General features: G+C 43.0%; 9 protein-coding genes across 9 annotated transcripts; 1 reads left to right on the top strand and 8 right to left on the bottom strand.

Moving 5' to 3' along the window:
* Positions 1–5,943: 5,943 nt before the first annotated feature.
* Positions 5,944–8,328, bottom strand: bmp10 (bone morphogenetic protein 10; the record flags this gene model as incomplete). Its single annotated transcript, XM_080852372.1, has 2 exons — positions 5,944–7,088; positions 7,923–8,328. 2 exons carry the CDS (start codon positions 8,326–8,328, stop codon positions 5,944–5,946), a joined length of 1,551 nt encoding a protein of 516 aa, XP_080708498.1.
* A 3,020-nt stretch (positions 8,329–11,348) lies between these two features.
* Positions 11,349–22,001, bottom strand: arhgap25 (Rho GTPase activating protein 25; the record flags this gene model as incomplete). Its single annotated transcript, XM_080853130.1, has 11 exons — positions 11,349–11,517; positions 12,086–12,657; positions 13,074–13,228; positions 13,329–13,450; positions 13,567–13,640; positions 14,130–14,262; positions 16,903–17,107; positions 18,973–19,086; positions 19,198–19,279; positions 19,641–19,831; positions 21,941–22,001. 11 exons carry the CDS (start codon positions 21,999–22,001, stop codon positions 11,349–11,351), a joined length of 1,878 nt encoding a protein of 625 aa, XP_080709256.1.
* A 790-nt stretch (positions 22,002–22,791) lies between these two features.
* cds2 (CDP-diacylglycerol synthase (phosphatidate cytidylyltransferase) 2) lies at positions 22,792–38,958 on the bottom strand. The gene is made up of 13 exons (XM_080853022.1): positions 38,767–38,958; positions 35,450–35,586; positions 34,608–34,704; positions 33,035–33,132; positions 31,675–31,814; positions 29,739–29,797; positions 29,021–29,103; positions 28,787–28,874; positions 28,552–28,620; positions 27,878–28,030; positions 27,358–27,477; positions 26,689–26,792; positions 22,792–26,604 (listed from the first exon to the last, which is right to left on the bottom strand). The coding sequence occupies exons 1-13, from the start codon at positions 38,830–38,832 to the stop codon at positions 26,472–26,474; spliced, it is 1,347 nt and encodes a 448-aa protein (XP_080709148.1). The 5' UTR covers positions 38,833–38,958; the 3' UTR covers positions 22,792–26,471.
* A 9,096-nt stretch (positions 38,959–48,054) lies between these two features.
* On the bottom strand, positions 48,055–51,728 carry neff1 (neuronal intermediate filament family member 1; the record flags this gene model as incomplete). Its single annotated transcript, XM_080853025.1, has 4 exons — positions 50,805–51,728; positions 49,063–49,380; positions 48,653–48,777; positions 48,055–48,466 (listed from the first exon to the last, which is right to left on the bottom strand). Exons 1-4 carry the CDS (start codon positions 51,528–51,530, stop codon positions 48,055–48,057), a joined length of 1,581 nt encoding a protein of 526 aa, XP_080709151.1. The 5' UTR covers positions 51,531–51,728.
* A 4,479-nt stretch (positions 51,729–56,207) lies between these two features.
* Positions 56,208–75,918, bottom strand: mxd1 (MAX dimerization protein 1). Its single transcript, XM_080853026.1, has 6 exons — positions 74,601–75,918; positions 73,803–73,902; positions 68,867–68,896; positions 62,629–62,743; positions 62,175–62,334; positions 56,208–60,389 (listed from the first exon to the last, which is right to left on the bottom strand). Exons 1-6 carry the CDS (start codon positions 74,665–74,667, stop codon positions 60,166–60,168), a joined length of 696 nt encoding a protein of 231 aa, XP_080709152.1. The 5' UTR covers positions 74,668–75,918; the 3' UTR covers positions 56,208–60,165.
* Positions 75,919–76,900: 982 nt separating this feature from the next.
* On the bottom strand, positions 76,901–80,740 carry snrnp27 (small nuclear ribonucleoprotein 27 (U4/U6.U5)). Its single transcript, XM_080853027.1, has 6 exons — positions 80,604–80,740; positions 79,791–79,923; positions 79,524–79,627; positions 79,353–79,432; positions 78,745–78,809; positions 76,901–77,227 (listed from the first exon to the last, which is right to left on the bottom strand). The coding sequence occupies exons 1-6, from the start codon at positions 80,641–80,643 to the stop codon at positions 77,173–77,175; spliced, it is 477 nt and encodes a 158-aa protein (XP_080709153.1). The 5' UTR covers positions 80,644–80,740; the 3' UTR covers positions 76,901–77,172.
* Positions 80,741–82,694: 1,954 nt separating this feature from the next.
* On the bottom strand, positions 82,695–96,781 carry add2 (adducin 2 (beta); the record flags this gene model as incomplete). The annotated part of the gene is made up of 15 exons (XM_080853021.1): positions 96,699–96,781; positions 93,173–93,370; positions 91,970–92,111; positions 91,401–91,552; positions 90,162–90,242; positions 89,211–89,360; positions 88,821–88,964; positions 88,410–88,508; positions 87,981–88,157; positions 86,797–87,042; positions 86,059–86,175; positions 85,619–85,702; positions 85,377–85,500; positions 84,627–84,710; positions 82,695–82,963 (listed from the first exon to the last, which is right to left on the bottom strand). The coding sequence occupies exons 2-15, from the start codon at positions 93,320–93,322 to the stop codon at positions 82,695–82,697; spliced, it is 2,019 nt and encodes a 672-aa protein (XP_080709147.1). The 5' UTR covers positions 93,323–93,370; positions 96,699–96,781.
* Positions 96,782–97,727: 946 nt separating this feature from the next.
* On the bottom strand, positions 97,728–99,765 carry figla (folliculogenesis specific bHLH transcription factor; the record flags this gene model as incomplete). The annotated part of the gene is made up of 3 exons (XM_080852617.1): positions 97,728–98,003; positions 99,062–99,205; positions 99,580–99,765. The coding sequence occupies 3 exons, from the start codon at positions 99,763–99,765 to the stop codon at positions 97,728–97,730; spliced, it is 606 nt and encodes a 201-aa protein (XP_080708743.1).
* A 4,470-nt stretch (positions 99,766–104,235) lies between these two features.
* hk2 (hexokinase 2) lies at positions 104,236–136,014 on the top strand. The gene is made up of 18 exons (XM_080853020.1): positions 104,236–104,478; positions 109,783–109,945; positions 113,307–113,455; positions 113,875–113,994; positions 117,950–118,045; positions 118,300–118,399; positions 118,497–118,680; positions 119,054–119,215; positions 121,211–121,444; positions 121,621–121,925; positions 130,823–130,971; positions 131,321–131,440; positions 131,945–132,040; positions 132,358–132,457; positions 133,577–133,760; positions 134,276–134,431; positions 135,364–135,600; positions 135,827–136,014. The coding sequence occupies exons 1-18, from the start codon at positions 104,416–104,418 to the stop codon at positions 135,966–135,968; spliced, it is 2,760 nt and encodes a 919-aa protein (XP_080709146.1). The 5' UTR covers positions 104,236–104,415; the 3' UTR covers positions 135,969–136,014.
* The last annotated feature ends 8,165 nt before the right edge of the window (positions 136,015–144,179 follow it).

Here is a 144,179-nt window from a genome sequence, read left to right as displayed (position 1 = left end):
GCAATTATCAGCACTTTTATTTCACTACAGATTTGTCCCCCCTCCCCAAGCTGCCTCTCATAACTTGGCTTAGACTGTAGACAGTCAGATTTATTTGAACTAAAGCCGCACACTTGGATGGGAGACTGTCTATTCAAAGGAGCTCTACCGCATTCAGACCACAGGGTGGCCCCGCTGTGCCATGCACACAGCCCACTGACACCACAACCCTTTATCCTAATCTATATCACAACAAACATCATCATCTATGTTTAATATTATACACAAATAATAATTTGCCACAATGAGAAGTGTTTGGCTGCAACAGGGATGTACTAGGAAATAAATTCGACCCTACACTTGTCTGCTAGCACTGGCCAGAGGGCAATTCAAAACTGTTGTTTTGATGGGCCACTGGCCCTCATATGCAGCAAGCGAACTGGGATTTGGCCGTTGACCAGAACTCCACTGGTCTGCAATCTATTTCTTGAATTGAACTCATGAGACTTGATCTTGTTAATGACAGTGATTACTTCACAAAGAGACATGATAGGTGAACCTTGTTTTACTCGTAGAATGTACAGATATTGGCATGTTATCATGTGTTATGTTGAAATTATTAATTGTTGTGTTCCCCTGTGTAAGAACATGCATTCACTTTATTCATATCATTACCTTTGTTTGTTTGCTCTCTCAGTAGAAAGCAGCCTGAGAATCATTCAACTGTGTGAATGTGGCGCCCAGATAAGACGTTGTAACCGGACTGCAAATGTGCCCGCAGTCTCGTGAAGCTAGGGGTTGGAACAGGCAGGTCTCGGGAGTATTTGCGTCTGTCCTGGCAGAGGTGTGGCCATATGAGATGGATTATGGCAAGGAAGAGCAGTTGGAGGAGGTGGAGGGGGCGACTTACACGGGTGCAGAGCCACACGTAGCCCCAGCCTGGGTCCTGTGAGCCCCCAGCGGGACGACTTGCAGGTCCGGATCCTCAGGCTCCTCTGCGCTGAGGCCCATTATCAGCCTGATCAGAGAGCAGGGAGCTGCCTGAATGGGGGGACGCATCCTCAGCCCTCTGCCAGACCATCCCTGTCTCTATTACAGGCAATTAGGCCACTTCCTCTCATGTAAATAACCACGTTCGACTCTCTCTTTCTTTCACTCTCTCTCACTCCCTTTCTCTCTGCCTCTGGTGCCCCCTCCCTAGATGCTCTCTGTCTGCCCCTCTTTTCTATCCTTTCTTTCTCTCACACACTCCTTGGTTTCTGCTTTGCCTTCACAACATTGCCTCTGTCATGGCACATGTATTAGATGATCATCACCAGAATAAGAACATGTGGACAATTTGTTGTTGTTTTTAAATCTGCCTTGGTACTCTCTATATATTGCTCTTGAGTTGTCATGCTGTCATGCTGACCAGATTTAATAGTCTGCATGTTGTTTGATGATGGATTCATTACATGTAACTAAATGTTACATTCACTAATTGGCCATCATTAGAATTGTAATGACGGGGCTTGGCAGGGGATGACGTTTTTTTGGGTGAAAACCTCAATAGCCTTGTTATCTTACAGTTTATACTTAACATTGCTTTGCACTCCACTTAACATTGCACTTAACAACTCAACAATACCAATTATTCTGGTTATTAACGTTCTAACGACTGTGAAGTCACGTTTATGGCCTTGGCCTTAGGTTTGGGAGACAACTTTGTGTGGTCTCCCCTCGGGCAGGGCAGGCCAGGCCAGACTGGGCACGGCATGACAGGGGTGGGAGAGAGGGGAAGATGAGAGCGCTGGGCTGGGTGGAGGTGTTGTGGAGAGATGGACAGATATGGTGGAGTGTGATGCCCAGGGACAGACGACAGGCTTCATTAGACTCACGTCACACTGCACTGAATTACGACAGCAGTCCTGACTCACCCGCGATAAAGATTTGCACGGATGTTACTAAACTGAATGACTTCGCCTTCAAAGCACTGTGCAGCAAAAGTAATTTGTAATATGACGGGTTAAACATGATCTCAGAATACAATTCACTGTTTAGTTTGGCTTAATTTAGTTTACTGCACTGACATGGTCCATGGAAAGAAAGCAGTTTCCTCACCAGTAACGCAGTATGGAGCCGGTAAATGACAACAGTGTATTTCGAAACCATGCTTCCAGTAATTCATACTGTCAGCAGATGGTCAAATAGCATTGAAAGGACGGACAGAAAAAGCCGTCAGTTTGCATGCGTTTTATCGCCGTCACATGATAATAACTTCCCCTTTAAATATCTCCCTGGGAGACAAAGCGTGAGGAGACAGAGGCCAGGCCGAGACATTTTAGAAAGTTCTTGTAAATACTTCATTAACGAGCAGCGGCTTAGGGCTGGTGAGCCCATTCACTGTTTCGCGATAATTGGACCAAGTGACTAACCTCTGACATGCAGCTCTATTTACGTGGACTGATTAGCAGCCAATGGAGAAGAAATGGGAAAATTCTCACCGCTGTTTCTGTCCCGCATTGCGAAACACCATTCCCGCCTGACTGGGTAACAGACCAAAAGTTTCTTTCTGTTACTGGGCCAACATGGAAGGTCCACCGCTGACTGTCTTTTGTTGGGTCCTTTTTGATGAAATGAAAGGATCTGGCGTGGAATGTCTCCAAATCTTTATAACGTGTAATTGTAAGGACTGCAAGTGTTTTATTGGAAGTCAAACCTCAGTGACAGTAAAGAGATTGTGTTTTAACATTCAAATGGGGTGATTGTGCACCCAGTTGCCCAGAGAAGCTGGGCGGCTGTGTGCTTGTGATGGTTGTTATGTATACGACTAGGCTTTAATCATCTGGCCTGAGATGTTCTTCTCATTGCCAAAGGCCTGGGCAAAACATTCTCTGTTTGTTTCCTCCACTACACACTTTGTGGTTTGTTGACAGGTGACAAGAGAGTGTGTGAGAGATTAACAATTTTGTCAAGAGAGGCGATAGGAGTCTAGAGCCTGGTGTGCTGTTTTGTTGCCCTGCTACCATGGAGACAACTGGATACTGTTGGTGAATAGTAGGATGACTAGCCAATAGTTTGGTATCCAAGTGCAACAAAAAAGCTTCTCCGTAGAGGCCTTTTTTCAGGTTGACAAATAAGTACATTACATTGGAAATGCGTATACAGATAATTAGTATGTGCAGCTTTTTGCTTTCCTTATGTGCGAGAAGTACACTGTTTTAAACATGACAATAGCTTACAATTTCTAAAAGAGATTCTTTTTATTTACATCAATAATGTGCGTAGGGAAATACATTCTAATTGCTCATGACACTGCCAAATGTATACATTCTTTACCTTCCTCTAGCCCTAACACTGGCAAAAACAGAGAGTAGTTCAGCAGGTTGTTTAGAGAAGCTGTCCTGGTGTGGAGTCCGTCAGACAAGAAGCAGACCATTCATTGTGTTCATTAGCTGGGCTTCCAGTGGGGTTCCCATGACTCTAGATTTGTCTGACACATGTAAACTATGGCCTGGCAGCTGACATTTCTCAGTGGTCGGTTAGATTTCTGAATGAAGGCCCCAACCACTTTCCCCCCCCCCCCCAAAGCTTCAGATATGGACAGTTTCTAAAATTATCCAACAGTTCAGAGGGCAGTCGAAGAGGATAGTGACCTGTAGGTCTTTCCACGAACAGTCACTATTTTAAACATTTAACATAAATTAGCACTAGATGAAGTAGAAGTCTTGTGTGAAACCTACTAAGACATTGTCGCCAGGGTGTTGCAAGGGGCTTTATTGGAAAACAACGAGAACAATCCTTACAAAATAAAACATATTAATACCATAAATTAAATACGTCTTTCTGATTAAGGCCTCTACAATACAATTGGGTATGATGCATAGTCTCGAAATGTCCGCATACCATATACTGCTACACAAACTTGACAATAAAAGTTAATAAATTAATCAATAAATAGGCTTCTTTCGGTATCCAAGCAGCAAAAACAGGGAGGCGTTTAACCTTTGAGAGCCCAGATGATTGGAAATCAAGGCCTTTCATATGTTGTGAGTCTGTGGGTTGTGAGCCTGGGATGAGCCCAGCGCTGTGCTGTAGGAGGGCACTGCTAGGCTTGACATGACAGGAGTGTTTGAGATGGAGAGAAGTGGGAGGACAGCCTGACAGGCCACAGTTTCCACTCATCCTCTCCGCCTGAAGGTGATAAGAGCCCAAACGCAGATCTTTTCCATAAAAGTGTGTGACTGTGTGTGTGTGTGTGTGTGTGTGTGTGTGTGTGTGTTTGTGTGCATGCTGTGCATGCACCAGAGAGAGATGAGAGGCCCTGAGGTCGGCGCAGGGGTGACCCAGGGCCAAAGAGTTCCTCCGGTGGCGGCCGAGGTTGCCCACCCCATCCGCCTGGCCGCCGCCTGGAATCTCGACAGCTCTCACTCAGGCCTCTTCAGCCACACTCCCTACTCCCACTCGCACATCCACCCCCTACCCGCCACCACCACCCTGGCAGTACAGCAGCAAACGCCGTCCGGTGCTCCGCCGCCCCAAGTGGCAGCACACATGCTTCACAGTGCCGACACCTCCTTATCACCAGCCACGCAGAGGATGGGGGCAGATGGGGGTCGGGGGTGGTGGTAGAAGAACGGTGGAAGGGATCAGGCACATGTGACTCCCTGTAGCCCGGGAAGGTGGGTGAGGGTTGATAACCTAGAGCCCCCCACACAAACCCCCCACCCCCAAACACTGCTCTGCAACAACAAAGGGGAGGAGAAGGATAGGTAGAGAAAAATGTCCTGTCTCTCCCTCCCTCCCTGCCTCCTTTCCTGTACCCCAATCCCTAGCCTAAAATAGGAATGGTGGAATGTCTCACAATTTCACTCATCTGCTTGCCCCCCACACCACAACATTCCTCTGTTAATCCCACTGCCACGTAACTCCATATGTGTTGTGTATGTGCGTTTCAGGGGGGACAGGCACGCTCTGAGACAGGAATGGCCAGTGGGGGTACAGCGGCTGCTCTCTCTCTCACTTTAGACTGACTATGGAGATTCCTCTGTGACCCTTGGAATGCCATTATAGTTTATTTTTTAACAGGGTGAGGCAGCTTCCTCCAGAGAAAATCTCTCTGTTGAAACAAACTTTTGCAGGCAACGGCTGTTTTGTTGTCTTTTATCCAAACTGTCAATAGTGAATTTGATGTTTCGCAATGTCTTGCTCCTTTCAAGTCCCCTCTCCCGTGTTTAATCCACCCTGATCTCCTGAAGGAAAGCAATCAGTTTCACATCCTTGTATCCTCTTCACATGCCTTGTCGTCCCAGAGGTCACATTTAGGACCCCTTGGTGTTGGAGTTTATGAGACCCACTCCACTGTGCTGCCATTCCAGAGGAACACCCACTTCAAGAGACACGCAACACAAGACAGTTTCTTCCTGCCAGTGACGTCAGCGATGCAGAAAGGAATTTTACATTTCCCCCAGATATGATCGCTGATTTGTGTTGGAAGGCGTTTTTTAGTTTGTTTTTTCTTCCTTGGCCTGTTCCCATTCACTTTGGCTCATGTCTGAGAACATTTGGTTTCTGAATGATTCTTCAGGCTCCCCTCTGCCACTCATAAACCAACCAGAAAAAATGGAGTCATGAGAATGGGTCAGAAAAATAAACTACTTTCCTTTTTTTACAGTTTGCTATTTCATTCACATTTAGCAGATGATTAGAAAATGTTCTGTACATGGCACGATAAAATAATCTCTGTCTTGAAATACCAAATATACACATTGTACAAATACTAAACATTTGATCGAACTGTACACAAATATAAATACTGGCTGATGTCTCTAGCTTAAGTGTTTTTGCCTACTCTGTCTTAAATCCGCACGTTTCATGCTTTGTTTGCTCGACACTCTACTGGTGACTTGGTTATGTACATCTTAGGTCATCTAAGTTGGGTTTCTCATGGGGCTAAGACATTTTAAAAGTCCTGTGTTCTCTCAACTATCGACAACCACACTCTGCTACCACCATGCCCTCAAACTTGTATTTGTAGGTGACAACCCCAGCATCATCCAGATAGAGAAGGGAGATAGGGTCTAGCTTAGTGGGCACACAACATGCTGGTGCCACCTTCTGCGGGCTCTTCATGTTAACCAACGTTTGAACCAGGGCGTGCTTGGTGGGCTTAACATGTGGCGTGAGGGGGAACGAGCAGACGCCTGTGCACTCAAAGGCCTCGTAGCCGTTGGGCGCCAGGATCCAGCTGTCCCAGCCGATGTCTTTGAACTCCACGTAGAGTGAGTTCTTCTTGCAGTGATTGCCCTTGGCGTTGCGGCGAATGCGGGAGGAGGTGTCGTAGATGAGGTTGGAGCGCATCTGCATAAGCGCCTCCTCATCGGGCTCATTGTCAGTGCTGTCGCCTCCCTCTGCTGTGGCCCCCAGGCCCATCTCACCCAGGTCCTCCAGCAGCCCGTTCAATCCCTGCTTCAGGTTGTCCTGGAGGCCTGCGCCCACGTCCTCATGGCTGATCATCTCATTTAGCTCGCGCCTGTCACCTCGGTGGTCTCCGCTCTGGTCATCAGAGAAGACGATCATCAGCGGCCTGTGCCGGTCCTCCTGGCTGGTCTCGATCTCCATGTTTCCTGTGTCACCGACCGATCCACTCCGCTTGCCTTCCGTCTCGGTAAGCTCTTCCTCTCTGTCTTTGTCAGCATCCGCGTCGAGGCTCTCGATGTGCACCTCCAGCCTGTGGGTGGTGCCAAAGCCCGATTTGCGCCAGCGGTGCACGGCGGCAGTCATGTCAAAGGACTCCCAGCCGTCATCCATGCCGTACACCTGCCGTGACGCCAGCTCCACCAGCTCCGTTGGCTCCTTGGACCCAGCATCTGGCCTAACCTCCAGGGTGTCCCCTCTGGCCTCACCCTCACCGATATCACCACCAGCATTGCCGTTGTCATGGTAGCGCAGTTCCACCCCATACACAGTCACCTTGCGGTCAACACCAGTGTAGAGGTGGCGGTCGGTCTGGACGAGGGTGTAGAGGCGAAGCTCAGCTGCTGTAACTCGTTCGTGGTGGGGTAAGGACACGTTGAACAGCAGCGGGTGTATTCTCACACCTCGAGGACCCACAATGCACGGGGAGGAGTCTGTGCAGCAAAACACACACACACACACTTTCAGAATGGTGAACAGTGCAGATATACACCCATATGCTCCTCTCATTCTGTTGGTATCTTTTGTTTACTGGTTTATCACATACAAGCACCATGCTTTAAAAGTGCTCGAGCTATTTATAATGAGACACTTAAAGTATCCAGGTCATTATAGTCCATGCATTAGACTGAGTACAACCAAATACTTCAAACATATACAAATTTAAGCCCAAAATAATAATGCAAGTTTTAAGATGACTTTTTTCCAGTAATACCGTACAATTCTTGTTTCTCATGTTGCAATAGTTTACATTCTGGATGTGAATTATATAAATAAATGCTTAGGAAAAAAGCTAATGAGAGGAGCATAATACATGTCATGCTGGATGTACTGGGACAAATCTTCTCACTCTTTCGTTAGAATTTGACAACAGAAAAAATCTTCTGCCCTTAATATAAAGCAATACACATCATGTGTAGCATAACATACTATGTGCTATATGTCATGTACATTTAATTGTTTTACTCATGGCCAACTCAATTCTATCATGCTCTTTTTTTCAACATCTATGTTCTGTGAATGCATTTCATGCTTGAGACGCGTACAATATATAACAAAGAATATTGTTAATATTGTTTGATAAAGAGTGAAAATGCAGTGTTCTGTGTCCCTACAAAGGGTTTTATTTTCATGTCTGTAGTTCCTGTGACAATAACAATGGAAAGAGGCAAGTGGTTGACATTTCCATGTAGTGAACTAAACACTGGAATCTGTAACAATATTTGTTTCATATCTCTCATAGCGGTACAGTACAGAGAAGCACATACCTTCATTTTTGAAGCTGCGAATGATGTTGGCAGTGGGCATGGCGGTGCGGTCATTGGCGAAGCGGTTGTATAATTCCATCATGTACTCGGGAGGCTCCATGCGCTCGGTACCCGGTTGTGGAAGCAGTCCCAGCCCTGACAGGTTGAACGTGCGGAGGAACTGCACTTTCAGCGTCTCCAGCAGCTTCTGCATGTCTACCTCGCTATCCTGCTCCAGGAGCGAGGGGTCCACCACACCCCCACGCCCATCATCCAGCCCAGGCGCCGGGCGATGCCTCTCAGGCGCTGTGATGGGGCTGCAACCCCCAAGCGGAGGCCACAGGAGCACCACCAGCAAGGTTAGCAGGACGGGTGACATGATGACCGAGAGTCTCCTTGATTGCATGAGCCCAACACCCACCGCCATGTGGCCAAAGAAGCTGCTCAGCTTCTCTGTCAGCCTCAGATGCTGACTGTGGCGGGCTGAGTCACGGCGGACTGGAAGAATTTTGTACACCCTGCAACAACCTCTAAACCCTTAGGTTTTGTTGAGTTCCACTTGGGTGTCAAAGGAGCAGCCTGCGTTAGTTGTCCAGAGGCTGGGATCAGTGTCCACCCTTGGTTGAGGGCGACAGGCAAGTTTCTGTGGCTCTTTCCCCAAGTTCCGTTGCTACAGTGACGAACTGGCCTTATTCCTGATGTTGGGGCATTTATCCCTTTGCACACCTTTTGATGTCTGTTTGATATCGGGAGACTTTGGACTTCGGCTGAGGGGTGGTTTTGCTGCGTCCCACTGTGGCATCTCTTTTCTGGTGTTATTCCTTGCTTTGTGTCTCCTCTCTGTCCGTCTTTCTCTCTCTCTCCCTCTCTGAGTGTGTGTGTGTTGCTCTATCTCTTTCTTTCTGTTCCTTATCTATAAGTATGTGTGTGTGTGTGTGTGTGTGTGTGTGTGTGTGTGTGTGTGTGTGTGTGTGCTGTCATGTGTGAGCGTGTGTGTGTGTGCATGCTTGTGTGTGTGTGTGTGTGTGGCGGGTGTTATCTGCCCTCTTCCTTAATGAGGTTTTTATAAACATTGTCCTTGCAGTAGGCCCTTCCTTGTTAGGCTGATTTCTTGTTTGGGTGGGAGAGCCAGGGCAGATCTTGGTCAGTTGTTTGTTTGTTTTTGTGTTGTTGTTTTTTATGATGGTGTAGTTTGCAAGATGGAACTTTGCTTCATTGACGACTTCTCCCTAACTTTCCTATGCTGTTGAATAAGGGAGGATACGTCTTGTGGAAATGGAATTGGTATGAAATGAGGTGTGTTAGAACCAACGACCCGAGTCTGATAGCAAACTTACTCAGCCAAACAGTGAGCAAACACTAAGTGATATTGTCCATTATTGTTTCATTCTCTCAATTTCACGAGTTTAGTGGGTGCTACATTATAATCCTTGCACAGAAAAATGAGACACCAGATTTTTCCTTCACTCTGTTCCCACTCAGAGGTGTCTGTTCACAGCGTCGGCCCATGTGCTGCCCCTCGCCCTATCTCCTTCAGCCTCTACGTGGTGCATCCCACATAAGGAAGCGCTCTTAACTCCAGGGGTGTTTCCACATGCAGAGGCACAAACAAACATACATATCGGAAGTGCTGGGAAATATATTATCTCCATATCTCAGAAGCCAAGTTATGTGGACTGCCCAGACAAAACACCTCCACAGAGGCACTGAACACATACAGCCATCCAAACATGGCCTTGTGGAGAACACGTGCGGGGAATGTCAGTTCTGAAGCGTCATCTATTCCCGGTCTTGAGAGCTATGAAATGCCATATCTGAAAATGAAACGAGCATGAGTCAGATTTGTGAGTACCCTGTCGATTGCTCCCTCTTCCTCCTCTCTGTGTATTGTCCATTACTTGCGTTCGCTCTCTGGACTTTCATACTTGATGCCCAATCAGCTAATTTCTCTGAGCTTCAATTCACCTAAATTCAATTTTATCTATGTAACGGCAAAACAATCAAATTTTCTGAAGGCGCTTTACAGAGTCGAGGGCCTGAGCTTCTGTTTAAATCCTGACTGTCACTGAGAAAAGGAATATATATGTTACGGTAACATGTAATATCTATTGCTTCAGCTGGTAATTGAGCCTATAGCTTACAAAGGCCTTGGAGTATGCATATACATGGGAAGACAAAAACATCTTAAAAACATGCATTCTGAGGTGAGCTCTAGTAAGGATTCACTGAGGCTTTGTGAGTGGCTGATAAGGGAGACTGCAAAGGGTCAGAAGGGTCATAGATGGGACCATACAAGGTACTGTACACTGACCTGGTAACCAGCAACTGTCACTGATCTTCCTCACATACACACATGCACTGTAAAAAAACCTCACTTTTAACTTCATTGTAGAGGACGTAGAGGACGCGCTGATTAGAATGTCTTTTTTTTTTATTCAGTCATAGGATGGTGATATATGCTCATGCACCTTAAAAACACATTTTTCCTGAGTCATTATAACCAGAAAATATATTTTCAAACCGGCATTTCCACTAATTATTAATAAGACTTCATGGGCCTTTCTGCCAGGTATTCATTACACTTGTACTTGTACTGTCTGAATTGTCACTCATGGTATTCCTTACATGATACCCCCTTATTATGTTTAATTGGGAGAATGATTTCCCCTGATATGTACTAGAGCTGCTAGATAGACAGAGAATACACATACATTCGCACACACGCACGCACGCACGCACGCACGCACACACACAAACACACATACACAATTTGACAACAAGATTCCTCTGTGACCGCTGAGGCATTTCTACCATTACTTCCACACCTTCAGACATGCCTTGTCAGCCCTCATCCAATAGCAGAGCTCAGACTCCCCCAGGTCCTGACATCATCATTCGGCATGGGGGGCAAGGCTCACTGGAGCATCTCATGCATCCACTCCACACCGAATCCTACCTTCAAAGGAGTACGACCGGATAAGTCACTTACCTTTATAGTTGCAATTGTGTTTTCCCACCGGACCACATGAAGTTAAAAAGACTCTGAACAATGTATCATATTTATTATATCCATGTGCAGTACCGACATTCAGTTAAACATAGAATAACTGAGCAACAGAGCACACACTGAAAAAAACACTTCTCTTATTGTGAAAATGACAGACCATGGCAATGTGTGTTGAATGTATGAGAGCTGAGTCTGTACTGTATGTACACTTCTGTGCACCACACACCTGGCTTAGCCGGACCTTTGAAATGGATACTCTACAGTTTGGAACTGTAAGTACCTTTATAAACTGATTCCCTGAGTCTGAGTCCGTGATTCTTTCCACTGGCCATGTTGTCCCCTGAGGAGTTCCACAGGCCTCAAGTGGCCACGTGCAAATGACTTGTTGGCAACCACGGTTATTAAATTATAATTTGTATCAGTGGCCTGGATGGGGTGCTTTACGGAGGGCCAGCGGGAGCCACCTGGTTGCGTCTCTGAACCTCATCGCGGCTGCACTCTGCGTTGCGCAGGCGGATCTCCAGAGCGGAAACGCATCTTCTCTCAGCGTCCAACGCCGACTGCAGTTCTGCTACCTTGGCGAGCAGCTCCCTGTTCTGTTTCTGCAAGCTACCACACACACACACAGATTTGCACCGATATATATGTGCACCAGTAAACATTTCAATATGAACATGCAAGCATGCACCGTCATGCAGATACATTCATGCATGTATAAACAAACACAAAACACAAACGGAGTGATAAAAACAGCCAGTGTGACCATTTTCCACAGTGATAAACTCTCGTCAACAAGTAACTACTGTTTTCGGGGAACTCCTCTTGCGTGCATGAAAAAAAAAACGATCTTTCTACACATATAATGATGTCTTACATACTCCAATCTATATAAACCAAATTAGTCAGCAGAAAACTATGTTAGAAATGACATTTGAAAGTTTTGATTTTGGAGCAGATAAAGGATTGCTGTTCTTTGAACAGAGCTAAACCCTGAGGGTTTTGTGGTTCTCGTATTTACTAAGGCCAAGAGCGTGACATAGAATGAGATGCTTCTTTGTGAGTTGCCCCCCGAATACTAACAAAAGGAAATGACTAATCTTGTGTAATGTTAAATTGCATGGTTATGTAACTATATATCTTTTGACATTTGTCACTTGGTGCTTTTGCTGGCACAAACCTGCTGATGATGTGCTGAGAGGTTCCGGGGCCTTCTCCTTGGTTGTCTGGTGTGTGTTGTGGTTGGCAGGCTGTGGTTGATCCCACTGGCTCCTCTCTGACTGGAGATAAATCAGGGTGCCGTGCAGACTGAGCCTTTGGCGCAGGGGCGATGTAGGATGTAGAGAGGTCTGGCGGCTTTGGGGAAGCTTCACTGTCCTTGGCAGTGGGACCCTCAGTTTCCTCCTTCTCCATTTCCCGCGTCGGTGAGAACGGAGACACCCCCTGGAGGTCCAAGGTCTTGAAGATGTCCTCGGAGAACGTTTTCTCATCCCTCTCGTCGCAGCTCTCCTGGATGCGGCTCCACCTGAACAGGGCCTCGTCACGGGGGGTACGACTCGCCGAGGCCCCCCTGATCAGGTTGGGGAGCGTCTGGGTACGCTTGCGGGGGCTCTGGCCCCATCCATCCGAGGAGGGGGAGGTAGGGGTTGTGGGAGTGCCTTGAGGCCTGTCCTCAGATCCCCAGCCGTCGGTTCGATCTGCCTCTGCATCCTCCTCTTCGGGAGACTCTGACAAAGATGAGTTGTCACCCTGCTGGAATGGAAAGTAACTTACTGAGGCGTCACTTATTCAGCAAGGAACATATACTGTACATATGCTGACAGCCAGACTTAGAACACTAAAGAACTTAGAACACTTAAGAACTCTGGACCATTAAGGGCCTTAGATATTGTAATACTTCCAAACTAAAACAGCTCTCTTACTACAGTATGCTGTACTCCTCTGCTAGCATGATATACCACCCTATGACAAATTCTTTAAAAATACGAGCAACAGACATCTCCATACTCATCACAGGCATTCCGTTTCACCTTTATTTCTGTGAGAAATCAACTCTTTCCTTTTAATTATCGTTTTATCGTGACAATTGTGTATAATTAAGGCGACGGTGGGATAATCCTGGCATGCTTGAAAGAAATGTCACCAGACACATTGATTATGGCTGTTACCTCGGCTGACTCCCAGCCCACAAAGCGTGTGCCGCTGGACTTTTTACTTTTGCTTTTAGTTGGGGGAGGGGTGGGGTTGACATCCTTGGATGGGGGAAATAGCAGCTCATGGTGCCGGATCATCACAGTCATCACCTTCTGGATCTGAGGGGTCCCTGCAGGATGCAACCGAAAAATAATAAATCATGCATCTGACAGAAAAGATGTTTGGATTAATGGCAGAATTATACCTGACATTCACACAGATACACCCACCTTGCATCATGCTGATGGCGTCCTCCATTTGTGGTTTGAACAGGTTAACACCGATGACTGTGGCCAAATTCTCCATGCTCATCTTGTTCACCTTCGAGTTCTGTCCCACTTCATGGAGAAACCTGTTCAACACCAAGATATTTGTGTTCAGTTTCAATAATGCTCTGAACACAGCATAAAAATAGACTTAAAAAAAATGTAAATCGTAGAATAAAATGTATGTTTGAATTGGTCTTACCTGCAGATATAACTGAGGAGATTGTAGTTGACTCTTGGAAGGAGAGCTATCTGTTTCTCTAAATACTCCTTTCCCTGAAGTGATAATGTGCCAAAACAAACAAAAATAAATATATTATAGACAGACTTAAAATAGACAACCACAAGCCTGTGACATTGAAGTGTAATATTTTCCATGACTAGCCTTAGTCCCACGCTAAAATATTAGTCCCTTGAATATTTCTGTACTGACTGGACTGAATTTCACAGGAAAGCATGTAAACTATGGTTAGACAATGAGACTGGTGTTCAAGATCCAGAATTCCAATCCACTCAGTTGATTTCCAATAGGCCACGGCCACAGTGTGATGATTCCATGCATGATGCAGATGCAATATATTCCACATTTTTTGCGGGTAAATGTGGGGAAATCTGAACTAGATTAAGTAGTTGGCCTAGGTCATTTTTCACCTCAGTTGTTCACAGAAGAGCATCTGAATCATTGGCATGTTTTACAGAAGGTGACTCAAACCCTTAGCCTACTTGCCAGATCAGAGTGAAACTGAAATGCCTAAGATGTCTTACCAGACCAGTGCTGGCATCCACCTGATGGCTGCAGTCCAGGAAATGTTGGTACTGGCTCCAAGGCACCACTGGCTCTGGGAGCTCCCGCAAGTACAGCTTGAGTAAGGACCCCACCGTGTGGACATCCGTATCACTGCAGGCACCAAAACATCTCAGTTGAGCTCTTGTGTGAGATACATACAGTATATTAATGTATATTGAGTTGAACTCTTGTGTGAGATGACAAAGAAAAACAGAATTTAGAAATGTTGCGCATTTATTAAAAAGGAAAAACGTATCTCATTGACATAAGTATTCAGACCCTTTGCTATGATACTTTAAGTTTTTTTCAGGTGATTCCCAATTCTCTTCATCATATTTGAGGTGTTTGTAAATTAAATTGATTGGACATGATTTGAAAAGGCACACACCCTGGCACACACCCACACAGAAAAGGAACTGCCTGCAGAGTGCAGAGATGGGATTGTGTCGAGGCACAGATCTGGGGAAGGCTTACAAGAAAATGTCTGGTGTATTAAAGGTTCCCAAGAGCACAGTGGCCTTCATAATTCTTAAATGGGAGAAGTTTGGAACAACCAGGGCTCTTCTTAGAGCTGGGTGCCTGGCCGAACTGAGCAATCAGGGAAGTAGGGCCTTGGTAAGAGAGTTGACCAAGAACCTGTTAGTCACTCTGGCTGATATTTAGAAATGCTGTGAGATGGGAAAAACTTCCAGAAAGGCAACCATCACTGCAACTGATCTGGTCTTCATGGCAGAATGGCCAGATGGAAACCTCTCATCAGTGAAAGACAGGAAAGCCCTTAAAGGACATTCAGACTGTGAGAAACAGGATTCTCTGGTCTAATGAAACCAAGACTGAACTGTTTGGGCTCAATTCTAAGCATCATGTCTGGAAGAAACCTGACACCTTCCATCCCATCTGTCCAGACGGTGAAGCATCATACTGTGGTAGTGTATTTCAGTGGCAGGGACTGGGCGACTGGTCAGGGGTGAGGGAAGCTGAATGGAGCAGAGATGTCCTTAATGAAAACCTGGTCCAAAGCGCTCAGGGCCTCACCTCAGCTCACCTCACCAAGGTTCACCTTCCAACAGGACAATGAGCATAAGAACACAGCAGAGACAACGCAGCAGTGGCTTAGGGCTAACCATGAATGGCCCAGCCAGAGCCCTGACTTGAACCCAATCCAAAATCTCTGGAGAGACCTTAAAATGGCTGATAACCTGACCGGCTGAGAGGATGTGTAGAAAATCCCCCAAATCCAGGAGTGCAAAGCTTGTTGCATCATACCCCGGAGGACCCACGGCTCTAATGGCTGCCAAAGGATCTGCATACTTATTTTAATGTGATCTTCAGTTTTTTTCAGTTTTGAATGAAGTTGCAATAATTTCTAGTCCTTGTTTTTAGTTGCTCCTTATGAGGTAAGTATAGATTGATTTGGGGGGGATTTAAATGATTTTAACTTAAAGCTGCAACATGACAAAATGTGAGAAGTGACGAGGTCTGAATGCAGTGTGTGTTTGTGTGTGTGTGTTACATAGTAAGTCTGAGTAGATGTTTTATTGCTGTTAATAAGAGAATATCACTGGCCTGTTTATTTGTTCTGTTTTAAAGTTAGTCACCAGTTGGTGCAGCATTGGTGCTTCAGTAATTCCAAACATTGGCCTATTTATCTTAACTAGGCAGTAGAGAACGTGGTTAGACCTCAAATAGTCGGTTGTTCCTCTATGCATTTGTTTTAGATAGTGTCTGTCTGTCACTGTGGTTTTGCCCTCAGCCAAATCTATGAAAGCACGTCCCTGCCTCAGAGATTATGGTTGCTAAAAGAAAGAATAACGTAGTCCCCCATTCAATGATAAATATGATCTTTGTCACTAGCTAAATAATACACAAATACACTAAATAAAAACACAAATAATACCTGAAGATAGTATTGACAGTTCAGATGTCTTATACATCTAACTTTTGATTGAGTATGCTTGTTTATTAGAAATACACTCATTGAGGTGAATCTTAATTCAGAATTACTTAAAATATACATTTAATACACAAAACGTTTTTTTTTTTTTTTAAATAACTTAATATCTGGGGGCACTGTGGCTCAAACAATAGCCCGACCACATTCGGGCTTGACGCTCAAGGAGGTTGCAGGTTCGAATCCGGCCCTATTCCATCTTCCCACCTCTTCTCCCTTTCATTTCCTGTCACAATCTTCAATGCTCTGTCAATTAAAGGCATAAAAAGCCCAAAAACTCAGTAAAATATGCGTTTCTCCCTCAGGCTACATGAACACATAGGGCATATTGTAGACTATACTGGTAAACCAAATAAGTGGGCTGCTACATCTACCCTCAGCCAACGGAACTGAATAAGAACAGGAAATGTTTTAAGTCATTGATGTTGAAGTAGACCACAGCAGTTTTTGGAGGATCTCATACTTTTTCACAGGAGGGTCATCTGGCAAATTAACAAATAAGGCCATCCTTTCCAGTTAGTTAATGAAGTGAATCTGTAGGCTACCCTATCAGCAGCAGCCATTTGATCATTGGCTTGGTTGTATTATTTCACCTGAAGCTGGTGAGACAGTAAACTTTAATTTCCTAGCAGGTTAACTAACCACATTTACTGCTATTTTGCCATGAGTTGGCTTACGTAGCTAAGGCATTATTTTACCCACTTCTATTCAATAGCCACTGCCGATGATTGAAAAAACCTAATTTGAAATCACACAAAGCTTGGTGGTTTGTAGAGAGGAACAAATGATTATGTAGTCACCTGGGGAAAGAGGGTCTTTCTCCGGCATCAAAGGCATCTCTGAACTGCTTAACCTGGTTCTCCTGACCAGGGAGGCGAAAGATGCCTTCCTCATTCAGCCCATGCTCCCGGATGAACTCGGTACACTTCTCCACCAGGATGGGCACCATGCGCTGCCCGAACTTCTTCTCATAGGCAATCATGTCTCCAAGGCTCTTGCCAAACACTGACATGAAAGAGGAAGGATTGTGAGGAACAAGGATGATCGATATGATAATACTATGTTTTTACTAGGGCATTTATGTACTTTTACAAATGACCCCACAATGTGAATTTCGTCCAGACCTAAATTACTCTTATATTGGTTTTACTTTGAGTTTGCTTCCTATGTAGCACACTCATTCACAGTACATATCTGCTACATCTGCTATCTGGCTGCAGAATCTTTCGAACACCACTGGCAGTGACCTCAGTGGAAAGTTCCTTCTCACGATAGTTGCTGTGACCGTAACAAAATAGGGCAACAAATGTAATACTGTTTCATCAGGATGCATTCTGTTAACGTTATACTTTATAAATATATAACAGGAATTTAGTAATGTAATTGAATGTCATTGAGAGCATTGACACCATAGGGAAGTGAATCTATGCCATGAGATTTTCCTTGAGATGTAAAACAGAGCATGCAAGAGATGGTTTTCACATGCAGAGATGGTACACCATTGAGCAGTGCTGCGCAGAAAACCAAGTATTAATTTAACAAAGACAACTGAATGCAGGTGTTCCAGACCAGTAATAGATGAAACACTGCTATGTAAATTACCGGCTTAATGACACTTACTTCCGAGTAGTAGCTCAAGCAGTGACACACTACTGTTATTTACTAAATTAAACATAATACCGGCATTAACATTAGCCTGATGCATGTCTAAGAACTTTTGCCGTGGCTAAACTAAACTTAACCGAGGCATCTTGGCTTTAAATTGGTTTATGTTCTGAAAACACTCTCTCGTGCAAGGCCATGCTGAGTTTCCATGGGCTTCACCAGCACAGGCTTGTGCTTGCTTTATGCTGCCTTTATTGTTCAAATATCCTCAAAAGACAGCATATGATGGTCAAAACTGATTGGTCCCAAGAGTAAACTATTGCCTCATGTTTTGTTCGCATGATGTACAGTGCATAGTTTTCTTTTACCCTTTAAAGTTTTCCACATTTTATGTTTTTTTTTCTCATCACACACAATACTCCACAATGGCAAAGCAAAAACAGGTTTTTGGAGTGTTTTGTTAATTTATTAAAAATAAAAGACTGAAATATCCCATTTACAGAAGTATTCAGACCTCCCACACACACCTATTTATAGAAGGTCTCACAGTTGATGGTGTTATGTGATGTGTGAAAACCAAGCCATAAGGTTGAGAGAATTGTCAGTAGACCTACGAGACAAGATGCCTCAAGACACAGATCTGTGGAACTATACAAGAACATTTCTACAACATTGAAAGTTGCACGGTAGCATCGATCATTCTGAAATGGAAGAAGTTCTGCACCACTAACAGTCTTCCTAGATCTGACCAACCAGTCAGGGTCAAAGGGGCTTGGTCAAACAAGTAACCAAGAACGCAATGGTCACTATGAATGAGATTGAGAGTTCCTTTGTGGACATGAGAGAACCTTACAGAAGGAAGACCATCAGTGCAGCAGCACTCTCCAATCAGGCCTTTATGATGGAGTGGCCAGATGGAAGCACCAACGCTTGCCATCCAAGCTGGTGGAGCCTGAGCGTTCGCCAAGCTGAATGGGAGAACCAATAGGAAAGGTGTGCCAAGCTTGTAGGATAATTCCCAAGAAGACTTGAGGCTGTAATTGCTGCCAACGGTGATTTGACCAAGTACTAAGTGAAGGTTCGGAATACTTTATTTTATTTTTAATTAATTTACAAAACACTCCAAAAACCTGATCTTGCTTTGTCATTGAAGATAATTGTATGTAGATTGACTTTTTAAGAAACTGGAAATGGTCTGAAAGTGTCTGTATGCACTGAATATTCATGCTAACTGTTCTGCATACCCAGAGAATTAAAATCTTTACCTCCATTGGATCTGGCTCCAATAACCCTCCGGATGCTCCGGACCCACTCCTCCATCTCTGCCTGAGAGCGAGCCATGAGAACGTAAGGATCACGCTCGCGATCTCCACAACTCGCTGTGGGAACAAGGACAGTCTGAAAATACTAAAGTTCTTTGCTCTCTCTGGGACATTTGGCAATTCTATTTTCATACAGTGTGATATAAACAAAGAAGCTTTTAGCCTTACGTGGGATAATCTCAAACAAGAACTTGTCGTCGGCATTGGAGGGGAGCTCCTGAACTTTACTGGACCTCAATTCGATGGTTCCCTATGGAAATCATGTTGAGTTATTAACATGCGCATCTAACATGTTGCTGATCAAACAATGAAATGTTTTAAGTAAATCATGATTTACACTGAGTTGAAATTAAGTAAGTTAGTTAGTCAAGTATTCAGTAAGTAACATCTGTGCAGATGTTTTTCCCAGATGTTTTGCAAACAGATATTGTTTGGCAAATTAGCTCTCATAGAAACTCTAGAAAGACTTTAAAGAAATTAAAATCAAATCAAATATTTCTCAAACACTTAACTACATTACCCACAAACTAACAGCACTACTACTACTAAGGGATATACACACAATACAAAATATATAATGTGTCTGCCCAGGTTTTCTTTCATTGTCTCACCTGATTTGAACCCTCCCGGTCGTCCTTATAGTACATCAGGATATTCCCCCTTAGTACAAAGTAGCGCATATGCCAGTTCTTCACGATGGACCTCTGCTTCTTCAGCCAGCCTGTCTTTACAGGCTTTTCTAGGGACCTTTTATGGTACGACTTAGGACTCCCCTCTCCAGGCATAATACTCTTAGATCGTGCTAACGAGAAGAACAGATGAAGAATATTGAGTCATATCATGCTGAAAGCTCTGGAAGTCTAAACCCCAAGCAATGAATTTACTGTGCCGAATCACGGATGTGTCTGAAAATAAATATTCAACGGCAGATAGACAAATGCAGACGTATTAGCTTGGCAGGAAGTCACTACTCTACGTTTCACCTCACAGGGCTTCCTGCACAGAGAACAAGTTTCACAGTGGTAGCCCTGCTCACGGAGCTGAAACAAAGTGACCTCATAGCTATTGTGTTGACCATTTCGTTTATATTTATCATCTGACTTGTGTGCATGAGTGTTTGGTGGGGCGTGATTTGAGAGCTGGCAAGAGCAATGGCCAAGGCCCAGTATTAGTGAACATACACACGCATGCAAACACACACAGAGTCTCATACTCTTAGGGATTTAGATACAGACAGCTGAGTCGTGGATGAGTTTTAGCCAGACTGACATGCAGGGTGGTAGCCTGTGAGATGGTGTGATTGTGAGTGATTGCTTTTGCTCGGCTGTTGGCGTACAACTCAACTTGTGACCTGCGTGTGTAGATGAGAGGCCAGTGGCAAGGAGCCCCAGACTCGTGTAAACAGGAAACTGCTGCATCATCTGCCTTTGTAAGACCGAGATATCACTCTCTATGTTCCCCACCTAATATGTGCTTGCTTTGGTCTATTTCCAGGGCCCTCTTTCCCTGGTGCATTTGCACATTTGATGCTTTCTTGTGAGACCTCGGGCCCACACACTGTGAACAGTGGTGTGCCCGACCGCACCCAATCAAAAAACGATCACAAAGCTTTGAAGAGCCGTCTTTCTGGACTAAGAAGACTTGAGACACCAAATAAAAATAAATAAAAAAAATGGATTAAAAAGATTCCCAACGAGACAAAATAATCAGGCAAAAATATTATATCAACTCTCTCATAAAAGCATGTCTACGTATGCTATACGTTTGTTAACCCCAATATATGGATAATGAACAACACTTACAATAATAGCATCACAATTTAGACTAAAATTCAATTGTCCACCATAATCAAGCAAGTAAACACTTATTTTAGTCTTGTATATCCTTCTTTTGTTCTTGACCTCAACTCATGCCTTTTTGCAGGCTGAATGACTCTCAGCTTGTCTCCAGCCAACACCATGTTGATCTTTTAGCACTTGTTGTGTCATCCATCCATAAAATGGCCCTGTGGAGGAGGGTCATCTAAGGCACTTTTTCATATACCCTTAGTTAAAATGATGTTTTTCAAGAGAATTTCGTCAGTTTCCTGTCACCACTGACTTTGACAGAGAAGAGAGGAAGCCAGGGACTCTGTGCCAATATACACAAGCCTTCTCTCAATCTAAGGCCTCTACTCGTGAATCCATAAAGCATCTTTTAATTATTGATAAGATGAAAGAGAATCATTGATTAACTAAAATTATTTCTATACTCTATACAACCCAATTTCAACAGCCGCATTGCCACATGCCACCTCTCTAGGGTATATGATTATCTCTCTAGCAAGGTGAAGCTTGATAAAATGTAAAAATATGCAACAGGGAATCAGAACACTGTTCAGTGTTCACAAAAACAGCGGGATGGAATGATGGTAATGGATGACGATAAATAAATGATGAAGATGAAACACACATGACTTAGCAGCTTGTGATGGAAATAGGTTGAATATCTGTTTCAAGAATCTGAAGCCCCTCTATAAATCTGTGTGATCTGACTGAGTTCTACTATAATGCCAAGCTATAGTACACATCTGAACAAGTGTGGCCATTTTGTAGGTAATATGGTGCTTACTCTTAAACTTTACTCAATAGGTTTGGAACAGCTGTCAATTAGTCTGGGCATATCATTTTAAATCCTATCGGTGCTTGCCCTAAAAATGACCAAAAAACCACAGTAAAACACCACCAGCTATTGTGAATACTTTGGCCCCGGTCACCACAAGCCACACTCTTTCCATAAAGTGCTTGACCAAGCATATGCATACACTGACTTTACAAACACACACACACAGCAAATCCAGCCCCTAGAATAGGATGGGCATCCCAAATTCCTTTGGCAGTAGGAAACACGTAGCCCTGAGCTTCAGGCTTACCCATCTTTGCTTCAGCCCGGAGAGTACTGAAGTCCCAGTTCCGAGGCAGCTTGAGAGACATTCTTCAAGGTCAGTCTCTCGACTGCACACACACACAAACACACATGCTCACAGAACCCGCTCACTCACACACACACTCACTCACTCGCACACTCGCATGTGCATGTTCTTTCCACTGACACACCGAGCCACGTCTCTCTCTCTCTCTCTCTCTCTCTCTCTGTACCACACTTCCTTCTTCCTTTACCGATTACTCGTTTTTTTCAGACTCTTTCAAACATGTTCTCTCTTGCACCTCCACTCCCCTGAGGTGTGTTTTCGTAGAAGAGCCCTCTCTGTGTCTGGGACAGACATTTATCATGCTTGTAAACAGCGCTGAAACCACGCAGCACTGTTAACAGTCACGGATTACAGACATGAAGCAACAAACATTTATAAACTCTCTAAGTACACCGGTGTCAAGATATAACCCCTGTAATTCTGTCTTTCAAAACGAGGAAGTGACTGTCATTCTGCACCCCAGTGGCTCTGTGTTGCATTTCTTTACATGGAAATGAAATTCTGCAAACTGTACAGCCACAGAATGTCATAAAAGGGAAGACTCAGCAAAGCCTAAGGCCTGCCCTCACACCTGTTAATGACCATGTGAAGTCAAAGGTGCTCTAGACAGCACAGTATCTTGACAGCAAAATCACATTTAGCCAGAATCAACATAATGAAGACTTTTTCATCAGGGCTAGAATGAGAAGCTCTGTTTAACTGGAAGAAGAAAAAAGGAAGTCAGTACAGTTCACAGAGGAAGAAAAAATGACAAGGCCAGAAATATGTTTTGCTTTCCTTTTAATGGCTTATAACACATGGAAAACAATTTACTGCAGGGGAAAGCACAGATAACAACATATGCAATAATAATAATAATAATAAGTCTGAATAAATGATCAGTTGTTCACAAAGGCAGCCGATGCAGAGTCCAAACCAGAATAGATGTATGATGGAATATTTCACATAATGAACTGAAAACATCTGAAGCAATATCTGTGGGCTTAATATTTAGGTATAGACAGTTGCAGCAAGCATAAGACAGTGTACCTCAGAACACATACAACACTAGGATGGGGAACGTAACAATATCTATGTATGCAGGGGCGGAACCACCACCTCAGGTTTCCATTGTAGTGCTGCCACATGCCGTTGATTCTCTCTGAATGCAGGATTGCTAGCGTCCCCTAGTGGTCATCTACAGGTACACCACTGTGGTCATCTCCCAAACCATTATTGCAATATCAACTCCTCCCATTGTCTGCCCATCAGTGCCCCTCAAGTATTCACTTTCTGAAGTAGCTAGAACTAACATCAAAAGTTCTATTCTATTAGTCCATGACATTGCTTCCCGATAGTTGCAAAAACACAAAATACTCAACATATAACCACTGCCAGTAAAGCAATACCTTTTAACATATAAATATTTTTCTGTAGTATCTTCTAAATATTTAGCTATAGGATTTTTCACAACAAAATGCAGAGAGCAACATAATTGCCAATGAACAAACCTCACAAAACAATCTGAAAAAAATCTCTGCACCATCATTTTTAAAAACCCATTTAATATAATCACAAGTAACATGTTGATATCCTTACAACATTTAAAGGTTTACAAAAAAAAAGAGAGCACATGACACCTGTTGAAATAATAAGAATAAACGCTTGATATATCCTTTATATAATTACAATATGGATGGCAGTGGGATAGACCAGTAAGTGTAATAACAAGGTTTTTCTGTATGTGCACATGGCTTGGTGGTGGTCCTGCTTAGCATTATGACTGTCCTAGTCTCTACAAGGTAATGAGTTGAGAGAGAAATTGCTATGATCATTGCGCTAACTCTTGTTAGCCACAGAACAGCTTCATAATCTAGGTGGCAAAACTGAATTAATTGTGTATTCTGTCAAACAATAATGTCCCCCATTATTTGGCAAAAAAATTATTGCGCATACAAAACATTTCAATACCAACTCTTGCAAAGTTATGGCTTACTGTTTTGGGAGGGAAAGAATACCAGTCATCATACCAGTGCAAAAATGATTAAATAAAGCAGTAATAACAAAAATACAGATACTGGGAAAACTGTCCTATGGCATCTCTTTCAACATCTCCCGTTAACTGTCTCTGAAATGAGGGAACAACCCTTTGCCAAAAAGCCCCCTCTTGATGTCAATAGCCACCTATGTTCGCGTTAGTAGCCACCAAAAACCATCAGAGAAAACAAGGGACTGTTCTGAAAGAGCAAATAACTTTGTTCTCCTTTTAGCATTTCCTTTTTTAATTCAAAGTATTCCCTCAGCATTAGCTACATGCTCTGGCTAATGTGTAACTCCAACTCCTTCCAAAGCATCCTATAAATTACCATTTCACCCAATGCTCATCACCCAAGTCTCGCAAACATGGTGACTAAGATGGCTGAAATTAGTTTGGGCAGTGTAGGTAGCCTTTAAGACCAAAGACCTACAACACAGTAAATGTTCCATTTTGTGAAGGGGAATTGGATCCTCATACTAGCAGTAAAAAAATGGCTATTATGTGGCAGTGAAATTAGTGGGGATAATGTTTTAAGGTCACGCTTGGTTCCCACTGAGAGAATCATTCCTATAATATGACACAGCGTCACAGTGAGAGTCATTTAGAGAGGGTGTGAACCTGGGGCTTCTGAACTTCATTCAAGCCATCTTGTTTGGCTTGGCTTGGCTTGTCTCTCTAGACTGGCCAATGGTCCCTTCAGAAACGTACAGGGTGTAAGATGGCAGCACAATATACTCAGCTTAGGTAACAATTGTTTTAGCACACGTTGAACAGCTATACAGAGGCTTAAATCCATTGCTCTCTGAAGTCATTTTCATTGACCATCCTATTTCATTTTCACCATACATTTTTCTCTCTGTTTCACCCATTACATATATAAATAAGTATATAATAATTTCGTTTGTGGTAACTGTCTGTTAGCTTTCCTAATTCAAACAAATTGACCCATCAACTAAAAAGAACTAATGTAAACAAGACCTTTTAATGACATCCACTATTCTGTGAAATTGGTTCAGTAGAAAAAGTACTCTTCACTCGTAATAAATATGAATGAAATGACATTAACTCTTATATGATTCAAGAACATCCTGACTGCAGATACTACACTATATAGAACACGGTATCCTGGACCACCAGCTGAATGTATAGACCACCGAGGCTGTGTACAGGGTCAGGACCACAAACTTCACCTCTCTCATTACATTCAGGCTCCATCACATGACTGAACGCATCCCTTTTAAGTGTGGTCAGTACTGATTCTTCTGCAGGCCTGAGTCTTAAAAAGGGCAATGGACGTGGACTCTCTTCAGCCACTACATCCCCAACAAAGACTCAGCAAGACTCCATATCAAGGTGCGATTTACATCCACCACCACTAACACTATGTGTGGTTCACTTCAGTTGGAGATCGCTCAATACTGCATTAGTGCTAGGACCCAGCACAACGACACTTCCATTACACCACGCCATCTTGCCCTGACGTTAGCCAATCTATACACTCATTAGCAACACTGTTTGCCTCTCTGACTTGACTGACAACCCAACCACCGTGCCTCCACAGCTCCACTGCCTAGTCTACCTGCTGCCTCAGAATCAACGGCTCTCGCTCCGCGCAACGTGTTCTTTAACAGACATGGCTGGAGAAGCACTGTGTGAATGAGGGAGAGAAAAAGAAAGAGGAGAAAGAGAGAGACAGAGACGGAGAAGAAGATGACAGAGGACCAGAGATTTGTCACTTACTCACCAAACAGACAGAAAAAATACTGGATACGGTATTCTAAAACCTCTGACTGAACTGAACAAACCATCAACAAAAAAAGCACAAAGCAATTACATTGCAAAGACATACTAGAACAGTGTGGGCTTGTCGAGGGCAGTGCATTAAAACAAAGGTAAAAAATAAAAGCATGTACCATAAAATATTTCACACACATTATAGGAGTAGAATATAATTTTGTACTGTATACACGTGGAAATATACAGCTGACCTCAGGAAGATGAGTGTTCTGTGTACTGTGCACTGTATGGATATATACTGTGCTCTACCTGACATATGGGAGAAACAGCAACACAAAAATATACAGTGGCTCACAAGAAAAACAAAACACTGAGTAAGTGTGACAAACAACATACACATTCACACAACACATTCTGAGACGGCAGCGTGACCACATGTCTCTTGACAGCCACACTCACACACATGCACACACATGCACACACACACAGTCACTCACAGAAATGGAATGACCAAAGGCTTTAGTTAAGGGGATGGTGTTGGGGGGGGACATGTTTGTGTTCATGTTCTCTTATCTCTTAAGAGAGGGGTACCACATCTCATGGACACCCCCACCTCCACCACCACCTGACCTCCACCATCCACCCTGGATGGTTCCCCCCTCTTTCACCTCCACCCCCCACATCCACCCTGAGGTGAGAGGGGTCTGGGCTGCAGCCCTAGGCCACCTCCTCTCCGGCGGGCAGCAGCCCCCTCTCTGTGAGGTGAGTCTTCAGGGAGTTGAAGATGTTGAGCTGCTGGTCCAGGCGCAGGGCCAGCAGCTGCTGGATCACTTTGCTGGGGTTGGGTCCCCTGGAGAGAAGAAAAGGAACCAGAGTGAGGGGCGTGATCAGGCTTCATTCATGCATAATTGTGCCAATAGCGCTGGTACCGTACCTGATGAAGCTGGCGATGTAGACATTGACGAACGTGGCCATGAGGTACTGGCAGTCAAAGCGGTCCATGATGCCTCCGTGGCCAGGGATAGTGTCGGCAAAATCCTGGATGAGCAAAGAGAATAGCGTCACAAAAGGAGCAGTGGGTATCGCTAAAATTGGTTACTGGGTAGGGACAGACAGACAGACAGACAGACAGGCAGAGAGACAGACAGGCCGACAGACACACAACTGGCTTCATAAGTGATGTAACTGGGACATGAGTCCTCCCTGGGAATAAATTAGGTTGGGGCAGTCCCTACAGATGAATTCTGGGAAAGAGCACAAGCAACACCAGGGTGCCCAGCCCTCCGCCTGGAGAGCCTACACTCCAGCAGAGTTTACTTACAGGCCAACAATAATCAGGTTACACACACCTGATTCAACTAATCAAATCTAAGGGGGCACATCTGTACATTGGAGACATGTCAGTGACGGTTAAGAGAGTTAGGACTAAGAGTACAGGGGGGAGTAGATCTATTAAGAGTGGATTGAAGAGGTGCGCTGTGACAGTGAACTAGTGGTAGAGCACTAAAATATCCTTTCCCTATAAGGGGGGGAGGGGGGGTTGGTAGAGAGGTGTTATGGGAAGCACTAGGTGTTTGGTGACCTGGACCCCCACTTTACCCACTTTGATCTTAAAGGCCCTCTTGAAACCACTGGCAAAGAATCCCCCGAAGGGTCCCATGACAGAGGCAAAGGTGGACAGAGCGATGGTGTGGATCTGGAACGGGTACAGACGCACGGTGGACTGCGGAGAGACAAGTCTGATCAGTTTATCACTCAAACATGACTTCAGAACACAACACACATTAATATCTCATGTCCTCACAGACAAGATTCAATGTGTTTTCAGTCATTACATCTCATAAACCTATGTATATAAGGGAGAGAAGCTGTTTGAGAATAATAACAGGAGTCGACATTTCTAAGGAAAGAGTATGGTTAATGGATGCTTCAGGCTTAATATCACTTCAAGGAGTCTGTCCAAGATGTTCACAGAAAAGGTATTCTCAACTCCAAGGCAACAAACTAAATAGAGGATATTTAACCAGATAACCAACGATAATAATGGCAAACTTCCCTTGCATACTACTTGGCTCAGAGCATCTAGCATAGGGATCATGTATGGGGGCTGTATGAGCTCTCACCCAGCCAGTGAAGGACGCCAGGACGGCGGGGAGAGTGTAGTCCTGCAGCTGGAACAGCTCAGACGGCTCGCAGTCCACTTCGAACCTGTTGGAGTCGTTGTTAAACTCCACCGGACACACAAAGTAACTGTAGCCTGCCATCACATAAGACAGCTGGAGGATAGAAGAGAGAAACACAAAGATAAAACTGTATTATGTTTCTGTTACCTTTTTAAAATACCTCTTTGTATGGATTCCAGGCAAACATACTACTCTACTCATACTACGCACAAAAGCTCTAAAAACGATGTGACTCGCATCATGAGCTCTAATAAGCTTGAATCAGCCACTGTGCTAGTTTAATAACACAACAGAATCATTAAAAACATTTACCAAGGGAAACCTGACAAGATTAACAGCTTGTCCATGCACTGCGACAGAATCCTATGAATCGAAGAGCATCTTGTACAAGAGCCATCGTGAGCATTTCTCCTATTCTACTCCATGTATGGTCTTCAAACGTCTGCAAACTGGGTAGCTACTAAAGCCTCTGGCTGTTGATTTCACCCCCTCACTCTAGTTGATGTGTTCTGGTGAAGACTGTAAATAACACTGAAAGCCACAGTGTGAGACTGGAGGCTCGAGCGTCTCTAGCAGTCTGACGTACGGTCGCCTTTGAGGCTTCTGCTGCTTACCAGGATGCCAAACACAACCGTGGCGAAGAATCCTCCGATGAAGCCCTCCCACGTCTTCTTGGGAGACAGCTGAGAGGGAGAGAGAGTACCAGAACAATCAGTTTTAACTGATAAGCCAGAACGGGTACTGATAACAGCATACATCTTTACTAGACATCAGGACTGACAACAGTCAGTCAGACACTGATGTAGAGTGGGAGAGCCACAGAGCATGGAGCCGAGACTGTCACTCTACCTTGATAAGGGGGGTGCGTCCAAAGAAGAAGCCGAACATGTAGGCCATGATGTCATTACAGATGACACAGGAGATGGGCACTATAAACCTGGGAGGAGGACAATGGGAGAGGGGTTACAGAAGGAAAGGGGAAAACGTATCCACAAAGCTGCAGGTTGGCCTTCTGACCCGACATGAAAATAAATAATTCAAGTGACTGATTGTATGCAAGAGTGAAATGGAGAAATACTTTACCAGATCATTCCCTCGAAGAGGTTGTGAATGATGAGGTGTGACTGAGTTACCACAATCAGCAGAGTCACATGAGTCCAGCCAAACTGGAAGTTAAAAATAGAAAAGGGGGATGGGGGGAGAGGGGTAAAGAGAAAGAGTCAGACTGTTAACAATGGCATCAAAATGAATTATAAATTCTCTCTCTTTCTTTCTTTCTTTCTTTCTTTCTTTCTTGCTCTCTCTCTCTCTCTCTCTCTCTCTCTTTCTCAATTCTGGAAAGGTTTACTGTAAATACTAGTGTGTGTGTGATTAAGCTCCAGGTTGAGTTGAAAAAAGTACATGATAAAGTGGGTGTACTTACACGAGTAGTATGTGGGTTGTGAGTGTGTGTAAGGACAGTAAAGTGTGTATGCATGTCCTGGTTTACAGGGCCCAGAGACGGCGGGCCTGCAGCTCCTGGGACAGAGCCAGAGCCAAGCCACTGAGTGTGAGTGTGAGTGTGAGTGTGAGTGTGAGTGTGAGTGTGAGTGTGAGTGTGAGTGTGAGTGTGAGTGTGAGTGTGAGTGTGAGTGTGAGTGTGAGTGTGAGTGTGAGTGTGAGTGTGAGTGTGAGTGTGAGTGTGAGTGTGAGTGTGAGTGTGAGTGTGAGTGTGAGTGTGAGTGTGAGTGTGTGTGTGTGAGTGTGAGTGTGTGTGTGTGCTTCTGAGCCCCTTAATAATGCAGCAGCAGCCTCCACTCACCATGTAGAACTGCAGGCGGTAGTGCTTCTTCACCAGGCTCAACACGAACATGCAGAACCCTGGATAAAAGACATTTTTATCCTACATTGGTCTTTCGATCACAATTTAACTAACTTTTCACATTACCATACAGCAACCCATGTGTCATTACGGTTAGAATTAACTACTGGATGTGTTCTGTAGCACACTTGTTAACAAATGTTCACTATGCATCCACAAACAATGTCCACAGCATTAATCAGTCAGTTAATAGTGTAATTCTGGTCCATCCTTTTCATCTTTTCATCCCAGCATCCAGCTTCACTGACCAACTTGTTATAAATATGGAATAAAAGGAATCTGTTGTTCAGAGATAATATCCCTTCACCTAAGAGACTGTAAACAGTGCTTTTAGCAAGATAAATAAAGCAGCTACGGCAGTTCTGCTTGGAGAGAGAGGAAAAAGCCATCTTAATCTCCATCTCCATCACTGTCTCGCTGCAGAACACATCAAAGAGCAGCAGGTTTCAGATCAGATCATCAGTCTGAAGGAACAGAAATCCCAAGACTGAGCAGATTATGTGCTACAATAAAAACCCCTCCTCTCTCCACTCAATTGAACAAGTACAGCTACACCAGAAATGGACAGAAAAAGCAGAGACAGGAAATGAATCACTGCCCTTAGCAGAACAAACGGCCTGTGTGACCTGACGGCATCATTACTGTAATAGCTGTCCTTGGCTGGCTCAGAGGAGCCCTCCCAAAAAGACTGGCAGGAGAGAAGAGACTGAGCCATGGGCAGAATGGGTCAGCGAGAAGACTGACACCATAACGGAGTCCAAATAAGCCTTCTAGAACTAGCTAGGGCTCTGTCAGAGATGTACTAGGTCTCTGTCAAAATCATTGGGAATGAATGTAAACTAGCAAGCTGATGAACCATTACTGGTCCAGCTTTTCAACATTAGTAGGAGACCTTAAAGACACATTGGACTGAAGTGTGACAAATGAAGTAGTAAATGCACTGAGGCTATGAGAGGGGTACTGGAGGTGGTGAGAGCAGAGAGAGAGAGAGAGAGAGCCCTAAGACAGCAGGAGATCTGCAGACGTTTAAAACCTAAAACTGAGAGAAGGGTGGGTCTGAGGTACAGCATCCTGAAGCTTCAGACTTTACCACTAAGAAGCACTCAAGACGCTCAGACACTCGGCTCAGCACAGCTTGGCTCAGCGAAGCACAGAGCCTTGCAGCACGACCTCACCACATCCTGCTCCTCCCCCTCCTTCCACTGCCTCTGCACTTGCTGCACTGACTCACAGCAAACAATAGATAACAGTAGACATAGGCTAAACTGCACTTGGTTTCTTAAGCTGTAGCCAGTCTACCATTTTCATTCCCCCTAGACAAAGCTAAATGTATCTACTTATCATATCCTTCAATGTTGGCCATGTTATGTTTTTTTAGCCAAATAAGGTCTAAGTTCTAATGTTTGCGTCAGAGTGTTTTGGGCTAAATCTCTCCCCTAGGTGGTTGCTAAAAATAACCCTGGAGTAAGGGTGGATGTGAACATCCTGGAATTTGTTTGCTTGGTATAAACAGTACCAGTGAATACCAGTAGTTGGGTAGGTAAGCCTATAGAAATGGACTAAAGTGTGTGGTGTGTGTATGTAAGAATGAATACATGTGTTCAGATGCATGTGCAATATGTGATATCTATTTATGTGTGTGGCAGCCAATTGGAATGTGTAACATGTGTATGCTTGTGTATGCATGCGTAACACCATGTCCATACCATGCATGTGTGTGTGTATAAATGAATGTACTGTATGCCAATGTCCCTGCCACTGTATGCATGTGTCCTTGTGTGAGTGTGTACTTGTGTGAGTGTGAATGTGAATGTGTGAGTGTGCGCTTGTATGTGTGTATGTGAATCTCTGCGTGCTGTCCACTGGTGGGGCTCACCGGTGAGGTAGAGGGCGAAGGAGATGAAGCGGTGGTACTTGCTGAGGATGCGCAGCGGCATCTCACGCTGCACCAGCGTGAAGAAGTAGTCGGTCACCGTCTCACCATAGAAGAAGTAGTTCACGCACAACAGGAAGTACCTTCCAGGAAGAGAGGAAAGACGAGCACAGTCACCTTTCTGGGCTCAGACAACCGGATGTGTGAACACATTTACATTTACATTTAGCCATTTAGCAGACGCTTTGGTCCAAAGCGACGTACAAGGGAGAGAACAGTCAAGCTAAGAGCAATAAAACCTGGTGTAACAATAAATACTGCTTTTTTCTTCTTTTTTTTTTCAAGAAATAGAAAACGACATAGAAAGAAAAAGAAGTGCGGGACTGTCACTGCTTAAGTGCAAGTTAAGCCAAGGTGCCAGTTAGGAAGGGAGGTGCTCTCTGAAAAGTTGGGTCTTCAAGAGCTTCTTGAAGGTAGAGAGGGACGCCCCTGCTCTGGTAGTGCTAGGCAGTTCGTTCCACCAACGTGGAACTACAACTGAGAATAGTCTGGATTGCCGTGCTTGCCCAGGCGGCAGTGCCAGACGCCGCTCAGTAGATGAGTGCAGCAACCTGGGTGTAACATTTGCCCTTACAAGAGCATTTAGGTAGGTGGGAGCAGAACCAGCAAGCACTCTGTAGGCAAGCAGCATAGGACCCTACACACTGTCAGGCTAACAGCAGTGTCTGCTTAAGTAATGTACAAAGCCACAGTGTATAGCCTAACACAACTACTTCTCTTATTTCAGGATAAGTTCAGACCTGCTAGACATTTCTAAAGGGTGTCTGCGTGGCCTATAGGGACAGCTGGAAATCAAGAGGAATTTCTACAAAGGTTGTCAAAGGGTTGAAGTGTGTGGGAAACACCAAGTCTACACGTCCTGAGGACATTCATATCCTATTAGCATTACCTTTATGCTGGGGGAGAGAGTTAAGGCAGCTGAGTGAACAAACAAGAGGATTATAAACATTATGATGATTTCCTGGGCTGTCAGTAAGTATGCAAAACACTGACAGACACCTACATCTAAAACAAAAATGCGAGAAAACCAAAAAGCATGATTTAAAAAGTACACACACAGATCATCTATCGATCACTTGGAAAAGTGCACAGAGAGTGTCAACATGTTTTCACACTCCAACAAATGCTCAGAAGAGCTTCCCAGTTGTAACCCACAACACAACAATAATTAAAGAGAGAGAGAAAAAAGTGAGAGAATGACACAGAGGTCAGAGAGAGGGAGAGGCAGAGAGAGAGCGAGAGAGAGAGAGAGAGAGAAGGAGGCATGCTGGGTGTGAAGAAACGACAGAAGGTGAGACCTCACCAGCTGAGCGACCTGAACCAGGGCAGGTGGTAGGAGTGGTACACGCTGTAGCCGATGTGGATGATCTCCTGGAAGCATTTGATCTGGACACACATTACCTGCGCAGGGAGAAAACCGGTGTCAAACAGCCATACTGTACAATGAGTTTTCAAAGTGCTTTTTAACTATACACAGCAGATGTGAAGAAGTGGATCTAATCTAAATAATGTGCCCACATCTCTAGATGTTTACATGTTTACAGCATTTAGCTGAAACCAAGATGCAAACACAGCAAGTTTCAAAAGATGTTCACTTATAGAATGAGGTTCATGATTAAAAGGGCTGTAACTGACTGTGGATGAGAGTAACCTCTAAGAGAATGTAAGTCATCTACTTTAACCCATAGTTTAATTTCCTCAAGCAGCACACAAGAATAAACCTCTTGATGATGATGATGATCAAGGAAGGAGGAAGAAGCCTTTCTATTTTAAGGTTGGTCTAATGGTGACTGAGGACGTCAGTGTGACTGACCAGGGTGAGAGAAGGGAGTCAAGTCATTACTGCCACCAGCTCATGTGACACAGAGAGCAAATTCCTCCTCCTGTGGGCCTCTGGTCATAGTCTAATGAGCAGCTCAATCCCAACACTGCCATCTTCACACAGTCCCAGCCTTTTCCACAGTAGGGGGTGAAGACATTGGGAGACCTGCATTTGTGTGTGTGTGTGTGTGTGTGTGTGTGTGTGTGTGTGTGTGTGTGTGTGTGTGTGTGTGTGTGTGTGTATGCATCTGAATGTGAACGTGTGTAAGAACGTGAGGGTGTATGTTTTCTCATTCTGTTCCTACGGATTTGTCAGACAGCACGGACTGTGAACACATTCACTGAGGGCATCTTTGTTGACCTAAGTATACCCGCTGGACTTGAAGGTATGACTTGAACTCTGCTGGATCTGAGCTGTGGATGGGCCAGCAGGCTCAGGAAAAGCTTCTTCCCTGAGGCTGTGACCCTGCTGAACTCCACACCACCACTCTAACAGCATCATTGCACTCATTACTGCACTGTTTACAGTACTTTAGATGTTATTTGCACTAATCATATGCACCGACTGAACCACATACACTGTTCAAATAATGTTACTGCACATATAACCAACTGGACATCTAGTTCATACAACTTTACATTTGCACTTTCTTTGCATTTCTTCTCGTACTCTGTCCACATCTACTCTGTATATAAGTATTTCAAATATTAAGTACTTACTTTTTAATCTGTAAATAATACTTTATTTGTGCAGTTCTGGTTAGGTGCTTACTGCTTTTCATTACCTTTGAACCCATACTCTCATCTACCGGTATTCAGTGGCCACAACAAATACTCTGTGTCCACAGCTTTCATCATTCCGAAAATGACAGAAACATTTACTATGTTCTGTTGCCAATAAGCATTGCCCCTACAACAAAGCGTAATTAGACATGAATGTTAATGAGACGTGGGCTGCTACTGACGTCGTTTTTCATTGAGCAGCCAAAGGCCATGCTGACATGGTTGATGACTAATCATGTGTGAGACTGTGTAAAGTGTGTGAGGACACTCACGATCATCATCAGCACTATGGGGCCCAGGTAGATGATGAAGAAGAAGAAGGAGATCATGGCCAGAGTCAGGATCCCTCGCACCCACCAGTTTCTCCATCTGAGGACATACAGAGAGCGGAATTAAAGAGGAGAGTGAAAGAAAGGGACAACATATGAGGGACAGAGAAAAGGAAAGCAAGACGGACATTGACCAAGAGGATAAAGGAGAGAAGGGAGAAAAAGACACATCAAGATAGAACAAAGAAAGAGAGGAAGTCTAACACACAGGGCAGAGGGAAAAAGAGGAGATACAGATGGAAAGAAAGAGACAGTTCAATGAGAGACGCTACCACATTTCAAACACTGCCAACAGGAGGGGTGTGTGCACCCTCAGCACACTAACTGTTGAGTAGTGATTCAACATACTGAGCAGCTCATCAACAAACAAATCCCCCAGAGGAAAAACAGCAAGTCAATACAAGCCCTGCTAGCTGAAGACAAGGACAAATCACACAACACACCAACAAGCCTCCCACACTACAAATAAACAGTAAAACATCAGGAGACGGCATGTAATGTCACAACCATAACAATTTATTTGAGGAAGACCACACACACACACACACACACACACACACACACACACACACACACACACACACACACACACACACACACACACACACACACACACACACACACACACACACACACACACACACACACACACACACACACACACACACACACACACACACACACACACACACACACACACACACACACGGTTCATACTGAGCAGTGACACACAAATCATGTAGACTCAAAAAAGGAGGTCCCAAGACAACATGCATTTACATCACCTTGACGACAGTCCTGACAGGGCCTTGTTGAGGACCTCCGGCGTGTCGTCAGGGGGAATGGGGACTTCGGGGACGCCTGTGTCGGCTTTGGTCTCATTGTCTGATGACCCATCGACCCGTCCTTCTGTATCTGACCCCTGCACATGCAGAGGGCATTTTTACAAGTTATTTTGTACTTTTTGGAAAGATACACTCATAATGACTGACAACCAAGAGTGACTGCCACCTAGACAGCTCTGTCCGCCTATTTATCAAACATGAAAGCCCACTAAAGCAGAGCTCTAGAAGGCTCTATAACTAATACAGCAAAAGCCTCACAGACTGAGGTAAGGGTCAGGTTGCGGTCAGGTTTTTAATATATAATAGCGCTGTAAACAAGTTATTCAAATAATCATCGTATGCATTGTAAAATGAAAGTCTATCATAGAGGGAAAAGTGAATGGGCTGGAAAGGCAGTTAATAGAGATGTTATTTATTAAATGGAACCTTTGCATCAGAGGCATATGAGCATTAGCACAGTGATTAATATATGCCTGAGATTAGGGGATCAACTGGTGGCTTGATTCAATCTGAGAGGAAGCCTAAAAATAGAAGAGTGAGATGGAGGAAGCAACCTTGCAGAAATTACAATGATTGAAGCAACTAAAACATATTGCATTAGGCTACATATTGATAGTGCTGGGGTCTGTGTTTGTTTAAATCCATTTAAATGCCACAGAAATGGCATGAATCCAGATGACCCTCTCTCCCTCTCCATGGCAACCGCCTACTAACTGTCATCAGAGAGAAGCAGTCGTGAGTAGCTGCTACTATTCTTGCTCCATCTCGCCTTTTTTTCTCTCTCATCCACATCGTTTCTCTATTTCATCTCTCTGTGCCGCTTCTTCTGTCTTGCTTTCTTTCCATCACCCCTGTGATTTCTGTCTCTCTTTGCATCCCTCTTACAAATCATTCCCTCTCAAGCACACCCTAGATTTAAAAAACACAGTTTCTCTTTTCAGCGCCTGGGGTACAAATCATGACATCTAAACACACACACAGACACACACACACACTCAGTCTCTCAATCAGACTGATGGGCCCTCCAGGCTCAGTGGTTGCCATGGAGACCCCATCCTGCCACTCAGGATGCCCATGTTAAAAATAGACTCCACCCAGACCACAAATAGCACTCCAAGAACTGAGGAGACCCTTACAGGCTTCCTGTGTAGGGAATAGTCAGCCTATATGTGTGTGTGTGAGAAACAGTGTGAGGTCTAGCACGGCCCTCCCACTGATCAGTTTCGATGAGAGATGGCAAGTCTGTTTCCTTATCCGTCTCCTTTGTCCTTAAGCAAGAGTCATAAGGAGACACTGGTGGCTGTACATCTGTTGCTTTGGCAAGTACTGGAAAACATCAAACAGCTTTGATGTGAGAGATATACATTGAAGGCATATTTTAATAGTGCGTGTGGCCATCCTGTGTGAGCTAAACATTGCTAGAGCTAAATTAACACATATCAGGCCCGACTGCTTCAACTGGGTTGCACAACTGATGGTTGATTATGTTGTCTATGTGTACAAATTACACACATTTAGCCTATATCTATGTGCTATCATCTGATGCTGACGTTGTTTGAAATCTTTCCCTTCCCTTCCAGGAAGGCCCCTCCCTAGGGGCAAATCAGCTGTCTGTCACTTGGCTTCTCAAAAGGAATCAAGGACAGAACTCTGGAAAATTTAGCTTTTCACAGTTTCCTGCCCACAGTCTTCAGTGTCCATGGGAACCAAACACAGTATCCAGGCTGGTGGGGCAGGAGGTACTACCTACCTACCTACTACTGTTAATACTGCTAGAACATCAAACACGTTGTGCTAATAAAACACAAAAGTGTGTCCTAACATACACTCTTTATTAGCTCTACCTAATAAGCCTACAACCAGTGTTTACATACCAACCCTACTCGGCAACAGAGGTCACAATTGTGAGCCCAACTGTAAAAGGCAGTCAGTTTAGTGACAAGTAAAACTACTTTGGTACACCCAGGAAACATGACTATTCGTATGCTGCTAGATGTAACAGTTAAGTCCTAAGAGAACCCCTTGTGAAGGACGCACTCATTTGGCTGAACATTTAACGCACAGACAAAGAGCTGTTTCTAAGGTGAAATGATTCACTCAAAATTGAGACAAGCTCAAAACAAACACAGTACAAGATGACACAAACAACACATTCTGTCAACTCCAAAAGCTATCTCTTCATGACACACTATTCTAACTCCCCCTGAGAATCTCTGAGCTTCATGCTTAAATGTAAAAATGTATAGGCCTACTCTCGTAGACTCTCAAACGTTATGCTCAAGCAAAAAAGGCTGTATGATGTTGTTGCGTTATTAGTCTTTGCACAATCCAGCCATTTACAAAGTAACATTACTTGTCACTACATTCAGTAGTAGCTTGATTAGTAAAATGATTACTGGTTAGTCCAATGAGGACAATGCTAGGCGGGTTAAGAGTTTAGGACAAAAAGTTATGGCTAAGATAAACATTGGGTTGCAAGCGAATTTCATCTTTAGCCTTCTCAAGTGAAGTTACTTACCACAAACACCACGCCCCTTCTCAGATTTAGACTAATAAGTTTCATCATGAAACCTTTGGTGACAAACAAGCTACGCCAATGATTATGAAGACATATGTTTTATGGTTTCGGAAAACACGAAACAGATCATAGTTAACTGCTTTAAATATAGACTACCGGTAAGTCCCCTCGCTCACAAATACCTACCACTACCAGGTTCGCTTACAGGAGTGACATCTTCATAACTTTAAGTGCTGTTCGTACGGGACAGCTCGCGAAATGTAATTCACCACGTAATGCGTCTACTTATGGTAGCCACTTAAAAAATCACGACTAGTGGTATATATTTGGTACACACCCAAGCCACCAGTAGCCTGTCGGGTCTCGGGAAATGTTCACAACCTATTTAATTGAGTCTATGCATTACTAACTAGACATGATTGAATTGCTAGCTAGGCAGGTCCCATCTTGCAAGCATACGATTCCAATACAACCCCCCACCAACACTTACGTTATTTACAAGGCTGCAGGCAGGTTACCCATGTAAATGTAGACCACCTGCCCAAATAATACAACCAGTAGGGTACATCAACATTTAGACTGCGATATGTTTAACCTTAGCAATCGGTTGTATGGACAGGCAAGATGCGGGATTAGAATAACTAGAAGTGGCATCAACTGGCTAGTGTTAGCTAGCTGCTAGCGCGAGTCAAAGCTAACGTGATTTAAGTCATGGCAAGCTAGCTGCCCATCTTGTTACCTTGTCCTCTGATTGTTGATGCTGTAACTCATTCTCCGTGGGGCCGCGATGCCGTAGTTCTGTCATTTTATGGCTTCTGTCTCACAACAAAGAGTCCAATGTTGCGTTCACGAAAATGAACAGAGTTGGATATATTTTACAGATTTGCGTGCATACGTTCAAGCAGATGCTAGCTGGCTAGCTAGCTGCTGTAGTTTACACACTGACTGACAACCTCGTCACATTCGACGGCGCACTACCCTACTGGTCCATACCATGCCCCACCTACTCCACACGCATGTAGAGCTATTTAATCAATATCTGAGCAGTACACAAAGTAAAATTGTGTCAGTGAATAAACAAAATAATGACGAATACCCATTTGTACAGCTGAAACCTAATGCAATGCGTTATATTCAAATTACAGATGTGTAACAGATGTGTCAATGTGCTGGAAAGGTGATATTCTGTTCTCTATATCTAAAATCGGACACTAGATGTCAGCAAATCCTTTCAAATTTTAAGACATCATGAATACCTTTAGGGGTCTAAACAATTCTCTGTTAAACTACATCCTAAGGCAGGATGATTTACTTCCCGTTTAAGGACATTTCCCACCAACATTTCAGTGAAAAAAAATCACATCTGTTTCAGTGTTTCAAGCAGTTCATTCATGGAAAAAGCAAATATGCTCTCAAGAGGATAACCAATTATTGGTGACTATATTTTTATATGATTTAGATTTTAGATTAGATTTGACCTAAGGCTGTACATTTATCTGACCCAGTTATAAGGAGCATATCTCAGATATGTAACATGGGGCATGTCACCATGAGGTGTAGCATGTGTTTAGAGGCAGTTCAGGCACTGGTATTGCCCAGTGTCTGTCCTTTGATCTATCAGAATATATGATATGGATAACAGCATGGTTATGTAATCTATTTGTACCATGATAATCTCAGACTATTCATCTGGTACAGACTGCTCAGAGTTAAGAATTTCAATCTCTGTCTTTCTATGCAATGTGCAGATGTGGACTGGATGAACAAATAATGGCTGACCCCTCTAATCTGCTCTTGCATCTGGAAGGTTAAGAATTCAGTGTAAATTCAATCATTAAAAAGCGCCTTCGTGTTTATACTGTATGACAGCTAAATTGTTCAGTTTCAAGAGGTCATGTATGCTCGCCACGGGTATTTGAGGATGTAAATGTGTGATAGTTAAGAAAGTTGTTTACTGATATGTCTGGCTGCTGTGCTCATACTGTGCTCTATAATCTGTTGGGATAAGCCGTGCTGTGAGTTCAAGTCATGTTTCCCCATGTATAATTCTTTAACACACATACTACAGTGTTTATATACTACTGTGTGTGTGAGTGTGTGTGTGTGTGCACATGGAAAATATTGACATACCAGGCAGTTGACCACAGCCAAAATAAAATCCTTTCGTAATGTGTATATAGTCTCAGTCGCTTTGGTAAAACATTTTAATTGAAATTCTCAAAACTATTTGCCTTCACTTAGTCACTTGAGCTCTTCATGACAGCAATTCCTCATAATAATTTCACAATTCTTTTGAACAAATTCTAAACACTTTTGGTAAATGTATGCAGATAAGTGTCTTATTGCCTGCAGTTACCAACATTATCAATTGCATGTTGATCAAAATGCTTTATGCAGCTTCTCTGTTGAATGTTGGGATCATCTAGGCATATATTCATTGTGCACGCCATGACATGCAAAGTGATTGAACCATTTATCATTGTTGGTCAAGCAAATATTTCTGTGACACTGTGTTTTTTGAACGTTTGTTAATTATATAGTTTTTCTCAGTCGCTTTGGCACTCTCTGAGATCTGAATGAATATTTTCAAATTGTTCAACCTCCATATCATGTAGTCACTTGTACACATCATAACACCAATTTCTCATTGTTTTTAATTATTTAGCAAATGTTCTTTTTGTACTATCATGCATAAAGGTTGGTACAGTCGTTTGCTGTTTAGTCTGACCCCCAATAACATCTAGGTATCTTTTTCTAGGTGGAAGTTGACATGCAAATAGTTAAGACCAGTTAATTGGAATGTTTGTAAAGTTATGTGTCATTTAAACCTGGATTGTTTACATGTGATTGATGAGGAATGATTCATTTTTTTCAAATGCAAAAACATTAGCATAAAACTTCACAGCCCACCAAGCCATAGTGGATGTGCCAGGCCAGCATGAGGGAAAATCTAATAACAGTGTGACACTATATTAGACAACAATGTGTTCATGCACAATTGGGCTTTATAACACAAAATCTTACCTTTCTCATGTTATATCATCCAAATGGATCTTATTAATGAGAATGGGTGGGGTTTCCTAAGAACCAGCATTCTGAAATACATATGCATGTAGTTATTTGGGGCAATATAACCTTTTCCCCAAAAACAGCATTAGGGAATGGTTTGGTGGACTCAAAAGAATGCTGATTAATGTTCCGTTGATTTTTCTCTGTACTTTTTTTATGGAATGCAGGTGAAATGTCTATGTCATCATGATTGGATAACTTTACTTGGTTCTCTGAGGATATACTGTATGTGGCATGCAAGACTGTCCCATTGTTTCTCAACAGGTTGTATGTGTTGCTATGAAAGAGTGAAAGAGCTAATTGGACATAAAGAATACCCTTTTAGGATTTAACTTTATGTTGACAACATAATTAAGCATGTTGACTCTCTTAGTTCCAAACGATGTATGAATGTTTTTTAGACATAAACTAAGCATTTAGTGTGACTAAAGGGCTTTTGCAGGTAATCCATTGTGTGGTATGAATTGTTTTTAGAAAGCACGTACTGTTTTGAAAATGTTAAGGATGTTCAGAGAAAAACTGTATTTCTTGTCTTGATGGTTTACTTTTGATGATAAGGCGTGCTCTAATATGTCCAAATGCAGGAAATGTGACCCTGGCACTTTGGCTCAGACCAGTCCACCACAGTTGATTACAGCATGCACCTTCCCTTAAAGATATTATAGTGTAGGTGACCCACTGTACCATGTACCCAAACCACACAGAGAAACAGAGAGCCAACACACAGCTCACATGCCATGTTCTTCTTTAACCTGTCAACCTTTTTTATGTAAAGGCTACCCCACTAGCGCTATTTGGCTCATCTTTCTCAGGGAGGCTTTATGGGATGCTGAACCTGGAGTAGTCTAGTGGTCTAGTAGTCTAGTAATTTAGTAGCCTAGGGGTCTAGTGGTCTGTCTAGTAGTCTAGTATTCTAGTGGTCTAGTCATGTGGTCGAGTAGTCTAGTAGTCCAATCTAAAAGCTCTAGGGCTCTATGGCTTTGTGTTCATCACTTACTCATGACAAGACCCTGACACCTACTAAGCCACCTAAGCTTCTGCTTACCCATTGTACATCACTTTCATACCTTGGTGCTCTCTTGACCCAATCTCCCTATTATCACCTTTGCCTTATATTTCTACCTGGCTTAACAACACACGAAATCGTACCCTCCTGGGAATCATCTGCAGAGATCTATGTCTGTGTCCACAGTCATCAGTCTTGTAATTGTATACTGTAAAATTACTTCAGCAGGTTGTAAATGAGGGTACTGTCCAGTATCTTTCAGGTTATTTTATATCCTTCCATTACATTCTTACAGTAAGCACACTTGGATACTTGAAATTAGTGACATGGATGACATTAATCTCACACTACATATAATTCACCTAGTTAGAGACAAGTTAAAAGGATCATCATTGTTAGTGAAAGAAAAAGACGGCAAAAATATCTGGAAACAAGGAAGACACTTCCAGGGTTTACATCAATAAAAAATGACATAAGGACTTTTCATTCTGATGGCACTGACATTGACATTGACATGAATATTTCATTTGACATATTACCTAAGGGTTTTGTGGTTAATACAATATATGGAGGAATGCACTGACTGATTTGAAAACGTTATGGATGTTTCGAGAAATGTAGCAAAGCGGCGGACAAAAACTGTCTATGTCATGTCCTCTCAAATCTCACATAGCATGGCAAAATACAAAGAATAATACTTAATACCTGGCCGTAAATTGGGTGTGAGGGTCTGATTTCAGGGAAAATTCATAGCCCAATTCAGCAGTCACACAGTCTCAGCTGTTTTGTGGGTTATGTAACACTCCAAGCCAGGACCCTGATGCAGGCATGCCGAAGAGTAAATCTTATGTTCACTGCAATTGCTTTTCCAGTAAATCTAGCATGGGGCTCCGCCAGTGCTGGGAAGCCCTGCTATAGGTCACCCCACTCTTCAGAGCAATTTATGGCTCACAGTGGACCTGACTTGTGCTGACATGCAAAGCCACATAAGCAACTCTGCATGCAGCAGCTTTTCTTCCTCTTGTTCACTTTCAAGGTGTCTGCAGATTCTGCTTCATGCGAAATAGGCTTGCATTCCTCAACACCACCGGGCTCAGTGCTGTGTCAGGATCCCTGGCTTTGACTTGCCCATAGCGGCCATGGCACGATGCCAGCCCAATGCAGATGTGCATGGCACGATGCCAGCCCAATGCAGATGTGCATGGCACGATGCCAGCCCAATGCAGATGTGCATGCCTGCAGGCGAACCGGAGAGTAAATGAGGAGGTGAATGAGTAAGCTTGCGTGTAAGTGAGATTGACAGACGGTATCAGTAGGCTGGCAGTGTAGCTGGCCATGACCGGTCACCCAGTGGTGATGCATGAGGCACTTTCACATATATATGACTCTTTAGAGGTCAAGGCAATAGTATGTTAGTCACAGTTAACTTAGGGTTACCCGAGGGACCATCCGTAGAACATAGAGCAGAGCTTTATAATAAAACCCCAACCACAAGAGGGAACTTTAGGCTTGTTCCTCCCCAGATTGAAGACTGGTTCTGCCGTGTTCATGGCACACTGGTTCTGTTTGTGTGCTGTGTCATGCTGGGCTATCAAGGCAGGGGAGGGGTTTGGGCTGTTCCATGAAGTCTTAGATTTTGGCTGAGGCTCAATAGTAGCTTCCACAGGACTGCAGGGCTCCAGCTCTGGGTTGTGGGACATCTGCAATGCAGAAGTCTATATATAGCAGTAGGTGAGGGGAGCATGAGGGAGAGAGAGACAGAGAGTAAGCAAGAGAGAGAGAGTGACGGAGGGGAGGGGGATTCTTAATGAGTATAACATGAGCATGATAGCATGTTTTTGCTGCATGAAATGAAATGAAATTTATAATCAGAACTTATATGGTAATACAGTCTTGATGAATGAGCAACTGAACTGAATCTGAAATTTGAAGATGAAGTGAAGTAATTGACCCAAGCAATGCTCCCAATGAATATAAAGGAGTTGTACATCCCAGTTATGTTTTTGTTTTTATGTTTATGTTTAGGTTATGTGTTTGAGTGTCTTTGCTATCAATTTCACAGAATGTGTTAAATGTTTTCAATTTCCTAATCTTTTATTTTATTGTGTGTAAAGTGTTTTAGATAAGAATTCTCCAGTTTCATTCAGTTTCACTTAGGTAATCTTTTAAAGAAAAACATTCTTTCACTTTTCGAAATCCCCCAACTCTTTGTTATCAAGCAGTAACATTTCTTTTTTTAAACCTAGTTATAACATAGTTGTCCTGGGTGCCTGAGAACAACACAAGTTTTAAGGACAAATAACGGATAAATAAAGCAAGACCTTAAATAATTTACACCAAATTCTCATTGTAAATGTTTTGTTTAAGGAAAGAACGAGGGGGGGGGGGGGGGGTCATCAGAGGTAACATTAAACACTGGGTGTGTGTATGATGCAGGACAGCTCACTCAGGCGTAAGTCTGGAAGATTTAAAAGTGTAAGATCAGACAGATTTATCGTGAAAACAAGCAGAAAATGAGCCTCATGCCCTGTGACTGTGGCACGCAGCCACATCCCTGATTTGTCTGGCCGGATGGGGAGATATGCCGTCAGCAGGTTTCCTGCTTTGGAGAGGCATGCATAATTGATCAGGCCTATCTCACAGCCAGACCAAAGATTTGCAGTGATGGAACGATAAATCCCGGGACCGTCCGGCCCACCAGCCTCCTACATCACGCCATGTTGATGGGCCACCTCAAGGCCGTAATTACATTTCTATTTAAAGCTGAATTATCATTGTGGCAGAGAAGGCCTGACAGCAAGGAACTTTACTGACCTTGCCTTTGCCTGGCACTTTACGGTATGTTTGATTCTCTGAGACACCGGGGAATGGGCATCACGTCTAATTTTAACAAATGGTCTCCTAAAACTACACTCTTCTGAGATAATATTGCTGTGACATAAATCATTTTGACCCGTGTGAGCATTTCAGAAGTGTATTTTATCATACGTAAGTGCATATTATTAACAACATTAATATGTCATAAGATTTGTCTCAAGTATAGTTCAGTTTTGGGGGGACCTGTAACAGGAGTTATTTCACCTTAGCGCCTTATAGTAAGATGTTCTGTTTATTTCTTAATCTTCAGATCTCTTGTCGCTTATAAATGAGTGTACTGTCCTTCCTGGTGTGATCGCTCATGACGGAGAAAATTAAGCCTTGGCCCTTGACAGCTGCACAGTTTATTGCAGAGCAACAGCCATGCATCCCTCCCCTCCATCCATCCATACATGTCCTCCTCGTGACCTTTACCTCAACACAGTCCACAGGTGTGGAGACACCTCTGCTCTGAGCTGCTGATACTGACTAAAAACATTCATAATGTTTTTCTATAATACAAATTCACCTGTCCTGGACAACAGATGGAGTATTGTATTTTTTTTCCCTGATTCCTTATTTATCTATGTTCTGAATAAAATGTATGTCTTGTCTGTTTAAAGAAGATTGTGTGAAATTAACTGATTCATCTGATTTGAGAATGTTATTTGGAATATGCCCCAGTAAATTCCCCCAACACTTTAGCATTTTTCCAATGAAAATGTGTTCAGACACCACAAACAGGGCAAAGTAACATACATGACACAAACTTTGGTTAATAAATGGCTTTATTTGGCTTTGGAAACAATATCACTGTGTGATGTAGCACATACAGTCACAGTAGTATAGCAGAACGGTCTGTAACGTGTCAGCACTCCTGAACCACCTCCAACATGTGACAATGCAAGTGAAGACTGCTTTTGTTCATGGTTAAGGCATTTACATTTTTTTAGACACAACAAGCAAATCTATCCTATCCTCTCATACTTGTCAAGCTCCGAGAATCAGGCCATGCAACTACTTGCTCTTGATTCATTCACCTATCAGAGAAAATCAGGGGGAGTGAAATGTGAAGTCTCTCTCCACAGCGCATCCAATTCCCTTTTCAGAAACTTCAAAACAATTACAGATATTCTCTCACATACCCTGCTAAGATTATAAGAATAACTCTGAGAAAAGTTCACTTTGCTCCAGGATCCTGTAGGAAATTGGCCAAACGCTGTAGACAAATGAGCAGTCCTCAGCAGCTATTTTTACTCATCATCTAACAGGGGTTTTTTAACTCACTTTTTTTCAATTCATTTTTTTTTATACATATCGCCAAAACGATAATGTTTTCTCAAGGTGCTTTACAGCCTTTTAACCACAACCACACATTCACACTCACGGCTATCTTCTCAATAAAAAATAAAACACTCTTATTCTTACAGTTCTGTAGGGTTGTTCTGTCACTCATTCTACCTCCATGTCCACATTGACCACATTGACGTCTGTGAATTCAGGCCTGGACTGCAGTGTGGTAGAGGGAATGGGAATGGTGGTTTTGAATAGCCCTTAACTGAGGCGCGGAACGATAAGACAGTGACTTCACTGCGTGACCTCTCTCGTCTGGCTGTCACCAGCAGAGAGGATGGAGTGCTGTCACCGTCATGACCACCTGCCTCACCATAAGAGCTACCAGCCATCACCCTGTCTGAGACAGGCTGCCCAGCATACATATGCACACTCACATACCCAGGCTAGTAAGCTGGGGCTCAGTGACCGGGGTGCCGTTCTGCTGATTTACTGCAGGGCGGAGAGTAAAACCAATTGAGCTACTAGTGTGGGAGAGGGCATGAAAGAAAGAGAGAGGGAAGAAAAGAAGACAAATGAATCAATCAAGAGGAAGTCATTTTCAAACAGAAAAGGTATAGGACAGTATATAGCAGCAAAAGTTTTTTAAATTTTCTATTTTGTTATCATTCCACAAGAGCATTGTTGCGAAAATACACCGGCCTCCAAATTCTTATTCTTATTTTCGTTTTGAAATTCCAAGGTGCCACTTTTGCCGTGCTGTGACCAACGCGGTGAGATAAATGGATTGATGAGGAATGGAACCACCTATTTATTGTTGTATGTTTTCTGTACATTAGAAGAAAAAGTGAAAGGGAAAAAAACATGATGCAATGCATAATTTCACAAACACACAGGTGTAGTAACAAGCCGTGTGACCAGAGGTGATAGGGGTTTCATCTGAATTATGATATTCCACCAACCAGGGGGATGATTTGCATCTCTGTTGGGTTCTTCACTTACACTAGACGCACATTATCAAGCGCTTTTTCTGATGACACTATATGCTTACTTCATCTCCCATTCTTATTTTGTTGTTGGAAATCAGATAGCACCTTAAAGTTGGGACCATTAAAATTGGTCCTCTTGCACCAGATCTCCATATGGTCAGCGGGAGGCTACCAAATGAATACACCACAGCCACCTTCAAGGGTTATTTGATCCACACTGCTAGAGTGGCAATAATGGCACATTGTAAATGGGTATCTCTGGGCACACTGGTGCCGCAATACCTCCTCATTCATAAGCGTTCTGTTTAAGGCATTCAGTTCCTAGCCATCTGAACATTCAAAGGTCTGTTTGCGGCTCCTAGACTATCTTCAGTTTGCTACATAGATCAAATATCCCTTTCTATACCGGCTGAAGAAGCATGCTGTAGTCTCCTCCCTTTAACCACAAAGCAGATAAAGAAGTTCCTCTCTAAGACTAAATCGTTTTCAGTTTGTGTTTTACAAGGCCTTCTCCAATCAAAAAGCAAAGTCAGAAACATGAGACAAAAATAGGCTGTTTTGTGTTTGTGAGTGTGTGCATGTGTGGTTGTGTGTGTGTGTGTGTGTGTGTGTGTGTGTGTGTGTGTGTGTGTGTGTGTGTGTGTGTGTGTGTGTGTGTGTGTGTGTGTCTGTGACAGAGAGGAATTTCCTCATTAGCTTGGTCAAAGTGACACAAGAGTGATCCTGATGAGTGTCTGACTGAGTGAGTGAACGAGTGAGAAAATGAGTTAATGAGTGCAAGAGTGAAGAGGGAGTGGGTGTCACAACAAGCAGTTTACTTGCTGCTCTTGATGGCAGAGCCTCCCTTCTTCTTATCTTTCTCCTTCTCCTTCTCTTGTTCTTTCTCCTTCTCTTTCTCATCCTCCTGCTCATCCTCTCCCTCTTCATCATCTCCTCCCTCATCATCCTCACCCTCTTCCTGATCATCTCCATCCTCTCCCTCCTCTCCCTCTTCTCCCTCAACCTCCTCCTCATCTCCCTCTCCCTCTTCCTCCTCTTCCTCCTCCTCCTTGTCCTCTCCTTCGTCCTCCTCCTCGGGCTTGGCACCACGCCTCCTGTAGGGGGCAGAAGAGCCCAGGGCATAGGGGCGGGAGGAGTGGGAGGAGTAGGAGAAGCCGGAGTAGCCCGACTGCAGCATTGCCCCACCCATGGTGGTCAGACGACACTCCTCACCCTCCAGAAGCTTCCTGCATTCAGAGAGAGAGGAAGGATAGATAGATAGATAGATAGATAGATAGATAGATAGATAGATAGATGGAGTGAGAGAAGCAGAAACATGTTCAAAACTCTTTCCATGGTTCAAGAGCTCTTTGTTTCCTACTCATACATTTGCAAAGGTGCTTTGAAATGATGCCTGAGGCTGTGTGTCTGACCTGTAGGCAGCAATCTCAATGTCCAGGGCCATCTTGACGTTGAGCAGGTCCTGGTACTCACGCAGGTGGCGAGACATCTCTCCCTTAGTGCTGCGCAGGGCCGCCTCCAGTTGCTGGATTGTGTCCTGGGTTGGCCAATGCATGAATGAATTAATGAATGATTAATGAACGGCTGTTAACCACTTTTAAATAGGCACATCATTCATTGTTTCAATTGCTTTCAACTGTTTGCTCTCTCTATATACTGTATCTATTACTTGAAATATGATGAAATAATTACAATGCATTTTTCTATGCAGTTTTGTGTTTCTGTTGTCCTGTTACTGTGATTGCAGTGAGGGGATTTTATATTTTTATATCTCAATTACTCTATCCCTGCAGACTCGGCCCCACCATATAATTCCCCCCACCTGCATCTCTCCGGACTCGTTGCCATGGCGGTCCTCCATATCAGCCAGCTGCCTCTCCAGGGCCTCGTTGTGGCTCCTGAGGGACTCAATCTCCAGGGTGCGGGCCTGCACCTGTCTGCGGTACTCGCTCAGCTCGTCCTTGGTCTGCTTGATGGTGTCGTTGTTGCGGGCAGCCGCCTCGCTCACGCTGGCGATCTTGGAGTGGTACCACTCCTCAGCCTGATGCTGGTTCTTGGCTGACAGGTGCTCGTACTGGGCACGGATGTCCTTCAGAGCCACAGCCAGGTCTGGCTTGCTCATGTCCATCTCAACAGACACCTAGGTAAAGAGAGGGGATGCAGACACCAATTTATAAAAAGTTAGATGACAGGAAAATAACTAAAGATGAGAAGGGCCTATATGTCATTGAATAATTTCTTGCATATATATAAATGTTGCATAAACCCTACAGGATAGGCCATCATTGAATCACTTGAAGTCATGGGTCATTAGCCTGAAAAGTTTGTAGAGATATTTCAAAATACATATGTATACACCTGACATTTTTTTATATAATCAATTTCGCCTATTAACCATGGTGAAGAGATAAAATAGAGCTCCTTGACACAGACTGAGAGTGTACAGTCTAAACGAAGCTTGAATCCTTCAAGCTGATGTATTGGCAGCTGAGTCATGAACTTCACACCGTATGAAAATAGCTGAAGTGCACTCATTTTATCTTTGAGACAGCAGAACCCCCCTGGGGTAAAGCCAGATAAACCAATCAATGAACCACACAAATTGTGTTAGGGAAGATATGTCTAGTTAAACGTTTGGTTAATTCCCTGCACAAGACGTTTTCCTGTTCAGATACAAAAATACACTGGTGATAAAATGTTGGTCGAGACCATTTGAATATGTATTGCTACTTTTAACACCAGAGCTCTGAAAAAAGTTCCTTAACTGTTTTCACTTACCAAAACTAGGCTATTTAATGCTATTAAGGGGTGATCATATGTGGTTAAGATGTTGCAGACCTACAACATCTAGGGAGAGCCACACCTCAAATAGCATTGTGAATGTTTAAAGGCTGGTCGTTCTCTGACGCACACTTTCTCTCTCCTTCCCCTTTATCATTTACTTTTCATACAGCATTCAGTCACTGCATAATTATTGCATTTTCTCCTGCTGTTTATCTGATTTATATTTCCTTTTGACTATAATTTTCGTCTGTTGCCGAGACGTTAAGTGTGGCAATGGGACAACTGTCACGATGCTGCACTGCAGACAACTTCCAGGGGTGCTGCTATGCGCACTTGGGAAGCTGCAGTGCTGTAGGCTAAATTACAAAAAAAGCCGCACGTCACGACTAATGTGAAAACTATAATACAATGAAATTTAATAAAAAGGCACGCCATTATTTCAGTGACAATAATCGGCAGCAATTATACCCACCGTTTTGGAAATGTTGTTCCATAGCATGCGGCGTATTTTAATTAAACGGTGCTCAGGGCTTTAACGTGTTTTGTATTTTTAAAAACCTCATTCAATAATTTAGGGCAGCTCGACACACACTGTAGCATAATTAGTTTCCGTAATACCATTATAAAAACATACCACAACGGTGCAGTGAACGATTAAAGAGGACAATTTGTTTGCCTCACAGGACTAGTACGAAAAGGTGCGTGACTTTTCCCCACTTAATTAGACGTGAGTTGGCTATGCTAGATCGAAGAGAGATGTGTGACTAGAAAGTTGCGCACCTGTGTAGCCTGCATAGACGCCTGCATCTCATGCAGCTCCTCCTCGTGGACTTTCCTGAGGAAGGCGATCTCGTCCAGCAGGGACTCAACTTTCTTCTCCAGTTCCAATCGGACCAAGGTGGCGTCGTCCACGTCCTTGCGGTATGTCTTCAGGGTGTTCTCGGCTTCTTCCCGGAGCTTCGTCTCTTCATCAAGCTTCTCCTTCACCCGGTCCAATGCTTCGTTCATCTGCACGCAGTCGAGGTGCATTTGGCTCTTCTCGTGGGTAAGTTCTTCCACTCGTGCCCGGAGTTCGCGGATTTCTTGCTCATACAGGTCATGGAGTCGGGACGGCTCATTGTGGCGCTGGCGGAGAAGTGCCACCTCAGCCTCCAGGACCTTGTTATGCTGCTCAAGATTATGTACTTTGTCGATGAATGACACAAAGCGGTCGTTCAGACCCATCAGCTGCTCTTTCTCGTTGGTGCGGATGATTTTCAACTCGTTGGTGACGGCTGTAGACTGCGTCAAATCCATGGGCTCCTGCAGGTTGCGGCCGGAGCCGAGTTTGCTGCGGTAGCTGGAGGACAGCATGGACGATGGAGAGCCATAGTTGCGGTGAGCTCCGGAGCGGTACCCAGAGGACAGTCGAGAGGGGCTGCTGCTGACAGAGATGCGACCGGAGTGGCGGGGGGCCTCTCCAAACATCTTCCGATAGGAACTGTTCGAGTAGTCGATAAAACTCATGGTTGCAGTGGTTCAAATGCTGGTCCTCGCTTGACTTATCTCCAGTACCCGAGTGAAGAGAGAAAGAGAGAAAGAGGTAGGATGAGAGAAGTGAGATGCAAGTGCCGTTCAGACAGCTGCTTATATATAGGCCTGAAAGTTGAGCATCATTTGACGTCGACGCAGCAGGAGAGAGGGGAAAACCTGCAAGCTCCTGCAAAAAGCCAAGCTCCCCAGGGAGGGCAAAATCACTCATGCTGATCTTGTCTTGCATTTTAGTTCTGGCAACTCATCCTTTTCTGTCAAAGGCATGTTTTTCGGGTGGTCCACGCAAAATTGGGATTTAGGCGTCTTTTCAAATGCCCAGGACTGATAATATAATATGCCATATGACATTTAGGTTCAAAAGAAAAACCTATCCAAGCATTAATCTTACTTTATCTGCTAAAGTCTTCTGAGTGTTGTTTGCTAAACTGGCAGGCCTGGTGCCATTTAATGTAGGCTTGCATATGTAATACAACAGTTTCCCCCTCTTTTTCAGTTTTTTAAGCTGCAACAGCAGTTGAGGTGATCGACCCATGTGCGTCAAAAGAAAGGCGTGTCACACTGTCTCTGTATGTGTGTGTGTCTGCGTGACACTGTTATAATGCAGGGTGCTGTCACCCATCACGCACTATTCCGCATTGTCTGAATTAGAAATGAGACACGAAGGGTTCAGATACATAAACCAACATGCTATGCGTGGCATTAAAATCAACGCGTGTCTCGTTCTCGTGTACTTTGGACGTCCTTAGCAGCAGCAATTAAAAGGCCTTTGCGTATTAACAGTAAAACAGTAGACACATACACACACACACACATGAAGAGAAATAGAGAGAGAGAGAGAGAGAGAGAGAGAGAGAGAGAGAGAGAGAGAGAGAGAGAGAGAGAGAGAGAGAGTGTTGTAAGTTTGATTTTGTCGAAATCATTTTAGTATTTTCAAAGTTTCAGACATTTGAATATTGCATTTCCAACAGGGGCTTAATAACACTACTTGTTCATATTTAGTGAAGACTGCATCACACCAGCAAGGAGCTTTGGAGAACAGTGCTTTCCATGCAAACAGCGATATCACAGCACAGCAACACACCTTGGGACAGAGCCAGAGCATCCAGCCACGCCCTGTTCAAGGGCAGCACATCACACCACTGGCACTCCAGGGAATGCAGGTTTTCAAGCGTTCAATCAGCAGCCCCCTAACCACTCTTCTAGGCCACGCTGTGTGCATTCCAGAGCCGCAGTCCAGACATCTTCACCACTGCAATGTCCCAGTGACCAATGATCTTGATTCTGCTTAGTCAGTTCGCATGTTGTACGAGAAAGCCAGAGGGGTTTGAGCTGCAGACTAAATGAAAAATTCATGAAAGACCTCAGCTGTATCTGAGGAGCTGGATGTGGAACCACAACTTAGGTAAATGTATGTGAAAAATCAAGTGAAAACACTTCTATGGACGCAGCTTAAACATGATATTAACAAGTAACAGGAACACTTGTGCTGGTGAGTTAAAATTATATTTCAGGAATATATTAACTGGGTATGATACTTATTACATATTATCTTTATCTATCTAGCCTATTATTCTAACAACCAACAGAGTTTTATTTTATCGAAAAGGGTGTTACCAAATTATGATGTGATTTAGTGTAGGGTATGTGTATAATTTTGTCTTAAAACACCTGCACGTTCCATAGCTCCATAGCAAGAATAGTTAATTAGCCTATGGATTTAAAATAATCATATCTTGAAACACAAACAGCTTAGCGAGGAATTTGTTATATTTGCAGAAAATAGAATGTCATGCAGAAAATGTGGGAAGCAGAAGGTTCATTCATTTGGTATTTTCTCTTTCCTTCTTTTCGTCATTTCACTTATTTCTCAGAAAGTCCACAAGGTGGCAGGTAACGACAAGCTACCAATGGTCTGTCTGTGACTGTTCAGTTCCTTGGTTGTCCAGCAAGGGCATAGCGAAGGTGTTTTAACATGTGAGGGTTTGGTTTTATAATTTGCCATGTCGTGGGATTTCAGAGTCGGTAGTCTGGAACCTGAACAGTCGACTGTGGCGAGAGCAGTGGCCCTTTAGAATGACATATTAAAACAATAACAGCACAGCCGTATTATCAGTTCAGAGAGGCTGATGTGTCTTTTCAGGTCATACATTTTCTACCAGGCGAGCCGAAAATGTGCAGAAATTCGTCTACATTCCCAAAATTGAACTCCTTATTGTCACTGCATGGAACACTTATCTTGGCCCCACCCCAACCCCATCATGGCAATTGTCACTAAGTCGATTTTCTATCTGTGTTCCTTCCCAAGGAAGCAGCAGACATTGTATATTTCCCAAGATGCTTCAGTGCATTGTCCTAAATACGGCAACATGACCTGTGAACGCGTATTCATTTTCAAAGGAGTGTTTCCTCTCCTCCCCTCGCTCCCTGGGGATCTCAGGGAAGAGTCGGTCTGTTGGCTCCATCTGTCAGAAGGCCCCGTGGCTTTGCTGTACTCCGTTTTGTGTACGGCTCGTTAGCAGCTGAAGAGGATTAGCCATCTACATCCATATCCAGTGCTGTTTACTGTCATTCTTGAGTTCATTTTATTGCACCAGTACATTTGCTAGGCACACCCAGTATTGTTTTCCAGCGAGGATGTTAAGTATACTTCACTGAATCATGCTGTGTGTATGGTTTTGTAGTGTGCGGTTGTTTGTCCATAGCTGAGGTTAGGTGATTGTCCGTTGTGCTGTATTTGCAGTGTATCAGAGAGCTAAAGGCCGTGTCAGTCTGTATGAATATATAAACGAATAAATTACACTATCAACGTGATGATCCCCTCATTACCAACCATATGCCCTGAGTAAAAACAGTCAGAAGATGCACAGAGCTTTTTTTGTTTTGCCAATATGATGACTGGGACTTCTAAAAAATATTTCACAGTGGTCACAGAGTTGATACACCATGCTTGGCACACATTCTGATTATTTGCTGTCTCTCAGTTGGTTTTGGCAGTACTATTGCCCATCATTCCTTCCCGGTGTGGCATATTGTATGAGTAATAAAGGATGTGGACAACTGTAGCACTGGCCTACAGCTCAGTGTGGTTGCAGGATGAGTGACCCAGCCAAGTGTGTGTGTGTGGGAGCCGCAGCAGCGAGCTCCGAGGGCCACCATGGCTCTGACAGGTGAAGGTCGCTGTCGACTGGAGTTTGCATGAACAAGATAAGCTGCTGGATTTGACTAATCTGAGACAGCTTTGAGGGCAGAGAGAGAGAAGCCTGAAAGGCACAGATGCACTCTGACCTCTGGGTCACGGTAAACATACACTCAGTATGTGTCAGTTGGTGTACTATGTATTAAACTATTGTCAGGGATAAACTAGTTCCAGATTTAACGTGTTAACCAGATGTACTAAAATAATCTTGATGACATCCGCAGTATCTCATAAACCACAGGAAATAATCAAGACATTTTTAATGTTATTTAAATACGTGGTAGGCAAAGAACACTCCTACACTCTCACCAAACATTTGTGTTGACACAAATTGATTTTCTAGGCCATTATGTTTGTCTCAAAATGAATACTGTATACTTTTTGGCCCCAGATTAAACTGCACAATGAAATCAAAAGTTTCTTCAAACACGAGTGACCACATGTGTTAACAGGGTTCTTAGACAGAACTGAAATAGCATCCTTCATTCTGGCGCCATCACATTAGGGGGCTTGGCAAAATTGTCAGACATACACAGACATTCAGACAGAGGGAATGCTTCTAGGCACACCTGTTCTGTACCTCTGCTTGTCAATGCAAATGTATTTACCTAACCACATAGCAGCTACCCAATGCATAGAGGCATTGTCAATGGTCAAGAGGTTCAGCTGACTTAGTATGCATGTCAGAATATCTCAGAAACTTAAAACCACACCAACAAAAGTCCATACTGGTTTTTTACTCCTGCTTACTTACCACCAAACCTGAAAACACAGAGAGAAGCAGCTCACTTTAACTTGATATTTCAATACTAAAAAATATAACTTTCTGTTGTGACCTAAAGATAGTAAGTGTCAGGCTTAAACATGAATGCCTGGTCCATTACTGCTTTGTCTCAACACAACAGTTCAGATTGATCGTGGTGGTGATCGGTGAAACAGCTATCTGGCAAGCTTGGGGCAAAATCTAAGGATTGTGTGCAACACCTTGTGGAACCAAAACCATGTCCATTTCCAACTACTCTGGTCTTGCTAGTAGTGTGAAACTAATGGAGAAGCCAACATGTCTGGAAACCAGAGGCGTGTCTTCCACTCTGCAATGTGAGGGCACTTCACACCAACCCTTCTGTCCTTCATCCATGCCTGATCCAATCTAGCAAATGAGCAAAGGACGCTCCACCTGCCCACTGCCAGGGATTTGCTGAGACCAAATATGCTCTGCCTGTAATTCCCAAATCCCGAAACAGCTTGATGGGCAGGCACTGACCAAAACATTGCTTGCAGTTGTCTGAACATCTATGGATGTTAACATTCCAATACAATACATAGAATTAAGTGGCTGGTGGTTGTAATCAGTTAATGTCTATTTCCAAAGTGGACCAGTATTTCTTAGTTTCTTTTTGTTAATAAGAATGACAATGATGAGTTTATTTTTTTAACATTGTTTTTTTATTGAATTTCATTTAGTCAACATCCAAATTTTCCAATTCTAAAAAGTGACAGCACAAAAAATGTCCATCTTTGATTCTACAGCAGACACACACATCTGACTCAAACCTGACCGAGGCAGAGTCCGCGCCGAGTCTGTGTCTATGTGTTTGTGTCCATGTGTATGTATGTGTGTGCATTTAAACAGAGCAACACAGCTGAGACAGTCTCAGGCAGGAATGACCTTTTTTGATATACATCTGTTTGCTAACCATAAATGTATATTTGTCATGTTATATTCATCCCCATACATTTTGTGTGTCTTTAAGGCATCAGCCATTTTGTACCCTATGCACGTAAACCTATATATACAAAAACTGAAGAGAACAAAATGACATTTGCTTCTCACGGTGACATCCATAGCTGTGATGGGACGGAGCAATAGCAAACTCTGGGCATGTATATTTATTTCCATCATTAATAAATACAGTAGTCATTTCTTCAAAGATCCCGCATCTGTTGCAAAGGACAGATGTTGAAGCACCAAAAAAGGTCTTCCAGTGGAGTCTACAGACAGGCTGGGAACAGCCAAGCCTGAGTCTCTGCACCATGGATGAAAAGGTAAGGACCATGTTTAGAGGGATTGGTGGGGGGAGCGCATAAGAATGCGTGGGTGTGTGTTTTTGGAGGGGGTCAGCGTGGAGGGAGGGGCGCACTGGTGGCTTTAAGACATGACATGACATGACTTCACACTTAACAGCTTTTGAGAGTGCAAGCCTTTTTTGTTTCATTTTGCACCTTTTTATACTTGTAACAAATAAAAACAAGACCAAGCATATCCACAGTAATGGCTTAAAAAAAGAAAAGAAAACCCTGATATTTTCCCGCCCTCACCCCCCACCCCTCCAGGTCTCTTTCTCTCGTTCTGTTGGACAGTGACAGCACGCGCACGAAAATCAAACACATTTCAACGACATGACACAAAACATGCCAGTGCACCCATAAACTGGGCACACATTATCAGGCAAGCTAATGTTAACCTCCACTAATGCTAATGACACATCCCAAATTCCCCAAGGCTACATCTTCACTTTTCAAACTTGAATATATTATTTAATCAATAAAACTACACAAGAAGCAGCATTCCACACACAAATAGTGAATAATAATATTAATACATTACTAATCATATGTATCATACCAATACATATCTAATTTATTAAATTCTTTTTTGGTGCATTTCTTTCAAGTTCTTCAGAATTTTGCAGGCTGAGTGAGATCCCACTGGCAATGATTTGAGGAAAGGATGACTGACTACATTCAGAGGCAGAGTCTCTTTTCTTCTCTCTCATCCCTATCCCCCCATGTCCTCCATTTTACACACTGCCAAAACTAAGGGTAGGAACAGCAAATGAGAAGCCATTTTCTGTCGTACACTCAGGCACTCCAAAGGGGCCTCAACCCACCAACGCTTCTTCTCACTACAGCAGCATCACCTACAGCACCACAACAAGGCTTCCATTTTCCCATTTTATGAACTTTTCATTCCCCCCAAAGTCTTTATTTTTCTGCTATTTGTATTTTTTTTGTTTTGTTAGAGAAGACTTTTATAATATATCCCTTGCATACAAGAACAAAAACGGCAAGAAATGTTCAGTATCAACAAAACTGATCAAATGTTTTTGATTCTAAAGAGCACTGTGTTGAACCTCTAAACGTACACACATATTCCAAGTATAAAATAGCTATAACGCCAAGTAGTCACAATGCTGTGTGTAAAATAAGTTCCACATAAAAACTTCACCACGGGAACAAACAAAACAACTAAGGCAACTCCTACTGAAATATTCATATATATGTATATATATAGTTTTGTTTTTTAAAGTATTTTTCGATCAAATATAAATACTTCTAGATATATCTTCTCTTTCTCTCTAGTAAACTATTTACATAAAAATTACTGTATCTTGCAGAGATAATAAATATGAGCAGTCTGGATGGATTGGTACTGCAGTGCAGCACTGTACAGCTTGGAGGGTACACACACACACACACACACACACACACACACACGCACGCACGCACGCACGCACACGGTGACATTGAGCCACCGGGCGACAGAGAGTACACTGCTTTTAAGGACAAGTTAAGTCAGCTGCCCCCTTTGTGTTGTTAGGTGACCTCAAACAAATTCTGTCGATTCTTGCACCCCCATGCATTTAATGTAAGCAGTCACTCCACATACACATACACCCACCCCAACACACACACTCGCCCACACACACACACACACACTCACCCATCCTCACCCACCATGGTGGTAGTGTTCTTTTGACTGCTCCCTCTTCAGTCAGATGTGGAATGTGCTTTTAAGATTGCTTTAGTCTTTCCCTTCTCTTTCTCTATCCATTGGATAGATGACAGGTAATAAAAATATAAACAGAATAAACACACACACACTCACAAACATACACACAAACGTCACTGTCCTTGAAAGGAGAGAAAGAGATGGAGCACCCTGATAACATTTCTTCAAGCCCTATTCCAACCCTCCAGCCCTCCCTCCAAAAAACTGTTGTTACAATCTCATGCTGCACACAAGTCTCAAAAAACAATATGCCTTCTCTATAAAAGACTCAGCTGCGGGAGTGTGAGTAAAAGCACTGGGTTAGGCAACATTAAATATAATAAATTATCATTTGTTTGAAATCATCAAAAGAAACACTAATGAATTAAAAACAGTCTAAAACAGGCCAGCCATCTCTCAGCAGTTCAAAGTACACTTCACCTGAATTAGGGATCCGCGTCAAGAAAAACACCTGTTTGGTGAGTGTGTATTGCTGCAGCACTGCTGCTATGGAAACACCAATCTAGTGGTTGTGGGAGGCGATGACATCACACATGCTTAGAGTCCATAAACTACCATGGGAGAGAGGTGGGGGTAGGGCTGGGGACAGTGCAGGTAGATCATTTTTAAGACTAGCTAAAAACACTAAGTCCCAGTGCATTTCTACTATAGCTGCAGTCCCTTTGCAGAGACAATAACATAAAACAAAATGGGGGATGAAAAGTAAAGAACAAAAAAAAAAAACTTCAACAACATAAACACAGCTCTTGACCCAGACAAGGCCTTCCCGTACTCTTTTTTTTAAGTGCAAAATCCCATCTTCTGATAGGTCAGCTGTGGGTCAGGTGACCCAGCCCTGTGTGTGCCGCGCCTGCAGCTGGGTGGGGTGAGGGGGTCAGCAGACGGGAAAGGACTGTGAGGATGAAGAGGAATCAGGAAGTTAGTGCTGGCTGAAGCCAAAAGGCTCAGAGGTGGCCCACATACACTGGCAGGCAGACAGGCAGTGAGAGAGTGAGTGAAGGTAATGATCACATTCTCTGGCTGAGGTATGATTTTTATGTTTGTTTGTGTTTTTCTTTGTTTTTTCGTTTTTTTTTTTTTTTACTGAAGTGGTTGAGAAGAGATGACGCAAGAGCGGCTGTAAGTATGTGTGGGTGTATGAAGGTGTGTGTGTGTACGGGGGGGAAAAAATATGTGTGGTTGTTGAGAACAGGTGGCAGGTCAGGTGGCTGGCTATGGGCAAGTATGAAATGGCTGTGAAAGAACAGAGGAGTAGCTGGATCTTCAAAAACAGCTCTAGGAAGCTAGCTCGTAGCACTCAAGGCCTGGGGCTGGGACGGAGCTAATAAGATCTCGTACAAACACGAAACTGACAGGGGTATACTGGCTCTGAAAAGGGGCGGGAGCGAATTGTGCTGTGCATGTGGGCATGTAGGGGGTGGGGGCACTATGACTGATTGACAGGTTGTTGGCATTGGCAGCAGCTGTAAGGGCTGAGTGAGGCTGAGAGAGTGAAGTGCATGAGGCAGCCTACAGGAGCAGAGGTTGGGCCTGAGGGGCCGATGTGTGTGTGGGCTGGGGGTAGGGTGGAAGGGGAGATCGGAGTGGGCGTGGGGGGCATCAGAGATGCTCTGACACCCCTAAAGGCTGCCCACCACGGGGCTCTTGGGGCTGTTCTCCTGAGGGGGTGCCAGATGGCGCAGGCTGGCGCTGGAGTAGCCCTCATCGCTGCCGCTGCTGCGCCAGCTCGCCCGCTCGTCCCAGTCGCTCACGCTGGAGCTGCTCCACTCCAGGTCTCCCAGCATGCAGTCAGTGCCCTCCACGTCTACGTCCACATCCACGTCTACGTCCACATCGAGCTCCTCTGCAACACACACACAAACACACACACACGAAGTTAAAATTCATGTACATGTACATGGCATCATTTAACAAACATAATGTATTATGTGTGCTTTTAGGATAGGCTTTTGCATAGGCTTTGTGTCAATGTAGATATTTTAAGTCTCTTTCATATCCGAAACCCATTAATGTATCAGGTAAAAACAACATCAATAGATCAATCTTTATCATTTTGAACTCAAACTCGCTTTGCAGAGTCCAGTAATCATTCAGACACAGTCATACCGGTGCTGGTAAGGTACATCTGTAGATAACAACTTTTCATTCCCAATCAGTCTTAATCGTAAGGTCTATACTGTCGTGTATTCCCACCTGACTGTATGCACCTAACTGATGCTACTGAGTGAAAACCGCCACAAAACGTCTAAAACGCGCAAGGTCTAATGCCAGATAACCAAGCTGTGTACAATCCTAGTTAAGTTATCGCTTACAAACTAATTAACTCACAAACTGAAACACATTAGAACTGCGGATGCTAAGTAGAATGTAGGAGTAGAATGGAATGGCGTTACAGGAATAAAAGCAGAGCCACAGCTTGGCACAGAGAGGCAAAACAAAACAAATAGAAGAGAAACATAGCTAGTGCAGCCTAAAGAGCAGCAACTGTGTTTTTTTCACTCTGATGAGAGTGCAAGCAGGGACACGGACGTCTGATAACGTTCAGGAGGGCAGCCAGAACACTGCACTACACTCAGTGTGTTTAGCCTGTGCTAAGGTTAAAGTTAGGGGGTGTGTATGCGCGTATGTCATTAGCCTTATCACAAGGCTGATTTGAGTTAGCTGACAACAAAGACTGTTCTGCCCATCTGTACTATATCTGTGTGTGCCTGTATGTTTTCCCTTGTCTGATATGATAGAGTTGATATGATTGTGTTGGCCATGTTCGTGTAAATGGATGAATGCTTATTTGTGTATACAGATATCTGTAGGTCTGTGTTTATCTAAGTGTGAGTGATGAGATGAACCGTAAGCGCTGTGTGTCTGTTTACCCTGGTCGGAGTCTCTTCTGGGGAGACGGTGGAGCCCATGCGGTCTGTACATTTCTGTGTATGCGTGTTTGTATACATCTGTTTGTGTGCGTCAGTGTGTGTGTATTTACCATGGTCGGAGTCAGTTTTATCTGAGCAGGAGTCCATGCTGTTTGTACATTTATATCTATGTGTGTGTGTGTGTGTGTGTTAGAAGGTGGATACCCAACCCAAGACCATCATCACCGATGACAGAACAGAATACCAGTCTGGCTCGGTTATTACGGTCTTAGACTCGGGTCAGGTTACGACAGATATATGTGGCCCGAGCTGCACATTAGTTTGTGTGTGTGTATATATGTCTGTATGTATGTGTGTGTGTGTGAGTGTAAGTGTGTATGTGTCTGTGTCTGCATTGTGCATGTTTACATTTATATCCGTCTTTGTGTGTGTATGTATCTGTGTGTGCGTGCATTATGCATGTTTACCCTGGTGTTATGTCTACATGTATGTGTGTGTGTGTGTGTGTGGATGTGTGTGGATGTGTGTGCGTGTGTGTGGATGTGTGTGTGTTTGTTTGTGCGTGCATGATGCATGTTTACCATGGTCTTATGTCTATGTGTGCGTGTGTGTGTGTGTGTGTGTGGATGTGCGTGTGTTTGTGTGTGCGTGTATGGTGCATGTTTACCCTGGTCTGAGTGACCTGTCTGAACTGCAGTAGAGCCCATGTTGTCTGTACGTTTGTGTGTGTGTGTGTGTGTGTGTGTGTGTGTGTTTACCCTGGTCGGAGTCTGATTTGTCGGAGGACACGGTGGAGCCCATGCTATCCATGCGCGTGCGCTCAACACCCAGCTGCTCCAGTCGGCGTCTCAGGTGCCGCTGCTCTCTCTGCAGGTTGTCGACAGCGTGCTGCGCCTTCCGCTCGCTGTCCTCCAACCGCTACACACACACACACACACACACACACATGTAAATATCAAACTAGAAAACGCCATCACATAAATATGCATGCTTAAACAGGGATAACCAAATCTGACACCCCTAAGTCTAATTGAGGATATGAACATCAAAGAAGTTAGACTAAGGCTTTGAATCATCTCTGCAACACAAACATATATTAGGTAAACAGACTGTTTACATCCACAGACAAACACATACTGCTTTTCATTGCGGCCTTGATCTAGAGACGTGCCTGACAGACTCACACTTAGATGCATACAGACTTTAACACACCTTTATGTGATCCCTGGCCCTCATCAGCAGGCTGAGAGTGGTATGCCTGTTGGATTCTGGTCCCAGAGGTACAAGTGATTTTAAGCGCTCCAAACACAGCCGTAAGTTTGCCCGCCTGAGACAGAGACAGATAAACATAGCCTTAATGAAATACAGGCAGGCAGGCAGGCAGACACTCAGACACCAGGATACCCTGGCCTATGGTTCCCTTAACATTTTTCTGTGTCCCATTGATTTAGTTATATGTATTACATAAAAACATTCTTGGTCTTTTTTAGTTATTGTGGATAGTAGTAAAGCACAACATATACAATAGGATATGTTTATTCAATGATTAAGTGATTAATTAAATTCAGAAACTTCTATTTTGATTTCTATTTGCGGCACCACTCTCTGCCTCTATGCTTACACCTTTCCTTTCCCTCTCTCCCCTCACCCCGTTGCTGTACTCAGTCTCTCTCCCTCTGTGCTGTCTATGCTGACGGTTTTGGCAGCTGCTAGGGTGTGGTGGGAGGCAGTGATCACATGATGGCTGTTATGCAACCACCTCAAAAGTACAAAACTGCTGCCACTGTATACGCACGGAGGCGGGGGTCAGCACCTCTCGCTTTTAGTGCCTGCGCGTGTGTGCCTGTGTGTGTGTGCATACGTGTGTGTGTGTGTGTACTCATATGTGAGTGCTCCATACAGAACAAACAACAGTTTTGCTGTCTGTATATGAATCGCTGCATTGAGGAGTGGTCAGAGTGGTGCATTTTGGATGAGAGCTAAAGCCGCATCTTTGTGTGTGCAAATGTGAGAAACACGTGTCCCGAAGGGGGTGCATTGCTTATACTGCTAAAGTCTATGTGCATTTCTTTTTAGTATCCAAACTATTTTTTCTGTGCAACTAATCAAGTCAGTACGTTTACATAATGGCCTTTATCCGATATTGTCTGAAGTCAGGCTTTGCTATCCATGGGGGGCAACCTCATTATCTCACAGTACATGGCAGTGAAAAATCGAGATCTTGGCCGCGTCTGTTCAAATGAAATGTGGAATGTTTACAAGCGGGCACCTGCTACCGTTGATTATATAGTAAGTAAGTTGTGAAATGAAATAAAAAACACATCTTAGTAAATGTTGTATTAGTATTGATTGATTCCCATCGATATGAATGGATGACATGTCTAACAAGTGGTGGAAAAGTAATATGAAAATATTTGTTTAGTGAATGAGCGCGTTCTGTCCAAAACAGTCGCAGTCAACGTTTTTCTAATGTCAACACATTGGTAGGCTACCACATAACTATCATCTGAAATATCACGGTATGTCGCAACAAACCTTTGATCTAAACAGAATATTCAGTATGGAATGGGAATAGATCAGAGCAGTATCTTTTATCGCGTTCTCTCCATGAATTTGCGGCCATCTGAACGTCTTTATACGTGTTTAAGGAGGGGTTGTAAAGGTGCTCATATCTATTCAGGCCTCTTGTGTTATGTTTGTTCATAATCAACAAGAATAAGCTTGTGAGACAGACTGCAGGATATTCATAAAAAACGTGCCATTAGTATGAACAGTTGAGACCATAGACATACATGTCTCTGGTTGAGACAAAACTTTTCTGTTAGCCATTTCTGATATGCAGTCGCTATTTAGATACTAAAGTTGGCTTTGTTTATTGTTTCCATGGTAATAGGAGCCGTCAGAATAATTCGCTTTTCTGTTGGCCATTTCTGATATGCAGCACATGAGGGCAAAGCAAATGGTGCATGGTCGTGCTCATTTAGATTTTGTTTCAGTATTTCAAAGTGAATGAGATGTGGGAGCACAAGAACAGTGAGCGTCTAGCAGCGATTATCATATCATAGACATATATGATGCATGTATATGTCTATGGACGGGATCTCAAGCATGCGCAAAGACGTCATCTCCAGTTGTTCTCTGATTTCAAAAGTTACATGCGCGCATTCTCCGATAAACTACCAACTCCGATGGAGTTATCTTGGGGTGTAAATCGGACTTCAGTCGGACACAACAAATTTAGATTTCTGGAGTTACATGAAATGGATCTTCGATTTAAATCTGATAAAGTCTGAAATCCAGACACATGTAACCGCAGTGAATGTTCCTCCTGTGTTGTCTTATTCAGGCCTCCCCTGAATGTTGAACTGATACCAATCATGTGTTAAAATGGAGTTTGAAATGGGTGCGAAAAGGCTCTTGGGCTGTTCTTGAGTTCAACCTCCTGCTGACTCCACACTATGGCTCAAGGCCGGCCTAAATGACAGGGCAGCAGCATAAGAGAGGCGAGGTGGCCCTCAATGCTAGAAATAAATGAAGGTGTGTGTGCGTGCATGAAACTGTGAGACAGCCAGACCGACGGGTTTGGGAGTTGGATGGCAGTAAAGGTCAACAGATCACACATAAACACACACATTATTCTCTGTCCCTTCTTCACTGGCTGACTCTCTCACACACGTTCAAATTTGGTCCTGGGCTCTTGTTCACAAGCACGCACACACGCACCACTGTCACTCACTCAATCCTGACCCTATTCAAAGGCATGCAAACACACTACCAGAGCCACTTCCATGCAAAGTAGAGCAAGGGGTGAAGGTTTCAACCCTGTCCTCTCCTGTCCTGCTTTTCACAAGTCTGTCCAAAGGGCAGTAGACAGGCTTTACATAACTTTACTGGGAACAACTTAACTATACCGCCATGACATAACAGGGCTTAGGAGCCTAATGTTTGTTAAACACAGAAAAACTGCAGGCTGTCCCATCCGCCCACAGACACACGTAACCGCAGTAAAGAGAGAGAGATAATGGGAGAGATGTCCGGGTGCAATTTCTCAGAGCAGTTTAGTTTTTCTCTGAGCTCGGGGAACAGTTCTAGCTCTAGTATCCAACCTTGCATACCAACAAGACGGTGTGTTACACTGGACAAATTCTTACATTTCCATTTAGAGAGTCAATGGTGGATAGCCATTGTTGGTGATTTTACAGAAGCGATTTTAAGCTCCTTTGTACAATTTCAAAAATTGGTGATCATACTTTAGTCTGTGAAGCAATCTTTGCAAAAGTTGGACACGCCAAAAGAAGGTCATCTGGATTGGCTTTAAGTTCCTAGGGGTGAAGGCTCCCCTACCTCACCTGCCCTCTGTCCCTTTGACTTCTGGCAAGTTGCCTTGACCATTGGAAGTGAGAGGACATGAGCAAAAACTGTGGCCCTGAGGGTTCTGGTTGCAGCCAGCCAACACTAACCCGGCGTGTCCTGTCTGGTCTCCGGTGACGGATGCATTAAGACATTAAACAGGGCCTGGGGCTCATTATGGGGCACCTCATATAAGCAGAGAATAGACCAAATCGGAGACAAAGTCTCTAGAATGTCTGAATCTCTCTCTAGCTGCTACAAACATGCAATCCCTGTTGGTGTTACTCTACTACATACATTCCTTGTAATCGATTCAGCCAAATCCTGCAGTCCTGGGGTCTTTGTGTCGAGGCTATACATGGAGAACAGAAGATCTCCAGGAGGAGGACTGAGCAATGACTCATTTATTGAGGAGTATGCAACAGCAATAGTGCTTCCACATAATATTACCTGCTCTCTTCAGCCTCATACCTGAATCCTGTATTCACAAATGGCAAATTGTTCAAATGATAAACAACGTTGTTTGATTCTGGCAGCACTTTCTACTTGGAGATGTTTCAACAGCTCAAACTTAAATGCACAAAGACAGCCTGACACCCCTCCGATTTCAGACTCTAGTAGGCCATGAGATTGTCCTGCCTGCATGTCACTTGATTAATTAAATGTACTTCCTGGGTTTGGATCAGACATGCAAAAGGAGAGGAGAAATGGTCATTATGACAGCACTACACCCAGTTATCTAACTATGGACACTGTGGATGAGCATCTCTGCCTTCGGTTGTAAAAAAAGCGGATATTTCACTTTAACTCTTTAACAACACGTTAACAATTGCATTTCACTGCCCATTATGGCCTGTCTGATTCCTAAAGGTTCCAGGCTAGCTCAAAGCTGAACTCAAAACTAAATCAAAACGAGGAAAAAAAACAAGTTCTGATAAAGCAATCGGATTCGATCAAAATCTTTAATTAGCCAACAAGACCCATTTTCAGTGTAAATCTAGCTCATTCTTAGCTAGTCTAAATAAAAATGTTGAACTTTAAGCTTACCATGGGATTCCCATGGAAATAACATTAGCCTACTTCAAAACCTACCTGTCTAAAACCTTCATCCACTTAGGCTGTCAGGTGTGGAACTCTTTTCACACTGAGGGGGGAGCAATATTGGCCTGGCTGTGGTATTTAATGCCTTAACCTTATGCCTGTCGTAGTAATGAGCCTGAGCTCTCAAACCACTCAGAGGGGCCTCTGACTGGAGCCAATAAGACAGCTGACATGTACAACATGAAGGGTAAAAGTAGTAGTGTGTAGTGTTGTTTTGTAAAATCCTAATACAGAAGTTGTAGTGTAAAAGGCTGAAATAACCCCACAGGACTGTATGTGGTTGGAGCTGAATGATTGTGACAGAGCTGTGACCATCCACATTTAGAATGAAAGGGAAAGCTGCCTCTGATTGCTTCTAAATTGGGTTGTTAATGATTAATTGGCTTTCAACTCAATCTCTGTTAAGCTATTAACCAATTAAAAGTTTCAAATTTAACTGCACTGCAAGTTAACACTGCAGACTATAAGTAGGTTACGTTTTTAACAACAGCTTTGGGCGAAATATAATAATAATTTTAGCTCTACAAAATAACGGCAATGCCATCATTGAACGCAAAAAGGTAAAGTTCATGCAATAAGATGTTTTTAATAACGAATAAACCCACCTTTCTTCAGCGTTAAGAAAGACAACTTGTGAGGATGTGCCAACAGGTAAAGTATGGTGCATCATTGTTCACTTTTTTAAATCACGTAATCTCCTATAAGCCTGTATTGTGGATTAATGCATTATGTATTTATCCTGATGTTAAGTACTTTCTGTTATGTCTTCTGTCTTCCAAAATTATCTGTGGCAAAAAGCTTTGTGCCTGTAAAGGGGTTCTGTGCAATCCCCCATTTGCTTTTAATGGGCTGAGATCATCAGACCCATGTATTTGTTTTTGTCTGCAACATGTACCCTTTATGGCGTGATGTGAGGAGGGGGGAGTCATAAGAGCCAAAAATAAAACTGAATAAGATGCACAACCGGACTGTGCAGTGGGCTCTATGCCACGTCGTGCCTTTGGGCTGGCAGGCAGCAGCAGAAGGATCAGGGCAGGCATTAGTGAGCTTTCTGATGGCTGGCTGTGGGAAATGACAGGCGGGCGGTGGGTTAAGCTAGCTGCCATGCATTGTTAGCCTAACTGTGTGCATGAGAGTGTGTTTTTGTGTGTGTGGGCGTGTGAACATGAGCAGGTTTGTGTGAGTGCTTGTATGTAACACATGAAACTGGGTCCTTGTATTCGCCTTGGTGTTCTGTAAATTTTCACATATGTGACCGTGTGTAGCCATGTGTGTCTGTGCGTAAGTGGGTCTCTGTATGAGTGTACGTGTGCGTGTGTGTGTGTGTGTGTGTGTGAGTGTACGTGTGTATGTGGAGCACGGATGAGCCTGTGTGCCAGGGCTCCAGACACACTCTGCTGAGCTGCTGCCTGCATGTATTATTCAGGCTGTCTGCCAGCTGAAGGGCTGAGCCCAGCTGAGTGGGTCTCCACGTGGGCCCAAAGAGTCCGCTTCTCAGGGAGGAGAGGGACTGAGCGGGCATGAGGGACAGCCCTGATCATTAGTGCTACAGCGGCCCGGAGATGTAAAATTTCGCTACAAAAACCTACACTGTCACCATGTCAATTAATTCGAGAGACTCAGTTCACACAAGCCTTCCACATCGTCAGCATCATCATTGACATGTAGCATTAACCAATTACTCATACACTTACAGCTAAACAATAAGACAATCTGATGAATGCTTTGGACCATACTTTTTAGACTGAAGTAGAACAGGCAGAGATGAGGCAGCAAAATTGTCGTTTTACATTACAGAAAAATCTTTAACTTTTCATTCTGCTCCAATCAAACATTAACACACCAATTAACACTCCATCCCACATTTTTCAATCTTGTGGACACAGGAGAAAATGTCTATCAAGACCAGCAGTTGGAATCAAAAACACACAGACAGACAGACAGACAGACAGACAGACAGACAGACAGACAGACAGACAGACAGGTGGCTGGGTCCTACCTGTTCTTCTCCATCTCATTATGTGTAGATCTGTAGGAAGAGAGGGCAACAGGGAGGGGGGAGGAGAGTAAGAGCAGAGGTTATCATCTCACCAAGGTGAATGAATCAGAGACTAGCAGCATATTAGAGCAGAATTCAGACACTCATTTTTTTCTTGTTGTACCCCTTGTTTATCAGTGAACTGGAGGATGAACAGAGGTGTATTAATGTGTGTCGTAGAGAGTGCCCTAACTAACGTTTGCGTATGTGAGTGTGTGGGAGTTCAGACGAAAGCGACCAGCAGTAAAGAGTATGTTTGAGTTTGTGTGTGTGTCAGTGTACAGGGCGGCGCTGAGGGCTGTTTGAGCTGGGATGTGAGCGTGTGGGAGTGGAGTCGGAGGAGGCTCAACACGGAGCGAGGGAGCGTTAAATGAGAGAGGCGCACATAGAAAGCCGGGTATTTTTAAGAACAAATGAAGTGGCCACTAAGCCATGCCTGCATACACACTCTCATACACATACACACATCTCCCACACACTCATCGGAATCTCCTTTTCATACATACCACACACTCACACATGGTTCCTTTGCAGTAAGAATGGATTTTATTATTATTAAATAACACGGTCTCTTCATGGTTTACGTGCTGTTAACAGTTTTTGCTGGGTGCTCTAAAAATAAATCAACGGTGAAATTCAAGGAGCTATTGGACACAGCTCTTATAGTGAAGTTACAAGTGAGTCTGTTCGAGATGTAAACGTGTGGTAAGCAGACGATTCAAAACACCCCTTACAACATCTACTCTTGATATCGTCCTCCCATGTATGGAGGCTCCATATACATACACACACACTAACCTAGAAACATTAATATCCACTACTTTCTCACATACATACATACATACATACATACATACATACATACATACATACATACAGTACATAGAGCAAACACACACACTATTTTCTCTCTTTACAGCTCCCTTTTACGCACCAAGCTCCTTCTACACCTCCCCCCTCTTTTTCACACGCGCATACATGCACTGAGGCCTAGGGGGTAAACTTAGCAACAGTAACTAAAAACATGGGAGAGAGGCGACTTGGCTACAAGGTAGCTGTGTGGCACGTACTATGACTGCCTGGCCACTGCTCAAGAATGAGTACGCCCCTCAGACTGAAGGAAGGCAAAAGAAAAAAAAAGCGGATGAAATATATTTCAGTGGAAACAGAGAAATAGTCTGATTGCCAACTTGACACACAATCATATGGCTGTAGACCACAGCACTGCTGAACACCATAGCAGAAACCTGGTCGTGTTTCCGTACCCGGAAAAGAGTCAACAGCAAAATGGGGCAAACAGCTGATGCTAGTGAGCAACTGTAAGTAAGAGGAAGAGAAAGCCATACACCCTCTACTCTCTCCATCCCAGCCCACCTCCATCTGACACCCCCCCCTCTCCAGCCCCTCCACTGACCCCCACTCCAAAATAGCCCGACCTCTGAGCTCCAATGCTGGACTTTGTCATCGCCTGGTCAGCTCTCAGATAAATCACCCCCACTGAGGGGGACAAACAGCCCTGTAGGCACAACACACAGAGGCCAACGGCCTGGGCACTCTGGTTCAACAATGATGACATGCAGGCATATATTCATTGGGTGGGCAACAGGTTTGCCATGTGGCTGAGGAATGTAAAGAGAAACTGGGGGCCAGCAGCAGGTCCACACACACATAATAAAAGGAGTAAAAGGGAGAGAAATACTATATTTCCCAGCGTCTCCAAAACGTAGGTTTTATTTCAAATTTAGCTTTTTACGTCGAGGGCATCCAAATGTTTGCAGCTGTATTACACCCTACCCCTTCGAGGGTGTTTATGTTTTGTTTACATTTTGCAAAGACAACTTCCGCATGTTACAATGTTACGGATGTTTGTTTTTAACTTCGTACGAGAATGAGGCCCACTGTCTCCCCGAACGCATGGAGATGAGGCCAGGGACGATGGCAAAGCTACATTACTATTCTACTTGCCCAGGATCTTCCGCCTTGGCGGGCATGTCAAACAGGTAATACACTCTTACCCTGGTGATATGTTCTACAGACAGCACCACCCTAAGAAGAGCCTTACAGTCCATCTGGGTGCTGTTCCCACTGCTTCCATATCAGCCAGTGACGTTCCCTGATAGGATGCTCTCCCTGATGGACATACAGTATAATTGTCTGATATGAGTAAACACTCTGAACTGAAAAGCCCCACAAGAAGAGCATGCAGTGTCCGTTTCATCCTTTGTCATATCCATCTCACAACTTTCCAGACTGATCTGTAATATCAGTATGGTGGTAAAAAATATAATGCATGGACTGGTACCAAGAGTGCCAGCCTCGTCTTTGTTAAGCAACAGACATTACAGTCCTTCACACGTGGTTAACATTTGAGTCTTGTCCAGACACTGGGCAGGAGAGGCTTATATGCCCCTGTCCTCAGCCTATTTGTCATGTAGGACCATCTCCTTCAACATGACTTTTGGAACTGGGAATGTACTACAACATTCTTTGTTGTTGAGGAGCTCTTCTCCATGAGTGAAGGAGCTTTTTTACAGTATAAAAATCCAAAAAGTTGCAAGTCTCAGGTGCAAAGGAAAATAAGCAGTCTAGCCAGATCTAGTGTGCCATGTCTGGGCAGCGCCAACATTCATATATGTTATTGGTTCCACTAATGTGTGTTATGTTATATTTATGTTATGTTATGGCAGGTTGTTGTGCAGTGTGTTGTCTTAAGAATTGTACTGCCCAGTCCAACTCTGTGTTGTTCTGTGCATCTGACAATAAAAGACTTGAAAATGCAAATAATCATCATTGTAAGCTCACTGCATTTTTGAAGCTTGTCATCTTTCAATGTTTCAACGTTGAAGAACGGTTGTTTTGTCGGCACCTGAAGGCACTAATAAAAGAAAGCCAAGATTAAATAAGAAGGCTGCTCTGCAGCATTGAATTAATAATAAAAAACATTTATGTTATAAATGTAATAAGGAAAGCTATGTATTGTATTGCTCTCAACAACTGATGTAAGAATTCAATGAATATTTAATTTGTTCCAAACAAGTTTATTATTTTTGACATGGGGTCCACCAAGTGGATCGATATCCAGCTTCTGTGATTCTATGTACTACCAATATCTTTGTCATAGCTAATTGTGCAAAGTAAGAAACTGGGCAATTCTATTTTTACTCTGCAATAGTCTTCTAACGTATGTAATACTGGTAGCATTTTAAGTTAACGTTTCTAAAGAATAGCATAGACTAAAAAGACCGGGTAAAGAGATCTTAAACATGTAACAGCCACGTTGCATAGCATTTATTTACATGTAACACTGTGCACCAACAGTTTCAACACAATCAGAACTCCTCATGTAGCTGTGTGTTGGGTTCCTACTGTTAAACAGGATATTGTGAGACCATCTTTGAGTGCATGCATGAATGTATATACATGCTAGTGAGGAGAGAGCGATAGAGGAGGAGGCGGCCTTCATCTCAATAATGGAAGAGATGTAGCGTTGGTGGCTGCCTGAGTCTGCCCGAGGAGAGCATCAGAGAGGGGGAGGGGATTGGGAAAGCACTACTACTGACACACACTCACATACATACACGCCAATTCCCTTCCCCCACCAGCCATGGGGAAACAAAACCAGCTAGTGCTGAAGGCTCATATACAGCAGCTACCAGTAACCTGTCTTCCAATGGGGCTGCCCTACATGTCATAAAGGTCTACAAACAAAATGTAGTGGAACACATTTGCCAATTACAGAAAGCTTTCAGGGGGTGCATCATAGGCTAACCATAGTGAACATGTCTGGAGGATGGGGGGTTTCAATAACGGAAAATGGGTACATTTTTCCATTTTCAATCAATCTGAGGGTTTAACTAGTGACCACAACTACATCTTGTTTGAGAAGGAGAACTGGCATTAGAGCTCTGCCACTCTATCCAGGGGATGCTGGCCAGAATGCTGGTAAATGCAAACCTGGACTGAACTGGGGACTGCAACACATGCATAGTATTACTGGCAGACAGCACAGCACATGCAACCTCAACCTAAGGGGCCCTTCACTTTCAGTAAAAGTCCCAAACATCCTTGAAAACTACAGTGATTTCTGAGCAGGGAGGACTTCACTTAACGACTGTACCTAACCAAACTTGATATGTTCAAAAGACTTGCTCATGTCTGCCCAGATATAAATAGTGTTGACCCCACCTTTACCCTGGTTTAGGTTTAATATCCAGTTATCTAGAGTTACAGGTTACAGAGACATCCTGACACAGATTACGAAGGTGGCTGCTTTCACAGCTAGGTATCTTCCTAATCTGGATAACAGCCGCCAATGCTGTTCTTCCAGACATCTACACTCTCAAGAGACCTTCACCCTGCTAATAAGCTCTCTAAAGTCATATTGACATTGTTTGGTCTGCAGAGCTTTTGTTACAAATCCTCCTTTTTTGCAAAGATTTCTGATGGGCCAGGGATAGCACAGCTCACTGTACTTTACTGTCCATTGAAAGATGTGCTTGGCTCACTTGTAAAACTGGTTATTGTTGTTGTATATTTGGATTTTCAGCTGTGCTTATTGTTTACATTAAACCTGAAACCATCTGACATTCACAAATGATAAACGTTCTGAGGTTTTGCATAGCGCAGAGCCAAAACACAGAAATTAAGCACATGGAGGATGACATGCTGCCTGCGTGGTTCCACCATTACAGAATAATTGTGAGAAAGGACGTAAAGCTCAAACCATGCACTGCAATGCATAACTGAACTATGGTGCATATCTGGGACATATTGTCTGGCTGAGCTTCACATCTCGGAGGTGTTGTGTGATACTCTGTCACTGTGAGGTTCTGAGGAAGGAGGTTGAGCATTTACAACAAAAACCTCAACCGGTCATTGCATAATTAGATCAAAGTACCTGCTGCTGGAGTTTTTCTTGTTTTTATTTTTCCGCTTTTGATTGTCCCTTTCTTTGTTGCTGGTGAAGGGTAACATAGAGGCATAACCATGTTCTGCTTCTGCAAAAGAAAACAGCAGGGTGGAAAAAAGCATTACACTCTACTTGCTTAGCATGGTGCATTTAACACAAGGACTCTACCTGGAATTCAAGCACAGGTGCCCTCTTGTTAAATGCAGTTAATAATACATGTTTTTAAGGGAATTTCTGGCTCATGGGTCAATGATGTCATATGAACTCGAGTAAACCCGCTAGCCAGCCGAACCACAACAGATTGAGGGGAGGGAGATGCGCAAAGACAGTCTCGTCCAGGAACAAATAAATAGAGAGGGCAACAGGATTTGAATATGAACTTCAAAGAAAAGCATTCCAAATCAATCTTTCCGTCTTTGTAATTATTGCAAGTACATCACTCAGACACCCTTATGAATCGGAAACAGATTTGAGAGCTGAGCAAAACAACATGTTAGAATCCCCTGCAGAAAAACACGTTAGTCGGCTGATGGTGGATGCAATATTGGCAGCCTTTCTGCTCAGGGGGGTGCATTCTAACCAATGTTATTACTACAGTGATACAAAACTGGATGGTTTTAAAGGTTTAACACAGACAAAAAGTGCAGGGCAGTTTTCTTTTGAGTGATTGCTGGCAGACATACAGTAAATCTGATCAGTATGTTCTGTCCATCATTTTGAGATCAACATGGGTAATAATCAAAGACTCAACATGCACATAACATGTAAAATGACTAAGTTACTTACCTCTTTCTCTGCGATCAAGGTATTCTGCAGCTTCGATCAACATCTGCACCATTCCAATCGCCGCCATTTTCAACAATAACACCGATAAAATGACAATCCGGGTCAGAATTGAGAAAACAACTGTGCTTTTTCTCGACTGTTTCCGTTTGGAAGGGATTACAAATAAAAGGTTTCCTAATATTTCTGCCACACAGTGACAAGTGATAGATATGTAAGATTTGAGATACTGTCTCAATCTTACTGAGCAGGGCTTTCAATGTGTTGCTTCAGTTTATAAGAAAAGAACACGGTCAAATAAAGTAGCTAATAGGCTAGCTGACTAGCTTCTTCGGGAGCTTCTGCTGGTTTGAAGTGACTGCTATGGGAATGCCCTTGCTAACTGAATGAATTCCCATTCAACTATTTCTCTTTACAGTGCTGCCTAGACCTAACCACTGCACAACTCAACGTTAGCTTGTTTGCTGGAAATTTGGCGAACTGGAAGATACAAAAGACGACAAGCTTATATGCCTGGAAAATGGAAATACTGGAAATCCAAGTTGATTCTATGTTGACTATTTGTTCCAAAGTAACTTCCTTACAGTAGGTTCAGCAGTCTTCGCTCACTAACGTTAGGCTTAACGTTAAATTGTTCCAACTGATACGAGCTGGCTAGCAAGGTGCCTCGTCTAGGTGAACTGTCAAATGAGTAGCTAGCTAGTAGGAGCAAGCTAGAAACATATTCCTGTCAAGTTCCATCGACTCAGTGTTAGCTGATAGGTAGCCAATCACTCAGATAGTTCAATGAACAAAAAAAACCCTCAGGCAGAAACGGCCGGTATTTTATAACTGATTTGTTCGTATGTTCAACCTTATTTATAAATTGCCTAAAAGTGAAACAATTACTGAAGACTGCTAGCTAGCTAGGCAATGTTAGCAGTCTCGCAGCTTGATCTCTAAACTCTCAAATATGTTGATTACAGCCAGTCACATGAACTTTAAATACGTATATTAAGCGTAATTTATCTTGGCAGCTTTTTAAATGATGTATCGGTGGTTACCTAAAAATTGGTCGCTGACACGTAGCTAGTTAATCACCGTTAGCTAGCTGGTAAAATGATGAGAAATAAAATTCGTTTCTTATTTGTATCTTTAGAAGAAAAACTGTACGTTAACTTGAAGAGCTAACTAGGTAGCTAGCTGGTATAAAATCGCTCGCAAGACATCGAACGTGTTACATTCTTTTTGGTCTCGAGCTGCTCAGGCTGATAAGAAGCGACCTGCAACCAAGCAAGCAGTTTGTTTATCAAAAAAGCTTCTCAACACAGACTACCGTTCACCACACTGCCGACCGGTTGCAGAAATGCAGGATAGAATGTGCTAATTTCAAAGGACTGTGTGAAGTGAACTACGATTGGTCCAGTGTCCAAGTCAGACGCTCCGCAATTGGCCAAATACACTGTCAGTTTATATAATTATGTAGGGGAAGTGGCCCAATCGGTGTTGTACAGATTGACAACATCTACTTTTGCTATCCGTGACCATGAGAGGAATACGATGAGCCTTGCAATTCAACAGGTGAAGTTCTTTTCTTTTGAAGAACGACACAATTTGTAAGTGACTTCCTTACAACTATGTTAACGTTGTATTAAGATTGAATTTGATGCACAAGACCTGCCTGTATGACGATTGCGATTGGGTAATAACAGCAACTCCCATAAAGTTATTTTTAGGACCACGCCCCTTCCATGACTTCTGTTTGCCTGCCTCTTACATCCACACTTGAGGAACAGGTCAATTTCGCATGGTCTCTGTGTATTAATTTGTCTTCTTTGTAAATAGTTAATGATATCCAGTTACAAAGAGCAATCCAGAGTTGGTCTCCATCTGTCCCACAAATGGCTGATGTCACAGCAGGTTCAGTCCCACCAAGCAGGTGCAAATTCCAATCTTAACAATTTACCTGTGGTCTCAGTGTATCCATGCATGCATTCGGTGGTCTGTTTGGTTGAAACGGCCCCAATGATTTTGTTGATAACTCCCTGGTCTACTGAGAAGTTCAATGATACAAGTTTTACAAGATGTTGTAATGTAGTTATCATCATTTGAGCATTTTAGGTTCATTAACAGTTCTGTTTTGCAGAGGCATACATTAGTTAATTTGGTAGCCCATTTAACAAGCAATGTGCAGAAGAGGTAGAATTTTCTATTTCAGATAATATTGTCTTATTCTACTTCATTAACTTCAAGAAGGCATTAAGCTTTAGACTGTTTTGATGCAGAGTGGACATTTATAAGGACAAAAATGGACCCCAAAGAAATTATAAATAATAGCAGGAATAAAAATCCATGAGGAATTCAAGGATTAATGGTTTATTTTCAGTATCAACATTGCACATAGGTTGACATCTGACATAAAACAAAAACTCCAGCAGCACTGTATGCTTCTGGGATCTAAATCTGAGCCGTGTATCTGTGGAAATTAGTGTGGTCCAGGAGAAAAACATAGACATAAACACAGCTATATAGCACTAATCACACCAAGAAGTCCTGGAATACATTTGAAAAACGCCCAATCACTGTTTGCAGAGACTCAGGCGATGAAATCCAGTGGTCTATTGAATCCACCTTTCCGATTCATGTACTGCCTATAAAAAAGAAAATATGATTACATCATCGATCTCCTCCCTGCACCAATACATTACATCATCAGCTACCAATGGGAATGCTGAATGCTAGACATTTTAGCACCTGCTGAGGCGATTGGCTACAGTGTTAAAGACTGCCGTCTGGTCGGGTATTAAATGTACTTTTGCACATACTAGCGCTTCCCCCCCAGTCTACAAAGACAAACTCAAAGCCTTCATACAATGCCTGTGTGAAAAACACAGCAAAGGGGAATCCTGTCCTGCCCCATCTTTCTGCATGCCCATGTTCCCTCTTATTCATGCTACTACAGGACTAATAACAAGCAAGGTACATGATCCCATATTCATGGTATCTCTACTTTCACAGAACACAGCTGATATTATTAAGAGGCGCAAAGTTCTGGCAGCAGGTCCTCGTTATCAACAGGAGCTGTGTATAATGTAGGTCAATATTCTAAGAAATAACAGACTGCTGAGCAGTCCTATCACTTCACTGAGGAGAATATAACCCCTCTATGCACTTCCATTAAAAGATATTCCACCACCTCTTCTAAACCCCCTCCTGGAAAAGAACCAAGTTATGATACACTTTGACTGCCTTGAAACACCTACACTGCAGACTTCATTTACAAACAAATTCAGGGAAGAGCAAGAAGGGCGAGGACATGACCTCCATGACATCCAGAAGTGAACAGCTGCTTTGGTCTGTTTCTAGGCCTAAAGCACAAATCTGTTGAAGTGCTCTGTATTCCTTCATGCCCTGCTCCAAAACTGAAGTACAAATTATCTGTGCCTTCTCCCATGAATGTTAAAAAAATATCAAAAAGCTAAGCATCGCCTATTGATATACGTATATGGCCAAATCACACAAAAAGGCAACAATATCCCATAAGGGCTTGCATTACACAGAACACAATGTGGCTGACCGGGACAGCTGCATTCTACCTACACATATTGAAGAAAAATTAAGAATAAATAAATATGATGAATATGTCTCTTTTGAAAGGTAACACAAACAATATGTGAAATCACAATGCACAGCATGAAACAGAACCACAATGTGACCCTTGCTTGGGGAAATAGATAATTATGGCTTATAACGACTTGTATATGTCTCACATCTACATATTTATGTAAAATATGTGCACACAAGAATGGTATCGAGTAAGATAGGGCCAGGCATTTGACACCAATGCTAAATAACCAACTAGTGGAGCATTCTAAACTAAAAAGTATTACATTTATCGTATTTGGTCCATTCCAAATGTGTTTTTTTTTTTTCATATAAGTAGCAGTAACCAATAGGAGCGGGTTTCTCAGCTGCCTTTGGCACAGTCGCAGGTTGCCTTCAGGCTGAGAGGTCGATTGTTTTTCAGGTAGACTCCACTGGGTTTATCATGTCTCATATGTCAACACTTAGTCAGGTACAATTTTAATTTAAACAGACAATACAGACAAAACAGACAGCTCATAAAGACAGCTATACCCAAAAAGAAAGAAAAAAAGATAAGACCAACCTGTACTTTCTCTTCATTGAGACATTGACTGCATGGGCATTGACTGATCCATCTACCTTCCTACCCTGTAAAACAGTCATAATCAGTTAGGCAGTCAGAGAATCACAGACCACCAATAGTTTCATGAAAGCATCTGATGTTGATTCTGACTTGCTTGTACACTCATTGCATGGCCCCCATACCACTTACACCATTTCAAAAATTGCACCCCCTTTATTGTGAAATAATTGCATGGCCCAGTCAGCATACTGTCATGTTGCCACACATTTCAATGTAGAGCAAGGCAATTCTACTTCTGAGTAATTCTGCCACCATGTGGCTAGTCTCAAGACACTCTCAGTTTATTGCAGGTTTAAGATCACAACTGAAGTTCAGACTTTGCAACCCAAATAATGAGCTCAGTTTTATCTGTTAAACCAGGAACGTGTCCCTGTTTACTTCAATGGATGCAAAATGCAGTTAGAGGTTAGAATGGATAACAACCACATCAAGACAATAAATAATGTTAGGGAAAATTTAGGAGAAGAAGAAAAAAAGGCCGGACAGGAACATGATGCCCACCCAGGGGATGAGCCATGGGATGAGCTTGCATCAGCTCAACATCTCACCTTGGTGGTTTCAAATGACCCAAATCCCATTAATTTCATCATCTCTATCTCATCTTCAGTCTTGCCCTGCATGTCTTCCTCTGTGCAGAAAGAGTGAAAAAAAAAAGTTTTGAAGTCTAAGAAGACTGCAATTGAAAAACAACCACTGATACAATGCAAGCTATTACTTACCCGAAATTTCATGTACTTTCGCAGCTTTGTCTTTCTGCTCCTTCTTGTCGTCATCACGTCTATCCTTTTGTCGAGATGGAGAGCGGGAGGTGCGACGAGGGGACCTGTCCAGAAAGAACAAAGCCACAGCTACAGACAAGGTTATAACTTTCATGGAATGGAGACATCAGCACCATGTATATACGACTCAATGCCTCCACGAATGTCTCTTGGTTATAATATTTATATAGATCATGTGACGTGCTTTCAGCTTTCGATAACGCTCACCTGGAACGCCGCCTGTGTGGAGAATGCGAACGGCTCCGACGTCTGTCTCGAGACCGGGAACGTTCTCGCTCCCGACGTCGTCTCGTCTCGTTTCTCTCGCGGTCCCGTGAAGTCGAACGAGATCGACGCCTCTCTGTAAACAACAGCACACGACAGCACCAATTTTACAATTTGCCATGTAGAAGTCAAAACAATACCATAAGCGACGCATGGGTATTTAAAACAGGACAATCTAGTTAACAAATTAAAGTTACAGAACTTAGTGTCTTGGCTGAGAAAACATGATAGATAGGTAAATATGCGTTTTACCTAGGTTGAACAATCTTTGTTAACTTAGCATGTCGCAGTATGAAGTTGACATTTCACATAAAGGTTATTAATTGATAGCTAATTTCAAGTAAAATAAACTAGATAGACCTCACTCTACTTAGTAATAAGTAAGTAACGGCTAGCTTGTTGTTACTGGTCTAAAGCAAAGTGGTTACCAGGTAGTTGGTAACTTGTCAAACGCTAACGTTGCACCTACAGCCAAGCGTAAACAATAATTAGCTTGCTAACGTGTGTAGGTGTCGGTGATGGACCATTTGACTGGGCTAAGATGGAGAACCTGATAAAGATTGGTTGTAGATGTCATGATAAAGCGTATCTAACTAACTAACTGAATACTTAACATAAACGACAAGCTGTAAAATAGGTTAACGTTAACTAGCTAGCAAGCTAGCTATTGTTAGCTAACTAATCAAAACAGACGTATGGTTTTCCTTTTTACACCAAACGAATCATATAAACCACAAAAGAATAACTAGAACAAACCCCTTCGTGGTGCTGGTGACCTGCTTCGACTTCGTCCCATGGTTCAGCCTTTACACAAAAAAGATTGTGTGTGTAAAGAAATGCGTCGTAATGTAATGCCCAACGACGAACATAAACTTCCTTTAGTGGACCGTTTTCACTAGTCCCCCTAGGAAACAAGGGTAACGTTATATTAGTTCCGTAGTCTTGTTAATAGCGCTCACTCCTAGGAGTATTACCGCCACCTACTGGTAAATATGTTTGGATGGACTACAAATCTAAAATGTTATATAGGCCTACCTTATAGACCGCTTCAGATCAATCCGCCAAAAGTATAAAATAATTTAGTAGATATAAAATCAGATTTAAATAGAGTTAAACAAAGACACTCACTCGAAATGTAAAAGAAATGGTGGTGAAATCGACAACCATCAATGTGTAAAGAATGAAATTATAAGCTGCCCTTGCAACTCTTCTACGCTTTGATGTTTTTTCATCCAATTAAGGGATCTCTTGCCAGGTGTTTTTTAGATGTTCACAGCCCCCAAAAACTTTGGGATAATTGTGGCAATGCATATTAGCAATTTATTCTGTCATAGCAAATGTTTAGATCGTAAATTCAAATTCGTTTCTTTGTTAATTTGACTGCTCAAAGATCCCAAATTTTCCATTGGATATGCATTACCTAGTTTTAGCACTGGATTAGGAGAGTCATCATAGACAAGAAAAAAAACTGTATTTTCTTTGGCTCAAAAGTTCTTTGTCTTTTCAGCTGAGTAATTGTGCTGTAATTACCTCAAATGGTCAGAGAAGTTAGCAGATGTGTGTATGGGTAAGAGAAAAATACATGGGAAGAGTTAAGATTAAATTAACTTTCTGCCATTACCTATTCAAACTCACGATGTCAGTAGCCCACATTCCATATCATATGGACCTTGATTAGGTCAGTGTGTTATCCAGAGGAATGCAAGAAAGTTCAGCCCACCATTCCCTTCTATGGTATGTAAAAAGTGGTATGCTTTTCAGTAAGTTAGTCTGTTATTTGTGGTAAATGAGGTAGAGGTAGTCAAGTAGGGTAAATGTTTGTAATCTTGAATAAAAAGATCAATCTGATTTCTAGATTATTATAGGTCTATATCATTGAAATGCAATTTTTTGTGTAGTTTTATCTGATTGTCTGAAGGATATATCATATAAAAAATAACAGAAGTATAAATGGGTTCTGCACTCTTGAAAAAAACAAGAAAAGATTACAGTGGAACTCTGATTTGATTGCTTTCATCTTTAATGGTTGGTACATTTGAACCTAGCAGTAACCACTTTACATTCTAATATGACATGAACATTTTAACCCAGCAAATACACAAAAGCGTTTAAATAATAGTAACAGACCATACAAATTATTACATCTGTGAGGAGCGCTTTGCATACATACATTTCTTTAAGAAAAAAAAAAGAAGTGGAATGTATAGTGCCTTTCAGAGTTGGGCTTTCAGTCCCTCTGGACAGTTTCAAAGAATTGTTTCTGTTTATTTGACCAGAAAAAGGTTTAAGAGTTCATTTTCTGGTTAATTTTCATTTGTACTAATCCCTGCAGTTCAAACATGAAATTCAATCATCATTTAAGGGTAAAGAATTACACCTGCACGTCAATTTAAACCTGTGTATATAGCACACATCCTATGTCTGTGACCATCACGTGACTGAGTAGTAAGGACAAACTAGTGAGTGTTTTTATAACATTCTTTTTCTTCCCCCCAAAATGTAAGTGTTAAGTGCATGGTTATGCTGAGCCATAAAAGATTAATGTTAGTTTGAAACATTACTGTTTTCAGTTTGTATAGTTCTTGCCTGGTGCATCTGTTCATTTGCATTATTTTCGTGCTTGTTGTGAAGTCATTGTGAATCAAAAACATTTTTTAGGGGGGTGGGGTGTAATTGCTGTTGGAGTAGGTGTGTGTGAAAGAGAGAAGGAAGCTGAACTAGCAGGTGAATACCAAGATATGAGTCTGAGTGTTCAACATTCTGAATGTGAATATGTGTGTGTGTGTGTGTGTGTGTGCCTGGGCGTGGATGGGTATCATTGTCTGTGAGTCTTGTTGGAGCACCCCTTCAGGTTTCCACCTTGTCCTTGTCCTTCTGCTTCTTGCTCTTCTTCAGAAAGGACGGAGCCTTGAACTTCTTCTTCTTCTTCGAGGGGGACTTCGAAGGTGACCCCTCGGGAGTCACCCCGGCTGGCTTGTTGGGGGGTGTGGTGGTGGGAGCAATGTCGTTGGTGGTCAGAGCCTTCATTCCTTTCTCCAGTTCCTCCTGCTGCTGTTTCTCATCATCTACGCTGCCGTTTTTCACAATCTCGTTGGCATCGGTGGGTTTCGAGCCATCTGGAGGCAAAACAAAGAGCCGTGTTGGCATGCATGTTGTAAGAAATGGAAAAAGCAATAGAGAACCAGCTTAAATAATTTGGACATTGCTGCATAACACGGTGTCTGTGCTCAAGGCAGTGCAGCTGTTGCCAAGCATGCTTTTATCGAGTGGTGTGCAACGGTCTTACAGACTATCAGTACTTACTAGTCGGACAAGATCTTAGTACCAGAGGACACCCCTACAATTCAGTACAGACAAACATAAATAAGGACAGACAAACAGACAGAGGGAGAGATGGACACAGGTGTGGAGACAGATGAATGCCACAAAAAGCTAATGTCATGCTTCATGTCAACATTGATAGGGAGACAGACACATCAAGAACATCAGACATCCCATATTACAGTACTAAAAGTACTCTCACATTTATAGCAATTTTGCAGCCAGAAATATAATAGCTGAGAGCCAGAAGTCGACAAATAGATCAAGAATATTTCTTACAATCTCACAAAAAGACGCTTAGTGTCTATTTTAGGACAGTCTTCGGACTGATGGATTTCACACTGACAACAAGCAGCCTGAAGACACAACGATTGTTTGTGGTAGGGATTGAGAGTTCAAACTGTAGATCCACATATAAAGAATAAAGACTTCATGCAAATCACTAGGTTTCCATCCTTTTGCTACTTTAGTGCATCACATCAAGTATCCTTTATTTAAACTCAAAATTGTGAATGAATGACTCACTCATTATGTTATCCTAACAGAACCTCATTCCGAACAGTACACAATGCAAACATAACGTCTCAAGTACTGGTACCCTGGTAGCTATAATGTTCAGACACAAGATGTGACAGTCTCTATAGAGACACTGACATACTGTACATACTAATTGTATGCAGTAGTTGACAGGAAAATCAAGCAACTGCAGTGAGCTTAAAGAGCTTGAGTTTGTTTATCCAAACTTCAGGGATTTCTCAGTATTGATGTGGGAATCCTGATTATGGTTTAGTTCTTTATGGTGGTAAGCACTCAGCTACAAACCCCACAAGTGTTAAAAATAATAAATAGACCACCAAAAAATATACCACTGGTAAGCACCTTGAAGTCTTTATCTGTGGATCTATATACTGGGCTGGTTCATGTCTAGACTACATTTCATTTGTTTATTCTGCACTGTTTGAGTGTAAACTGGCATGTTGCTGGGACCTACAGTATGTCAACACATGTAACAGGGGTTGTCAACATACAGCTGAGAAGCCATACGCACAGAGCAAGATGTAGAAGTAACAGTCACATACACCAACTCTTAGTTGGTGTTTGCCTATGTTCATTATGTTCATTCACACAAGAGAAAGACAGACAGGGAGAAAGATAGCCACACACCAGACTGGTTGTTCAGCAACTTTAATGTGAGTCTTTTGATCTGATAACATATCATTAGGATGTTCATCAGACCTAACATGATCCACATGACACCTGCATGTCACATTAAACTGGCTGAACTGCAGGTCTTGTGCGTGTGTATTTTTGTTTGTCTCTACACACAGGCATGATGCAGCCCACAGAATATTCCACAGTGGAGCGCAGATGCTGACGTGTCCTGACAACATGCACCTGAGTTGAGGAAACTGGCGGGTGTGGGTGGGGTGAGCAGGGGGTGAATGTGGTGGGTCTCACCTTCAGGAGGGGGTTTGCTGGGGGAAGGGATCTTTGTGGGGGAGGAAGCCGGGGGAGTCCCAGCTTCGGTGGCCTCCTCCCCACCTGACAGACGCACGAGACAAGAGGGAGAGAGGGAGAGAGGAACAGAAGGAGACACAGGGCTGTGGGTGGAGAGCCAGTGCACTGGGACTGAGTGTGTGTGTGTGTGTGTGTGTGTGTGTGTGTGTGTGTGTGTGTGTGTGTGTGTGTGTGTGTGTGTGTGTGTGTGTGTGTGTGTGTGTGTGTTTGTGTGTGTACATCTGCGTGTGTGTGTGTGTGTGTGTGTGTATGTGTGTGTGCGTGTGCCTGTGTGTTTGTGTGTGTGTGTGTGTGAGTCTGTGTCTGTGTGTGTGTGTGTGTGTGTGTGTGTGTGTGTGTGTGTGTGTGTGTGTGTGTGTGTGTGTGTGTGTGTGTGTGTGTGTGTGTTGATGTGTTTGTGAGTTAGAGTGTTTGAGTGGAGGCATAGAGGTAGGGATGTGACAGGACAGGGTTGTGCTCTGGTTTAGGTGCAGTTACAGATGTCATTCATGCACAGAGGAAAGGTTGGACAAAATAAATCTGACCAACTGAAAGAGTGAGAGTGCTTGCGTGTGAGAGTGAATGTGGGCGAGTGTCAGTGAACATAGAGAGAGTTAGAAGAGAATGCATCCATTAAGTGTGTTTGTGTTGGTATATAGACCTGAGTGAGTAATTTCCAGAGTAAGGCCGTAAGTGAGAACAGTGTCATACCATCTCCGTCGCCCTTTTGTTTCCTCTGCACCTCCTTGCGATACTCATCCAGCTCCTGGTCAGTGAGCTCGTTGAAAGGGTTAGGGGGCTCAGGTGTACTGGGCATCGGTGGAAGCTCTGGAGACTACAGGGAGAAGAGGCCATGAACACATCTTAGATTTAGCTCAGCTTACCTTCTGTGGTATACAGTACTTTTGCAGATACTCGCTGTATGATTGTATGATCAAAGTGTGATTCCTTACCGGAGGACTATTCTCCGTGACACTTGCAAGCACTTGGGATTGGGGTCCAGCTGTTTTCATGTCCTGGCGATTCTGCTGCCGAATCTGAATGATGAGTAATAGTAATGTCAATGCAGTAGCAGACAGTACATTGATTTACTCTGTTACTGCTGTTCACACTCAAAAGGGTATGCATCCACTGTGGCGCAAGCCGATAAGCCCCCCATTTACGGGCTTCATTGTCCGTGGGGACACAGGTTCAAGTCTGGTCTGCTGTCGTTTCCCGGTCCTCTCCCCACCTCTTCTTTGCCTCACTTCCTATCAGAACACTTTACTGTCCTGTCCAAATAAAGGCATTAAAAAAGCCCCAAATAAATCTTTAAAAAAAGGGTATGCAAAGGGTATGTTAAGGCCCATCTCAAGCACTGTTTTGTATTAATTAAATGGCGCCTCTATTGTACCTTGTTCCTGGTTTCCAGTACTTCCTTTGGATTGGTGAAGAGTGGGACAAACTGACTGGAGGTCTCAATCTTAATAGCTGTCCCACTGCCTTGGGTGATCTCCTCAGACTTCAACCACTAGGGAGACAAACATACAGTTTTAAGTTTGGCAGTAGCAATGCATTGTTTTACCTTTCTTTTGCAGATGCAGACTGTTAAGGTTACTGCTTTGGGGCCTCATTACATGTCAGCAGAACATGTGCATGCTGAACCCCCACTGTTTATGCCATGTTTATGTTAAGCCACCAGGGGGCGGGAGAGATGCTGCAGTGGCTGGCATGGGACTGGGCTTTCTCTGCATTGCAGAGGGTAGGGGAAGGAGAGGGTGTGAGAGAGAGAGAGAGAGAGGAAGCAGGTGGGAGGAGCGATGGGTGGGGACACATGATTATAAAGAGAAAAGAGAGACGGCCAGTCTCCTCCCTGGGAGGTGTTTTCTCTGAACATAGTGCACCTTAATGTACGCTCTCACTCCATCTCTGCTTAACAAGAGAAACCATGTGCAGAAAACAGATGTCAAACAGCCGTCTCATCCAGGGCTATATTATACAATCAAGAGAAACCAGCTCTTGATGGAGTGATGCAACACACAACAAACCCACAGTGAATTTGAAATTCATACAGAGTATTGCAAATGCTCATAACTAGTCGCTGGAGCCCTCATTATGCATGATAGTGATGGCTCCCTTGCCTCACGCTCACCGTTGTGCGCTGATGCCCAGGGCTGGCCTCGTCCTGGTTGACCTTCTGGTATGTGTTTGGGGTGTTGAGCCACCGCGTCCTCTCCTGCTGCTGCTTTTGGGCGTGGGGGTGCAGGCGCGGGTGGACGCTCCCTCCCTCGTCATTGAAGTTAAAGGATGTGGCAGTGGCCGGGATCTCCACCGCCCGCTTGGTCCGAGAGCGCTCCAGCAGAACAGGGAAGCGATAGGCGTAGCCAGTGCGGTAGCCCTGTCAGTGTGCAGAGGGACATGTGTTTGGTGCTCTGAGTATTGAGCCAATCTGTCATTTCAGTACTTTGTTAATAAATCAGTTTCATCTTTAGTTTATAATTCAGTGGGTTTTTTGGGGGCATTTTAATGGTGATAATTGTTTGGATCATGATATAATTATTCAAATTGGCCACCTACACCTACTATGAGTTTACAATTTTCCAGAAAGCAGGACAGCAATGTACGTATACTTTATATTAAAGACAGAATGTGGTATTTCAGAATTATATCATGGCAACTAGCATTCCAATTACAAGCATGACATTTTAGCCTCCAGCAAGGTTACAATGATAGCCCATGAAAACTGGAGGACCTTGTGAATAATAATGAGGCAGTGGATTTTGGCAGATAAACTACAGAGCCCAGAGAGTATTACTATAGTGAGTGCCAATCACCTGTGTTATACTGGAAAACTGAGAGCAAGCTTGGTTATATGTATACCTAATTTAATAAATGTGTAATACATTTGAATTCAACTCACACTGACAGCAGTAAATATTTAGTTGCATGAAACTTTGTATTACAATTCTAAATTGATCATCAGAGCAAGGAAGCATATTCCTAGCATGTATGACATGACATTCCTTATTAAATGTATTGTTTCTGTCATTAACACGTCTTTGCCCAACCCATATGATGGAAACAAATATCTCCATGGTCAGGCTTTGTGAAACAGGATATGTGTAGGAGTTAGATCTTGGTATGGGTTGGCTCCTGATCAAATCCCATGCAGAAGTTAGGGTTTGGGTTCATTAGGTTATTTAGGTTCACTGGGATTGGGCTGAGAGTGCTCACAGTACTCTTGACATCAAAGCAAGTCAAAATTGCAGCTGCCTAACAGATTTTTCATTATTTTGGCCAGCAGCTCATCATACGCAACTGCTTCTATCATCTCACCAGGTTGTCCAGGGTTCTCATCAGAGCCTCAAATTCGTGCTCCCCAAGACGGCTCTTGTGCAGCGGGCCAAAGGTGGACCCTGCCCGGCCCACGGTGCCGATGGGGTTGGGCTTGTGGGTGGCCCGGTCCAGCATGATGAGATTCTGCTCCCCTCCTGCGCAGCACAATGCTGACACCTGTCAGAGCAACACAGGACTGCAGCTGCTACCAGGTCTGGCTTCAGGCAGATAAGCTAAAGGCTACAGGCACGCACACTTTGTCACGCATAGATTCAAACGTATATACAAATGCACACACACACACACACACACCAAGAGAATCAACTAATGTATTCACAGCCTCTTCTACGTGTACACACCCACACAGAGATAAAAAAGGCAGTGTGAGAGTCAAAGAGAGAGAGACAGCAGCAGCAGGAGCTTTATCACCTGAATCTGGCATGCAGCCTGGATGTGGTAGATAGTATAAAAGGCCTCTTCCACCGACTCTCCCAAAGCCACAAACCCATGGTTCCTCAGTACCAGGACCTGCATAGAAAACACAATAAAAGATCACCATACTTAAAAGCCATTCCATCATCACTCCATAACTACCCATAACCCTGTTTCAATTTCTCTACTCTCCATTCTCTACAGAGTACATTTCTTCCCGGAATCTGCCCTTTAAGTGATTATTGATTTATTAATGTTCCCTCCTGAGTAATGGACTTCCCCTTTATACATTAGCAATTAATATATGTTGATTTTTTTGCTGACAGAATCATTCAAACCTACAAACGTATCCGCCTGTTAAGATCAGGTTACCGCCTGACATTCTTACTGTTTCTCAGTTGCACGCACCTTGCAAGTGGGGCCCAGACTCTTCTGCAGCTCCACCCGGTCCTCCTCATCCTCCATCACTCCATTGTAGTCTAAGTAGGCCACGTCTCCCACCAGCAAAGCCTCATGGGATAGGGGGAGCAGGCCACACTTCATGGCAGAAACCTAAAGACCAAGATAGGTTCACACATAAAAATGTCATTAACCAGCATGATCTTATGCAATAAGACGGTGAATGGTGTACAGTCCTAGAGGATTTATTGCTCTTCCTTGAAACACATTACACTTGCTTTTCAATGAGTGTTTTCTAACACTGAATTCCATGCACTCTGACTTGATGTGTACAATCCACTTGTATGTTTTTAGGGGGGATCGTTCACTATGTGAAGGATAAGGTGTGGTTTGACTCACCGCAGCAGTAGCCGGTGTGTGGAGGTGGAGCAGGCATCGGACATCAGGACGGGCGGAGTAGATGGCCGAGTGCAGACCGAATCCAGACAGGTCAACACCCAGTGCGGTGCTGCCCCTCTCCACCACCTCCCCCAGAATATTCACCTTCACCTGAGGACCAGACAGCAGGTCTAGCATCAGAAGGGACTCAAACCAGGCTGAGAATGATTTCCATCTTATTGCTTATAGGCTAGCAAGAGAGCAGCCATGCATTTATTGAGTGTAAGTGGGGAGTTTGCCACACAGATGCATACAGACACAGAGACGCAATCCCTAGCCGTTTATACAGCTTAATTTAGCAACGTAAAATCCTTGAGTTCAGCCTGCCTCTGATCATTTTCCATTTAAGAAAAGCCAGTTTTCCAAGACATCGCCTCCACATGACTACTTCAGCTCTCGAGTGTCACCCTGAGGTCTATCCGTAGGACTTTTAAGGAGATTATTCAAATGAACTTCAGAAATTTCACATCTGCATTTGCATCTCGTTTCTTTGAACCTGCCAGCTCGAGGCTGTGCTCGCTGAAAAATTCTAATTACAGAATTGATTTGTGTGTGTGTGTGTGTGTGTGTGTGTGTGTGTGTCTGTGTGTGTGTGTGTGTGTGTGTGTGTGTGTGTGTGTGTGTGTGTGTGTGTGTGTGTGTGTGTGTGTCTGTGTGTCTGTGTGTGTCTGTGTATGTGGGCAGCTTCAGCTAAATCAATTACACAATCCAACTAAAAAATCAGTTTACATGGAAACTAAACTGGTCACAGTCAAAAAACAACAGTACACATTATGGAATGGGCCAATCATGATCTAGCCATGGAAGTTGTACTAACTGACCATACCTGACATTTTTTATGTGAAAAGCTTCAATTCTGTGCTTATGCTAACCCAGATTATAACAGCAATACATCTAATTGTCTTAACTCACCAGGCTAGCTGCCGTTGCCTCCCCGTAAGCCAGACCATCCGGCAACACCAGGAAGTGCTCCTGTTCTTTGCTCACGCGTATCTGCAGGGCAGGGACAAGAGCAGATGTGAGCTGAATGTGATTAAAAAAAGTGGAACAGCAGTGGCAGAAGGAGCTTATTCATGGCCAGGTTCACATCTTACGACCCCAAATGCTCATACTGTAATAGACAGGAAGTGGGACTTGGGGAAAAAAGTTCTGAGATAAGCAAAATCAAAATCTGCTTGCAAAATTTCACATCACATTGGTCAAAGCCAGTTTCTGCTGCAGAACATTTAGACACATTTTTTTTCTTGAAAAACAGTACGTTGTGACATAGTCAAGTAATCTCACCAAAAAGGAAGTTTTGCTATACTGAAGTTAATAATGGTTATAGTTTGATCATATGCCAGCTAGAACATGCCTCTGATGATGCTTATAATCGGCACAATGGTAGATATCTGTAACTATCTACTTTATGTTCTGTTTTAGGCTTTCTAGAAACAGTTAGTAAATCATCTTCAAACAATCACGCACTTGTCAAAAACTAACCCTGATTCTTGCAAACCTGGCAACCCTCACTTGACCCATACATTCTATTACCTTGCCTATGACCAATATTTTCGCCTAACCCAAAAGTGCATTTAGGATATTCAGTATGATAGCAAAACCTCTATTCAGATCTATCTATGTAGAATAACTGAGACACACCTTGTCATTACTTTGGTGAAAAGTGTGATCACATTTGATAATGCTGATGCATAACAGCATGTTTTTGGAGGCCTTCAGAGGTGAACAAATATTCTATCTGTACATACCGTGGCTGGTTTAGCAGTGAGAGTAGTATCTATAGCAACAGGTTGAAGGAGGATTGTTGGTGACTCCAAAGAATACCCAAAGAAAATTATCCAACAGAGAATCTTCAGACTGAATATAGGGAGTACTGGTACTGGACAGTACTGGACTGGGCTATATTGTTACAGTTTTTGCTCTATTTTACGGAACTGTTGCATTAAAGAAATACTGTTCAGGTTTTACGTTATCATGGATAACATCATGGTTATGAACTAGTCAAAGGGACAAGACAAAGGTGAATTATTTGACACAACACACCAAAGATGAAGCTGAGAGTGACGTTATTCACAACAACTCCCTCACACACGGACACACACACTCATTGTTTAAATGTTGCAGTGTTGAGAACAGGAAAGGGGTACTGACCGTGAGGCATGTGGGGTTGAGCTGGGCCCAGCCGTACAGATCCAGTAGACGATGCACGCTGGCCAGTTTACAACGCATCAGGCGCTCCCCTTTCACCATGGTGCCCGGCTCCCAGCCATGCATGTCATTTATGGGGGTGACCATGTTCGTTGCTACGCCAAACAGTTCATTATCATTACAGTCATGTGTAATCCAAGGCACTACAAATTAGCTCTTATGCAAAGCAGTTTACAGCTCTATAAAGGTGTGAACAAGTCTGTGAAGGTGTTTTGCTCTTATTATGCTTTCCTGCATGAGAAGAAGAGTGTCTCAAAAAAGTGATAATGAGAAACAAATACACCTATAAATTAGCAATATATGTATACTGTAACAACTTCTTTCTGCTTTTTTTCTGTGACAGGACTCGTGACTAACCATGGGGTGTCAGCAGGGGACAAGGTCAGTTACACGCAAGCCTGAAAGAAAATATTCAGGGACAAATGTGTGAAGGGTGAAAGTGAATGTGTGTGTGTGTGTGTGTGTGTGTGTTTGGGAGAGAAAGAGAAAGAGAGGGAGAGAAAGAAACCTACATGATGGCGAAACAGGCAGGGCAGCAGGAGAGCCATGAGTGTTCATGAAGTCTGCGATCTGCCGCAGAGCCCACAGATTCGAGGCACTGCCCCCTTTCTTCATCTGTTCCTGGATAAGCACATCCAGCTCTTCTCTGAAAGACTACCAAGAGCACATGCACACAGACAGAGAGACATCCACCCCCACACACCATCATACACACACACACACACACACACACGTACGCGCACAGAAGACCAGTGATTACTAAGTCAAGTACTTAAACACACAAACACAAACAAATACAACCCACATCATAGACAACCAACTCCTCCACACAGAGAACGTCAGAGTCAGCACACACACTTACACACTTACACACACGCACACACACACACACACACACACACATACACACATACACACAATGCTGAAACTGCATTAGCTAATGTGCCCACCAACAAAAATCCACCACAGAGTGCAAACGCTTGGGTGAACTCATGCACAAAACTGCCAAGGACACCCCGACCCAGTGTTTGAAAGCAGCTCCGTCCACTTGATTTAGTTCCTTTTGTCACATTTCCTTTGAATCATTATTCCTCTTTTGAGCGGTTCATTCTCTTTTACTGTGTCTGTTGTTCTTGTCTCCTCTACCTCTCCACCTCTTGGTCCCCCTCCCACTGACTTAAAAAAAAACTTTATCGCTCTCTTTTTTTGTCTCTCTCACTCTCCTCCCACTCACTCACTCCAGTGTTGAAGCTGCCATTGTGCAGTTGCAGCGCGCAAGTGGTGATTCAGAGGAGATTAAATCTGAGCTGTGGAGATAATCATATCTTTGGGAATGTAATGAGGGGGAAGGGAGTGAGAGAGAGAGAGGTGGTGGTGGTGGTGGGGCGGTAGAGGGATTGGATGCAGGACATTAAAGGGTGGCAGGATGGCCAGGGTGGGGTGGGGGAAGTGAAGACAGAGACAGGCACAGAGGCTGAAAGGAGGATCGGAGCTGAGATCTCTTTAAAGGGATTCTGCTCTCCAGAGCTGGGCACAGGAAACACAACACGGAAGCAGAAATACAAATCCTTTGCTTGCCAAAGGCCAACGCCATGTCTACTGTAACCCCCACCTACACACCACACACTTTTATACAAACACACACACACACACACACACACACACATTAAATCCTTATCTAAGACACCCACACACACAGCCTGGCTAGTACTCACTGGGCTCTGCAGGAGGCTGGAGATGCGCTTCTTCTGGCTGGTGGTTGGGGTGGATTGTAGGGGTGACTGAATGGTGTCCGTGTCCGCACCCTCCCCATCACTGGGGCTGTGCTGGACCGGGGTGTCCTTCGGACTGGAGGAGGTGCTCATGGTGTCTCAGGTCAGAGGAGGTTACCACGACAAGGAGACAGGAGAGAGCTTGAGGGGGAGCAGAGACAGGGGGAGATCAGAAATGTGTGGTAACCATTTAAGAAATGCAATACAATTTACCCTGAAACACAATATGGTTCAACATTTATTTGCAAAATAGTAACTGAAATCATAACGCTAGAAAAGTCAGTTTAGTCAGTCGAAAACCAAACACACTGACATGGCCAAGAAAGATTAGAACCTCTGAAAGTATCCTATGTCTCCTAAATATGCCTCTCTCTCTCTGTATCGCTCTCTTTTTCGGACACACACTCACACGCAGAGAGAGAGACTCCTGCAAGAAGCAGATAAAGTAAAGAGCCCCACCCAGTCAATGGTGGTTTAATACACCAACTGCCACCATGAAAACTCTTCAGATTACTCATTTACATTTTTTCATGAAATGACAAAATAAGATATATTGCTATTGCTAATGCTTAGCAAAAAGACTAACCATGTAAACATGCAAAGTAACCCAGCAACACTATACAGTTATGTCATGGATAGTACACAGTAAATAAAAAGCAATACACTGTAAGAAGATTATGCAGTAGCTCCCTTCAGTCTTCTATTTCAGTGGAATGGGTTTACTTTTATTTTATTAATTCCACTGAACCTTAGAGTAGGGCATTTTTAGCTTTACTTTTTTCACACCATAAAAGTAAAGAGGTAAAAATAACATCAGAACAACAAAAAAGTGGGGAAGAGGGCTCATAATAAACCAGCTATTCTAGTTTCAAAAGAAGCTCATGCATCCATGATAATGATAGTCACTTAGATATTAGGAAGATACCTACAATATATTTGTATGGACTCAGCTAACCATGTAGTTTAAATTTGTATGTGCTTATAGCGGACCCTACTTCATTATAGACCCCAGAGCCTTTGTGTGCGAAAGAATGGGGTAACTTCTGCTGTGGGATCCCTCCTGACATCAGCCCACTCTCTTGGGAGGCTAACAATGATTGGGGAGTTGATGGCTGGGCTCTCGCTGTCTGTGTGTATGAACTAGAGGACGAAGCCCTTGAATCAGACTTTCACACAGACACACACACATGAAATGAGACAGGACGGAGGCAAGGTTCTGTCAAGCATTTCCTGTTTACCAGGGGTCCATGACAAACAAAACAGAAGGCTAAGTGACCCATCAGCATCCTTGTTTGTGCATGCACTTGCCTTTTGTATTGATTTTTCTTTTTTACATAGGTCTGGATGAAGCACAGCCCATTCTCTGACTCTGACCCAACTAGAGTAATCTGGTTAAAACGGGGCGACTGCGGGGAGACGTTTTGGAGTGAGTGGTATATAATTGCATAAGTAACGCCTGATTGATTTTTGTCAGGACACACTTTAATCAGAGTAATGCGGGATACAGCCAGTCCTCATCAATGAGTGGAACAATGCTGTGACGTGGTAGAGAGTACATGCCAAAAGGAATTCTGTAATGTCCAGTCAGACATTTTTATCTTTCTTTGGCTGAAATACATTCAACATAATTACTTTTTATGATGATCATTCATTCCTCTCTTGATACTAGAAACTGTACAGGAGAATATAACCATTTTGTTTTAGTTTGACATGGTTTGAGATTAACTTTACAAGTATTACTATTATTATTGCACACATGTGAAATGGAATGCATAATAATGATAGGCTTGTCAAGCAAAAACCATGCTTAAATTCAAATTAACTTAATTTCGATACTAATGACCTGAAAGGTCAATGTGAAACGCTCATTTATGCAAAAAGCTTCTCTGTCTGGTAGTCACTGTCATCCACAGATCTGTCCATGTCCATACACCGCTATGCCACATCTCCACCAACACAAACTAAAAGCATATGAAGACACTGAATCCACTCATGTGATGAGATTGTGGAAAAACGAATAGTCTAGTAGTCACAACACTCGTGCATGCGAGTGAATGGCCAAAAGTGCTCCGAGTAATCCAGGATATTGAGCGGAAGACCCTTCTCAGATATAGGGCTAGGTCGCCCAGGGAGGAGATGAGCCCTTGCGCGGGAGCAAGGGGGCTCGTGCCAGGAACAGATGCTGTGATTATCACGTCACTGATCCCTGTACACCCACCTCCCTCTGGACTTAAAATCGTCCATGGCAAACCAGCATCAGTCCTATCCAACCATTTCATTAATTATCACGACCCAAAACTGTCGAATAACAAGTGTAGTCGCGTGACCGAATGGTCTAAGGAAAATAGGCTAACACGACAATCAGTCTAATCTTTCCCACTTCGCGATATTAAAACGAAATGATACATTATCAACATCTGATCAGATCAACAATCTGACAGCTGCAGATTCCTTGACTCATAAATCATGCTTAGATCCATTCCTTGTTCAAGATTCTTCTCCCGCCCCGTGGCCAGTGCATGGCTGCCTAGCAACAACGCGAGCACCGCTGCAACATCAGCACCACTCCACACTGTTGTCCGGACGTAGCCAGGGATTTAACTAATGGCCATCTCCATTAAACAGAATGCTCGCTATCCGTATCATATTGCACGGGAAATCAATCTTTGTTCGCTACCAAACATTCATGTATGACTTTGCTGTCGTTCACTGGCGAAATGCTACTTCCCCATCACCACACGTTGAAAATAAATTGTAATGCGCTTCATACGTTTAAGCACACGATGTTCGTTTTGCAGTGATATATCCTGGTTCTCACAAGGATCAGTTTGCAGCAGAACAGATAAATGAGATTTCAGAATATGTATTCGTAGACTACGCCTAGTCCTGCACGTTTCGATGGAGCTCTGTCAATCAGCTCCCAAGCTGAATTAAAACAATTCAATAGCATTAGGCTATTGACGGAAAACAAAGATAACAACATTGCCTACAGGCCTCTGTGCCTGTTTAACAAATACCTGATGTTAATTATAGGGGCAATTAGCGCTTCTATACAAACATTCTGCAAAATGCGAGTGGGTTATGAGTGGTGAACATAGCAAGCTATCTAAAATGTGTTTATTTGTATTTAATATGTAGCCTTTGTGACATCCGTTTGTCCAGATTCTCGTGATGTTCTTTGCATGGGTGCTCAAGACTGATTTCTTTTCCACCTACGATGGGAGGTGTAGGCTTGTGCAAAGCCATTTTCACCATTTTGTGTTATTGAACCTTTGATCCAAAGACAATGTGTAGATTAGGCTACAATACTAAAATGAAAATACATTGGACTTTTTAAAAAATCTATACATTTTCAAATAAAATGTGTGGTAAACTGGCCTAAGTGCCAGCTGTACGTTTCAATTTTATGCACAATAAACATATCCTTGCGTTTTATAAAATAAAATCAGTATTTTTGTAAATACCTTACCTTACAGCATTCTCCAACGCCTTGTTCTCTGAGCATGTATAGCTTCTTTTAGTCTACGTCTACGTTTAGGGAAATAGCGGATAATACTAATGTATGCTATCGATTACTACATTGATAAAACAAACTTCTTAAATATTATATTTTATAACAATGAGTTGCTTTATCCCTCTTGACTCCTGATATTTTAATGTCTCCCGCACATCTCCTGTGTTTGTCGTCGTTCATTGCAGCCTATAGTCCAGCCCACCGCCACGCCTGCCAACGCTTTGACCTGCATGTATCTCTGAACCAAACATCCACCACGCACCTTCTCCGTCCTTTAAGCCATTCCGGTCAACATGAGCCGTTCAGCAATATCATGGGAACATTTATGTCTTTCCCCTCATGCGATTGTTGCCCTAAAGCTCATAAATGGATATGCGCTGTCATGCAGTTGTTTTGTGACAAGTCTGAATATTTTACACATCAGAACCTTGCATCTGTGTCTAAATAAATGATAGAAATGGCTCCACCATCTGGTCTTCTGTTGTACTGCTAGAAAAGCACAAGCGACATCACTTTGTGTATGCTAGTGAATTTATTATGGGGTTCTCCCCCCACCTACAGAAAAGAAGGTATATCCACCACCAAAATTACTACTTAAAAATAATGTATAACTTCTCCATATTTAGAAACATCCCACTCATGTACGAGTGTATTTAAATTGAAAACATAAATACCAACATAAATAAATACTAAACATAGTGCTTCTTTTGACATTTGTGAAGGAAAAGGCTGTTATACAACACCCAAAGACCTTAAACCCTCACTTTAGAAGGACAGGTTATAGAGACAAACAGGTCAGACACAATATCACAATTCATCGTACACACACACACACACACACACACACACACACACACACACACACACACACACACACACACACACACACACACACACACACACACACACACACACACACACACACACACACACACACACACACACACACACACACACACACACACACACACACACACACACACACTAATGGGGCTGAGACTGAAGCTGAAGTTGAAGCTGAGACTGAAGCTGAATCTGGGGCTGAGGCGGAGTGGTAAGGTCTGGGTGAGTGGAACATGCAGGTTGAAGTGTGGCATGATCCACTGGGGTGAACTGAACGATGTACTGGTAAGAAGATTTCACACAGTGCACCACCAAGCCACTAGGCTTTTGATCCTCGAAGTGGAATCCTGGAGCAACCACTGGTGTGGGAGCAGACTCGGCTTCATTCGGCACAGTGCTGGACATAGAGTCCAGTATCTGAGAGGGGGAGATGGGAGGAGGCAGAGACATAATAGTATACATAAATAAGTATACATTTGGTTAGTATGCTGTATTGCTAAACCATGGCTTTTATACACCGTTCTGCCCTTAACACACAGCTTACTTTCAACTGCAGTGAGTTGCTTTGGGTAATAGCAAGTATTTTAGAAAACAACCAATGGTGAATGTAGATGTAAATGGTTCAGTGCCTATAAGGCCATGGGCAAATGCACCGCACAGAGACCACCTCTCCAATTCAATGACCATGCACAAAAGTATATGTAAATACTAAGGTAAAACAAGGTGTCAAGGACTCCTAATGATGCACACCTAAAACATTACAGTTGTCTTTATATGTTACCTTTCCGAACCCTTTATATATAAATGTGTAAACTGAGGGAGTGAGTAGAGGGCATGTCTAACACTTGTGCAGTGAAAAACCAACCTCATCCACAGTCCAAACACCTGCGAGTCTGTCGTCTGTATTTGGCAGACCATTTCCACTTTCAAGGACGATGTCTGGAGTTTCTCCGTCCTTTAGTGAAAAAATTGCAAGAACATTACAATTTATTTACCCTTGACTGTATTCTCCTCTTCTGAATTCCTGTACAGAAGAACAGATTACTCTGCCTTTGTTGATTTTAGTTAGTGATTTTAGTTGGGTGTTGCAAAATGAATGAAATTAGTCCTTTTCTACTAATTTAAATAAATGCAAGTGATAATCCAGACTGTTTAGCACAACTTCTGTCTGCGAATGATTATGAATACTTAACATACAGGTAGCATATCCTTACGGCAAGACTGAATAGGCCTAGTAGTAGGCGACACAGTTTTTAAAGATCACATACAACTTGTCAACAATTATATAGTGGTGAAGTAAGGGTATAGCAGTGGATAACAAACCGTTGCTTTTTAGTTCCTTCTTGTAGCAACTGAGAGGATAGGTAACCTGATGTTAAACTTAACCTTATACTGTTGTTGATAGAACTACTGTTCGACGAAATAAGGGGGAAGGGAGGAATTTCTGCATAATCAGACAATGCCAGTTTACTTACGCAGGTGTCCCGGAGAACAGCTGACAGTAGCCTGATGTACTCGGTGGCCGCCTTCAGCATGTCCACTTTACTGGGCTTGCGGCCAAGCGGCATCACTGGCACTATGCGCTTGAGGTGAGAGAACATGGAGTTCAGGCTCTTCACCTGAGACAAGGAAAAAGTCAGTCCTCATCATCACCAGTGACAGATTTAGGTCCTTAAAACCATGCTCTAGGCCATTTAACAATTTCACGATGTAGCCTATCCTTGCATTGCTATTTTTAGCATATTGAAGCCATGGTTCATCCTTTTTAGACCATCTAGTTTGTACATGGCAAAAATAACTAATTTACAGTGTAGGCTACATGCCTCGTTTACTTCTTTGGTGGTATGTCCGTTATCAGATATAGAGAGCTGCATTGCTACTTCTGCATAATCAAATGGGGCAAGTCTCCGAATCCTGTTCTGGGCAACACAGCTGAGGGGTAGTGACTAATTTATACGTTTGGACTGATGAATTAACAGACATGAACACTTACTCTTAATCGTTCCTTGGCATTAGCCAGCTGTCTTTTCTTGACGGCCTCATCCCTGTCCTCAGCAGTAACGTAAACGCCGCCGTTCGTGCGCTTTAATTTAACAATATTGACATGAACAGGAAGCAATGGCTCACCGGTCTCTTGCAACAAAATATCACCCATTAACTCTCCCTCAGGAACATTCATTAAGATGGCCTTAATCTTTCTACCAGACATATTAATCTGTTATGAATGTTGTATAATGTAAAAGAAAAGCACACAATGTTCAAAGAAACAATTTAAGTTTGAAACTTTGTCGTTAACACCTCAAAACCAGTAGACCACTTCAGAGCAGTGTACAACTGAATTGAGGCGGAGTCGTCAAACTAAATCTCACAGGTGTGCACCTACAAACCCTTGGTTACCTAATTAACGTTACCAAAGGTGCACCCTCTCACAGCTTTCAACAGGGTAGCGAGTGTAAGATTCAATTTCCTCCACTAGATGTCAGGGTTTGGGTACAAACCGATTAAACAACTGCCTGGACTTAGTTGACTGTTGCCTTTGATTGATTGTTACAGTGCATGAAATGACCTGTATTGTTATTCCTAGGCTGCTTCTTCTTCTTCTCACCTTTTTCTGCGATTAATTCAGGTCGAACCGCTTAACTTAGAAACCTTGTTCAAACTTTGTCACGTAGGTCTTGTAAAGGACACTTATGCTATGTATTTTTCACTTTTCTAAACTTTATACTTTTTAAGATATTAAAGAAAAACGAATATACATTTTCCCATTGACTTACATTGGGCCATTATGACATCATAATAGGGTCATTAAACTGGCTTGCACCTGTGCTTCACTGACACCTGCGCCAAGGTTCCAAGGCTCCTCTTCTCTCTGTCCCTCTCCATTCAACTATATAACTAGGAATATTAAGAGACACCTTCCATACTCTACTTTTTTTCTCTCTCCTTCTATCTCTTTATCCCTTTCACTCTACTTTCTCTCACACTCCATCTCTCTGCTTCACTCTTTTTTCTCTCCTTTCAATATTTTCCCTCGTCACTCTCTCTTTACTGGCTTTATCCAGAGCCACTCTTGTTCACTCTTCTTTCTTTTCTTCTTTCCTTCTTCCACTCTTCTTTCCTTTCTTCTTTCCTTCTTCCACTCTTCTATCCTTCTTCCATTTTTCTTTCCTTTCTTCTTACCTTCTTACACTCTTCTTTCCTTCTTTTTCTCTATTTCCACTCTTCTTTCCTTCTTTCACTCTTTAGGTTTCCTCCGGTAGGAGGTAACCTATTGTTATCGTAGGTATTATTATTCTTGTACCATGGGAGTCAATGGCAGCCCCTAGAACCATATGGTAACTTTTTGTGAAATTTGGCACACTCATTAAGGACAGTCCCTTCTTCATTCACACCAAGTTTCATGGCTGTCATTACACCACTCTAGCGCCACCAACAGGTCAAAGTTGGACTTTTGTAACACACACAACTTTTGAACCGTATGACCGATTTTCAAAAATGAGGTATCTTTGGATTCCCTGGATCAAGACGAATTAAACCCTACCCATGGCGTCAATTTCCGGTTATATAGATTTTCCGCTATTTCCGGTTTTATCAAAAACCTTTGAAAGCCTACTCCTCCTACAATTTTTGGCAAATCTTCATCAAAATCACCAAAGATGATCTTCAGACCTAGCCTCACAAAAGTTACTTTTTAGAATTTTGATCCTCACAACCGTTTGTCCGGTACAGCCACTCAAATTCAGCAGAAAAGTCGCCAAACAGGAAGTGAGGTCATATCTTGGCAAATATTTGATATGTCACTGGAAGACACTACAACATGTTCCCATGTGAAAAGGCAACTTCATATCTTCAAAAATGATTGATATAAAGCAAATTGGATACATTCTTAACGCTAAAATAATGCTTTACACATCAACAGGTCAAAAAGTGATACTCTGATTCAATCACAAGTTCATGTGAAGACACTTGAGAATGTTAAGTACACAAATCTGAAAAAAAGTTGACTGTAAGATGAAAAGTGGATTTTTGGTGAATATTTGAAACATGCATGCTTGGCTAATTTCTAGGGTGATTTTCGGTAGAAGGTCTCTCTCTCTCTGCTCCTTTGCGCGTGTGTGCTCCGGATTCTCTCTCTCTCTCACACTCTCACACACACACACACACACACACACACACACACACACACACACACACACAGGGACAGGCTCCTTTGACACGCACAAGCACACACACACAACATTTAAGGAAATGTAGGGATGACCACACCCCTTCTCACTCTTAGCTTGAAGCCATGGCCCTTAAGGATATTCAAAGTAATGCATTTGAAATGTAATATCCCATTGGCAAGTCTGCAGCATGGATCTTTCTATACAATGACAAATTGTCACAAAAATACATTTGGTTCGCAATGTCTGGAGGAGGAAACCGCCATCGCTGCTTGCAGCTATATTCTTTCTTTTCTTCTTTCCTTCTTCCACTCTTCTTTCCTTTCTTCACTCTTCTTTCCTTCTTCCACTCTTTTTTATTTCTTCTTTCCTTCTTTCATTCTTCTTCCTTTCTTAACTTTTGCATTTCATGCACTGGTATTTCCTTCAGGAAATGCATTTTCTAGTTTTATTTGCATTGCAGTTTACTGTTTTAAAAAACTCATGTAAAAAAACTAAAAATAATGAGTCATGATCTTTATCAGAAAATGTGTGAGTATACGTGCAGAACCTGTAGATTTAGAATAAAGCTTCACTCCTGATTTTTCTTTTTTTTAAATAATAGTAATTGTTAATACCTATGTTGCTTTGCTTATTATGCTGTTATGATTTCAACTTTGGTTTATCCAGGGTCCAATAAATTTGACAACCATGTTATTGCACAGACGTGTATGTTTTCTAGACAGGGCTATGCCTCATGAACTAAGCGGGGTGTTCTCTTTTAAATGTATGTTAACAACTAAAAGCCTTTAGTAGGCTACTTTCTCATTTTTATTTCCACCTGTAGGCCTTCTGAGATCTCATGTTATAAATAGCTAATCCTTTAATGCCTGCATCATGGATTACACTTACCCTAGAGAACCTTTTTGTGCTCCGATGAGCTAAGACAGTGAGTAGTAGTGAATAAAACTCCCTGATATGAGTGTTTCTCAGCTGATACTAAGGTGAGGTATAGTACTCTTAAATAAATCAGTGATAAATGCTCAGATGTAGTCTGAGGCACAGCATAGTCTGTGTGTACGCATGGGTGTCTGTTGGGGAGTACATGGCCTCTTGTTTGAGGACAAGCAATAGCCTATATTCATGTAAGGTGACTCCCCTTTCTATAATGTTTTTATAGCTGACACTTCTCCATACAACGAAAATAAAAAAAGGTTCAGGTCTACTCAAAAACAAACATGCAAACTCAGGTGAAGTGGCTACAATTATTATATATGTAAACGCATAGCCTACTGCACAGGCTGACCCAACAGAGAGGCACAGTAATATATTCACATGGAATGGCTAGAAGAAAATGGTTACAGATTACACCTGTATAAAATACAGTTGATCCTATCCAAGGACAAATGTTGTGCACACTGGTTTTATAAGGACCTGTACATGCTCTTCCACTGCCATATGGTGTCTATGTGCTATAGCACAAAATTGTTAGAGCTCCAGGTCCCCTAATCTCTTACCCCTTATTACTGTAAATCTTAGTTTGGGTCAGTCTTTACTTAAGAAACAAATGAATATAAATAAGAGGATGTAAAAGATAATTACAGATTAGCATAACCAGTAAACACTACAATGGAGATAATTATAAGAGTGAATGAATTGCCTTGGCAAATGTATTTCCACCAGCACGCTTTTATTCTGTTTATTTTTATGCTTTTAACTGGCGTGAACAAAGCTTTCTGAATTCCACTGCATTTAACGTGTAAAATGTGTAAAATATGCAGAATAGCGTGTGCATAAAGAGGATGCTGCCTCGGGAAACAGCTGTGGCCTTAGAATGCATACCAGCTGCCTCCTCATGTGCTAGAAGAAGTTTCACTCTCCAGAGAATCACTAGCTATCCTTGTGTAATGTCTGAATATTATTGTTACTAGGCCACAGAAAAAGGAATGTGGATGGTATGATGCTGACAGTGTGCCTTGCTACAATGTAAAAGGTTGATTTTGATATCTTACAAGAGAGGGCCAGAAAGTTCAAGCAGGAACATGTCTAAATTGTAGCCTGTATTTCAATATAATCTCAGTCTTTGCTTGTGAAATTAACCTTGAATTTAGGCTATCCAAGGCTATGCCAAATAAATACAGATATGCCATACACACACACACACACACACACACACACACACACACACACACACACACACACACACACATACATAGGCCTCCCACAGATGAATGGGTTAAAATCTTTACACCGACAGAGAAATAATCAGATAGAAAGACAGATAGATAGATACTGTGAGAAAATGTATATCAACCTACAGAACGCTGTATGAAAGGGGGTGACTAGCATAATAGTCTGTTGGCCAAAATAGTTTTAGTTAACCTATCCACGCAGACTCTTCCACCCTCCGCCACACCTTCCTTGTGACCAATAGTTGCCAATGACTCTAATGACGCTAAAATGCTAAAGTCACTTGAGAGATGCGTCAAGTTGTGGCGATTAAATGACTCCGTGTGTTCATGACTAGGACGGATCGAATAGACTTAACATCAATTTCTAACACGTGACGGGAGTGATTGTCTAGCGGTAGCCTACGAAAGTTAAGAGAAGAAGCAGACCCTCCAGAAAAGAGTTCTTCAACAGGTATCTCGATTTATCACATAGGGAAAGAAGGACTTGCTACGATGATAGCCTCCCATCTCCTGGCTTACTACTTCACAGAGCTCCACCATGACCAAGTACAAAAAGTAAGTAGTTAGTCAGCTAAGGCTGGCTGATTTAAGTTTACCAACCAACACAACTAAAGGTAATCATTAGTGTCTAACGGTGATGAGTTATCTGGCTGACTTCTTAAGGGGTAACTTATTTGTGATGGCTACATGTTATCTTGAGAATTATCGCTAGGCAGAGAATCGGAATGTAACCTTGCTAGCAAGCTAAGGTACGTTTGATTATTACTAAGTTGTCTGTTGTGTCCCCTCCACAAGCCACGAATGTGTGTAATGGAACTAACCTTAGTGATTAATGTTTTCATTGCGTCACTTTTACGGTAAACTTGCCTGGTGTCTCTGAATAAACTAACCTTGGCCATATATGCCAGGTTAGCTCAATTGTTCACAACACACTTTATGGAAAACATCTAACTTTTAAGACGATGCGTTATTTCTCTGAATTATTTGGCGGTTTCATCCTTAATCTTGCTAACTAAACTAGCCATTTCACATTCAGTTTCAGCCTTGTCTGTCGGCTACGTCAGAGAAGCTGAATAGTTCCGCGTTTTTGGCATCAAGTGTAACGTATTCGCTTGTTCAGGTATCTCACTTAACAGGAAACACTGATCTTTCTCTATGATTTGTATGTAAAGTAGAATGCATGCATTTTTGAATATGTTTAGATCGCTAGATTAGCTGTGGCATGTAATTAAACTACAGCAAATTATTTTGATCATTCGATGTGCCTTCTGTGCCACTGCGACCTCAATGCTAGGGCTCTCGCAACTTGTAACATGAGCCTTGTTCTACCATGAGCGAACGTCACAAGCAGAGCTCAGTGGCTCCAACTTGATTTCAGTAGTCCGTAAACTAAGATATCGGTATATATTGCCATAAAGAAAATCCGTCGTTGTAACTGCTTTGCTGGTTTACACTGAACTAAACAAAGCCGGCACAATGCTGCCCCAGTGTGTGTTTTTGGACAGCATGCTGGCGTTCTGATAGCAGAGGCGTGACGTTTAAACATAGCGTGTAGCATGACTTGGAATGCCGCGTTCGTCACCACCATTCAGAAATCAGATATTTCCAACTCCGAAAATTGCTTTAGAGCACCACTAGAAATCGGCGCTCCGACTCATGTCAAGTGAAGTGAAGTGTTACACTTTGCGCGCCACGAGGGTGCAAGGGTCCCCTGGGGTCCGAGTGACGTCAATTTCGTCATCAGACAGTGTACCCCTCCAAATAATTTTGTGACTACATGAACTTGTCCGCTGACCTCTATGCTAAAAGGGCACCAACTAAAGTAGTATGACAAGAACCACTAAGCGTCAGTGGTGTCTGTCTGCTGCTGTCCGTGCGGGTGTCTACAAGAGAGTACATTCAACGCGTCAAAAGGGAAAATAAATAATAATTCTGAGCTCAGTGAGGCACGACACTTAATACGACGACAAACATAACAACCTAAAAGAAACCTTGAATATGGGTGGCAGTGTTTTAGTACTCGAGTCGTTATTCCTGAATTCCTGATTTTCTGGAGTCCTGACTCGACTGGGACTTGACCTCTAATGACTCGGTCTTAGACTCGAGCGTTGAATGCATTCAGACTTGGTAGTTGACGAGACAAGGTAGGGCTGGGCGATATACCAGTAAATAAGGTACACTGATATATTTTTCAAATGATCTATAGGATGAGACAATACAGTTTATTGTGTTACATAACCTGTTTCTTCTGTAAAGCTGCGTGTTTGCTTCTCTCTCACACTCTTAATGCAACCCCCACTCTCCTTCTGCGTCTGCAGAAGTCCTCTAGACATCATAGTGGCAAGCGATGGCCGGATTCCATAAAAGGAAAGAGTAGTAACAGGGTATTATTGACTTATATTTATAAACCTAAAAACTACTTCAGACCCTTGTCAATAAAGTGACTACACTAAATATATGCATCTTTATTAGTGTTACCTCTGCCAGTCACCAATATGAGAGTGGAGCTTCGCTGTTAACATGTTTAGCTAGCCAGCCAACAGTATAAGAGTTCAGCCACGTCTGGGAACCAGTTCGCTTACAATTTGTAGCTTCCGTTACAGTTTTCCTCTAGTGTTTCCTGCCGCAAAGCAGCTTAAAATGTAACTTGGCTGTCTCTCTCATTATTTCAACTGTCCAATGTAAGGGGCCACAGTTGTCCAGTCAAGAAGGGTCTCCATTGCTATAGGAAATTGATCTTGATTTTTCCATTTTTGTAGCGAGAGAGCGGTCACTTCACCTGGCCTTGAACAGGGTCTATCTATAGGGTACCAAACCTGCACTCTGACCGCAATGCCAAAGAGTCATGCTCGATGGAATGGGAGTCAGGGCACACATACTCATCTGTAGTGACGGCACTCCGTCACACTGCCCTTCTCTTCGGGATAGCGCACCCATGCACTTCATGCACACAGACATCCCTCAGGCATCCTCCAACCATATTTATCCCATTCCAGGGTGCCCCACACACTAGTCTTTCACCCATCTCTGGGGTTCCTCGCACAGGGGTCAACCTACCTTGGGGTCCCTCATATGGTTCACATACTGGACACTACACAATCACTTCAGCAAATAAATATGTGGATATTTTTCCAAGAAAAGATTGTGAATCATGTTATGCATATTACACATGTGCATAAAATAGATCCATTATTTAAAAATGAAAATAATAAGAAATCAAAACATATATTCACTCTTCATGCAGCTCATTCACCTTCTACAAAACATTGTCACCACATTGGCTTTGAGATAAAATTGAGATGGAACATTTAGCCCACTTCAGAAACAAAATAATATATATTGTGTATCGTATTCAGCATTAAAATACGGGTGTGTAATTTTTGGTCCATATTGCCCAGCCCTAAGATGACCATATTGATGGCTATGTTAATAGGGGCTGTCAAGTGATTTTAAAATATAATTAGCCTAATTAGATGATTTGTTATTAATTAATCTAAATTAATCATCAGATTTGCCATTGACATAAATTGATAAAGTAAACATCCCTTGTCAGTGTGATGTTCACCACACATTAATTGCAAGTAACAGATACTTCAATTAACTTTTCTTTCAATAAAGAGCATGTTATATTTATTCCTGATTAATCCATCTGATAGTTTGCGATCGCGGCTCCAACCACATGCGCAAGAGAGGAGATTGTTGGGCCGTGTGCTACAGACACCGCAGCACACATACATACACACACACATATACACGCACACACCTCCTTCTCCTTCTCCTTCTCCTCCTCCTCCTCTTCTCTCAGGCATATCCCTGCCTGTTATCATTCAGCTCGTCTCTGTGGTTCTTTTGTCATTCAGGCTAGCACAAGGCTAAATAAAGCAGGGGGGCTTAACTGTGTGAGAGAGACAGGGGAGTGGCAAGGTGGGCCAGACAGTCATGCTACAGTAACCCACCTGCCAGCACCTTATCGATCCTGCCAGTTCAATAAAGCCTCCCCCTTATGAGAGGAGGGAGAGGTGGGGGTGGGGTAGGGGTGTGAGTCTGGAGAATCTGCCTGTTTCTGAATAAGCTCATATGGGGACTTCAATAGGGATCCCTAAATGGGGATTGCTTATAACATGTTGTTATTTATTTTGTGAGCTATACTCTGCAACATAAGGGGGAGCTCAGTATCAAAACATTACAATTTGCACGTAATTGGCCTGGGCTTTCATTTTGGCAAGTGAGCACTGAGTGTGGCTGTATTGCTGCGGAATTGGTTTTGAAGAGCAATATCACCAGGCAGAAGAGGTGCTAGTGGATCAGGAGACCATATAAACACCATAAAACAAATCGGCTTCCTGCCAAGACTTTACTAGCTATGCAAATAGCTTAGGCGATGTATTTTCTCCATGCTGGATAGACAATAAAAAGAAAAGCAGTAAAGATTCAATCCATTTCCTGTTGCCACACATTCTTCAATTCGGCTCTCTGGCTGCCGCCTTGATGGTGAAACAACAGTGACCCCTATTCGTGTTCATACGTTTTATACAGAACGGGGAGGCAGAATAACGGAGCAACATTCCCGCCTTGAGCAGGCTGTATGAAAAGCCCCAGTGTCCATGTTGCTCATGTTCGATCAAGCTTCCTCACTGAAACGAGGGAGTTGAATCCATAGAGACCGACTCTGGATATGAGAGGTAGCAAGGTGGATGCAATGACTCTACCCCCTCCTGTGATCTACACTCCTTTAGGGTGTAATTGTATAACCCCTAAAGCTGATTCACTCTAATATTTTCCCGATCTTTGTTGAAGTCGCATGTCTTCTGTGGCCATAACACACATTTATGAATCACAAGAATTTCAGTTTAAAACGAATAGAAAGGGCAACAGAATGGAAAGAAAGAATGTGAAGAAATACAGTCATTCAAGTGAATACAGCATGGCAAAGCAAGGATGCAGCCACTGGCATAAGCCCAATGAAAAAGCCCATGGCTTGACATTCATGGTAAGACTTTCAGCTCGCTCAAGCTTGAGTGCTTAAATGAAGACATACAGGGTATCTTTGCCTCGACTGAGTTAACCTTTCAAAAGGTGAAGTTCTATTTCCTGAGGGGTAGTTTTGGCTTTATCTTTGTTGATATTAACCAAAGAACAGATCAACAAATTACATGATGTTCTGTGCTGTATTAAGTACCTCATTTAGTATCTTTATTTGTATTATAAATGGACACCATACACAAGATCGGACCGTGGTGCTGCGATTTGAAGCATGCAATGCAAGCACACACTTAAATGTTATTCTTCATTTAGTACTCCTTTTTCCATACAGGGATATAGGTTGACATGAAAGTCCTTCTACAAGTATGTTAGTATGTGTAGTGGTATGTTGTGTGGTGTAGGTATATTGTCAAGAGCTATGGCTGATCATGTTTCTGCCTTCATGCCACTGGCCGTGTCGCTATGCAATAGTATTGGGAGTATTTATATGTCTGGTTCGGCGCAGTATATCATTTTAAGATGTGAGCAGGAGCCCACTACTGTCAGTCTCATCTCACTGCCCTAGTCCAAGCTTCCCTGCGTCATTTAATACTGGCTGTTTGGCTACCTTGTGGGTTTGCAAGTTGCAACACTGTCGAGGACTGTGTGAAATTTTGTTCCCCTGTAGAGCCTGTTAAGGTGAGGTGTGGAAACACTTCAAGAAGAAGGCTTTTCAGTTCATTGTCCCTTTCTGAATGCCTCTGACTTGGTGATACTGGTGTATTTTATGTCAATGTATTTGTCAGAAGTAAATGTCCCTTTTTAGACACAGCGCAGGGCATATTTTAATAAAATACTGGCTCATTCATATATTTATTTTTTACCGTCTTGCTTCAGGTTGACAAGTATCTTTACCATCTTCGACTGTCTGAGGAGAATTTGATGGACGTGACTATGCGTTATCGCCGTGAGATGGACCGTGGCCTGGGCCGGGACACCAGCCCCACAGCTTCTGTCAAGATGCTGCCCACGTTTGTGCGCTCCACACCTGATGGAACTGGTGAGGCCTTCAGAACCGACTGAAGAAATTCCTACTATTCTACTTCCTTTGTATACTTATACTTCCTCTCCCCTGGGTGATGTTGAACTTCAGTGACCTTAAATGAGTCATCCAGAAATGTTCTTTTATTAAGCAACTCCTTTGTGGCAGATGTTCAGACGAATGGGTTTCGTTTAAAACTTAAATGCACACTGGTCAGTCTAAACATCTAATGAACTCTAAACTAAACTAAAATCGAAACAATTAGTTTTGCCTCTACATTCTTATAGTCCTTTTTTTTAAGTACGGGATGTAAACCAGTGGTTGTTAATAGCTATATTAGTTGATGTAAATCTGTTTGGTTGAATGTTCAATTATTTTACATTTCTAAGTTATTTAGCTAACGAAAGGTTATAGTTTTGTTGAATAGTTAAATGTTTGGTAAAAGGTTGTTGTAAAGTTTGCAATACAATGAACTCTACACAAACTGATACTCTCAATCATTATTTTTTCTTCTTTGATTTGCCAATTTTGTCTATTTTTTTGCCATTAGCCGCAATATGTTATTTTGTAATATGGGGAAAGCACTTGCCGTGTAGAGTGAAGTAAGCCTGCCCCTGACTCTGAATAAAGTGGAACGCCCAAGAGGAGATTTGCTGCTGCATTCAAATAAGTCATAGGGGGTCAAGAGTGAGTAAATTGTTGCGGAGACTAATGGCAAAATTGGTCACAGAAATGGTACCAGACTAGACTAGAGGTTGCGCAGGCAGGCCGGTGAAGGAAATGGAAAGTCCAAGCCAAGCCTTTGTTTACACAGCCTGTTGACTCGGGTCATTATTGGCACGTCATTCAGATAGCACTGCCTGTTTGTTTACACTGTGATGCATCATATATACTGGTTAACAGTCTATGGTGTTGTCATGAGATTGTATTTCCTGCTACAGGTCTCCTAACAGATACTACTACAGTCACCAGATTGTTTAGCCTAGACTATATCTTGTCAAAATGATGAATTACTAAGGAGAGACACTTCCCAAAAGGCAGGAACTAAGAGATAAGTGTGTGTGTGTGTGGCACAAACCTCAACCTCTATCTTTACATTTTCTTATTGGTCTCTGCTGAAAATCATGAAGTGTTGATGCACAGTTTAAGGTGCAAACTAGGATTCTAATCCCATACATCTTTTGACAGATTCAGTGAATTGCTTCTCACAGTCCTTTAGCTTTCCGTTCAGTGTTTGCACTCAGAAGAAACATTGCTATTCGTACACAGCACTGGCCCTGTGAACGGGAAACAAACTTGGCGGCTCGGACCAAGTCAAAAACAATCCCAGCCAGACAACATGGTGCTTCAGCAGCACGGAAGGGAGGGGCGTTCTTTAATTGGCTGTTGAGCTCAAATATCAACATCCCTCGTGAAACCGAAACTAAATTGTGGACTGCATGTTTAAGTGGTAACACCAGTACACCTGATTGCTAATGCAAATACCTTATCAGATCAATACCAGGATGATAAAGAAATTTGAAGTGTTTAGTTACATCCCAGGTAGACTATTTTTGCCAGCCTGAAAGACTGATGGATTTTCCTTTGGACAGACACATACATCAGATTGAAAAAAGAAAATGTCTACCACACTTATATCATTGCATCTGCGATCATTGATGTTAAGGTGTTGTTGTTTATGTGTGACGAATGCTTGCCACGAGGGTTGTTTGATGGCATAGCTCTGTTCACAGAAATGATTGAAACGCCAGTGTGGATTGTCAAGGCGGACAGATTTGATCTTGGAGGATCATAGAAACTAATCTTCCACTAGGATTTATTTTCATACACAACCGTCCCTACCGAGTGGAGAATTTACAGTGTGGAAAGGCCCAAAAAAATTGGTGAGCAAAACGAGTGGAAGGTTTTAAGATTATTGAAAAACAGCTCAAATAACACTGTAACTAATGCAATATGGAGAAGAGCATCATTTCAAACCTGTCAGTAAATGGACTACAGCAGAAGATCAATACTGTCAGGTAAAAACAGGAACCTGAGGCCACTAAATGCACAGGCTCAACTAAACTTGAAATTTGAAAAATCTAAAAAGAAGCATCTGTTTCTGTTATGATGTGCAGACGATAGCATCAGAATTTGCCATAAACACCATGAATGTATAGAATCCTCGTATTGTAGGCTGAGGCAGGTGTTCGTGAAATGGTTTTCTTGCCACACGTTAGCCCATCAGTACACCTGAGCAGTGTTTAAACTCCACAGTTTACCTTAGCAGTGTTGCTGTCTATGTGCATCCCTCTTTAGCCAAGCAAACCATCTTCTAGTTACTTCTTCCAGCAGGATGCCTCGGTAGGTTTCACAACATACTAAAGAAGTGCATAGGCGTTCAGTCACCCGATCTGTAAGAGCACTTTGGGATTTGGTGGATAAATATTTGCAGCATAAATGGAAATCTGGTGTTCCCTTTGCTATGTTTCCAATGTGTACAAAGTAAAAAGCCACTATTTTCCCCCTGTCTGTGTTTGAGGCACTGAACAAAAATCTGTGTGCATTTTGGAGGGATTGAAGGGGAACTTTGGGATTTTTCAACCTGGGCCCCAGGTTTAGATATTTTGGATCCAACTTTTTACCAAGGACAATTAAAGCTCAAAATCTATTCAATATTGAGTTAGAACGCTATAACTGGTAAAACGAGCATGCGTTTTCGAACACTGTACCTTTCACAGAAATGAAATGAAGATGCAACAATTGTTCATTTAAATTTCTCCATGCTTCTGTTGGAGAAAATGTAGAGCTGTTGATTATCGATCCTGTAACTGCACAGAATATAGTTTTACTGATTTAAGTTGTGGTGGAAAAATGCTGATATGTAAAAATGAGGGGTCAAGATGGATTTAAGGACAGCAGATCTGAAGGTCCTTCAAATTGTGATTTTGATAGATGACAAGCAAACCTCATCCGGGGCAAGCATATGTGCTAGTGCAGCTATAGGTGCATGTCCAGCCTCAGTTGTCCAGAGCAAGGTATAAAGATAAGGTGTTGAAGGAGTTGGAGAATTTATAAATAATGGGTCAGCGCTTATAATGATTGACAGTATGTAATAATCCAATTCATTCTGTATTTGTTGCTTGTAGTTGTTAAAATTTCTGCTTGACTATACTGAGGTGGCCTGACCTTCCATTCATATTTCTTTGTATTGGTTGGCATCAGTTTGTGCTGTTACATAAAAGATTAAAAAGACAGAGAATGAATTTAACTTCATTTTATTGAATTTACGTAATTAAAATGTCATGTGCATTGTACTATTGAATCACATCTACATGGATACAATGATGTGAAATGATCATTCCGTTAATATCTTTCCTATCTCTCTTATTTCCACCAGAACATGGAGATTTTTTGGCGCTTGATCTGGGCGGGACCAACTTCCGGGTTCTGCTGGTGAGAGTGTCTGCCAACGGGAAGCAAAAAGTTGAGATGGAGAATCAGATCTATGCCATTCCGGAGGACCTGAGGAGGGGTAGCGGCTCAGGGGTAAAGAGGGTGCACATGTGTACACTTCGCTCTTCGCTCAAAATTTGGCCAGGAACAAAACTAGGAACAAAAATATTCCACTTCAATAACAAGACTTGCGTAACCGCCCTCTTGAAAACATGGAGCACACAGTGTTAGCCATTTTAGCCTCTGGGTAATGGACTCAAAGGAACCCATAACCTAAAGTGCTTTGGAAACCACTGAACTCAATAGCATTATGCAATTAATATATTATGAACACTTGGCTGTCATATTTTATCTAGCTAGAGCTATAGTTTGCCTCAGGTAGTGGCATACCTTTTAATTGTAAAGTTACCTTTTTTCATTAAACCATTAGAAATGAGAAGGGAACTCTCTGTTTTCAATTATTCAGTGTAGCAGCATAAACTCTCCTCATAAATGCTCTGCTCACCTTGCAGCTTTTCGACCACATCGCCGAGTGCCTGGCCACATTCCTGGACAAGCTGGGGATCAAAGACAAGAAGCTTCCGCTCGGCTTCACTTTCTCCTTCCCCTGTCAGCAGACCAAACTAGATGAGGTGAGCAGCAGCGATGGTGGTGGTGATGGGCTAGGGCTATATGATTTAACCTCAAGGTGAACCAGATTCCTGGTGCAGTGTGATAAAAGCAATCAGAGGAATGAGCTCTTGGTGTGCTGTTCTACCTCCCATTTGGGGAGCCTTACAGCTAGGGGACAGTTGAACCAAAGAAAGTTTTATTGTGAATAAAATGACTGCCGTCTTGCTGAATATTGCAGGCCCTTGTCATTTTCCTGTTTCTCTTTCCATGCCCCATACATTGTTGAAAGTCAGCCATCTTGAAGAGAATCTCATTTCTTGAAATTCTTGATTAGTCAAATCATATATGAAATATTTTTGGCAGGTATGGCATAAGGTAGGCCTAATTTCATCCATAGTGTGTGTTTGTATGAAAAATGGAAAAGGTCAAATTATTTCAAGCAATGTAACAGTCAGTTATGCCTACAATACTGATTTTTGGTAATGAGTAATGAAAACATCCAAAGGTCACAATTTACAATTTTAACTGTGATGTGAGAGTGTGATGTACATACAGATGAGTACATGAGTTTCTGAAACAAGAAATGGGCAAATGTTTTGATTGATCTTGAAGTCCTTAATTGCTTAAGCTTTTGATTTATAAAGACAAACCCATTAAGCCCAGCAAGAACTGGCATGGTGGTGTCATCATTGTAAATAATGTTATATTACGGTATATACGTATATAGCGGTTCTATGAATTTCGGATGGCCACAAGAAGCGGTATTTTAAGCACCTGGAAGTGACCTCTAGGCAATTTTCTTGTAAGGGACCACATTCATTCTATAAAATCTTGCAGATTGTTGCCGATGATGAAGCTGCTCAGATATCTGAAAGAATAACCCCTTGTAGGGCCGCCCATGATGCGCGCACACACACACTCCTGATTGAGTGACCCCAGACAAATGAGGGATTAGGAGAACATTACACTTAAAGGCATAAATAATGGCATACACAATCCATTTTGATAGCCACTGCTTGGACAAGAGGTGACCTCGCCTATCCCATATGATGGACAAACAGTGAATCTGACTGCAGAGATTCAGCTGCCGTTTGAACTTGGGTCTTTGGTGCTCAGAGTGGGCACAGCAGGTATGCACTGAGCCCCTGCTCATACTCTTGAGTTAAGGGCTCAAAAGCTGCCAGATTGCAGGGCCGGATTGCATAAGAAGATGAAGAAAAGAAGGGTTCGGACCTAAAGTTACCCGATTCCCTTGAACCACTTACAGATCTGATGTTATGGCCAACAGAAAAGCTGTTAAATAGAAAGTCACCTCGACTTCAACATCTCTAGAGGTTCAAATGGGAGCTGACACAGTGTCTTTACTACCAAAGGGCAAGGCCCAAGAGGGCACTGTTTTGTTGAGGAGGTCTCAGTCATTGAATTCCCTTGTTGATTCCCTCAGAGACAGCCGAAAAGGTCAGTGTCGTTGACTGAGGCAAAAAGATCCACTTCTGGCCAGTCTGCCATCTTTTTTTGGAAGGATCAAATAAGTGGAATAGAACCCACTGTAATGTGAACAATTCTGTAATGGCTCAATGACGCCTTTCTTAAGGAGCACTGAGAGCTCAGAGCATTCGGCCAGTGCTTTGTTCGAGTCATTGACAATGGTCATCTTCCACGGAACCTCAGGGATCGACATCTGAATTGAATGCTATAACCCTCAGGAATGAGACAACCCAGAGGTCTGACGTAAGCGCTTCCCAGTACCTGTTCTGCTAGTTGGTGACATTGCCGATTGTGAGTGTGGTGTCATGTCTACCCCCTCGCCCCTTCTGACTTTTGGAGGGGTGACAGCCAGAGGCCTGGACTCGCTGTGTGAAGGGGATTGGCTGACGAAACCTCTCTGGGCATTGTGTTTCTGGCTGGGCCATCAGCCGTATCGTATTTTCTGCCATAAAGGGCCTCTGTCTAGTGAGGGGTTCACGGCACAGACTGGCAAACTGCTGTCTGGCCTGTGTAACCTGTAGGCTATGCTCCAAAGCTTGCTGTGCAGCAGGGCCAAACAGCAGTCCTTGAATGACTGAGAGCGGAGACCTTTCCTGCAGGGTTCATAGTGTGGCGACTAGGCCAACCATATTTGGTGTTGGAGCAAAGGTTAGTGAGGACATTAGCCTACCCAGCTACATGGTCATGTAAGCGGATGCCTGCAAGGAGGCGTCACTCAAACTCTGGGCAGAAGGGTAAACATCAAAGGCCTGCCATGTCTTGGACAAGTGTGACATTTTCCACCATGTCCAATACGCGCTGCAGTGTCATAGCTCTTGAAAATTAAATAATCTGTCAAACAGACTTGTGGCAGGCATCAGCATGCATTGGGCCTAAGTGCTTCATCTGGTAACAGCTCTGGGATGGCAACAGCTGGCCCTTTCATTGAAAATCTAATATTACACATGACACGACACATTCTTTTACATTTTAATTGAGATTACTTTTGATTTTCATCTTTTACAGTTTCAAAATGACAAAAAGCTAAATTTTGGGTTCCCTGCATGCTCAATACTTAGTAACACCCCCTTTGGCAACTGTCACTATCCCAGATTTTTTCCCAATTTTTCTTTGCAAAAGGCTTATTTTTGGGCCATCATGCATGCACTGCTCTTTTGAGGTCGATCCACAAATTTTCCATGATGTTTAGGTCAGGTTTTTTTTTCTCCAAACACATCTTTGCTAATTGCAGCCCAAAAAAAGTTATATTTTAACAGTGAAACATCAGCCTTATTTAGATGTTCCTTTGCAATCTTCTGATGCTTAATTTTGTGATGAGGAACACAAGACAAGCAATCCTACAAGCAGTCTTGGTCTTTCATATCTCAACTTGACATTCATCAGTTGACATTTTTCAGAGTGCTAGGCAACTGCTTAGAGGAGCCTTGAGCGGCTGATTGTTGTAACAAGTTACCTTCCAGCTATCTTAACAAAAAGTTTGTTACGTGAACACAAATCACAGGTGATTCAATCCTTTTTATTTTAGCTGAATGCGTTAAGGCAAGAACACAACTCGCTGTAACAGAAAACAGCAGGAGTGTTTTAGGCGAAAATGTACTCAAGTTACCTCAGGATTCCGGAGTTGTATATAAGTATATTTATTCAGCAACAACAAGGTTGTCTTGCTTACTCATGTCTTGGCAGACAAGAGAGAAGCAAAATGAAACACATCACACAAGGTTTATATAGAAAGAAGTTGATGTTCTGCAAATGCAAGCAAAAGACTATTAGTTCTTCTTATCAGTCCTTGCACAGGGTTAAAAACGTCAGCACTTAAGAACAAAGACAGAAACGTCATGTTTCAGCTCACAAAGGCATATGATTAACACTATACATACTTGATTAAAGTCAGAGTTTCACATTTCCTTATCAGAGTGGTTCCCAGCCTGGCACTTAAGGCCCCGTCACACCATAACATTCTGGTCAAAGTTCTCTGAATGTCCTAATCATTCAATTTCGAGCGTTCTAGGGCAGCGATAACCACTCATAGTTAGCAAAGGAAAACTGACCTACCTGTTGCCGGATAACACACCATCTGAAGCTTACTCAAAAATACACTCACAGTAGTTGAATGTAGAATCTGTTTAGAATTGAGTTGAGTTAAGGCTAGTTGCCGTCTTTGGAGGAAGAGTTTGTAGCTTCTTCCCACTCCAGGTAACAAGACTATAAATGAAGACATGAGTTCATATTAACACACGCTAGCAGCTGCCAACTGTTGAGATGGTTCCCTAAGCTAGAGATGGCTTGGATGGTTAAAAATCTGCAACAAGTAGAAATCCTCCGGGTGCCTGTGCAGCTTCATATTAACATATTCATATTCACTTCATATTAATATTAGTTTAGCTACCAACAATTTTATCCTTGACTTTATTCCAATGCATCGATGTTGTCATTTGTTTGTGTTTTTCATGGACTGAACCGAAACATACTTGTTTGTTTTCATTGCAGAGTATCCTGGTGTCGTGGACCAAGGGGTTCAAGGCTAGTGGTGTTGAAGGCAAAGATGTTGTCGGCATGTTAAGAACAGCCATTAAAAAGAGAGGGGTGAGACGAAGTTTTGAAATTTGTAACCATGTCATAAGATGCGTGAGTGAACTTTTATTTAGCTTAAAAACCTTGTCTGGATGCTTTCACTTGTGCTGCACCTTCCATGTAAATCAAAAATTATATGTTATTCATTCAGTCCAGCCATTCCATGCATGTCTTTGCAGGCTGACATTTATTAACCTTATTCAAAGATGGCTAAAACACTGACTCACTGTTACTCCTACTACCACCCCCTTGCCCTTGCTCTTCAGGACTTTGACATAGACATTGTGGCTGTGATTAACGACACTGTCGGCACGATGATGACCTGTGGCTATGACGACCATCACTGTGAAATTGGCCTCATTGTGGGTGAGTCATGCTCACGGTTGGGTGGCTGTCGAGCCACGACACACCTGATGTTTCTCCCTTCTAAATAAAAATAGATCTCTTTTTTCCCAAAACACAGGCACGGGTACCAATGCATGCTACATGGAGGAGATGCGCAACCTGGAGACTGTGGAGGGGGACGAGGGCCGCATGTGTGTCAACATGGAGTGGGGCGCCTTCGGGGACGATGGGAAGCTGGACGACTTGCGTACCCCCTTCGACGTGGAGATCGATTTAGGCTCGCTCAACCCTGGCCAACAGCTGTAAGTGAAAGTTTTGAGCCTTTTCGGTCAGCTAACTGGCTCAGACACACCACCAACATGAGTTCATTGTTCAGTCTAAGTTAAGTTAAGTCTTTCAGAATGTGATAAATAATAAATATTAAGTGTGATTTTGTTTCTTCTGTAAATTCCTGACCCGTGAAGTTTTGACCCAGATGGATTTATGCACTCTTAATTCATTATCAGTCACTCTTTTATTGACTCAGTTTCTTCTCTCAGATTTGTTTTGTCATGTTTAAAAAAAATCCATTTTATCATATCAGTGAAGGATGTCAGTATCATTATGTTCTTGTGTTTTTTAGACAAAACCTTTCATGTTCAATAGACCCATATATCTTCATTATGATTCTGAAAGGTTTGAGAAGATGATCAGTGGGATGTACATGGGTGAGCTTGTGCGCCTCATCCTGGTGAAGATGGCCAAGGAGGAGCTTGTGTTCCAGGGCAAGACCACGCCTGAGCTGCTGACCATGGGACAGTTCCAGACCAGCTTTGTGTCCGCCATCGAGAACGAGAAGTCAGTATCATTCTGCCGCTCAACTCCAACTGGAAGGTCTAGGTCCCTACGTTTAGAGCAGATTTCCCCAGGGTTGACCCCAAATGTATGTTGTAGAAAATGTCTAGTTCTGTAAGAGTACACTTCCTGTGGCTCGGATACCGCAGAGAAGGGTTCCTCTACTGTTTGATTTGAAAGTGTATATAGTACAGTTTAGTACAGTTTAACACAAAGAAACAAGAGCTAATGGCCTTGATGTTTCCCAAATTTTGGCCTAGAATATGTTTCATTTATTTTATTATAAATATACAAATAAGTCCGTACATATTAAATTAATATTTGATTGCCATCATCAATGCTTATCTTTGTGCTTCTCTCGGTTCCTTCAGTACTCTCTGGGTTTGAGATTGTCAGCCACGCCATTAGGGATGCGCGGGGCGACCCGTGGGTTGGGTGGGTTTGGGTAAGATCACCAGAAAATGTTGCAGGTTTGGATGGGACAGGTCAAAAAATCTACAAGGCAGCATTCTGAGTAAGGTATGAATAATCTATAGAAAGAGACAGCCTTGCTCCAAATAAGCTAGGCTAATAGTGGGACCCACTGGGATTACTCCAGTTAGTGGTTAGCAGTTGGGGTTGGGTTCGAATGGTTGCCTCTAGATATCTGGGGCCGTATTCACAAAGAATCTTAGGGCTAAAAGTAGCTCATAAGTGGTGAATTTAGGAGAAACTCCTAAAAATAATGGGCGTGTCAGTCTTAAATTTAGGACTCCTATTTTTTTTTACTAAGAGCAATTCACAAAGTATTTTATCCCTAAAAGTAGCACCTAAGACAGCTTAAAACTCCTCATGAGGACTCCTAAGTCACTTATTCACAAAAAATCGTAAGGTGGCTGCAGCCGACTTGGAATTGATAAAAGACATTGCTAAAACAGTGAAGGTATTAATATTGTCGTAGAATTAGCGCGGGATGCAATGACGCCTTTAAACAACGATGTGTCCCGAAGTGAAATGTTTGGAAATATAAAGATAGCCTATTTGGCTTCGCGGAAAACGCAAATGACGACACTGGGAATCATCAGTCAGCCGTTTAATTCATCAAACTATCAACGCACTGTAGACCCCACATCATCCAACAGTTTATCCAGTTGCCTTTGGACAATCGCCAATTACACAAGATCAAAGTAAATTCCATGGCGATCGCAGGAATGTCCAGTGACGGGACACACATTACAATAATTGCCCCATCAAAAGATGAGGAAGTTTTCGCCCACCGTGGCCTGGATGTACCGATGACTCGTGCATTTCAACGGAGAGCGGTCTGCAGCCAGGTTTTTGAGAACTTACCAGCTGGATGCCGCTGGGGTGACAGTGGCTATTGGTCCTGGGACCAGTAGGCTTCCGCTTAGGCTACGTTTCACGTTCGTTTCGCTTGAAGGGCCGTATGTGCTGATATTTGAAGTGGTCAAGGGCTGGAAATATAGTAGCCTAACAGTTTGCTGGGTGCTTTAATTATTACTGCCTTGATTACATGCAATTGCCATATTTTATATTGATCGCTTTCTTTTTCTCTTAACGTGCAAAGTGTCATTCCCGTTGGATGCACAAACTTGTCATCATGCGTGTGCATTCTGCTAACTGCACTGTCCATAACTATTTAATATGACTTAATTTGAAGCCTAGCTTATTCTCTTATTTTCAGTTGATATAGTGGGATTGTTAGAGGGACGTCACAAATGAGTTTTTAATGAGAGAGCCTGCCAACAACCAATCACCGTCCTCACCCCTTCTAAACTCGTGCATGAGAATCGACGTCATCCATAGCAACGGTGCTTTTATCTTAAGCTTAGGAGTTTGTATTATCCTTAGTATGAGTAGGTCTCAGAGGCGTTGTGAATCACTTTTAAGAAATTACTCCTACGTAAAATGTTTTAGCGCGAGTTAGGAGCACTCTTAGTGGTAAGATAAAATGCTTTGTGAATACGGCCCCTGATCCTTACTCCCCTTTCTCTGCAGGAATAATGAGGGTTTGCTAAATGCTGAACAGGTCCTGAAGGGCCTGGGTCTTAACCCATCTGCGGAGGACTGCGTGACCACCCAACGTGTGTGTCAGATCGTGTCCACGCGCGCTGCCCATCTCTGCGCCGCCACCCTGGCCGCCGTCCTGCGGCAGATCCGAGACAACAAGGCCGCCGAGAGGCTCCGCACCACTGTGGGAGTGGACGGCTCTGTCTACAAGAACCACCCCCAGTAAGTTCACACAGGCTAGCACTCAATAGTTTATGGTCCAGTCACAGTTTAACTAAACTAAAATAAAGAAATTAGTTGGAAAAAATTGTTGCAAACAGCAAGACTGTTTGTCTTAATCTATTCTCTCCTCGACTCTGTCTGACTTTGCTCCCATGCCTTGTTACCTCTGCTTCCAGGTTTGCCCGGCGGCTCCAAAAGATGGTGCGTAGGCTGGTGCCCGACTGTGACGTGCGCTTCCTGCGCTCCGAGGATGGCAGTGGAAAGGGCGCCGCCATGGTGACAGCGGTGGCCTACCGGCTGGCCAAGCAGCACGCTGAGCGGCAGCACGTGCTCGACACACTGCGTCTGAGCAGCGCCCAACTGCTGGAAGTCAAGAGGCGCATGAACACAGAGATGAACCGTGGCCTGGACCGCAGTACGCATACCAACGCCACCGTCAAGATGCTGCCTACCTTCGTCAGGTCCACACCCAACGGCACAGGTCAGTGAGTGGGCAAGTGGGGACTCAGGCCTGTACAGTGCCTTGCATAAGTATTCACCCCTTGGATGTTTTGCCCTTTTATTGCTTTTATAAATGAATCATGGTCAATATAAGTTGGCTTTTTTGACAAAAAAGCCCTCTTTAATGTCAAAGTGAAATCACAGCTGATTTCTACACAGTTATATCAATTAAATAAAAATAAGTAATTGCATAAGTATTCACCCCCTTTTAAAGTGACTGACCTAATTCAATAGAGGTCCAGCCAATTGGTGCTAGAAGTATCTCAATTAGTGAAATGTGGATCAGTGTGCAGTGAATGTGTTTCAAGTGATTGTAGTATAACGACACCTGTGTCTGGAAGGTTCATTCACTGGTCAGTATTCAGTAATCAGTATTGTTGGCTACCATGAAGACCAAAGATCACACGAGCAACTCAGAGAAAAAGTTATTGAAAAGTATAAAGAGCCACTCTTGATCAAATATCGACTAGAGTTCACCAAAAGGCATGTGTGAGACTCCATGGTCAAGTGGAAGAAGGTTCTGTGGTCTGAGGAGACCAAAGTGGAGTTTTTTTCAACAGTGGCTCTCTTCCATAAAGCTTTGATTCGGGCAACAGCTGTTGTATGCAGAGTCTCTCCCATCTTAGCTGAAGCTTATTACTCCTTCAGAGTAGTCATAGGTGTCTTGGTGGCCTCTCGCAATACTCTCCTTGCACGGTCGCTCAGTTTGAGGATGGCCTGCTCTAGGCAGATTTACACATGTGCCATATTCCTTCCATTTCGTAATGATGGATTTAACAGAATTCCAGGGGATGTTTAGTGCCTTGGACATTTGTTTCCTTCCCCTGGGTTATACTTTTCAATAACCTTTTCTCTGAGTTGCTCGGAGTGTTCTTTTGTCTTCATGGTGTAACGGTAGCCAGGAATACTGATTGCTGATTACCGACCAGTGAATGGACCTTCCAGACACAGGTGTCGTTATACTACAATCATTTGAGACACATTCACTGCACACTGATCCCCATTTCACTAATTGTGAGACTTCTAGCACTAACTGGCTGGACCTCTGAATGGATCAGTCACTTTAAAGGGGGTGTATACTGATGGAATCACTTATTTTTCATTACAGATTTTTATTTAATTGACATAACTGTGTAGAAATCTGTTTTCACTTTGGCATTTAAGCTTTTTGTGAATTATTTTGGCAAAAAAGCCAACTTATATGGACCATGATTGATTTATAAAAGCAATAAAAAGGTTAAACATCCAAGGGGTTGAACAATTATGCAAGGCACTGTATGTGGTAATTAAATCCGACAGAACCGCTGCACCAAAGCTTACAAGCTGACGGAAAGTAAAAATGATTAGGCCCAGGATGACTAATCCAACACATAACACCAGTGTGATCAGTTTCGCTTCCTGTTCTCCCTCTGAAGAGCGCTGAGTACTGATCTGTGATGTGGTGTGCTTCTCAGGGTGCCAAACCCAGGCTCCAAAGTGTGTGCCTCTGCTCTGTAAGGAAAGATTTAATAAGCAGCTGATCCTCTTCAGATTCATCTGCTTCACTTGCAACACAGGAATAGGGTTATTGTTGTGGCTTGTGACTCCTGATATGATATTTGTAGTGTTTACAGTGTTTTTCAGTATGTGTTCAGGTATCAGGATTACGTACATTGTTTCTGCAGATATCCCCCCGTGGGAATTAAGAAGCAATTTCATCGAATGAACCTCATATCAGTGAGCCTTACAAATATTTTTTTGTACAATTTGTTCAATCTCTCCTCAGCACAATAGTGTGTGCTGAGAGGTAGGTATGGGGAATGGGATGGCAAATGTGTGATGTGTCCACATGGGGGAACTAGATGTTGGGTAACTCATAATCACAACGGTGCCAGCAGAGAGGGATCAGAACTGACAGAGATGGAGGATATGTCAACTGTGGTGTGAGAACATGAAACATTTTGTTGAGGTTTTCAGTTACTGCTCAGCAGTTTCAATATACTGTTGGAATTCCCTAGACCAAGTCCAACGGAAAATGGTCATGCCGGTAATGCTCATTCTATTAGAGATTGGATGTAAGGAAATAAATAAAACTTACAGCTTAAATGACTCCAAATGAAAAAAGTTCCATATTTAATAATGAAAAAATTATTATGCTGAACAAAGTCTCTTGTGAATACAACATGCTTTGGTCTTTGTATTCAAACAAAAAGGGAAAAAAAGATAAGTAAATATAATGCACATTGTCAACCTATATTATCTGGAAGCATATGTTTATGAAATATATTTTATATGAAGTGGCTGCACTTTGAACTGATTGAAATGGAAAGAGCGGTAGTCTAAATGCGAACTCAAAATGAACTCGTATGAATATAAAAAAGTGATCATGTGGTAAGGCAGGAAAGGTTTATTGCTTATGGCTTTGCATCTTTAATGGAGTAAATACATTTCTTAATTCAAAAGGCTGAAGAGCTGAATGGAAGCTTGCACAACCTCCAAATCTGCAGCAGAGAGCAGCAATTAGTTGGCCTGGAGACATGGAATAAATATATGTTTTACAATGTCCTTTAATGAGTAAAATAATCAGCTGAAATTTATATCCTTGATTAAAACACAAATGTTTTTCATTCTTGTCTTTCCTTTCAGTGCCTAATTAATGAGATACACTACTGTCTTTCACACTGCTAATTTGCCATTCATTGTCCAAATTGGCCCTAATGTTTTTCTCTTTGCTGGGTTCTGCATCCTTTTTTCCATTTAAAAAATATCCCGTCTCACAGAACTGCTTTTCCTGAGCACAGGTGCCTTTCTTTGTTGGTGCTGGGGCATGAAGAATGCAGTTCCATTGTGAATGGCACTTGACACCAGACAAAGTCAATGCGGTTACCAAACCTTAATTAAATCCTATTCCCATGACTAGATCATCAAGCCCAAAGCTCAGATTGGGAGGTGACAAATTCTGCATGATGCAAATATTGCCCTTATGTCATACTTTCTTATTAAGCATTATGCTTCATCTGCTGTCATTCAAACACCAATACCAGCAGTTCTCTGGAATTACAACCAGGTTACGACAGTAATGTTGCCGGGAAACAAAGTTTCTCCCTGTTACATCAGTCACTGAACAGTTCTATTGGTCTGCCATCGAACGGGTTGTTGGAACAGATGCCTGTGTTTAATGTGGTCACATTAATGCTGCCGGTCAGCCATGCCAGTAAATCGTAAATTAAGAGCAAGCTAATTATACAGTTGGTCGAGCAATGTCTGTGTATTTAATAGTGGTATATTTAATGTGGTCAATAACGTTTTTCTTATAAAGTCACACAATGACAAAGATTACACACCACCAACATGCCTAATCAATAGGTTTTTACCTATGTTGACAAACATACTGTTTATGTTGACTTGTAAAATGTTTAACTGCACACGTTCCTATACATTTTTAAATCCCATTTTCCATGCCTGGAAAAGTGGTGAATCAGTAAAATGATTTTAAGTTTTTGAAAAGTTATGAAATGTGTCAATCTTGGGGCATTTGAGATAAAGGATATATTTATTGATTAATGCGTGATACAAAATCTGATTGCTTCGTTATACAAGTAAACAGTGTAGGAACGGAGAGTGAGGGGAGGGAGGGAAAAACACATTTTATTCATGGGTGCCAGTGCAACCTTTTTTTCTGTGATCTGAAAATGACAACTTTGGCTTGCTTAGCAGTTGTAGGTGTAAATATGAACTATTTTGAAGAATTTTATTGCACTTCAAAAAAGTAGCCTATAATTTCATGCAATCATGTTGTGAAGTTTCTATAGCCTGCCCACTGATTGGTGCCTAATGGTTGGTGCATTATCTATTCTTGTCGAGTTGATAATTGGCGATGTATTGGCTGATGTGACTGATTACCCTGATTACCCTGGGAGGTGTGGGAGATAAAAGGACCTGTGGACACCTGTCTCTCTCTCTCAGCTCACCTAATTAGTTTTGGCAGATGAGTTGTGTTGACCCTCCGAGGCATAAAGGAATGTAGATACGGCGATAATCAGGGTATGTACAGAGCTCCGTTCAAGGGCAGATTGAGGCCTGGTGTGGCTAACCCTGTGTTGCCCACCTAGGGTTCAAAGGAATTCTGATATACTGTGTCTTAATTGTAAAAAGTCATGGCATGAAATCGCTGCCATGAATTTAAGAAGAGGAAGTTTAAGTCTGATCGGTTGGAAAAAGCCAAAGACGATAGGTCTGAGAAGACCAAAATTCAGAATCTGCAACTGAAAGAGCTGACAGAAAAAAAAATTAAGCTACACTCAAACAAAACGGTGAAATCCAACTGCAATACAACCGTCTAAAAACTTTTCAAGAAAGAGCAACTTTATGAGCGAGAAGTAATTTAAAGATGAGTGAAACAACCTTCTGGCTGAGGCTAACAAACAGAATGATTATGTTCAGATCCTATCAAAGCAGCTTGAGGAACAGGTGACGCATAAGGAAGTCGATAGGGTAGTGAAAGAAAAATTAGAAATCATATCTTCTTTGGAGCAGCAGCTAAAAAATGCACAGAAACGTTCTGAGGGTCAGATAGAAAACAGAATGCTGAGCTTGAAGATTTGGATAAGGAAAGGCTTACAAAAGGAACTCTCAGTATTATCTGAACGTTTTTCCAAGATAAGGAAGCATTTGAAGATCCTGTTCATTTGGCTGTTGATGCCATTGACTACTGTGTTGGCGCTTTTCCAGCTTAGATGGTGTTGAACACCCGGTTATGGGTTATTCCACTGTGGAGAAGGAGGCACTACCCCTCATCATGGCATTACAGTATTTGGCGGTTCATTTAGGTTTTGCCCTTTAATTGTATTACGGTCAACACTGATCACAGTTCTCTGGTGTGTATTGACCTAATGAGGAACCCCCACAACGAATGATATGCTGAAGTCTTATATTCCTATTACTAATTAAACATATTGAAGGTGTTGACCATATCATTGCTGATGCTCTTTCTAGAGCTTAGATAATTTGTATTGTGACCTGGCTTCACTTTGTTTCTCTAGTTTCCTAGGGCCCTGGGTGCTGGGGGACCAGAGATTGGGCAGGGTCACAGCGTTTTTTTTTTTTTTTTTTTTTAAATGGAAACCTTCTTGGAGAGGGAGGCGTTACGACCCCCTGCACCTCCTTCTGATTGTGTAGTGTCAATGCATGGCCTCCGTGGGAGGACTGATTACCCACACCAGGAGAGGATAAAGGACCTGTGGACACCTCTCGCTCTCGCTCCTCAGCCCACCTCATCTCATTGTATACATTTCTGCTTATTGACGCGCAAACACACACACACTCAATTCCTTACCACACCCTTACACTGCTAACACCCATCCATATAGACATCAAACCCCCTAGACATGTTCATCTTTTCTGTATACAAAAGAGGTTACCTGAGAGAGAGAGAGAGAGAGGGAGAGAGGGAGAGAGGCAGGTGTCCACACGTCCTTTTATCTCCCACACTTCCCCACTGTGGCCTGTATGAAGGCCATGCATTGTCATTACACAATCTGCAGGAGGTGCAGGGGTTCATAACACCTCCCTTCCCAAGAAGGTTTCCATGGGTAACCTAGAAAAACACAAGAAAAAAGACCCTCTGTGACCCTATCAGAACAAAAACAGGTGATTTGCCTCAGCAAGATCGTATGCATCCTGAAGGCCTCAGCACACAGGATAAGCAAGCAGATTAAAATATTATAACAATGTCCTCATTAAAATTTCACAAGTAAATAAAATTGACCCTAGTCAACCTCACAAAGAAGTGTGCATGCTGTAAACCTCTGCAGGTGTTTCTCTCCCCTGTATGTAGTTGGTGGCAGGGGCACTGAATATTGGACATGTGCTGCAGTGGAGCCAGCAGTGGGCGTAGCTTGTTCTAGCATAAAGGTGGGCAGGATTCCATGGTGCTAAATTGGAGCATGCAAGCAGATACAAGCCTGGAGGGCCTGTTGGTTTGTTCATAATGGAAAAATGTCAGAAAGTATATTGGCAGAAACTTCTGGTGGGATATAAGCAAAAACATATCTAAAATGGCTTGGGGTCTAGCTTTATCATAGCCAGGGCATCTTCAATAGGCTTATGAAAGGTCGCACCGTATAGCTTGGATGCAAGGTCAACAACCACCACAGAGTGGTTCACCCAGGACAAAGCGATCAGCACTATGGAGACTCTAGTCAAACTCTCACTTCTATATAGCTGGACAGGGCAGTGGTGGATGAATCGATAACCATGAGACTGTCCTGAATTAATTAAGTCACAGGGACCTCTTGTAGGTGTTCAGGGCCTAGGAAACTCCTCTTTGTAATCTTTAATATCATTGCATTTAGCAAACCACATGGTCAAGGTTCATGCCTTCACAGACTTCTAGCTTGTTCAGTTCAGTTTAGTAGAGTGATAACCCAGCCTCCCCCTGGTATGTCAGAGAAGATTTTGTTCTAACATTTTGCTCTTTTGCTTATTATAGGATGTATTGTTTTTGTATTTTGTTTTATTTTCCTTTGTTAATTTCAATGTGTTCCTATTGAAATGTGTATAAGTGAGAGAGTGTGAGAGAAAGAGAGACAAAAAAATACGAAATGGAATGGACAGACCGAGAGAGTGAGTGATTGAAAGAGACAAATAAAGACAGATAATGATGGTGATCGTTTTAGTGTGATGGTGATAGAGTGATTGAAAGAGAGTGTGATAGTGATGGAGTGATTGAGAGTGTAAAAAAGAAACAGCAAAAAAATTAAAGTGATGGGGAAGTTGGATATTATGAAAAAGATAGATGGATAGAGAAAGATGAGCTATCTGAGCTATACAACCCACTGGCTTTCGTTGCCTCCCTCATAACTAATTGTTTCAGAACTCGCAATTCAAGTCTTTCTCTTAAACTCTCGTTTTTTCTTTTAGCTGACTTACCAGGACTCCGCGTTGCTATGGCTATACTGTCACAATTGTGGAGCCTTACACTCCTTTTCAGGGCGCCATAATTGACCTCCGTTCAGTTTGCTTCCACAAAAAAAAACTGTCAAAAGTAGCACACCAATGTTACTCCAGCACTTGCATGATGTAGAAGGGGCATAGTTTGTGTCTCTGGCTTCAGGCCTCATAAGGCCTCATGTTACCCAGGGTAAGGTATCGATGCTACAGCCTCCCCCTTTATCTCCAAGTCCAGTGTGCACTGAATACTCTGGACACCGTGGCCAGCTCATATGGCCACTCGAGCACCATTGCATAACAAACAATTTAGTTAAGCCCCCCGTGGCATGCATGGTCAACTACACCCTGTATATTGCAAAGGATACGGAAAGGTTACAAACTGTAATTTACCACAAAACCTGGTTTAGGGATGTACTAATGTCCCACGTCCCATGTCCCAGAGCGGTCAGCCTGTGTACTAAAAATCCCTACTATAGAAAAACCCATCAGATTTTGCTCCAAGGGCAAAACCCAATTTGGCTTTTATAGCTGCTACTTCGTTGTGCTGAAAAGGGGAGGGGCTGTGTGACCTATACTAGACCTAAGCAAGCCCTTAGGTCAACATTCCTTCAAAATGGTAACATTATCAGGTGTTCAACCTCCATACACCAAAGAGACTGATTTGCCATGAGGGACCTCAAATACACGTTGTTTCACATAAAAAGCGCACATGCGGTTCCTCCTCTTTGCTTTCAAAGGTGTGGCATATGTATATCAGTCCTCTCCCAGCCTCGCACGAGTTCTGTGAACATTTACAAAAAGTCACAGATGCAGCCCTATCTCCACTCAGGGCAGGGCTGAGGATATTAAATAATATTGGCTGACATACAATTGGCTCTTAGCAGGCTGCCCGAGAGCAGACACAGGCTCTGCCCTCTCACGTTGTCTGGCTGGCATTCACTGTCAATATCCAAAAGAGCGTGTTTGCTCCTACACATCGCATTCCATTCCTGGGGCTGACGCTGGCCTGATGAAGGAGACCGTCATGACCTTCCTGTCCTGTCTGTCTCTCTTACTGACTTTGCCAACTTTGACTCATGGTCACTACAATTGCTGTGATTCCCCTTGGCATGCACCACATTGTCCACTGCATCGCTGACTTCCTGGAGTACATGGGCATGAAAGGGGCCTCCCTGCCTTTGGGCTTCACCTTCTCTTTCCCCTGCCAGCAGAACAAACTGGACCAGGTCAATTTCCTACATTTCTCTCCCACCTCACAGTGCAGTCAATCTGTCCTGGATTGCAACCATTACAGTCTGCATAGGGTCTTTATTTCATGTGACTTGCTGCTCTAAAGAAATGTGCAAGCATGGTAGGAGAGGTTACTTGGGACCAACAGACCCTTTGCAGGCAAAGGCTACACACACTAGGAGCAGCCTCGTTCTCTCTCTCTCTCTCTCTCTGTCTCTCTCCCCCCCCCCTTCTCTCACTCTCTCTCTCTTCGGCTGTGGAACTAATGTCAAATTTTTTAGACTCTTTAGCAGGTAGTATTACAACCTTTGTGGTATCAGTGCTACTAATATATGAGTAAGTAATATGCCTTAAACATTAAATTGAATGTTATGTCTACAGACCAGGTTGTTATTTGAAGGATAATGCTTTTTCCCCCAAAATAAAGATTCAACTATTGTCATGAACTATGAAAAAAAGACCAAATGTATGTTCTGTGCAAAAACTGACAAACCAAACCCCTGTGTTCTATGTGAATGAAGTCATACAAGCTGGAGACAACTTTCCCCTAAACTTCTTCTCTTGAAAAGGCAGGCTAACAGGGATGTGAACACATTGTTACCATAACAACAGATCACTCTTGATTGTACCAAAGTGGCTTCCCATGTAGCAATGACTAACATTATTTTCCACTTTCTGTATTGATTTGGGTTCCCTCTTTTGCTCTGTGCTTTTCAGAGCGTGGGGACTTTCTGGCCTTGGATCTGGGTGGAACCAACTTCCGTGTGCTCCTGGTGAGGGTCCGCAGTGGGAAGAAGCGCAGCGTAGAGATGCACAACAAGATCTACGCCATACCTCAAGACATCATGCAGGGCACTGGAGACGAGGTACTTACACACACACACACACACACACCAAATACAGACATCAGTAGCTGTATATTGCAAAGATACCGTGGCCTCTAATACATGCACGCACACACACACACACACACACACACACCAAATCTCCGAAGAGCAAGGGTAATTAATCACACAAATTATAGGAATACATACATCAGTAGCTGTATATTGCAAAGATACCATGGCCTCTAATACATTTGAAAGAATATACACAAAGCTTGGAGACACCTCCACTAATCAATTTCTCTCTGTATCTCTTCCTCTTGCTGTCCTTTTTTTTTCTCTCTTTCTTTGTGTTCTTTTTTTTTTTCTTTTTTGGTGCATGCCACGCCAGCTGTTTGACCACATTGTCCACTGCATCGCTGACTTCCTGGAGTACATGGGCATGAAGGGGGCCTCCCTGCCTTTGGGCTTCACCTTCTCCTTCCCCTGCCAGCAGAACAAACTGGACCAGGTGAGTGGCAGCTATATGTGTATTATATGTTATATGTATATATGTTAGTATTATACGTGTAGGTTGTTTTATGTTTTAGCATACTGTATTGTAAATGTATCTTGTATATTTAGTGAGGTTATTTAGGTTATTATATGTTTATTACATGAGAATTATGTTGAGAGTACTTGTACAGAGTGTATGTTATGTTATACTATGTTATGTAATGGTAGGTTGTTGTGCGGGGCCTTGTCCTAAACATTTCAGTACCCAGTCTGACCCTGTGTCATTCTGTGCATCTGACAATAAAAGACTTGAGATTTGAGCACTCCCACACTCATTCTTCCACTCTCCCAATGGCTCACTCTCTTCCCTGCCCTCCGCCAACACAAATCCTTTCAAACAAAACCAGCGTTTGCTTATGAGGTACTGGCCCTGAGGCTAAGACATGCAGCAGGGGGACACGGGGCACGTATTCACACTCACATGGCTGTATCTGTGACCCGTCTACCTCTTGTTTGTCAGGGCATCTTGCTGAGGTGGACAAAGGGCTTCAAGGCCACTGGCTGTGAGGGACAGGACGTGGTGAACCTGCTGAAAGACGCCATCCACCGGCACGAGGTAATGCCTGCTACCCCACATGGCCTAGCGCCCCCACCAACTAAATGAAGACATTGTTCTAAAATAACGGTTGTGTTTACTCGTTTTTCATCCAGGCAGGAGCGTAAATAAACAAATACAAATAACGGAACAAGGGGAGATTTGTTTGGTTTCTGTTTTCCTCACACCGCTTGCCTAACTGTCCCCCCTTTCTTTCACTGCTTCTTTTCTCTCTTCATCTCATCTCTGGTTGTCTCACTCTCTGTGGGCCTCCATGATGTCTGTCTCTATTTCCCCCCTCTCTCCTTTCATCTTTGTCCCCCCTCTTCCTTTCCCAGGAGTTTGATTTGGACGTGGTAGCAGTGGTGAATGACACAGTGGGCACTATGATGACCTGCGGCTATGAGCATCCTCTTTGTGAAGTGGGGCTCATTGTGGGTGAGTGGACGACTAATGTCACAACTACCGTAACCTAGTCAGGTGTTACAACCACGGCAAGACAGACCGCCTTAATTTACACCTTAAATTATCCCTAAAAATAATACAGATTTTTCAGTGGAAAAATTATGTAGATTTTGCACAGATGAAAGGGGCAAAACCACTTAATTTGAGCCTTAAGGGGGCATGTTTGCAAATGAAGAACCCCCTAATATATATATATATATATATATATATATATATATATATATATATATATATATATATATATATATATATATATTGTAAAGTTAAGTGTATTTTAAGTGTTTCATGCTTATGGTGAACAGCTGGGCTCTCTGTCAACAAGGGAGCTGTCAGTTTGGGGGGTTTGTTAAACTGTCACCATGGTAATGAGTCTTACAGGTCCCTTGGTGTCCGAAAGCCACAAAACATAATCCTGCAACGTGAACTTACTGTATATGCTTGGCCAAAACCAGTGTAGACTTTTCATGGAATTCGGATGTGCTCGTTCACAAAAGCCAAACACTAGTAAAACTTGGGATACGTGTATTTTTTCCCACATTCATCTCACATCAATAAAGTGATCTGAGGAGTATGAATCATAGAGCCAGTGCTGTGAATTGCAATTTAGAGACACACAGAGACAGATTATACAGAGGTATGATAAACCATGTCAATGTCAGTGCAAGATATTACAAGGCATGCACACATGTACAGCAGACCCACTACAAACCACTGAGATCAGATACATTTTACAGAGAGTGATGGGCAAGATTAAAGAAGTATGTCTTAAGTGCACGTTTAAAGGTTTCCACCGTTTCAGCCATTCTTAAGTATTCTGGCAGAGTATTCCAAATGCTGGGATCATAGAAACTAAAAGCTGCTTCTCCATTTATCCTTGACCTGGCTTTTGGGACTGTTAAGAGTTCACATCTCTAAATCTGATTGGAATTTTGATCCTTGAAGCCTTTTCTAGAAACCATTCAATGCGTCAGTGGAAGCCTGGTGTGGTGCGGTGTGCTATGAGTCAGGGAGGGAATATTAAACTCAGTTCTTTGTGTGTGTGTGTGTGTGTGTGTGTGTGTGTGTGTGTGCGTGTATCTCAATGATTCCTAGGCACGGGCACCAATGCATGCTACATGGAGGAGATGGAGAACGTGGAGGTGGTGGAGGGGGACGAGGGCCGCATGTGTGTCAACATGGAGTGGGGCGCCTTCGGCGACCATGGCGAGCTGGATGACTTCTGCACACCCTTCGACCACGCCGTGGACGAGCGTTCGGCCAACCCCGGCAAGCAGCGGTACGTGGCTGCATGACAACATCACAATCCCCTCTTACAACCACACCCAGAAGGAATAAAACACCTACATATGTAAAAAATTGAAAAAAAGTTTAACTTGCCTTCCCTTCTCAAGAGACTTACCACTACATTTACATTTAGTCATTTAGCAGACACTTTTGTCCAAAGCGACGTACAAGAGAGAGAACAGTCAAGCTAAGAGCGATAAAACCTGGTGTAACAATAAATATATATATATTTTTTTTTTTTCAAGAAATAGAAAATGACATAGAAAGAAAAAGAAGTGCGGGACTGTCACTGTTTAAGTGCAAGATAAGCCAAGGTGCCAGTTAGGAAGGGTGGTGCTCTCTGAAGAGTTGGGTCTTCAAGAGCTTCCTGAAGGTAGAGAGGGACGCCCCTGCTCTAATTAGAAGTGAGATGGTGAAAAGAGTTGTTATATAAACCTGTGGAAGAGGGAGGATAACGACGTGAAGTACATGTGCGCGTGTGTGTGTGTGTGTGTGTGTGTTGCACAGGTTTGAGAAGATGATCAGTGGCATGTACCTGGGGGAGATAGTGAGGAATGTGCTGCTGGATTTCACCACCAGGGGGCTGCTCTTCCGTGGGCGTCTCTCGGAGAGGCTGAAGACGCGCGGCATCTTTGAGACCAAGTTTCTCTCTCAGATCGAGAGGTTTGTGTGTGTGTGTGGGTGTGCGTGCGTGCGTCTGCATCTGCACTTATAACTCTGTGTGTGTGTGTGTGCGTGCGTCTGCATCTGCACTTATAAGTGTGTGTGTGTGTGTGTGTGTGTGTGTGTGTGTGTGTGTGTGTGTGTGTGTGTATTGACATGCATCTCTATTCCTATGCATACAAATGAGTGCGAGTGGCATGTGAGCACCAAGCCGTTGCAGCCAGTCCACCCATGCTTGACACACCTGTGCTCAGAGATGTCTGTTCTCCAAAACGAAGCCATACGTCAGGGACTTGGAATGTATCCGTCCTTTCAGCCCAGTGGAGCATGACACCCCTGAGCTGTTTTCCTCTTTGTGCCTGAATGCACTCCCATTCTCCAGGCATTGCCTCACTACACCAAAAGTGTAGTGTAGTGTCACGACCTGATACAACGCATACAAACCGATCCCATTATTCTGAAATTCAATTTGATTAGCTTTCTCTGCAGTGCTCAAAACAAAGACAGATGCAAATCTTCAGGGAATGCAAACGGTGCAAAGACACATTGTCAAAACCAGGAAGGTGACAAAAGACTTAGATTTAGGAAGAGTCCAGATTGTCTTCTGCTTTCTTACAAAGGAGAGGTAGTTTCTAAAGAGTGGGCTAGGGCAATAAAATGCTTAGTCACCCATAGAATAAAGGCTAGTCTAGGAAAATGTAGCAAAGTCAAGGAGGATAAGTGGACAGAGCAAAAGGGTACAAGGAAATGGCAGGTACAGATTTTGTAGCACTTTTGGCACTTTGCCTAGTCTAAACAGTGTGTAGCATACAATAGTACAAGCTCTGGGGGCCAACTATGTTTGTTTGTGACTGTGATGTCCCTAAATGTCTGCACCCCTCGGGGCTAACCTGGTGTCTGTGTGTGTGTGTCTGTGTGTGTCTGTGTGTCAGCGACCGCCTGGCCCTGCGTCAGGTGCGCTCCATCCTGCAGCACCTAGGCCTGACAAGCAGCACATGCGACGACAGCATCCTGGTGAAGGAGGTGTGTGCTGTGGTGTCGCGCCGTGCCGCCCAGCTGTGCGGTGCCGGTCTGGCCGCTGTGGTGGACAAGATCCGGCTAAACCGCCGGCTCGAGCAGCTGCGCGTCACCGTGGGGGTGGACGGGACCCTCTATAAGCTGCACCCACAGTGAGTAACAACCTCCAAGAGAGGGTGTGTGTGTGTGTCTGTGTCTGTGTCTGTGTCTGTGTCTGTGTCTGTGTGTGTGTGTGACAATGTAACAGGTGTTTTGAATTGTTCACTGGTGACTCACAGTTTCCAATTTTCCATATTGTTGTCACGTCTCTCACCATGTCTGTCTCTTTCCACCCACTTCTTCTTCTCTTTTTCTCCCCTGTCATCCTACTCTCATCAGTTTCTCCACCATCATGCGTGAGACTTTGCGTGAACTGGCGCCACAGTGCGAGGTGACTCTCGTGCAGTCGGAGGACGGCAGTGGGAAGGGCGCTGCCCTAATCACCGCCGTGGCCTGTCGCCTGCGAGATGGGGCCAAGTAGCAGCCCTCCATGCCGGAGAGGACTGCTATAAAGGAGAAGAGACAGAAAGTGGGGGGGGGGGGGGGGGGGGGTACAGTGATGAGGTACAGTGATGGCCTTGTTAAGACAATACTGTGCCACACCGACGTGTGATTGTGGCAAAGGAGCGGATTCAATTTAAAATGTTTTTATTCTTTTTTTGTTATTTTTATTATTATTTATTTGTATTTTTAATGACTCTTCTGCTGACACCTTAATTATGTGTGCCCATTGCAGTATATGTGTTTGAAGATGTGTGTGAGTTTGGAGAGAGAGAGATGAGCATGAGAGATTATTTCCAGTGATGAATATTGCTGGTCAGTAATGTTGCTGTGTCCCTCCTTAGACTACACTTTCCTGTTTTATACTGTGAATGTAGGAGCGATGTTTGTTATTTTAATGTATAATTATAAAGACATTAGGTATTTTTATTTTCAGTAGTCCTTAGTTACTGTAGAATTTGAAAAACAGGGTCATTGCACACACAGGACATCTGACATTTATTGGGGTTGTTCAAAAAGAGCATTGTTTTTGTTTGCTTGGTTTAAATTGGGATCCAACCAAAACACTGGCAACACATTTGAATGGTGTAATGTGTAGGGTGCAATGAATCCCTAACGGAGACGATTCACAGCTTTAGTTTGATCGGGAGACCTTTGTGCTCTTCAAATAGTAGAGTGTGCAGAAATCTAAAGCCATTTGTTTCTGTTATTGGCTATTCTGGAAATAGATCTCTTTGCCAGATGATGCTGAGGTCAACAAGGGGTCTGAATGCTTGTGCGTTTTAGTTATGCTGTTACCATGACCATCAGAAATAAAGTGTTCTTGTTTCTTGATTTAATTCAGTTGCTGTTTGCAGAAAGGAATTGCATATTTTCTCTTCAGAGCATCTATTCAAATCAGCTCAAATTTCTTGTTACATTTTTAACTGTTGGTTAACTGGTGTTCATTTAAACCAGTGGATGTCTATTTATTGTTTGGTGGGGTTGAAGATGGAGAAACTGTTAGACTGCAGCACTTATCTTGTGGTCTTGTGGTTTCCACAAAATTGGTTTCCACTTTAGATTGGTACTGACAGCCAAATAAAGAATATATTGGCAAAATTGGCAGCACATGCCATTTGTGTTTTCTCAGTCTGAACTTGTTGATCTCATAAAAAAAAATCTTCTTTTTTTGGTGTGTCTTTTTGTTTGTACCTTCTCATTTTTCAGTCATGTAGATGTCTTGGAGCAAGTGGCTTTCTTCTTAATTTATTTTGTTTGAAAGCTACTTCATGCACTTTCTAAATTGAACTGAACTGTTGTATCTCGGAATATCATATTTCTATATTGGATTTACCAGACCAGCACCAATTCTACTGTCATGTTCTTTGTTGCCAGACATAAAACACGGTACTTGACTGCATGTCTTGCTTTTTGTCATCTTACAATATGTTTTATGTGATATAGAAAGTGCACAACAAAGCGAAATCATCATGTAACACCTGGGTACTATTCGACGACACTCGCTAAGCGGTTTAGCAAGCTAAATTCCAGGCTAAAAAAAGACAACACCGCTTTAGCGGATTCGGCGTTGCAACTTTTGCTCAATTTCCATGGTAATTAATCGCTTAGCCCTAGCCTGCTCCAGGGCAGGCTAAGCAAAGTTTAGCTGGCTAAACTTGCCACACCCACGCCAAAAGGAGGGATCCCATTGACAAGGAGTCATAGTTTGATTAGCGTAGGAAGAGTTCTTTGCGATTGCCAAGAAGATCCATTTTTCCTTCATGATGAGTTCTTGTATGAGCGCTAACGATCCACCCGACAAGGAATAATTAATCTAGAAGACCTTCTCGAGTCATTTATTGCATACACCACCGTCAAACATTGAATGTCATCACTTTCTTGCGAGTGGTAGCCTTTATTTTTGTAATGTCGGCGATGCGGAGAACAAAGCACTCATAATTATATGACAGTGGTAGCCTATAGTACAGTTGAGACATTGGTACAGTTGATAAACCCGAAATAATTTTCATGTGCAGCCTGAGACGTGATTTTTAGTTTGCACATGAACACTAACGTTTTCTTTTATCCCAGGAAATTTGAGCACATAACCCAAATAGATATTGGCTAAAGTTGTTTTACCTACTTTAACTTACATCATTGCAAACGTTTAGTTTTGAAAATGTGTCTAGTGTTTGTGCGGTAGTGAATGGTGGAGGTGGATGGTAAGGTGGGTGCATGATAAGAAGAGAGAAATAGACACAATTTCTTTTCATTGCTTAAATGTATTGAATTTCTTATTAATACATTCACATTTAGTCATTTAGCAGACGGTTTTATTCAAAGCGATTTAAAACTACAATTCCTGCGAGGGTGAGGGGAGTCGAACCGATGATCTACACTGTAGATTCTACAGTATGCAAGCCATACGCTAAACCCGCTGCACCATAGTACCTTTATGTGTAGAGAAAAGATGTCACGTATTATACATCTTATAGACAGTTTCTTATATTGCTGTGGTAGCCGCGGGAGTGTTTGAATTTTGACATGATTATGGTCTTGAATTCTTCATAACGCGTTCATGATCATATCCTGCCTTATCGGAGATCTTTTTCTTTGAGTTTAGACCATTGTACCTTTCAAAAAAATCATGGTTTTAGGGATCGACCTTTCTTGCCTTTTGAAGCAAGACGTGCACGCGCAATTTAGCTGACGAGATAAATTAACTTGAGGTTAAAATAAATTAGCGCCCGTCGCCAGACCGGTTTGGCCTGTTCTCATTTAGCGAGCTAGTTAATCTCCAGTTGCGAGCTAAATTAATTATCTTAGCTTCAGTTGTACGCCGAACAGGGCCCTGATTGTATAGGCTTCTGCTTGTTTGTGTCTTGGATGACATCTGTCCCCTGGTACTGAGAATGTGCCATTAAAACCGGCCTGGGGAAGTCTGCCCTCCTCATTAGCAATGGCCAAGACCCTGCTGTTGCATAGTGCAACCTCACATTTGCAATACTGAGTTTTCAAGTGCCCTGGGCTTCTCACCGGTATCCTTAGTTAATGTCACCCTCATTAAAACACAGGCCCTAGAGGTCTAGAATCAATTATTTGGAATCAGATGGTGGTCAATAACAACTCAGTCTCAGCACCACTTTCTTGGAAAATGTGGTGTGTAAAATGGGCAATGTCTTTGCCTGCAGCCAATTAATGTCCATCACCTGTTGGTTTGAAGATTATGACTGCCGTTGTCTTAAAGGCCAGGTTTTAATTTACCCTTAGAATTTAATTTGCTTTCAAATAAGTCCTTTCAAGAGCCCTACTTTTGCTTTCTTTCATGAAACAGGCTTTAATCTTGAACAACGGTGGCAACCATTGTGAGAAGGAGCCTGGGTTCCCCTCTATATTCATGAGGTCTTGGAGACACAAATCTCAGCCATTTGCTGACACTTTCAATACACTCCCTCAGGATAATCTCTTCTCTAACCAGAAATTATAACATTCTAACTTAGTTTAGTTAGTTAGTTAAGCATTTATATTCCTTTTGGAACAAAGGCCATTGATGAATTGTTTCCATCCTCGTCTGTCCTGAGCCATCCTCTCCAGCTGTTTCCACTGTAGCTCCTTCATGTGTTTTTCTTCAGGTGTTTTTGGGTCGTCCTCTACCTCGTTTGCCTTGTGGGTTCCATGTCACTGCCTGTTTTGTTATTGATGTTTCTTGTTTTGTGCGTTCCCACAGGTGGATGTTGCTAATTGTGTTTGGCTAGACGACTCCAAGGATGCGTCTAAGGCAGTGGTTTATGAATGTTTGTAGTTTGTTAGTGATGTTAGTGGTGGGTGGTTCTCCAGGTTTCGGAGCCAGAGAGCAGCACGGTTTTAACGTTGGAGTTAAAGATTTGAAGCTTCTCCTTGAGGGAGATTTTTTTACTTTTCCAAATTTTGTTTAAGATGTTTAATGTTGTTATAACTTTCCCAATTCTTGTCTTCAAGTCCTCCTCTGTCCGACCACCAACAGCTATCACACTTCCCAGGTAGGTGAATGTGTCAACATCTTCCAGCGTCTGTTCCCCAATGGTTATTTGGTCCATATTTTTGGTATCTATCTGCATTACTTTGGTTTTTGGTCCATTTATTTTGAGTCCATATCCACCTGTCGTTTTTTCTAACAGTTAGGATGTGTCCTGCATCTGTTGGTGGCTATCGGAGAGTAGTGCGATGTCATGCGCAAAGTCTAGGTCCTACAGATGTTCTGTTAGAGTCCACTGGATGCCAGTCTTTTTATTGTGGGTTGATTTTGCCATGATCCAGTCAATGCACAGAAGGAAAAGGAAAGGGGAGAGCAGGCAGCCCTGTTTCACACCGGTGAGCACTTTGAATTTGTCTTGTGCGCATCCCTGGAAGAGTACCGTACATTGCATTGCATGTCCCGGTACATGTTCTGGTGTTGATATACTTTGGGGGGATTCAATAGTGTGCCATGAGTTTCCATAGCATTTCACGGTCTACACTGTCAAATGCCTTTGCAAAGTCTACGAAATTGACATAAACAGGTTTATTCGATGGACTGCTCAATAATGATGCTGAGGCTAGCAATTTGGTCGCTGCATGATCTCTCATTCCTGAAACCCTTTTTTTTCTCTCAGTTCATCATCAACCCCCTTACGCAGTCTCTCCAAGATGATGCGGCTGAACACTTTGCCAAGTCTTGATAGCGACACGATCCCTCGTTAGCTGTTGCGATCCCTGAGGTTTCCTTTCTTTGGTATGATATCAATGAGCCCGTCCTTCAATCCATATTGTCTTTATTAGCTGGTGGAGCATGGTGGTTGGGATGTCATCCGGCCCTGCTGCTTTGCCACGTCGCAATGCCTTGATGGCCTTCCTAACCTCAGTTCTTGTTGAAGGGGCACAGTTGATGTTAAGCGTGTGTGTGGCTGGTGGGAACTCTACCTTTTGGGCAGAGGGCTGTCTGTTGAGCAGCTCCCTAAAGGGTTCTGTCTGTCCTTTTGATGTTGTTCTTCCTTGGTGGTGAGGAGTCGTCCCTGTTTGTCCCTTATCTGAGTGTTTGTCTGCCTTAACTTTCCAGCTATTTTTTGGGTGGTCATGTAGAGTTCTTTGAGGTTGTTTTTCCAGCTGCTTCCTCTGCTTCCTGTGCCAAATTCTCAATGTAATTCCGCTTGTCACATTTTGCACTTTTATTCACTTCTTTATTTGCTGTTTCATATTCTTTGTGAGCTGCTCCTATTGTCATTGTGACAAAATAGTGACATCAATTAACAAACTTAAGGACTCACATGATAACTCTTAAGATGAACTAAACTTAATGAAAATGTTAGGATTAAACAAAAGTCTTATACAGACAGAAGATAACAGATTATGTGAGATACATAACAGTGTTACAACATCTTAAAAAATGTCCTTTCTGGTTAGGTGTAACATGAACTTTATGGCAACGTGGGTTGACTGTTGAAACAGGTTCGTGTGTGTTCGTGTGTGTGTGTGTGTGTGTGTGTGTGTGTGTTCATCATCTTGACAGACTTAAGTGTGTCTGTGTGAGTGTCTGTGTTTGTGTTTGTCATGTTGACAGACTTCAGTATATCTTTGTGTGTGTGTGTGTGTGTGTGTGTTGATGGTGATGGTGATGGTAATGCTTCAGTTATTCGCCTTCTGTGGTCTTCTCCATGTATTGTGTCTTGATTTGTTTAAAGGCCAGGGTGGACTGTCTGTGTAAGGATACTTGCTCCACATGGGGTCATTCCGCCTTCGGCCATTTCCTGATATGCTTAGATATGCCTTTCTCCTTTGAGGTATTTCGTCAAAGCTCCTTGGGAGGGGGTGGGGCAGCCGTTTCAGGTGTTGCCCTGGTCCCGTGGAGCCGAGAGGAGTTGATGTGGTTGATGGCTGGAGGGTGCTGGCTATTTGTAATGCTTGTCCGCCTTTCAAGATTTTAGCGAGATGCTGCATGGTGTTGTTTGAAGTTCAAACGGTCCTGCTGTTCCCTCTGTTGACATTGTGGCGAGTTCCTGCTTCCTATTGTCATTGTGACAAGGAGCTGAATGGGGCTGTTGTCCTCCAGCTGTTCTCCAACTTCCTTATACTGGCAAGAGATCTCCGAAAAAAAGTTGAATCCTAAGCAACAGGCTTATGATCAAAAGAAGCCTAATGGTGTCGCCCATTTCCATAAGGCGGGGAGCAAAAATGTTTCTGTTAACATAATTAATACCTAAAATGATATTGGCAAAATTTCCGATCGGGGACGGGGGCGTGGCAGCGGCGGTGAGAAAAATTAAAAAAATTAACGTATTGCCCCTTGTTCCAAGCAGAGCAACTGCCCTTCAAAATTCCTGTGCACCTCCCTGGTCCTGTAAGTTCTTTCATACAGCCGGCCGGCACACAGACACACACACATTCATTTGCTTGCTCATTTTCATCCAGATTCCAGTGGCCCGTGAATGCCAAACCCCCTTCTGAGCAATCCTTAATTTTGTTCTTCATAATTAATTCAGCGCTCCTGGCATCATTTGATGAAGTCAGAAATTCAGCAGCTAAGTCCTGTTTTGAGGAAACACATTCTGCAGTTATCATCTTATTAAGGTATGCATTAATAGTACAAGATAATCTGTTTTGCACTCTGCAGCTCAGCTCCTCCCCCTTTGCGCACCATAGTGCCTACAGACCCATCAGACTATGGCCTAGGTGGCGTACTGTCACAAGTGGACTCGGACAACATCGAAAGGACTGTGGCGTTTGCGTCTCGAACTCTCTCTGCTGCTGAACGTTAATATGCCCCAGTGGAAAAGGAAGCCTTAGCATGCGTTTGGGCTTCGAGCGGTGGTGTACATACCTCTGGGGACACCGCTTTACCCACCAGACAGATCACCAGGCGCTGACGACACTTCTTCACACTCTGTCTGCCACTGACCTCGACTCTGCTTGTGTTACATGCCCTGAGCTCACAAAACTCCGAACACAGATCACGTGTGGATGGCCTCCTTCACCCAAAGGCTTTGACCCTGACCTGTTGCTATACTACAACCTGCACTTGAAACTCTCAGTCAAAGAACTTTTCATTTTCCGTGGCTCTCGACTGATTGTGCCCATAGCCCTATGCCCTGACCTGATTGCCATCGCACACGAGTCTCATCAAGGATTGGTACGGACAAAGCAACGACTACGCAAACTTTACTGGTGGCCAAAGATGGACGCTGAGGTGCTCAGTGCCATCCGCCCCTGCCAGCTGTGCCAGCTGAATGACAAAACAGCTAAGCCGCGCTCAGTTCCACTGCAACCAGTGCCTCTGCCAGATGGTCCATGGAAGGTCGTTTTGGATATAGTGGGCCCATTCGGCATTGCTTCTCCAGAATGCAGGTACGCAATAACACTGACCAACTACTATAGCAAATGGCCAGAGGTTGCCTTCACTCGCACTATTACCACTGAAGCTGTGATCATCTTCCTGTCAACTGTATTCAGCCGCCATGGCAATCCTCTGAGCATTGTTACAGATAATGGTGTTCAGTTCACCTCTGCTGCTTTTGCTGCTTTCCTACAAGAAAGACAAATAAGCCATCGCCGTTCATCTCTCTACTGTCCTGCTGCCAATGGACAAAGTGAGAGATTTAACAGAGTGCTCAAACAGACTGTGCAGTTGGCCATTCAACAACACCAGCCGTGGAAACCAGCTGTGACTGACTTTCTGCATTTCTACCGTGCCACACCGCATGCCACAACTGGGACTTCACCTTTCCAGCTTCTCCATGGACGGCGGATGCGCACAAAGCTGACACTGCTACCTCCTGCTTCAACACCTCCTGCTCCTACATTGACTGTCACAGGGTCAGCCAACGTCAGCGCAAAATGAAGACATACACGGATGCCAGACGTGGTGCTCGTCCTCCTGCCTTTCAAAAAGGGGACAGAGTGCAGGTGAGAAACCCACTACATGTTCCTAAAGGTCACAGGAAGTTCAGTGATCCTCTGACAATAAGCAAGAAGATTGGTGAGGGTACATACAGACTGAGTAATGGAAATACCTGGAATGCCTCCCACCTTACTGGCTTTCCCACCACTACACACAAACCAACACACCGACGAAACACCTGAGCCTAGACCCATGCGAGATACTCGCCAACCTACCTGGCTGAAAGACTTTGTTACTTAAGAATGTGAAAATATACTGTGATTCCTGTGATGCACACAATTGTTTGATTTGCAGCATAAA

The sequence above is a fragment of the Sprattus sprattus genome (assembly GCF_963457725.1).
Source record: "Sprattus sprattus genome assembly, chromosome: 15".
Classification (NCBI taxonomy): Eukaryota; Metazoa; Chordata; class Actinopteri; order Clupeiformes; family Clupeidae; genus Sprattus; species Sprattus sprattus.
The sequence above is the reverse complement of the archived record's forward strand: the minus strand, read 5'-3'. Positions and strand labels throughout refer to the sequence as shown.

Coding starts and splice junctions, on each gene's coding strand:
- cds2 (XM_080853022.1), bottom strand. CDS start 38,832: ATGACAGAACTACGGCATCGCGGCCCCACGGAGAATGAGTTACAGCAT. Junction 28,621..28,786: donor GACGCACCCCCCTTATCAAG/GTAGAGTGACAG, acceptor TCTCCCTCTCAG/CTGTCTCCCAAGAAGACGTG. Junction 26,793..27,357: donor AGAGGGCCTTTAAGATCAAA/GTGGGTAAAGTG, acceptor TTGCTCATCCAG/GATTTTGCCGACACTATCCC.
- mxd1 (XM_080853026.1), bottom strand. CDS start 74,667: ATGGCGGCGATTGGAATGGTGCAGATGTTGATCGAAGCTGCAGAATAC. Junction 62,744..68,866: donor AATGAGATGGAGAAGAACAG/GTAGGACCCAGC, acceptor TCTCTGTCTCAG/GCGGGCAAACTTACGGCTGT. Junction 62,335..62,628: donor GGGCCAGGGATCACATAAAG/GTGTGTTAAAGT, acceptor GTGTGTGTGTAG/CGGTTGGAGGACAGCGAGCG.
- snrnp27 (XM_080853027.1), bottom strand. CDS start 80,643: ATGGGACGAAGTCGAAGCAGGTCACCAGCACCACGAAGGG. Junction 79,628..79,790: donor CCACACAGGCGGCGTTCCAG/GTGAGCGTTATC, acceptor CTTTCTGGACAG/GTCCCCTCGTCGCACCTCCC. Junction 79,433..79,523: donor GAAAGTACATGAAATTTCGG/GTAAGTAATAGC, acceptor CTTTCTGCACAG/AGGAAGACATGCAGGGCAAG.
- hk2 (XM_080853020.1), top strand. CDS start 104,416: ATGATAGCCTCCCATCTCCTGGCTTACTACTTCACAGAGCTCCACCAT. Junction 109,946..113,306: donor CTCCACACCTGATGGAACTG/GTGAGGCCTTCA, acceptor TATTTCCACCAG/AACATGGAGATTTTTTGGCG. Junction 133,761..134,275: donor GCCAACCCCGGCAAGCAGCG/GTACGTGGCTGC, acceptor TGTGTTGCACAG/GTTTGAGAAGATGATCAGTG.